Source organism: Emydura macquarii, unplaced genomic scaffold (assembly GCF_026122565.2).
Source record: "Emydura macquarii macquarii isolate MOO-44397 ecotype Brisbane River unplaced genomic scaffold, CSIRO-AGI_Emac_v2 contig_1551, whole genome shotgun sequence".
Taxonomy (NCBI): Eukaryota; Metazoa; Chordata; order Testudines; family Chelidae; genus Emydura; species Emydura macquarii.
The window spans coordinates 17,636,140-17,766,813 of NW_027131688.1; the positions used below are offsets into that span (position 1 = coordinate 17,636,140).

Here is a 130,674-nt window from a genome sequence, read left to right on the forward strand (position 1 = left end):
ATTCGAAAGTTCTGCAGCCACTGCTCATCATCCCACATCTTCATAATGATGCGATCCCACCAACCACTGCTTGTTTCACAGGACCAGAAGTGGCACTCCACCCACTGCAGATGGTGTGTGACAGCCTGCAGCAAATGGGAATTGTTTTGTTCTATGGCTTGTAGCAAGGTGGCCTCTGTAACATCACAATTTTCAGTACTGCGGCTCCTGTCTCGCCCCTGAAAATACTGCAGAATATGTTTTGAGGTGTTTGTGATGCTCACAATAATAGTGCAGAGCTGAGCGGGCTCCATTCCTCTCAGGAAATGATGTGTGCATGGCAGAGAGTGAAGGGTTTGAAAAAATGGAGCAAAAAGGCAATCGTCTGTTTGTTTGGACTGGGACAAGGGGGGGGAGGGAGTATGTTGCATCATGGGAGGACAACAACCTTCCCAAAAGCCTCTGCGGCTAGTTGCACCATGGGATAGCTACCCATGGTGCTCTGCTTTGATTGTCTACCCAAGCACAGCTAGTGGGGACACAATCCCCCGACACAATGAGTATGGTGTGATCATGCTCCTCTGTCTTCTAAAATTCGGCATGTGAAAGTTGATTTAAAATAAATCAACTTCACTCCGCAATGCAGACATATCCAAAGTGTAAGAAAGAGGGATGCATTCAAACGTATACTATTTTCATATATATAGATATGCATTTGTAGTTTTTTATTATGAATTAAGCAGGAGCCATTTATTCCACGCTGTCACTCAAATGGCCATTGTTAATTTGGCTGTTTTCTCATAGGCATCACTGCAGAAGTGGGTCTTGAGGGAATTGAAGGAAGAGAACACCAAAGACATGAGCTTATCCCTGCCTTATTCACTAGAGAGGTGTAATCTCTTCTCCCAGACCCCATTCATCTTGGTGAGGCATAAGTGTAGGAATGCAGATAAGGGAATCACTAGGTTGAAATCCTATGGCCTATGTTATGCAGGAGGACAAAATAGAATGATGATCATAATGATCACTTCTGACCTTCAAATCTATAACCCAATAGACCTTTTGTTCAATACCAAGGCCTAGGAGCAGGAACCAAATGGAAATGTACAACTAGAGTCTCTACTAGCAGAGTTACATTAATTTGTCTGTATATTTACAGGTTAAAAGCAAGTAGCAATGTGAGTGAATTAAGTCTACCACAAGAACCTTAATATTTCTATATCCAGATTTTTTGTGTGTGTATGTAATATTAATGCTAAAGCATCATAGGTTTTTCCTTTTTTTTGTCATTAACTAGTTTTAGATCTACCTACCAAAACATCATTGCAATTTTAGCATTCTCAAACAAGTCTCCTAAAATGAGGACACAGCAGAGATTGTAATTACAAAGGGAGGAAAAGGAGCTTTTCAAAGCAAACTGTAATCTCTTAAGAAGAAAGATTCCTGTGTGTTCAGAGCAAGAACTTCCTGTGTATTTGTTTAGTGCCTATTGGCAGGGCCCTTATCCTGACAGGACTTCTGCTGCTACTGTGATGATGATTAATAATTTTGGTGGGTCTAAGGAACAGAACTGATGTGTTTGATACTTTAGTGTGTTCAATATCTAACCGATTCAGTTACTGTATTCCCTGTAGCATGTTTGTAGGCCTGTGTCACAGCCACCATCCTTCCAGATGAAGAGGAATAAAAGGTTCTTTCTGTGGAGCTTGTCAACACCACTCAATCAGCCACTGTAAGAACCTCTAGGCCTAGAACTTGGAAACTGAGGGTTTGAGACAGGGGCAGCTGCCTCATTGCCACCAGTGACCGATGCAGGGCTAATCCTGAGAAGAACTGAGAGGAAGTTCTGCCCGAAGGGGCATAAGCAACAGGCCTCTATGGTATGTCTACATGGCAAACAAAAACCTGCGGCTGGCCTGTGCCAGCCAACTTGAGCTTGCAGGGCTCAGACTGTGGAGCTATTACATTGCTGCATATACTTCCTGGCTCTGGGACCCTCACATCCTGCAGGATCCTAAACACAGGCTCTAGTTCAAGCCTGGAAGTCTACACAGCAATGAAACAGCCCCACAGCCTGAGTTCCGTGAGCTGGAGTCGGCTGGCACAGGCCAGCCACGGGTTTTTCTTGGCTGTGTAGACATACCCTCTGATTCCCCAGTTGGCTGGCACTCTGCATATAAACCAGGAAACCATTTCTCAGGAGTTGTCTGAGCAACGCAGACTTCTTGTATGTTTCTACCCCTGACCCTCGCTGCAACTTGCCTGCATCCCAGACTCTCGACCTTGGCCCTGCTCCTTACTCTGATCTTGGTTTACTCTCTTTGGCTTAGGACTATTGCTGATCCTGGTGAAAGACACTGGCCCAGCCTGACTCCAAATCTTGCCTCCTGCTCTCAATTTGGTAACAAACTCTGACTTTGCAGTTTTGACCTAGCATGGTACCAGATTGATCTTCAGCCACAGGTGCCCACGACCCAGCTCTAAAAGATTCCTCAGACCATCCCCAGGCTGCCCCCTTCAGCTAATCCCTTGACAGATGATGGAAGGAGCAGGTCCATTTCCTATCCACTTATTTACTGGAGGAGAAAGAACGTCAACTTTTCTTCCAATTATTGCCAAAAAGTCGGTCTGCAACACCCTTATGAGCCAATCTCTGTTCTCCTGGAAGCAAAGATACTACCCCAGGAGACATCCAGGGCAGTGAGGGCCAGCCCGAAAGAAAGTGCCTTGAGCCCAGAACCATATTTCCTCAAGAAATACCAGAACACTGATGTTTTTGAGGAAAAAAAAAATGCGGACATCCCGTCCCCTCACCAGAACTATGATAGTTCCAGAGATTTGCAGCCCAGGGCAAAGGCCCCTGACGGACAAACATACACCATGTTTGAATCAGAACTGGAAGCACTGCACACCTATATCTAAGAAAACCTCGAGAAAGGCTTCATCTGCAGATCTACCGTGCCTCTTGGGGCATCAATCCTTTTTGTATGGAAGAAAGATGGATTGCTGCACATTTGGTTGGACTATTGAGTCCTAAATCAAGTCACAATTCACAACTAGTATATTCTGCTTTTAATTCCAGAAGTGATAGATTGTGGGTGAATGGGCAGGAAGGATCTTTGTAAAGCTAGACCTTGAAGCAACTTACAATTTAGTGCACATAAGAGCCAGAGATGAGTGGAAAACTACCTTCCATACCCAGTACGGGCACTTTGAATACCCATGGCTTAACAATGCCCTCTCAACTTTCCCATACTTTGCAAATCATGTGTTCAGGGACATATCGGATCAATATGTCATCATTTATCTCAACAATATCCTGGTATTTTCAGAGAACCAAGAACAACGCTGTTGTCATGTCTGATCTGTTCTAGAAAAGCTGCAGAAGCACAGGTTGTAAGATAAACTGGAATTTTTAGGCTCAATCTCTCCACAGAAGATATTCAGATGGATCCTCAAAGGACAGCAGCAATCCGTGGCTGGGAAGCTCCCTGGAGCCCCATGAATTATAACACTTTATGGGCTTTGCCCATTTTTATCAGTGGCTTATCACTGACTTCTCAGGAAAAATTGCTCCCCCGATTTCCCTCCTGCATAAGACCATCCGGTTCACTTGGTCTCCCAAAACCCGGCATACCTCCACACAGCTCAACTCTGCTTTCACGATAGCCCCATCTTGGTGCATTCTGACACAACCTGCCCATCCCTAGTGGAGGCTGATGTAGCTAACATGGCCCTTGTGCGGTACTCTCACAGAAGTTCAGACCCCAGCAAGTTTTCCACCCCAGTGCATTTTACTTCTGCAAGCTCACCCCAGTGGAAAGAAATTACAAAATATTAGATGAGAAGCTCCTCACAATTAAAACTGCATTCAAGGAGAGGCGCCCCTACCTTGAGGGGGCTTGGCACCCTGTACAGGTCTTCACGGACAATAAGAACCTCAAGGATCTCTGCAAGGCCTGAGTGTTAAACCAAAGGAGCTAAGGTGGACCCTGTTTTTCTTTTGTTTCGAGTTCATCATAACCTACCAACCTGAGTCAAGAAATGGGAAGGCCAATATCTTATCGCAAAAAGGAGAGTTTAACAGGAGCTACCGTACTTCCTCAAACCCAGGAATTTCCTCAATGTGGCAGTTCGCTGAGATCTGATCTCCCTTATTCAAGCCACCTCGAAGGAGGACCCCCTTGCTCAGGAACCACTTCTTGAGCACTCAGGGACTTGGATGTACTGCTCCAAAAATGAAGAAGTAACGTATTTCTGTAGGCGCGTGCATGCCCTTCTAGGGCCTCCACCTCGAGGTGCTATGTCTTTGTCATGACAACTCACTGGCATGACACTTCAGTCATCATAAGATTTCCCCACAGCCTCCTGCTTTTTCTAATGGCCCCACATGAGGGCCAAAGCTGAAGAATGTGTAGATTTATGTGAGCTCTGTGCCCACACCAAGACACCTCAATCAAGCCCCTTAGTACTTTGATACTCCTAGAAACACCCCCAAAGCCTTGGACATCAATTATATTAGACTACATTGTGGAACTCCCCGATTCTGATGGTCACAGTCATCTTTACAGTTGTGGACTGTCTGATGAAAATGGCCCACACCATCCCCTGCAGCTGCCTACCCTCTGCCAAGGTTACCAGCCAACTGCTGATAAGATGTATTATTTGTCTTCACATGCTCCCAGACCACATTGTCTCAGACCAAGGCCCCCAATTCACCCCGTGCTTCTGGCATGAAATTTGCAACTATTGGACTTCTCTGTTTCTACCTCCACCGCTTACCACCCTCAAACAGATGGATGGACTGAGAAGGTGAACCAGGCTGTGAAACAGTACCTCAGTTTCTTCACTATCACCAAGATAACTGGTACAACGTCTTACCACTTACCTCATTTTCCTACAATTTGGACCATGTCTAGATAGGACAGAGCTTCTTCTTTGCAAATTATGGGTTGCACTCCCTATTCCACCAGCACTATCAACAGCATAGCCAAATCCAGCTGCCGCTGACTGGGGCCAACAAATTCATCATACACACCTAGGGAATGTAAAGAGAGCTTACAAGTAATATGCTGATCAGCGGTGCCAGGGGGCCCTGGCCTTCTCGTAGACCAGAAATTCTGGCTCACTTCAAAGCATCTTTGATGATGAGATAACTGACTCTGTGGATGTGGGGAAAATGGTGGACGTGAAATACATTGACTTTAGCAAAGCTTTTGATATGGTCTCACACAGAATTCTTGTCAGCAAGTTAAAGAAGTATGGGTTGGATGAATAGACTAGAACGTGGATAGAAACTGTCTATATCATTGTGCTCAATGGGTAGTGATCAACGGCTCAATGTCTAGTTGGCAGCCAGTATCAAGCGGAGTGCCCCAGGGGTCAGTGCTGGGGCCAGTTTTGTTCAACATCTTCATTAATGATCTGGAGGATGGGGTGGATTGCACCCTTCGCAAATTTGCAGATGACACTAAGCTGGGGAGTGTGATAAATATGCTGGATAGTAGGGCTAGAATACACAATGACCTAGACAAATTGGACAACTGGGCCACCTGAAATCTGATGAGGTTCAACAAGGACAAGTGCAGAGTCCTGCACTTAGGATGGAAGAATCCCATGCACTGCTACAGACTGGGGACCGACTGGCTAGGCAGCAGCTCTGCAGAAAAGGACCTGGGGTTACAGTGGACAAGAAGCTAGATATGAGTCAACAGTGTGCCCTTGTTGCCAAGATGGCTAATGGCATATTGGACTGCATTAGTAGGAGCATTGCCAGCAGATTGAGGGAAGTGATTATTCCCCTCTATTTGGCACCGATGAGGCCACATCTGGAGTATTGTGTTTTGGGCCCCCGCTGAAAGAAAGAATATGGACAAATTGAAGAGGCTCCAGCAGAGGTCAACAAAAATGATTAGGGGGCTGGGGCACAGGACTTCTGAGGAGAGGCTGAGGGAACTGGGCTTATTTAGTCTACAGAACAGAAGAATGGGGGGATTTGATAGCAGCCTTCAACTATCTGGAAGGGGGGCGCTCCAAAGAGAATGGAGCTAGGCTGTTCTCAGTCGTAGCAGATGACAGAACAAGGAATGGTTTCCAGTTGCAGTGGGGGCGGTCTAGGTTGGATATTAGAAAAAAGTTTTTCACTAGGAGGGTGGTGAAGACTGGAATGGGTTACCTAGGGAGTGGTGGAATCTCCATCCTTAGATGTTTTTCAGACTTGGCTTGACAAACCCCCGGCTGGGATGATTTAGTTGGGGTTGGTCCTGCTTTGAGCAAGAGGTTGGACTAAATGACTTCCTGAAGTCCCTTCCACCCTAATAGTCTATGATCTTCCATCCAGTAAACTCTCCCACAAACTGGACCACCTGTTCTGGGACTTTTCTGGATATGCCAGCGAGTCAACGCAGTTGCTTTCAAATAAGAGCTTACCTGATCCCTCACGATACACCCTGGATTCCATGTGTACCTCCTAAAAGCCTATGCTGAGAACCCCTTCCCTGGCCAAACCACTCCTCCACCTCCACCAGTTGAAGAGCAGAACCATGAAGAACACAAGGTGCATGACATTCTAGATTCCAAAGGCACCTGAGGATGCCTGTACTACCTGGTAGACTGGGAAGGATATGGACCACAGAGAGAGTGTGGGGATCTGCCTCCCCTGCCCATGCCCCCAACCTGGTGAGAGAGTTTCACAAAACTCCTCCAGACAAGCCTGGCCTAGTTGCATCCTAGAAAGGAGAAGCCTGAAGGGGGAGGAGGGGTTATGTAAGAACCCAGAGATCTAGAACTGAGGCAGGCATCACTTCCTCATCACCACCAGGAGCATGGGGAAAACTGCCACCGGAAAGTACTGAGAGGCTAAGCCCAGCAGGAAGTTCCATCCGAAGGGGGCTGAATGAAGCCTTTTGTGGTTCCCTGATTGACTGGCAGTCTCCATATAAACCAGGAAGGCATAGCTGGGGCTTTTCTAAGCAACGTAGACCTCTAGTATGCTTCTGTCTCAGACCCCACTTGCTGCTCTTCACTGTGATTTGCCTGCATCCCAGACTGACGGCTCTTGATCTCACCCAGGCTCCTGATCCTGATCTTGGCATAGGATGGCTGCTGACCCTTGTGCAAGACCCTGACTCAATCCCACTTCTTGCCTCATGATTTCAGTTTGGTAATGGCCTCTGATTTTGCAGTTTTGACCTGGCCTGGCCCCAGTTTGATCTTTAACTCTCCAGCCCAGATACTGAGCAACTCACCCCAGGCTGCTCAGAACCCAGCCCTAACAGACAGAGAAGCTGTATGCCTTCCTCTCCCTTCTCCAGCTGACGAAAGTATACTGCCTCCTCAATCTTCTCAGGCTCTGTCATCTTGGGGAGCAGGAAACGGACTAGAAACCATACATGGGTCTCCTATAAGTCCATGTAGAGTGCTTCAAAGCCATTGGGAAGTACTTCCAACAAATGCTTTAGTAAACATGTAGTCCAGATCTACCATCTTTTAAAAATAATAGTTTAAACAGCACTTTCATATCCTTGGATCAAAGTCGCTATAGAAGTGCAAATCAAATAATAATTAATAATACATTTCATTTTTTACAATGTGAATTTCTTACAGTCAGGAGTTTTAATGATCCATGTGACTATATATGTATAAAAAATCTTCCCAATTAGCCAACTATTGTAGGGCTATTCCACAAATCTCTATTTTTTACCATCCTTCAAACACTGAACTTTTACAATTTAGAACCACAGTTGTTGGTTTCTAGGTTTTGCACCTTGAAGTTGTGTCCTTTAGATATGGTTTTTCTATCAAGTTTGATTTTTGTGCTAATCCAAATTAATCTTTATTTAAAAGGTACAACTACCTAGGCTGAAGTCCTTGCTCCACTGAAATCAATGGTAAAACTCCCATTGACTTCAATGGGGTCAAGATTTCACCCTTCATCTCATTTCTTTAGTTCAGTGTAATATATCTTTTAAAGACAGAGGAACAAATTCATCACTGGCATATAACACCGGTGGATTAGCACCTGTTATGTGAGGGGTTAATCTAATTCTGATGCTTCAGCTTGCTCTCTGATTTTTCTTTCCTGTCATTGAATATAAACATTCTCTCTGAAGCTACATCATTAAATATTTTAAAGTAAACTGTTTAAAAATTGTCATATAATTGTATTTTATCTCTGTAGTTTTTTACCAATGGATTAGGATAGAAGGGCCAGTCTCATACTACTCAATTGATTTATATTCTGGTCATCCATCCATTCTTTGCCATTAACCTATATATTCAGTATTTTTTTGGTAATATAATACCAGGGGAACAGTTTGTGCACCTTGTCTCCTAGTATTTCATAAACCAGAGTAAACAGATGTGAAATTTGAGGAAGTGTTTAGGGAAATCTAGGGACTTTCCTGAAAAATAGGGTTTATAGACTGTAATGTCATTGGTGATAATGGCATTATAAAACCTGTGACATATGCATTTGTACAAATTCCCCAATGATTTCATTGTTCTCAGAGAAAAAAAATGTCATGTTTTTCTTCACTCCTTAATACATGTCCCAACTGTTATGGCAAAGCAGCCACTTCCCACACCACTTAGGTATTTTATCTACAATACTTTCAGATTTCATACATCTAAATCTAAGCCTCAGATCTAAGCACCTCCAAACCTTTGGGGAAGTTCAGATGAGAACTCTTGCAGTTTTAATCCATCTCGAATATCATTGTAAATAGGCAGCTAGTAAATCTAAATGATCTGTTGTTTTTTAAAAATACTTCCTTTTTACCAAACAAAATGAGGTTTCTTTTCCTCTCTCAGGGCTGATATTTATGTTTGCTTGTGTGATCTTATTTCTTAACCTGCTGCTTCGTTAGTGGGGGAACACTACAGAACTTGTTCTCCAAAGTGATTGGGAATCTTACCAATCAGAACAAGATTTGGCAAAAAGGGCAAGACACCTAGGACCATATCCTGCAATCAGATCTCTTAGCCAGACCCCTGTGCCTGCAGAGGTCCATTGCAGGCATTGAGCGCACTGCACTGATACAGGGGCCCTTGTGAGCTGGTCTGATTACAGGATTGGGGCCCTAGAAAAGAAATTAATCCATTAGACTAAGTTTCCTCTAGGTTCATCTGTTAGACCTGTATGAAAATTATTTAATATGCTACAGGCGCCACATTTTGACCTTTAACTTCCTTTTAATCCACCAAGGTAAGTTTTGGAGATACTTCTGGTATTCAAACTCATTTTAATCTGCAGTTAAATACATGCTTGATATTAGTGGCAAGCATAAGTGCACTCATAAACCCGAGATCAGAAGTGAAACAGCACGATTTACCACTGCTTCTTCCCTTTCAGTGCACTTACATCCTGGAGAAGGCAACTATATTAGGTTACATCCAGTGCACATTGATGTCAATGGAAAAGTTTCCAGTGACTTCAGTGGGTGCTGGATCTGCCCCTAGATGAGGTGGTACAGCACGTACTACAGTTTCTTACAAAACCAGCTGGCTTACCCATCTGATGTAGCAGATTTTAAAGTTTATGCTGAAATATTCAAGCATGTATCAGAAATCAGTCATGTGCAATGTAATATCAGTAATGCTTTTGCATCAGTTGGACAGAGTTATAGATATTTGATTGTAGCTGGTAGTTGTGGTAGAAAAGGAAAAATAAACACTCTGTTCACTCTATATCTAACCTTGTAGTCCTCATCCTCAAAGCAAACCTGCATAACATTTTCAAAAAACATGCCTGGGGGCTTAAACTCATTACTCTGATAGACACCAAAAATCATGGACTGAACAGAGACACAGATTTATGACTTATTACAACAACCTATAACCACCTAACCCTCTCTTTTTGTCCTATGACTGCAGGCATGTTAAAAGGCTACCTTGAATGGTCCTTTAAAATATGTGCTACCTACTTATGGCTAAACAATCTGTTCCATCTTGTATTTTGCTGTGACACTGGGCCCTGGTCTACATTTACCTGGTGATTTGGCAGCAGTTGATGGGAGTCATGCAAGCTACGCAGAATATGATCTTGGAGTCACTGTGGATAGTTCTTTGAAAACTTCAGCTCAATGTGCAGCAGCAGGCAAAAATGCTAACAGAATATTAGGAACTAATAGGAAAGGGATAGAAAATAAGACAGAAAATATCATAATGTCACTGTATAAATCCATGGTGCACCCATATGTTGAATACTGTATCCAGTTCTTGTTGCCCCATATCTAAAAGGATACAATGGAACTGGAAAAGGTTCAGAGAAAGGCAACAAAGATGATGAAGGGTATGGAACGGCTTGCATTTGAGGAGAGACTAAAAAGATTAGAGGTGTTCATCTTAGAAAAAAGATGACTATGGGGGAGAGGGTATTTTAGAAATCTATAAAATCATGAATGGTGTGGAAAAAGTGAATAGAGAAGTGTTATTTACCCTTTTTTGCAATACAAAAACCAGAAGTCACCCAATGAAACTAAGAGTCAGCAAGTTTAATACACGCAAGAGGAAGTACTTTTTCACACGACGCACAGTCAACCTGTGGAACTTATTGCCATGGGATATTGTAAGTGGGTTAAAAAAAAACTAGGTAACTTCATGGAGGAAAGGTCCATCAATGGGTATTAACCAAGATGGTCAGGGATACTACAACTCTATGCTCAGGGTGACCCTAAACCTCTGACTACAAGCTGGGAAGGGAAGACAGGGGAGGATCACTCTGATTGCTCTGTTTTGTCCACTCTTCCTGAAGTTCTGGTACTGGCTACTGTTGGAGACAGGATACTGAGCTAGGTGGACAATTGGTCTAACAGGCAGTTCTTATATAAATATTCGCAGCATCAGGGCTTAATCTCTACCTGTATCTCTGTTTTGGTCAATTTGAGCCATACCATACTACCCACTTTTGTAAAGTGCTTTGAGATCCTCAGATAAGTGCAAAGTACACATTTTACCATGAATCAAGTGAGAATTTGAATCAGTCTACTTGGCAATATCTCCTCACTCATTTCATTCTAGCAACTCAGTAACGTGCTCTTACAGCTTAAAAGGTTAATTTTAATGGAATGGGAAAAGCTATTTTTCCACGACACACTTCAGTGGAGTAAATAGTTCTTGGAAGTAGCTGAGTCTCCAAATCTGCAATCTGATCTACATACCACCACTGTGCGTGCATGGAGCTCCCTTGATTTCAATGGAGTCCTCATGTGTGTGTATATATTTGCTTGACTGAAGCCTACGTATGAAAAAAATCCTGTGTTGTAAGGTGAAACAAGCAATCACCTTAATGAATGGCTGCTCTTTGGTGAAGTGTACGCAGGAGGAAAATGAGAATATGACAATCCTCCTTACACCATTTGGGGATTACTGCTGTTACTCTGTTTCATTTAGGCTATTTTAAATGTATGTATTTATTTCTTTCCTTAGTCATGATACCTTTTAGGTCTCTTATGTGTAGTCTATCTCCCTGATTGTAACTCACAACTGCCCATATCTCTAATTGTTGTTGTCTATATGTGGGTGGCTGTGTTGCCAATCCCAAGCATAAAAAATCATGAGACATGCCCCATCCAAAATCATGAGATTGGCTTTAAATTCATCCAATTGTAAAAAAATCCTTAATTGTGTATGGTTTTTTTAGTCTACTTGGGTTTTTTTGTGTGTTTTCAGGATACACTTGTATCACATTTTTAACCTTTTCTCCAGCATCATAAAACTTGCTTTTTAAAAAATGAAATCTGAGATTTTCACTTTACCAAATGAATTCAAGAGCTGAGGCTTTACTGAAAACACAAAAAAACTGGGGGAGTTGGCAACACCACTTTTGTTGTTGTTGTTATTTGTATAATGGTAATGCCTTTGCTGCGCTAGGGCCCCCATTGTGCTAGGCACTGTACAAAGATGATAAAAAAAAGTCTCCAGATGCTTACAGTCTAAGTCTGGTCAGGTTCCCTCTTCTGTTGTGTTTGCCTAGCAGTTCCTGGGGGAAAGAGGGATAGAGCTGTGACAGGAGCGAATCAGGCTGGACTCTGGTCCCATCAGTGCGCGCGTGCTGCTGAACAGATCTCCTTTTAGTAAACACCAACCTGAGTGGAAAGCAGTTACCATGATAAGGAAATCTGCGGGTATAGGAAGCCAGCGGAGTTCCCCATTCCTTCTGCAGCCTGCAGAACAAAACACCTTTCGTGTGCAATCGCAAAGAGAGAGAGAGAGTGGTGACCAGATCCCAGCCAGCAAGTGTGAAAAATCAGGGTAGGGGGGGTAATAGGTGCCTATATAAGACCCGACTATTGGGACTGTCCCTATAAAACTGGGACATCTGGTCAGGGGTCCGGGACAAGCGCTTCTGGAGCTGCGGAATCCCCCTCACCCCCGCCCGCTCCCAGCCCAGGCGGGCTGGCTCTGCAGAGGGAAGGGCTGATTCCGCGGGCGGTAGGACCCCGCAGGCATCGGCGAGGCCAGACAGCGGCTCCCCCAGCGTGTGTGTGCGAGCCGAGAAGCAAGCAGAGGAGGGGAGGGAAGGGCCGGGCGGGCACAGGCTGGCGGAGCCGGGAGCAGCGTCGGCGGCAGGAGCCCAGCCTCAAGCGCGGCGGGTGGGGGGTGGCTGGGGCGGCAGCTGCAGCAGCTCGGGGCCCGGCCGCCCCCTCTGCTCCCGGGGGCTGCCCGTCTCGTGAGCGGCGGCGGTAGCCCGGCGAGCCCCGCTCGGCGCCGGGCGGGCAGCGCAGCGCAGCGCAGGCGGGGGTCCGGCCGCCGCGCTCCATGGGCTGACTCCCCGCGAGAGGGGGCGGAGGAGCAGCAGCGGCGGCAGCAGCAGCAGCACCGCGGCGGGCTCGGCGCAGCAGCCGGGGATGGTGAGGAGGAGGCTGCGCTAGCCCAGTTAGGCCCTAGCGCCGGACCCGGAGGAGAATCCGCCCCCCTTTCCCACCGCCGCCGCCTCTCCCGGGGCTGCTCCGCTCCAGGCATGTAAGTGTCCCCCCTCTCCCCGGGCGGCGGGAGGAAGCGCCGGGGCCTGCTCCGCCCGCCCGGCCAGCCGGGGCCGGCCCCCCTCCGCCTGGCGCATTGCGCGGGGCGCACGCCGGGGCTGGGGGCTGGTGTGTGCGGCTCCGTTCGGGGCTGGCTGGGGCCGGGGCCTCCCCCCGCGCGCAGAGCGGGCCTCGGCTGAGGGTTAGCGCGCTGCCTGCTGCTGCTGCTCCCAGCCGGGCAGGGGCCGAGGGGGCTCGGGGCTGCCCCCCCTCCCCCAGTCCAACTTACTCCCTTTCTCGTCTCCGTCTGGGTGCGGGGCGGGTTGGGCCGGGGGGGGCTTTGCTCACAGGAAGCTGCCGGCCGCTCTGGAGATCCGCAACTGAAAGTGTTTGTAGCTGAAGCGCCTGGGGTCTCCTTCCTGGACCCCCCTCCCCGCCCTTCGCCCCCCAGTGTGCCTTGGTAGGAGCTGGGCTGTGCGTTGGAACCGCTCTTGTCGGGCTCCTTGTGTGTGGCAGTGTGTATTGCGCTGCTTTTGAGTCTGGTGGCTGCTCATAAACAGGTTTCTCAGTCTCCCCAAAAGTTATGACACGATTTAGGGTAAAAATGTAAGAAATAGAATCAAGTGGGTTCTCCTCCCCCCCCCCCCAACTTCGTAGCGACTGACTTGTTCCTTGCAGACTTCTAGCACTTTCACCTCACTTCAGCTTCACTGAAAAACACTGTGTGAGTGTGCCTGTTTCCTCAGTCTGACCTGTGTATTTTGGACTTGTTTATCAAAGCTAGTGTGGAGATGCATTAGAAGGTTTGATATGGTGCCATTGGTACTGGTGTGGATGCAGTCTTATTAATGTGTTTTGCTTAGGTGAAGTGTTAACTGTGTTTATTTCCCCTCCCCAATATGGAAGAAGCAAATGCCTAATTTGGTTTTGTTTCTTTACATCATAGCAGAAATATACATGTTAAAAATGCAATTTTTAAGAAGAGTTGCTGGATTAAGTATTACTATAATATTTGTTTACAAGTGAAAAATGTGTTGTGGGGCTACTAGATTATCTTATATAGCTATTATTTTCCTACTGACAGCCAGAATATTTACCATGAACACAGTAGTATTTATGGATTTGAAGACTTTGCCACTATCTTTCACTTTTTGAATAGGTGTGCTTTCATTGTTTCGCAAATATCGTACACAAAATTCTTGAAAGTATGTAGTCAGTGTATTAAAAGAAGTGATCAATTGTAAAGCAAATATAATAAATTGGAACAATTTCCATATAGTACCTACAGTGTCAGTTTTCACTTGCAAGCTAATAAAATTTGCTAGAAGTACTTTCGTTGATAATTAAATGGATTTATCACTTGCTTTATCCTTACAAAGTATGGAGCAAAACTTTGTTTACAAATGTGTTCCCTCTGATTCCACTGTACAGTCTCCCGACAGTATATGCTCATATAATTTAAAACTTGTACATATAATTTTATAAACCATAAATTGGCTTGTTTCTCACTTGAGGGGCATAATAAAAGTGTAGGGTTCAGGAGAAGCTGTACCCTTCTGCTATCGCCCTCAGTTGCCCTACTTACAATGTGTCCACACTACAACCAGAACCAGAGCTAGGGAGAGCTAACCTTGTATAGCCCTCCTCCCCTCCAGCCCGCACCTTGAACAGAGTTATCACCCTGTCTGTTGGTTCTTTGATTATTAAAGACATGAGAGCAGTAAGCATTGCAAACTGCAGTTTAGAAGTCTAGATTAAGTTTATGGAGTCACAGAAAAGGGGATGTGTTTTATAGTTTTCTTTTGCTCTGAACTTGCGATTTTACTGTAGCTTGCAATATCTGGAAAAGCCTTTCCAAGCCTTATTGTAAGCTGCATGTATAATGACAAAATACCTGTTTTGACATGGTGGTTTAAGTGGAACGTCTTCTAGACTAATGGGGAATATCAGTAACCACACATGGCCCACATCAGGATTTTCAAAATTAAGCTTTAGATATAGAGCTGGTTGTTCGTTTTTCAATAAAGCAAAAAAAATTAGTAATTAGAATTTGATGACTCTGGCTCAGATTCTACCTCCGCAGGCCTGCAATGGGCGTAGAGCTCCATGAACGCAATGGACTTAGTGGTTCTTCTGTACAGAAATGATGGTGAGATTTGTGGGGCTCCAACACACAAGTCAAGGCGGAGGTAAAAGGATGAGGCTGGAGGGTCTGTTTACTGCTTGGATCTACCTGCCACTGTTGTATTTATTTAGATGGAATAAATGGGCCAAAGGTGTTAATACAGCCTAGTCGCTGTCCGACATTAAAAAGTGTTAAATGAGGTGCAGAATTTGGTATATAGAGATCTCAGCTTGCTTAGCACATGGCAAACACGCTATTAAAAGTCCTTTTAATAAAGATAAAGGAAAACCGTTTCAAAGTTTAACAACAGCAGCAACAGCTCCAGCTCATCTGAACTAATTTCTTCTCTTTTACCCAAAATAATAATTGTTTTGATACCACCTAAGAGACTATCAAATGGGTTTTTTCCTTCTAAAACCTTCTCCAGCCACAGGGAAAGGGAACAAGGGATATTGTTAAAATGAAAGTCTAATTTAATACTTTACCTTTTAAGTGCTTTAACTGAGGATAGGGCACTGCCTACGGAGTCTGGTACTTCCCTTAGGCTGTAGTTCTGACTGTAAAGTGGTGGTGTGTCCCCCACACACTCTTACCAAGATCCAAGCATGTTTCCCCTGAGCGTGACCTGGCTCCACAAATTGCTCAGGAAGTGAAGACAAAATAAAACCTCTTCCTGAGCAGGAGAGCACTCACTTTAAGAGGGGAACAGGTGCATCTCTTAATTTTGTAGGGCACTCAGTTCCACTAAAGATGGGGCACATGTAAAAGAGAGCACCCTGATTAGGCAACTTCCTGTCTTAAAAGGCTGCCCCAAATATATTGAGTATAGCTCTATCTTCTACTTGAAGATTAATTTAGGTGGTCCCTTAAGACAGCTTTCACTAGGCTAGTACACAGGGAGGTGGTGTATCTTTTTAAAATTAATAGCTTACTGAATGTTCACAACTTTTATGCATATATTTATCAACGATTCCCTGCATTAACAGAATAACCTGCAGTGAGACATAAGATATTATTTATTTATTCAGTTTTTGTATTTTAATCTGTCTGAATGATGTGTACAGGTGGCATTTTGATATTGAATAAGGCGTCAGAACAAATCTTTAAAAAAAATCAGAGAAAGAAAGAATTGTTCATCTCCAGCTCTTGCTATCACTCAATCACATGCAGACACAGGCTAGACAAGCAAGCCATAGTCACCTCAGATGATTTCTATTCACTGGGAACCATTTTTAGAGTTACTTAATGAGCCTCATGATCATCCATTTTTTCAGCTTGTGCAAAAGGCAAACCCCACCTTCCATTTGTCCATATCCAGGAAAGCATGGACCCACCCAGCAGGGCTGACTTCCTCTTCCTGTGTGAAGAGAACGTTTTGCTGCCATTGTGCCTTTCAAAAACCACCTCTTTCTCTGGTGAATTACACTAGATATAATTTGGATGTGCAATTAAAACTGCACCAGATATAGCGAGGTTATGCTAGATACAGCTTTATGTCTGATTGCACTGTGTGCTCTTGGGACAGTGGTAAGACATCCCGCTGTTCCTTAATGTGAATTAAAGATATTTGAAATGAGTTTGCTCTCACTAACAGTGGTTCCCAACCCGTGGCCCAAAAATGACCTGCGGGGTCTTTCAAAATAGCCTGCCACTCCCCTCCCGCTGGCTGCAGAAAGGAGCCACTGCCAAAGGACCCAGGCGGAGCATGTTGCCGTGGGGCTACAAGACCGGTGCAGGCCCCTTTCTGCAGCCAAGGGGATGGGAGATCAGTGCTCCCCTCCTCTGGCTCCAGCAGAGAGCAAAGCCAGTGTTATCTCACCCTCTCCCGAAAGAGACTGGGAGGGGGCAAGGATGTGCCTGGAAGTATAGTTACACCAGCATATTGAGGAGGGTATGTTGTACTAAGTCCATACTGCCACTCCCTTCCAGGAACAGAAGACAGAATGACTTCCAAATCATGATCTCCCTCCTGGGCTCTTTTCAGGGATAGTGGACTAAGATGCTGCTACTTATCCTGGGCGAATTGTGAGCTGACAGTCAAGCTCATAATAAATTAAATGGTGGTATACAAGTATGTAAATCTATGAATCCAGGTGGATGTTGAGTAATCTAGCCTTAGACTTTAGAAACTTTTTTGTCATTGTTTTTGATTTCTTTTAATCGGGGGATTATCTTTCCTACTAATTAGTTATTTTGCTTTTAACTTTCTCTTTCACCAAGTGACTGTTGAAAAGGGATTGACTGCTTATTTCCATTGTTTTAAATTCAGCACATGGGGGTCTGATGTACAGTACCCTAACCCGTAGTAGCATAGTGTTCTACCAATAAGTAATGTGTGTTAATTTTCACACAGCAATTCCATTTTCAGACTTCAGCTGTGATAATTATAAGGTTTTTATTCAACACTGTACAGATTGCTCAGTATTGGAGAGAAGGCTTTAAATGAGGTTTGTTCTCTCATTGGTGCCTAGGCATAATCGTCGGTAGGTATGTGGGAATAACAGCCTATCATGTATGTCCAGTCTTACCTTAACTACATGTCAAAAGAAGCTTGTCCTAAAATAAATTTCACCAAGAAGTTATCTCCATTTTGTAACATATAGTTCTCCTATACTTGTCTGTGAAGTTAAGAAATTCCTACATATTTATGTTGCTGTATCAGATTTTTGTATTTTTTTTCTCCCCATGGCAAACCTCAGGCTGGCTTCTTAGAGCTGATAATTATAAGAAGTGAGAAATGGCAAATTGCTAACTTGGAAAAACAACGATTGATTGGTTTTTTATTTATTTGAGAAATACAGGGTGTAACTTGTAAAGAAAAGTGTGATAACAGGTGAAAGTTCATAGAAATAAAAATAGGGACCTGACTTTCTTTCTCACACAAGTCATCCCACTCAAAGTTGAACATTTTGTGTATACAGCAATTGATATAACTCAGGTTTAACTTCATTAGACAGAAGCTCTGTCTAGCTCTGAGCACTGGCAATGATATATGGAGTCTCTCATCTCTATCAGAGATTCAAACCTAGCCCAGGTTTCTAATGACCAGAAGTTGTTACTATCTGTGATCCCCACAGTGGATACATGAAATTAGTTGACCGTAGTCCAGTTCCTAATTGGCCATTATCATAATGACTGGTATGTTTGTTGCCCATCCAAGTAAAAGTGTCATGGACTGAATATGCATAAAGATGTGGTCTCTCCAGAACAGGAGTGAGGCAGTGATAAGCCTGTGCATTTGAGTTGAGTGGCAGAGGGAGGTGTCTAGCAGGGGTGCTTTAGGTTTAATATCTTTGCCATTATCTGGAATTTGGGCTAAAATTACATTTTTAATGATGTTCCCCTGTGATATTGAATTCAAGTTGCAGATACTTCTGAGGACTGAGAAATTATAAAAAAAAAAAAAAAAGAAACCTAAAGAAATTGATAACATGGGCAGAAAATTGGAAGATAATACAAGCTAGTACCTCTCGTGAAGAAATGATTTTCCGTGGGTGAGAGAAACCTGGAAAACAGACCTACTGGTGATAGTGGAGAGAAAACCGAGAATTACAATAGCAAGGGAGATCAAGGAATACAGTTTGAGGCTGCATAAGCAGAGGCCTCAAGCAATAAGATCAAGGGGCTGGAGGGGCTGATTTATGCAGAGAGAAAGTTAAATAATCTTACCCAAGGTACTGCATGCTCATTTAAGAGGCGAGTTGAATTCCTTAGAGAGGTCAAGGGGATAGGACTGGGAGTAATGGGATGAAATTAATAGGAAAACTGAAGTGGAATATTAGGAAAATCTTCCTGACATTGAAACGCATTAGGCTGTAGAAGTCTCCCAAAGGAAGTGGTGGAAGCCTCAGTGCTGGGGATATTAAAACTAGACTGGATAAAATCTCAGAAAAATAACTGTTGGGGAGTAGTTTTTGTTGGTGGGGACATGGAAGAGACCTGGATTAAGTTTTGCAGTCTGTTTCTAATGTATAGGGTTTGTACTGACATTGCTGCTGCCTCCATGCTGTTCAGTGAGTAGATAGAACTTCCTCAAACATACACTTTGTCATTCCCATTCCTCCCCCAAATAAAAATATTTCTGAAGAACAAATTCCTCATTTAGACTTTGTAATCAAAACAATATAAAAGCTACCCTCTGTTGTAGTCATTACTCCACACATATGAAATGCTGCAAAATGATTTTTTTTTTTTTTTTTAAATCTTTTTAGAAGTAGCTGAAAGAGAGAGGAAAAAAGCCCTTTCTGTGGCCCCTTCTGCTGGAATCCAGAAATAACAGCGGGGTGATCTTTTGGCATAAACTCTTTTTTCGAGAGACATTCCTGCCATTATGAATGAAGTAGCAATAGTGAAGGAAGGATGGCTTCACAAACGAGGTAAGTGCCTTTTCCTTCCCATTTAAAGGAATGCTGTCTGTTTGGGTCAGTCGACAGATTGGCTTGGTCTCACCTTCAATAACGTACCTTTAAATAGCCCTTTCTTATTTTTCTCTCTTTAAACCTGATCCTTCCTAATGGTAAATATACAAAAGGAAGACTCATGACTTTCCATGAGCTATGAAGTACTCTGTGAAATGTGCGCAGTATGTTTTTCTCAGTAAACTCTGTATCTTCACCATTTGGTTTGAAAATTATGCTAATAGGAAAAAACAGGCTACTTAAAGTAGAGAGTTCAGAGTTGGACTATAGCAAAGGTGGGACAATTTATTTTGTCTCTACAGTATCATTTTAAATGTAGATAACGTATCTGTAGCTGTTCTGTCTGTGTGTATGTGTCACCAGAAAATATAATTGTCTCAAAGTGAATCTTCATTTGGACAGTAAGGGATACAATGATTATCAGCTGTGCTGTGATCCCACAGTAGTTTACTAGTGAATGCACTCTGGGTTCTTTTTAAAGCCCTGCCACTCGTACGGAAGTCCCAAGACATGAGCAGTAGCATTAGTTTTGCACACTCCATGTATATCTATTTTAATACTGGTAAAATAAAACTCTGGGCAAATCCTTCTGTATGGGAGGTGGGGCAGAGAGCTGAAATATAACTGACACTATAATTGCACGTCCCTCTATCCTGTTGCATTACTAGACATTCCCTTTACTCCCTCAATGTCTTGCTAAGAGTAAGTGAAATTTTACAGTACGCTTTTTTCCTTAGGAACAATGTTGTTATGTTATCAGGTGTTTGGCTTATTTATTTCTTTGTACTGTACTACTGCTTCCTGGAAAGGAGAGAACAACATTAGGTGCTTTCCCTAATCTCATCATTTGTTGTAGACAACAACAGAGTTTGTATGCTTCAGTAATGTGGAAGCTCTACTTCTGCAAACTCAGGATTTTTTTGGACAGTTTGCAACAACAAAATAATGTAATCTGACGGTGCAAAGGTACAGAATAATTTTTGGGGGAGGAAGATAGCATTCCTTATAACCTTGTTAAAGGCTGAGGACTTTTTCTACAAGAATAAAATTGATAAAATCCATGTTATTAAAATAAAAATTATTTTTTGTATAGTCTGATGTATCTTTTAGTTTTCTGCTATTGTCTGATAGCTTGTCAGGAGAATTTGACAGGGCCATTTGACAGCACTATAACTTTTTATTCAGTTTTTCATTCTGATTTGTTTCCAACAATATTTATGCACATAAATGTCTCCTTGCTAGACCTTAGAGAAATGTATAACATCTTAATTCATGTCACTAGATAGTTCTGAAGAAATTTAAATTACCTGGTGCAGTAAATATGTTTGACACACATTTTGGTTGGGTAAAACAAGGGAAGGGAAAATTGCTTACATTTCATTTTCCAGTTTAGGATCTTATACCTTCTTGCAATTAAAGGGATAGTGTGTATTTAACTCTCTGTTCTGTCTGGATATTTGTTTTTACTTAGTTACAGCTAATAGCTAACATGACTATAACTGAAAGGAGTTGGAGGTAAATGTGTTTTTTGTGTGTGCACGCGATTGGCAGCACTTTGTCTATATGGTTTTATTGTAGTCCGTTTTCCTCTGTTTGTGTGGGTCTTTCTCACAATGGGGGCGGGGGGGAAGAGAAACATTTTTTAAAATAAGAAAGCATGGTTGTTAATCCACAAACATTGTTCAGGGGAGATTCAAGGGCAGGTAGCATCCAAAATTATTTTTACGTCCTTTAATAATAATAATAATAATAATTAATAATAAAAAAAGTCTGACTAGATTTCAAGTTGACAATGACCCTTAAATTGAAATTTCTGTGCTTCCTATGGTAAAAAAGATAAGATGAACACAAATTAAGTACTGGTTCTTCATACTTTGCAATATAGCTTGGGGATGTCTTAGTTCCAAATTCCTGAATTGATTTTTAGATTCCTTTGGAGACACTCTATTGCCCGCCAGGCATCAGAGATTATAATCTGTCACTAATGTTATAAAATCACCAACTGAGCACATGTGTTGTAACCTTTTTTTTTTTTTTTTTTTTTTTTTTGGTAGGGTAAATAGTAGTGCATGCTGTGTATTTGAGATTCAAATTTGGTGCTCAGTTTGCATATTCATCTTGGTGTTTTGCATCTAAGTAAACCCCATCTCTTTATCCTGGTTCCCCCACAGCCTTTACCCTCTTTCCCGTCCTCTCCTGATGCATACTGTGGCATCTATTTCCTTCCACTTCAATGGTGAAACACAACTGTTAATGTTGCTTCACAACCAGCAGATGAGAGATTTCAGAAACCAATGCAATATTCCCTTCTCTGTTTGCCAGGAGGCCACATGTGCTAGCTTGACTATTTTCTGGGTTCATTGGCAGCAATGTTGAGATTGGTCTTGAAACTTGCATGGAGAGAGAGAGAGGCTGGTCCATGAGTGTGGAGTTTTTTGTTTGTTTTTTAAGTGACTTCACATCTACAATGCTTGTTACAGATCTTCACTTGAAAAACACCAGATTAATTTGCTCATTCTGCAAGGCTAAATGCTCCAGCCACAGGATGTTTCCAAAACTAATGTCTGGTACTGTGATCTTGTGAAAGAAGACATAAACAGTAATTACTGTAAGGAGGGACTACAAAGGGAAGATTACAGATACAGTAAACATATACATTTTGTCTTTTTGGTAGCAAGTAAAACAGATCCTGACTGCTTGCCATCTTGAAAGGTCCCATGGTTCTTTTCACAAGCGTAAGGAGTGTTAACCCCAGCGACTGGCCAAATGCCAGTTTGGATAATTATGTTCTGCCTACCTTAAACTCCCTCCACAGTTTCAGTTGGATAAGGTATCTTTTCAGTTCCTGTCCTGAACAGTTGAACAGCATGGCTGTGTGCAGTTAAACAGTTGCTACATTTCACCCCAGCGGTAGCTGCGTTTCAGTGGTTGCAGTGATTTGTGTATGTGTAAATCAGCTTGCAAAGTGCTTTGGAGCCCTTCTGGATGGCAGGTGCTGTCTAAGCCATTATTATCTAGAGCAGGTGGTTTTGGCCTGGTAGAAATGGAAATAGCATGACTTTCTGGGGTAGCTTCCTTTCTTTAGCTTGTGTTTCTTTTTTGTTTGTTTATTTCAAAGTCAAAAATATAAATGGAGAAATGAGAATCTCTTTCTGGGCATGTCTGTTAGTTCCTGGGAACCCCATGAGTCAGTCACTTAAAGGAAGTACCACTTCCAGTAGTGCAGATGTTTATTTGTGGAGAGGTATCTCCATGACACTTCTAACCTCAGCCAGTCAGATGTATAAGAATTCATGAATGAACTTTTTTTTTTTCTTTTTTTTGTCAGCTGGCAGTGCATAGCTCTGTAACCGTAATCAGGATGGAACAAGTGCTTGCTCATCAGCTATGCACATGAAAACAATTGTTAGAAAACCTGATCTCACTTTGCAGAATTGCTTAATGCATATGTGGAAAACTTGGAGCAGAGAAATTTAGACTTGTCGTGCTTAGGGGTTTGTATGTGTGTGCACATAGAGTACATGATGTTACATTGGTAGACGGGCGAGACATTGAGATTTTGTTTTGTGGGAAGGGATAATGGGGGAATTAAGCTGTACAAGTCGCATGACCAGAGATGATATGTGGGTACGAGGAGACCATCATCTGCCTTTAATGGTTTTAGATGTTGGAACTCAATGTTACTGTATTTCCAAATGTATGTCAATGGCGCCCAGAGGTTTGGATGGGTTCCCTTTTGTGTGGAATTTCTTTTAGACCAAAGTAAGTGCCAACCTCAGAATCCTGTTGATTTCCTTTCCCTATCTCCATTCATCTTTTCACAGCAGTGGGTCCTCCCAGTATCAACTCTCCATCCTTATATCTGCCTTTTCCAGTGTGTCCTGTCATTTGTGTTTCTCGTTTAGATTGTAAACCCTTCAGGGAAGGGACTGTCTCTTTTATATGTAGCATACAGAGATGAGCATTTTGTCTAGGCTAAACACGGAGATAAGAATCATCATGGGAATCCCGAAGCAATTACAAATATACACAGGGATTTTGTCCACCAATATGTATCAATGTGTTGGTATTTTTGAACAGTGAACGCAAACACTGCAAAGCAGTTAAGCCAGCAAGTGTAGAACACCTTATCCAGCTGAAACTGAAGGAGGATTTTAGGCAGTTAGAATGTAATTACCCAAATTGTATATCTGGCTGACCAACAGAAAAATACTGCTGGAAGATCTTTAATGACAAATGACTTCTTGTCTCATCTGAAAAACAGTACTTCCAGCAGCACTATGCCTCCCAGTGACACGTGAGGGACTTATTTTTGCTCCGACATGGAGGGAGCATTACTCCCTGCTGAATAACCAGTGTTCTTTAGAGATCTCCACACCAGGCATTGATCTGGTGCCACCCTGATTATCTTGGAAGGTTTGGTGTAATCACGGCACAAGGTGACTGCAGGATATGCATAGTTAAACCATTGCATTGACGCACGCTCCATTTGGCTGAAGCCAAGTAACATGGCCTAAAATACTTCAGAGTTGTTACCCTGAAAGCCAGTCAATATTTTTAACAGTTCATCTGTTGGTATCAGTTGAACCAGGGTCACATGATCATGTTTCCACCAATTGGCTTGTTTGGCGATCGCAGGGATATAGGCTGTTACTGCTGCCCTGCAACTCTTACTGCTTTTCTCTTCAGTTACGAGCTTGCTCCCTACTTGGCCCTTCAACTTTTGGGGGGTTTATGTCTCTTCCTGCAGTGTAGCTCTGAGCTTTTCTACCTACCTTTGCAGCCAGAGCTTTCAAGATTCAGATTAGTTCAAGGATCCACTGGCTTTCATGGTATTTCAAAGGAGTAGCGCCTGATACAAAAGATCTTAAGACATCTGGAGATGCCAGCTGTAAAGATACTTCAGAGGAAGAAAGGAAAGGAACAAGATAGGGGCTGAACAAGAAATGGAGTGGGGGATTCATAATGGAGGGAAAGGAGTTACTGTTTCCATTGTTTTAAAGAGAATAACAAAATATATAGCTGAAAGTTTGTAGCTTATAGGGAAATGTGTTGCTATTGAGGTTTTTTTGGGGGGGGGAAGACCTTTGGTAAGCAATGCCCATCTTTGGCTTTGCATGCTGGTCACTTTTTCAACACAAAGGGCAATGGGTTGGTGCTATAGCTCTCAATTTCTGTCTTTCTTATCCTGCCCTGGGAGTAGGGAGGAACCAGGAAATTGTAGGCCAATAAATCTGGCTTTGGCGGTAGGCAAGAGTCTAGAGACCTTAAGAAAGGATGAGATCACAAAACATCTGGAAAAATATGAGCCGATAATGGCTAGTCAGCTGGACTATTTTAAAGAGTAAATCTCAACTGATGGAATTATTTGTGGAGAGATTGTAAGAAGACATGAATGCAAAGCACCAAAGACAATCTGTTTTGGAAGGCAAACGAATGAAATGAACAGGGCTAGCCAGTACAACAAAGGTAACATCAGCATTGAACAGTGAAGAAAGCTGACTGAAGGGAGATTGCTGGGTGGAAGGAAGGGCATGAACAAACTATCAAAGGAGTAGAGCTAGTCGAAAGTGTTCCAACAAAACTTTTTTTCAATGGCAAATATCTTTTGGCTCAAAACAGATTTTTGTTGTGAAAAGTTTTTATTTTGGACCAAACTTTTAGTTTCTTGGGAATAAATGTAATTAAAAAATAAGTCCAGAGGTCTTAAGTTCTTTTACCAAGACTATAAGTGTGCCATGTCTTAAGTGATTTGAAAGCTTATTGAAGTGAACGCAAGGGGATCTCTCATCCTCTCCATTGTGTAGGATGCTGTTGGTTTGTTTTTATTAATGTGGTTTTTTTCATGTGATCATTACAGTGTTACCAACTTCCATGATTTCATTGCGAGTTTTGTGATATCTGGTGTTTTTAAGTCCTAGCTCTAGGAATTGTCATGTGATTACATGAGAATTTCAGCTTACATTTTTTTAAATGAAAGCTTGGAGCCCTCATGATTGTAAATGAAAGCCTGAAAACATGACTTAAGTGTACTGTAAAGGCTAGAAAACCAGAAGGCAAAGAAAAAAGTACTGAAATTATATTAGTTTTTAAATCTCATAGCTTTATGGAGAATGATTCAATATTTTTAACAATTTTAGATTTAACCGTATTGTTGGTCTCTCTGTTAACTGGGATCATTCCCATGAAGAGGTCTGAAGACCAACATTTGTCTGAAGACAATTTACATTTGTAAAAAGTTAGCAGTATGAAAGAATAACTTAAGCATATACTGTAAGAGATTTAACATATCTACATAGTTTTCTATTACGGTATTATGTCCAAACTGTCTTTTTTTAATCAGTCAAATCCTGGATATATTACATCTAGATATTTAATTAAAAAATGCTTAATAAAACCTAAGGTTCAGCCTCTTTTATTAAGATGTGTTTTAGTATTTTCAGATCATAGTTCTAGCACACACATAATCAACAAGGAACTATGTCAGAACTGATATTTATATTCATCAGATTCAGTAAAACGGCCAACAAAATTTGGCCCTTGTTGAGATGAATAAATGGCATTATATGTATATAACAAATTTTAACACAAACACATCATTTATAAGCGGAGTTGACAATGTTCATTACAAAGTAAGCTTCCAGCTAAATTTGACCAGATAATTTAATGAGTGCCTACAAAATTAGGCCCTGTTTATTATTTAATCGTATCTAGTGGATCATGTTATAATTAAAGCACTGGAGTGGGACTCAGGGTATCTGGAGGATCAGCTCCTGGTTCTGCCACAGACTTCCTGTGACCTCGGGGAAGCCACTTAGGCCTTGTCTAAATCTAGGTTACACCAGTTAAAGCACTACCACCCTGGTAGTGTGAGCATAAGTATGCCAGTATAAAGATGCTTATATTGGTATAGTTGATTCCCTGAACTTTAGGAGAATAAACTGTGCTGGTATAAAGCATTAAAATGTCCGTTCTAGGGGCTGTTCTGGTACAACTATTTTGTTGTTACATTGATGTAAATGCTGTGTGTAGGCTGTGCCTTAATCTCCCTATGCCACAGTTACCCCATCTGTATAATGCGGAAAAAACTACTTCCTTCGTCTGTTGAGTTTTAGACTGTAAACTCTTCAGGGCAAGGACTGCTTTGTTCTCTGTATTTATATATGTAGGATCCTGGTCTTGGCTGAGGTCTGTAGGCACTATTCTAATAGAAGTAATTTGTATTCATTCTCTAAATTCAAGTGTTACTTTCCTGATCAGAGTTACAATACAATTTAAAAAAAAATCAGATTTAACTTGGTTTCACCAGAATTTGATTTTTATTTAAGTGAGTGATCTTGAGATGAAAACATTTACTTCTTAAGCCGAGAAGAATGCATTCAAATCTGCACTGATTTAAGTAAAATGGTTTACTTATATTCATGCAAGTCTGTGTGTGGACACTTACTTTAGAATAAAAATACTTGTACTAAAATATTAGAAACTAGATCAGTTTTCATTTGCACCTTTTCTTATTTCAATGCAAGTTGGTGCGTAGACCAGGCCCCTAATTTCAAAGCTTGGGGCAAGGTCTGGGCCTAAAGGTGCTAATTAGGGTGTGACACTGTTGCTCTGGAGAAAGTGAAGCAGTTTTTGGGATAGAGTTTTTTCTAGTCACGAGGGAGGGTATGCTATACTTAAGGCTTGTCTACATCGGAATGCTCAAGAAAATGTAGTCCTAATTCATTCTTAAAGTGGATTAGTTAAACCACTTTAATTCTGAATAAGTGTGTCCACACTGAGATTTAAAGTGGCCTTAATTTGGTTTAATTTAATTCACTTTGGAAGTGAATTAAGGCCACTTGAATCTGGAATAAGAACTTCCACCTAGATTTAATGCAGTTTAACTAATCCACTTTAAAGTCACACCTTCAGTTAATTTGGATTAATTTTCCTGAGTGTTCCTGTGTAGATAAATCTTCAGTGAGTTTGTAATAGTGAGCAGTGCCTAGTAAGTTCTTGGTTTTGCTTTGCCATTGTATCTCAGTGAGGTCCATGTTATATTGGTGAACCACACCCCCGTAATCATGTTGCTTCTCAGAGGCCTTGTCTAGAAAGTTTTGTTGACAGTATTTTTTTTTTTGGTGATAAAAAAGCACTATAATTTATAGTGCTTGCACCCGTCCACACAGCACTCATTTTGTCGCAAAAACGTGGCTACACTTTGTGCTGTAATATCGACAGTGAGAGCAGTGCATCTTGGACAGCTATCCCACAGTGCAACTCAGCAGCTTCTGCCACTAGGAATTCTGGGGTGGGGGAGAGGAGCGCGGAGTAGCATGGGTGCTGGCTCAATGTCCCATGGTGCATTGTGTTTCTGTGCCGTCATTCATTACGTTGCTGGCAGCGACTTACGCCATTTTTTCAATGGCTCCCCACTGTTTACTGTGCGCCCGCCATCTTTGTTTGAAAAGATGGATCCTGTACTACTCTCCACTGTTGCTTTCAGCTTTCTGAATGCATCATGGCTGGTTGTGCAGAACATCATGAGCTCTGAATCAGAACAGGAATCCGAGGAGCCTGACCTGCTGAGTGACATGCAGACAAACAGCACTGCATTACTGTTGTCATTTATGGAGCATCTGCACATGGTAAACTGCTGCTTCTGGGCGTGTGAGACAAGCACTGAGTGGTGGGATTGCATCGTTCTGCAGGTTTTGGATGATGAGCAGTGGCTACAGAACTTTCAAATACACAAAGCCACCTTCATGGAACTCTTTTCAGAGCTCGCCCCTGCCTGCGGTACAAGGACAGCAGAATGAGAGCTGCCCTCTCAGTGGAGAAGCAATCGCTGTGCAATCGCTTGGCAATCACTGTGTGGAAGCTAGCAACGCCAGACTGCTACCGTTTAGTCGCTAATCAGTTTGGAGTCAGCAAGTTCACCATTGGAGCTGTGTTATCACAAGTGTGCAGGCCCATTAATCACATTCTGCTGTGAAGGACTGTGACTCTGGGCAATATGCATGAAATAGTGGATGGCTTCTCAGCAATGGGATTCCCTAACTATGGCTGGGCAGTAGATGGTGCACATATCCCAATTTTGGCACCAGATTCTCTTGCGATGGAGTACATCAAAAGGAAGAGGTACTTCTCTGACACTCCAGGCGCTTGTGGATCACCATGAGCATTTACTGACAACACAGGATGGTTAAGGAAGGTGCATGATGTTCGTATCTTCAGGAACGCTGGCCTGTACCAGAAGGCACAAGCAGGATCTTTTTTTCCAGATGAAACGATTCCAATAGGGGATGTTGAGATGCCGATAGTGATCCTGGGAGACCCCGCCTACGCACTAATGCCATGGCTCATGAAGCCTTACACAGGCAACCTGGACAGCAGCAAGGAGTGCTTCAATAACAGACTGAGTAGGTGCCGAATGACTGTTGTGCATTTGGCAGGTTAAAGGCGCGCTGGAGATGCCTTTATGGCAGGCTGGACTTAAATGAAGACTATATTTCAGTCGTTATAGCCGCCTGCTGTGTGCTCCATAATTTGTGAAGCTAAAGGCAAGAAGTTTGCCCCTGGGTGGACCACAGAAGCGGATCGCCTTGCATCTGAATATGAGTAGCCAGATGCTAGGGATATTAGAGGGACACAACAGGAGGCCATAAACATAAGGGAGGCATTGAGGGCCCATTTTGATAATGAGAACCCATTGGGTGTTTTGAAACTGCGCTGTGATATTCTGTGACTGCTCTACAGTTGTACATGTGTGTCAGTGGTAGATGCACATATCGTGTTCAACACATAAATAAAGAGTGCTTCTTATTTTGAGAGCTTACTTTTATTATTATTAAACACAAAACAGCACACAACACAAACAAATCCCAGAGGGGAGAAAGTAGTGGGGGGCAGTGACAGCTATCAAGTCAGCTATCGTTTTTGTAGCTGTCCAAGGGGCAGGGGGGGTGGAATGAAGGGGGTAGCGAGATGGTCCGTGACTTTGGTAGGAATGTGTAGGAGTTGTTGGTGGAGTGTAGGGAGAGAAGTTCTGTTGCGGCTGCGGGGGGTGGGGGGGAGGGAGTGAGCTTGTATGAACGGTGTCTGCAATGACACTATTGTCTTTAGAAGCTCTGTCTGCTCCTCCATGGCCTTGATCATTTGCTCATGGCCAGCTAAAATTCTCTCCTAGTTTTCCTTCTATTCCTGTTTGTCCCTCTTCTGAGATTCTGACATCGATTGTCTCCATGCCTTTTCCTATTTTTGATGCCTCAGGACAGGAGGAGTTTCTGGAACATCTCCTCCTTGCTTTTCCAGAGTCACTTCCTTATCAGTCATAGGTGATCTGCCGGCGTAGGAGCCTTGGCTGCGAAGGTCACATCTGTGTAAGAAAAAGAAACAATGAACAAAACCATTATTGTGAGTGCCCTCACAGTACACATGAATCACTGTGAAACACATCTCCTTCTCACTGTCCCCCTGCGCAGAGTACAACTCGTTAATCAGATAGTGAATGGTGAGTTGGGGGGAGGAAGGGACGCAACACCATACAAGTAGGTCTAGGATTGGTGCTTGCTTGGGGCATAAATGCAGGTACATTGGGGAAACAAATTTCAAATTGTGCCACCATTCTCCACAGGCAGGGGCCATAGAAGCAGATATCTCGCTCCTTAGAGTTAGCAAGGATGCATCCCCTCCATGCGAGCAGCTTCAAACCAGGTCCCTATGCTGCATGACTGTGCGCTGCTCTGGTCCCCGCTCAAGTAATTACCAATTGGCATGGGAAAGTGACCTACAATGGGGGTAGAAACACAGCTGCTCTGCCCAGGAATCTGGGAATACCCTCCAAAAAGTTTCCTAGAAGTCACACCGTAGGATACCCGTGAAATCTCCGCATGCAGTAACGTGCTTCTCAGCTGTACTGCGTAGATGCGCAAGGGAACAGGAAAGCACATGCAAACACAGCTACTTCTATGTATTTCTATCCCTTCAAGCACCTGTATGTTTTAGCCAAGCTAAGGACCCCTCTGCCTTCGGTACACAACCAGCATCAGCTTCCAAACACTTACCAGAGCTCCCCTCTCCTGCATCCTGAGTGCTTGAGCTGAAGGGCTGGGGGGTCCAGCTGTAACCTTATGGGGTCGAGAACAGCTCTTGACTCCCAGCCTCAGCAACCAGACTGTTCCCCAGCTCCGGGTCATCCTTCAGCTCCACTTCCTCATCAATGACCTCTTAGTTGGGGTTCAGTCCAGTATATGGTGGCCCTGGGGCTGTGGAGGTGTCTATGGGTGTGTTGGGGTGGATGTGTGGTCGCCGCTGAGAATGGATTCCAGCTCTTTGTAGAAGCAGCAGCTCATTAACTCTGCACCAGAGCGATGGTTTGCTTCCCTGGCCTTGTGGTAGCTCTGCCACAGCTCCTTGATTTTTAATCTCGGCAATGCAGCGTGTCCCACTCATAGCTGTTCTCCGCCATGGCATGAGAAATCTGGCCATAGGTACCGAAGTTCCTTCAGCTAGAGCGGAGCTGGGACTGCACAGCAGACCCCCCCACAAATGCTGATCAGGTCCAGCAGCTCCTGTGTGCTCCAAGTGGGAGAGCATTTGCTGCATGGAGCTGGCATGGTCAGCTGGGAAGGTGAGATGCAAACTCTCCACGCTTGACCAAGCAGGAAGTGAATAAAAATTTTAAAATTACTGCAACTGCAAAGGGGGTGGGTGGCTGCAGAGCAGCGGAGTGCAAATGGATGTCCAGAGTGGTCAGAATTGGCATTGTGGGGCGTTTCCGAAGGCCGATTACCTCGACAAAAACATACGACCGTGTCTACACTGATGATTTGTCACTAAAAGTTTGTCACAAAAAGCTCTACGTCTCTCGTTGAGGTGGTTTTATTTTGTCAACATAACAGGGCAGTTTTGTCGACCAAAGGGTCATTGCAGTGTGAACACCAGAATTGTTTTGTCGACAAAACTCTCTAGTGTGGACCAGGTCAGAGTGTCATCGATGAAACATGCTTAGGTTTGAGACCAGGACTATTTACGGAATGTTGGGCTTTTTTTAAAAGGGGTCTCAATTGGAGAACTTACTTATTTCGTTTTGTTGGCTTTGCTCCTTACTTGTCAGGAGTTGAGGGAATGGGATAATGGTATGTTTCTTAACCTGAAAACCAAAATCTCACTGCAAAGAGTTTGTTTAACCTATGAGGTTGTTTTAATTTTTTTTAAATTTGTTTTGCTGAAATTGTTGTTTCATTGTTCTCTGTGCTCTCTTGATGTAGTTTAAGTTGCCTTCTTGCTTGCATGATAAGTGTGTGGTGTGTTTTCCCCCCCAATAATATAATTAATAACTTCCTCTAAGTGAGAACTAGGAAACTAATACAGTTTTCATATTTGGGAAGTGATTCCCCAGTAATAACCTTCCTGTTGATTTGAATTAATCTAGCCTACTGAGCACAATTGTGACAATCTGTTTCCATTGCTTTCTGTTAAGTTTAGCCTGTGAGGTCCTGATCGAGCGAGCGAGAGAGAGAGAGAGAGATGGGGGGGGGGGGTCGGGTGGGAAATAGTTAAATTACATCATCACAGAAGAATACTTAGTTTTAAAGCTATGCCAGACTACATTGGCACCCCTTTGTTATACAGTGTAGCTGAAAACGAACTGCAGCAATAATGAACCTATCCATCTAAATCACAGCAGCTGAACAACTGACTATTCTATCTCAAAATGCAAATGTGTTGTGCAGAATGGATTTAATTGTAAATGTTTGCTTAGTAGGGAATATGAGCCTTTTAGTTTGTGACAATAATCATGAATACAAAGAATCCACAGAATTGTAGGGCTTCTATAGCTTGCCCCTGTTCTCATAACAATATTTCAAAGCCAGTTTTTTTTTTTTAATATAACATTTGGCTTCGTTTTAGCTAATCACTAGTACTCCAAACACACAAGTGCTAAGAGATGTTGTGAAAACTGAAAGATATCTATATACGTATAGATCAAGTTTGATTTTCTATTGTTTTTCTTTGAAGTGTATTGTTGTTTTTATAGTTTAAGATAATGGGATGATAAAGTGCTGACTTCCAAAATATTTGACTTGTTTTTATAACGCAACAACATTGAGAGTTTTACTTATTGCTTTAGTTTTTTCACTTAGATTGTTAGAAGGTGCCTTTTACGTGTTAAAAGGTCACTGTTAAGGATGTCTAATCTGGGTAAAATAATCCCATGAAAGGTGGCAACTGACAGTTATTCCTTTGTCAAAAGTATTTAATCCTGCATGTATGCTGTCAGATGTTGCTCATAAGGATTGCACTTTTGTCACTGATTTTAATTTTTAATTAATACTAAAGTGTGGGTGTTTTGGGGAGGAAAAAAGCACTGATCTGGACTGGCAGAGAGGCAGAAAATAGGTCCAACTCCCAACTATCTCTAGATATTCTGCACAGCAAGAAAAGGCAATGATAGCCATAAAAAGAATGAAATAGGTGATTGTGCATCCATTGGCATTTCATATGTGTATTCTTCACACTAATAGACCTCAAATGTGTATTAGTTCTTCTGAAAAAAGCGTCTGAAAACTAGGCCTTTGACATTAGAAACGTTTACTGTGCCAAAGTTATGATAAGAATTTGTAAATTTTGGCTGCTGGAGCACTTCCTTCCACAGTTAAAACTTTCCAATATTAAAAACATAAGGATAGAATAGCATTTTTTTAACAGACAATGCAAACATTCATTTCACAAACTAAACCATCCATTCTCATTACACTGCTGGCTGAATATAAACACACTGTTCATCTTGTCCTGCATATTTGTTCTCTGGGCTTCCTGAACAATTCAGAAAGACCTGAAAATAATGACAGACCTGCTGTGTCTCAGAGCCGAGGTCAATTGACTCATGCTCACAGGTCTTGGGCTAAAAATGGAAGTGTAGGCATTCGGACTCTGAAACTCCATGAGGAGGGTGGATCTCAGAGCCCAGGCTCCAGCCCAAACCTGAATGTCTACACTGCAATTTTTAGCCCTGCAGCCTGAGCCCCGTGATCCTGAGTCAGCTGAACTGGGCCAGCCACGACTGTGAGGTGGGTCTTTCATTGCAGTATAGACATACCCTAAGATGACAAACTAAATCTGTGCAGATATACTGAATGTCTCTGGAAGAAATGCTTTTCATTAGAGTAATGCTTTCAAGGATGTCTCTGTGTGTCTCTGTCTGTCTTCCTTTTATTTCTGGGATCCTGAAGACTGTTTTGTTTCCCTGAAGTTCAACTCATGAGTAAAGCCTAAGTTGTTGTGAGGAGATCTTGGGTATTCCTTAGCAACACAGTCTTCCTCTTAATTATGGTGGTGTTCTTCCTATTGCTGGGAATTTCCTATTTAGGATAGGCAGAATAACTTGTATTCCAGCAGGCCTGAGGAAGAATGTGCTTTTTCTGTAGACGTCACAGGGCTGGGAGGACCCAGGTAAATGCGTACTGAAGTGGCAGGTTTCCTGAAAGATGCAGGGCCATCTTTTGCTCTTGGTTACAACCGTACATCTCACCTGACTTCTCCAGGGTTTCATGGAGTAACTGGGAGCAGCATTTGAGTCCAAGTTAGACTGTCATGGTGACAGAATGTTTAAGAGACATATTTTCCTGCCCCATACAAAAGATTGGACTGTGTAACGTAAAGTGTGGTTCCAATCAAATGAATGACTGTCAATTGTTTCCAGCTCAGTTGTTCAGTTTGCAGGTAAAAAGAGGTTGTCTTTTTGCCTTACTCCCGGTCTCGGAAACTCAGTTTGATCTCTGAAAGCCTTGCAAGGATAATAAAAGAATTATTGGCCTTCCATTAGTAAACATATCTGTCAACGAAGCACAGATGGAATGGGATCCAGCTTGTCCTCTCTGTAGCCATGCTGGGCTCTGCTGCATTTAGAGGAGAAAAAGCAGTAAAAACTTGTCATTAGAGCAAGCAGATATGATTTTTGAATATCCTCTTGCAGACCTGTTAAGTACTTTTTCAGATTAGAAAATGCTGCTTCTGCAGTATGAGAGGCCTTTCGTATTGCTGGTTTTCATCCTTTGACAATAGCTACTAATTCTCTTGTTTTCTCTTTTTATTCCTGACGATTGGAGATAGTCCAGCTTCTCGGATACATACACTAGCTAATTCAATTTCAAATTTCAAAAGAAACAATTTCAAAAGAAACAAAAGGTCTAAAATGGCTGTGGCTCTTTGGTCAACAGGGGATATAAAATCCTGGTTATAAAATGGGCAAATATGAAACATTTGCCAAGTGATTGGTAGGTAATAGTCATTAGCCGTCATTATTACAACCACACTTCTTGCAGTTTAGGCATTTCTCCCAGGTTATGATTTTTCTCTTTTGTATCCCAGTTGCAATTTTGGAGAAGAGTCTAAACTTGTACATGTGTGTATATGTCAGAGACTCAGTTTAGATGAGGAGGAGGGCTTCTCTCTGACATGGTGACTTCTCTCATACGTATGGCAACTTTATCTAATTTGTCAGCAGAAACTGTACAGCTGGGCCCAAAGGGACTGATATGTTCAAAGCTGCTGTGCTTGGTGTCCTACTTGGTCCCCAAAGCCTGTAGCGTATTCATGGAAATCAAAACTGAATAAAATACAAGGGGAAAATGTTAAATTACCCTTCTCTGCCCAAAAGTATTAGGATTTAGAAGGCATTATTTAGAGCAGAAGAATCAGATTTATTATATCTTTTCTAAATAGAGGGTTTTTTAGTCATTGGGCTGGCCAGTTGCTTGGTGGTAAGTTCACGTAGCAGTCAATGTTCATGATGCTTCCTCTCCTGCCCGTGCTAGGCATGGTATGTTCAGCCCTGAAGTTTGAGTAAAGCTTGTGGTGTTGTCAGCAGATGAAAGCTACTGGACTGTCTGATTTGTTTTAGAGGCATCTTTTTAGTGCCTGACTAGACTGGGTGTGATTATGGCAAGGCCTGAGGATGTGGCGACTTCTTTTTCTGTGTACCATTTTAGAAGAGGAATGACACAACAGGATGTGTGGTTGTAAACATGCATTCACACTTAGTGTCTGTACATAATTCTGATGATATACTGTGCGGTACAATTTCTCACATGATTCATGAGGTGAAATAAAGCATGGGAGAACGCAGAATTCATTACTACTTGTTTGAACATTATACAGACAGGATATCTGAGTGTTCATCATTCTGCTGACTTTTATACCTTCCAGCCAAAGATGGGAGCTAAGAGGAATAAAATGAGTGAAGGTGGCCAAACAGACTTGGATAAACCAATCAGCTCAGTCACCCCAAAGTTGACCTGAATATATTCCAAGAGTTTGATGAAAAGTTTGGTTAATTGTTCCACCCCTACCTTTTTATTTGATTTGATTTTTAGCTTTCTTCTTAATTTTTACTGCGCCTCTGGACTTCTTGGCTGTGTCTGAAAGTACAAGTGCTAAAGTGTTTGGGGAGTCTCTCTGGCAATATTCTGGGTCTCTTCAAAGCTGGGAATCTCATGCAAGGCTGAGTCTGATCTGTGTGAGAGAAGGGTGGCTTGATTTCGAGATCAAAGTTATTTGGATAAGCACTCATACTACCTGTTATTCATCAGGACAGAAGCCATGCTGATGGCTGTCCCATCCAAAAAAAAAAAAAAAGTCATTCCCCTGTTGTCAGAAGATTTTCTTGATTATTAGTATTCTATATGTTGTGCTTAAATAAATAGAAAATTAGGATGTCTAAGACGTTCAGGGAATAACCAAGGATAGAGATACTATTATTTATTTTTATTTAGTGTAACAGGGTCCAGTCACTGGGACAGACAATTTCCTCCACCTCTTAAATACATGGGGCCAATTCTCCATGTGCAAAGTGGTCAGTGGGGAATTTCTGTGTAGGGGAACAGTCTGCTGTCAGAAAACAGAGCTGTCTCTGATGCCAGTTGCTTTCCCCACCCTTCTGGCATAAGGGGCAGGAGTGTGTGTTCCATGGCTGACATGTAGGTGGGAGACAGCGTGGTGGAGTACTCTTTACTCTGCCTGGTCGTCTGCAAGTACACAGTCTGTTACATAGTGCAGGCCTCCTGCTGCTCTAACTCAGCCACGGGCACAAACATCCATCACAACTGGGTGGCTGAAGATTAAGGAGCTGCAACAGCCCGCCTATGGCTATTGCTGTCCATATACCATTCTGTATCCAAGATACGGTCTCAACTCACGCTGTATCAGTGTAGTTTAAGGTTAGGGTCACCAGATGACTTGTTTTAGTGCAGGAGACTTGGCCTTGGTCCGTGAACCTTTCCCTTCAGTCTCTGTGGATAAACTGGAGCCCAAAATGACTATGTGGAGGCAGTGGCTGGTTGGTTGCCATGCTTGGCTCACTGGATGACATGTTGCTCCCTATGCCTGAGACAGCAGCACTGATCCAAGCATTTCTGCCCTGCCCAGTGTTTGGGCATAGGGGGAAGTGCTGACACTTGGCCACAGGACTCAGTGGCATTGGAACGACAGACACGCCTGCCTTTCCCGGATTATGACGCAGAAAACCCACCTCTAGCGGGGAGACAGGCAAGCTTAGGTGGTTAGTAACAGGATAATGGACCTTTGCTCTTTCTAGGTCACTAGTTTTGAAACTGATCCAGGATAATAGTGACTAGAAGTTGTTGCCATTTGATGGCTTTTCTGAGGATTCTGTGTAATGCTACTAGGTGCTGTAGGTCTCCATATCACATGTTGTTTTCTTGATGGCTGTCTGTAAAGTAGCAGAGGACAGGATGGACATTAGAGGCTGATCCACCCTCTCTGAAAGATGACCTGACCACAGGAGGACAGGGTTGAGAAGTGGTGAGGAGGATGAGCTCTCTTGTGCTGTCCGCTACATCTGGGGGAACTTGCTGTTCTGTATGAGACTTCCATCACTACCCTGAAATCTGAAGCCAGGATCTGTGGATGGGGAAGGTGCAGGGCGGGAGATTTTTATTTATTTATTTATTAAATAAACCCAACAAAATCCCTGAAGAAGAGAGGTGAGGTGGCTAGAGGATGTTTGCTCTGTATGCCTGCCCTTGGAAGCATGTCACTGATTGCTTATTTGTAAATTATGGAATTTACTGCTTCCTGTGGAATTTCTTTTGCTTCGGATGCTCAGTATTGGTTCCCCTCACCCCCGCAGCAGGGTAATGCTGGAGATCAGGGACACTGGTTTCTTTACCCAGTTGGAAGAGACAAACTTCCTGAAAGTGGGCAGAAACTTGAGTGTAATAGCAGCTCCTCCCAGATTAAAGTAGCAGTAGCTGTTCTGTGAAAAGCAGGTGAACACATCCACACTGCAGGTGGCATGTGTGCGGCACCCCTTTCAATTTGCATGGACTAGGAAAGGGACCCACAAACATGCAGACATTCCCCAACTCTTATTGCTGAAAGGGGGTAAGTATTCTCCATCAGTTGGTTGATAGGAGAAGGGAGTGAAACAAAGGGGTGAAAAGATGGTCTTGTGGTTAGGGTGCTATCCTGGGACCTAGGAGACCTGGGTTCAATTCCTTGCTCTGCCACAGATTTCCTCCTGTGTTACATTAGGCAAGGGATTGTGTCTTTATTGTTCTCAGTTCCCTGAGAGAGCAGCGCTGCCCAGGGGTGTTGTGAGATAAATGTTGTAGACTCAGATTGCGAGGTGCCTGTGTATTTATAGTAATATTTATAGTAATAGGGGCCAGATAAGTACCCATAATGGTCAGGAGGATCCTACAGAGAATCATTCTTTTGCTTCTCAAGCTGGCAGTAGGTTTGAGTGCTGATGTGAATGGGGCTCCTGCATAAGCCCCTGTGTTTCTTTCTCTTTCTGTCTCAGTGTATTGTAAATAAAATCTTGCAGTTAACCTCCTTATTAAATGTTATTGTTTGGACCACTGATTATAAAGTCTGGGAACCCAAGTGTCTGTGCCTCAGCTTGCTTTCATATTTGCCCTTCAGGCATAGTCACAGTGATTAAATGGAAGGCTTTCAGAGTCTGCTACTGTCAATGCAGCACATTTCACAAACTCATTTAAACACTGATAGTAAATTTAAGGAAAAAATTATAATAATGGATTTTGTATCTCCAAATGTGGAATTCCGAGTAATTCAGTAGTGATATGCTTGAGCTTTTCAAGTGACATAGGCAGTAATCTGAGCAAAATATAAAACAACAGGAATTGTCTTTGGTATAAGTAATCAGATTTACATAGAAACCACATCCTCGTTGTTACCAGTGACGACAAAAACAGTCCCCAATATTTGAATTCAAGTGATTTATACCCAAATGTGCATGCAGACGTTTTTCTAAAGAATTTTTATGTAATGCCACCAGAAAAGTTTCACGCTCTGCTAAGCTTAATGCAGATCTTTGACAGTGATTCTCTGTGTTTGAGTGTGTGTGTCTATATATGTATGTACTTACACACATACAGGTAAGAGACAGGAAATCCGTCTGCTTAAGACTTGTGCTGTCCAAAGGAGATAATAAAGAGCTGTACAATTGCATCTTGCACAGGCAAATTGAGGTGAGTGGCTTTTTTGGGGGGGTGAGGCAGCTCATGTTTTGGCTCCTCCTTTAAACATGTGGCTCACGTCATCTTCCTTATTCACCTGCTTTTCTAAATTCTATATTTAGTTGTCTATGCCCCTCCACTTCAAGTAGACAAAAATAACTTCTGTGTAATTCAGCCTCTGACTCCTTCATCCTATCTCTGTTGCTGCTGCTGGGTTTAAGGTATTCATTTGTTTTCAGAAGTAGTGAGTGGTGGTGATAAAAAAAACATTTATACTCTGTGCATTCTTCACAGCAATTTTATTACAATCTATTAGAAACCCTTCTTCCTCCGAATACTTGCTGAGAGGTCAGAATATGTGCAGAACACTTAAAGGGGTGGGGAGAGTGATTGGGAAATGAAATGACTTGCATATGCATGAGACATGCATCTGCTTGACAAAAAGCTAACAGGAACAGGGGATTAATGGACGCACAAATGGTAAATCAGTTTTGAGCTTTGGGATTCAACATAAAGTTTGCAAGAGGGCAAATCTTCAGATAGATTTCCTATGGACTTTGATTCCTGTTGTGACAGTTCTGTATAATATTTAATGGAGCTGAACTATTTTTGTAAATCTCTGCTTGGAAGAAATTCTGGGCAAGATTTGTGCTTTAGACTTCGGTTTTTTTATCGTCAGGGCTGGCACACTTCATAACAATGTCAATGACAGATAAACACTGGATGTCAACCATTGTATCTGGTTTGTGGATGAAAAGGTTATTAGTACCAAAATTACTTTAGTGAAATGGTTTGAAATTTTAGTGGTATCTACTGAAAGGTGTTTTCTCTTCACAATGCAATTAATAGGGTTTTGAGTCTGTCTTGGATGGTTTAGACACAACAAATCTTGCATCTTAGTAGGGGGTTACACTACATGACTGATGTGGTCCCTTCTAACCTTATGATTCTATGAGAGAGCTGTATGGCTTCTATCAGATGACATAAGGTGCTTTGTGATGGAGACTTCGGTGCATTTTGTAGTTTGCAGCCCACTTCAAGTTGACTGTTTTGGACAGTGTGTTAGTGAAGTGGGCAAATACACTTTGCCTAGAGCTGGGTGAGAAAATGCTTCTTCTTAGAAAATTTTTGATAGAAAAACAACTTGTCTTCAAAAGCTTTTGGGATTTTATCGAAATCTGGGGGGGGGAATCCCACAAATGTTGTTGCTGCTCCAAACAAACCAACAAAATTTCAATTTTTTTTATAAAATCCCAGAAGAAATAACAAATGTTTTTCCTGTGGAAATTTCCATTTTTCACTAAAATATTTCATAGAACAAATTTTGAATGAAAAATTTCAAATATCTTTAACAATGATAGGGTTCTTGGGTGCTTCATTATTTTTAAAACGTCAGTTTATGCTGATGACCATTTCACTGACAGATTTTTTGCCTTTTTGTGCTCATGAAAGTGAGGGACAAATAGTATTGACTATAGTCACACATAGGACAGACATTCTGAGCTTCCCCACTCCACTGTGGCTTTCAGTGCTCTACAAATCTGACTTGCCAATGGCTCTGGTAGCACAATCTTGGAAGACAGCTAACCAGCAGCTGCCAGTTGTCCAAGTTGTGTATTGGCTTCTGTGCTATAAACAGATGTCTGTGAGCAATAAACTGAACCCACCAAACCTTGTTTTCACTGAGGCTATGGCTACACTGATGGCGGCAAAGTCGCCGCCATCAGATCGATTTCTCTGGATCGACTGAGCGGTCAGTGAAGACCCGCTCAGTCGATCCAGAAATCGACATATGAAGACCACCTTCACAAGTGGCATAGCGCTGCATCAGCAGGAACACGGTTCCCATCGGCGCAGTGCAGTGAAGACGGCGGGCAGAAAAGGAGCAGAGAAGTCGACGGGAGTTACGCAAGTTTTTTGCATAGCTTACGTAACTCCCGTTGATTGCTGCCGAATCTCGGAAGTAAGTGTAGATAGGGTCTGAGAAATTAAATCCAGATTTGAACCCATGTCAACGAAATTAAATTAAGAAGATTTGGTGCACCATGTCATCTCTGTCTTGTGCAGTTAGATTGGATTGCATTTGCCTTGCGCTTTATGCTGTATTTAAACTGAGGACTACTTTAGTTTTTAGGAATGCTAATTCCTTGCTTCACGAACCCAAATATGTACCCAGGTCACCTAAAACGGAGCAAGTCATGAAACGAAAGTGCACTTTGCTTCCTTCTAGGCACAGTGTAATCCTTTCAGTAGTTGGGATTGCAGAGATTGTACTGGGCAGGCCAGGATGCCTCTCAGACATCTGCTTTTTGGTCTACTGACTCAAGTCAATATCCTCAAACTGTAATTTTCATTGTAATGATGGATTACGCTTGTCACCGTTTATGGAATTTTGGCTTGGGTGTTTAATAAAAGGAAACCGATTCCAATGCTTCTCATTTCTGAAGTCCAAATAGTTCTGAACTAAAGCTCAACAACCTACGCTTTAATTTTACAATTGTCTGATGGGACTTTGCGATTTATTTGTTGTTACTTCCTTAATGATGTTGCAGTCAGAGGCACTGTTTTGCTAAATGTTGTGTAAAAAGTAAATTGTAGCACAGCAGATGTTGGTATTTGGATGGATGTCGGTGCAATGGGGGGACAGCAACAGTCATCTCTGTCAGCTGTCTTCAGACTCCACAGGCCTGCTGCGTGGTTACTTTGGTGTGTAAAAACAGCTCGTTTTGCAACTGGGAAGTTTGGCATTACGTTTTGGCACTGAGCCATTCCCCTGGCTTAATGCAAGTGTTTATCTAGCAATTTTCCTAAAACTGGTAACTCAGAGAAAATGTTTATTAAACTTCAGTACCAAGCAAAAGGGAATTATATTGGCTCAGTTCTTTTAAAACAAGTGCACGCTTGCGATACTGCAGAGATTTGGGGATGGGGGGGAAGCTGCTATTTTATCACCAACCTTTTTGTCAAATGCTTGTTATAATTTCCCAATTTTACCTTCCACAGTAAGCATACGTGTCAAGGAACTAAGCACACATGGTGAAAATAGTAACCACCTTTCTAGTTAGTGTGTTCCTTGTTAAAAATAAGTGTGAGGAATTAAAAATGCAGCAATTGTTTACCCTTCCTTTTTGTAGGAATTTCAGCTGAAGCATGGAATTTGAGCCTTGATCTGCAGAGCAGCTGATTTTGTGTGATAAACTACTGTAGATTTTACCTTTAGGCTTTCTGCAAGAGTCCCCTGCAGGTTTTCAAGAGTTCCCTTTTTATAAGACTTCTGTCAATTTTAGATTCAATTCTTCATGGAAATCGATCGCATCTTGGGGAGTAATTTTAATAAGGAAAAGAAAAGGGGGTAGATTTATAAGATGCTCCTGCTTTAATAAAATTTGACACCTTAACCTGAGAGTTTTAAGAACATTTGATCTGAGGCTAATGGGAAACTTGCTTATAATATTGGAGACCCTTATTTTGGATTTCTAATAGTTTCAGCCATTAGTGCCACTAGGATTAAAGGATTAAATGCCTGTCGTTCTTTGGGGAGGAAATCCATTCCTTATAGGAAGGGGAAGGTAGCTAACCTCAGATGCTCAGGTACTATAGTGAGGGGCGCAAGATAAAAAGTGTGAAATTTCACAGTTTCTCAGTTGTTTTTGTTTACAGAGAGCCCCAAAAAAGTGTGCTAGATGCTTAATAAAGTGTTCCCTGATGTACAATTTTGTTACCAAAAATGATTTCGGTGTCTTAATTTTTTTTTTTTTTAAAGGAGAAACTAAAAAGGTGTTTTTCCTCTGTCTTCTGTGCCATCTCTGATTTTTGTGCCAAATGTGGCTTAATTTTGAAAAATACAATTTTGCAAGAAGGTAACCCTTTAAAATAAACAAATACTCCCCAAAAAACACCACCATTCTTCTTAGTATGTTGAGGATGAAATGAACAGTGAAGATTTACAATTGAGCATAAGCTCACTTGTCTTTTTGTTTGATACTGAGCATGCAAATTAAAACTTGGCTTGTACAATATTTACTTTGGGGGGGAGTAAAATCTTCGTTCAATTTAGGAATAATCCAGCTTTGTAATGTCACTAAACACAAAGACAGGCTGAGGCTTCCATAGCTGACCTGATCTTTCGGGAGTTTTCACTACAGGAGTTGGCAGCACTTCTGCTGCTTTGCAAAGTAGTAGGTGAGGGCAGAAATGGGCTGCTCTCAAACTCCATCCACCATCTTTGCATTGGAACCTTAGACACTCGTTTTCTCATAGACATAGTCAGGCTATTTAAACTGCCTCTGTCTAAACTGGCAGCTTTCAGAGATGGGGAAAGAAATCCTGGATGTGGAGCAGTACTAAACTCACTTTTAAAAATAACCTCCCCTAATCTCCAGCCAACCTCCCCTAACTCTCTTGTGACCCCCAGTGGTCCGGAGTGTAGGATTTTGAGGCTTTGTGCCCTCACCTATCCCCATTGGTGGCATCAGCAGTAGTGGCAGCATTCTAGATTGGCGGAGACCCGTCTGATAGCGTGGCCCTCTTTTCTTCCTTTTGTCAGCAGCATCCTCCCTGGGGCGGCTGATTCCAGCCAGAGATGCAGCAGCCGGAACATCTTGGCTGATCTATACCAGACTTTGCTTCTCCCCTCCCCCACCCAACTTGCTGGCAGCAGCTGGATCATCAGGGTGGCCTCTCTTGGCTTGACCCCTGTGGCAGCAGCAAACCCCCCAGCAGCTGCAGTGTGAGATGACAGTGTCAGATCAGGACTACGGGGCTGGGAGGGGGGGAAATGTCATGTGTCCAAAATGTACAGTAAGCAAAACAGGATTTTTTTTTTTGTTGCACCTTCCTGTGCAAAAACTCCCTGAGGTAGGACTGCTGCCCCAGATGCACTCCTGCAGGAGTGTTACCCCAGATGACCTTCAGCAAGAAACATTCACATAAGCTTTATTTATGGCTTCCTGGTTCTCTCGTGTTTAAAGTGCAGGTATTTGACTTTGCTGGAGAGCTGTTTTCGTGTTCATAGGAGAATTTGCAGTTACTAGGGTAAACGTATCCTGGCTTGGCAGGTGATTTTTATCATGTTAAACCTCTCTGGGGGGGAAAACAAACCCTGGTCTGTACTGGGGGCTCCCTGGATACATGCTGGGGGTAGAAGGAGTGTGTGTGGTGGGGAGGGGAATGGTGTGCATGCGCTGCACTGTGCTTGGATTGCCAGGTGCTCTGGTAGGTGGGGCTCAGGCAGCAGACCCCAACCTATGTACAGTCCTATAATGAAGGAAGAGCCATTTTGGAGGGGTGAGGAGGGTGTGGGTGTGGCAGCAAGAGAGCTTGCTCTCTGTTTTGTTTCCCCTGGGAATGGGGTGAATTATGGGTGGGGGGGGAACACCATGGAATTTCTCTCTTTTCACTACCTATCCTCATTACAATTGGATTGCCTTAATTGCAGTGCTGCTATTTTACCTTAAATAAGAAATGTCCTGTCTCTCCTCTGTCTTCACCCTTGGGTTTTTGCTTTTGCATCTTCAGCTGAAAATCCTGACCGTTCCTGAAACTGGACAACTGGACAGGCACCTTAGCTGGATGCTTTCTTTAAGCTAAAGTAGCTTTAACATCCTAAGCTCTTAGTGCAGTATGAAAAATAATAAATAGTGTAGAGTCAGTCTTTCAATCCACCTGAATTAGTTATATTTCAAACCCGATTGTTTTAGTCAGCAGTAATTGGGAGTGAATATGATACTTGCTCTGCTGGGACTTGGAGCAGTTAGGGACGAAGCTGATGTTCTGATTAGAATGGTGACTTTATGAGCTAAAAATGCAGTAATGCTTGCTATTGAGTATTAGAGAATTTTTTTAAAGACTGAGTTAAATTCTGGCCCCATTGAAGTAAATCGGAGTTTTTGCTGTTGACTTCAACGGAGCCAGGATTTCTCTCTAAAAAACTTGCGTTAATTTCGTACTCATGGAAGGTCTCTACTTTGTGGTAGAATCCTGGGGCAGTAGTGGTACAAAGCTGCCCCATACTACCCTGACAACATACCTCATCCCAGCTCAAAGAAACCAGCCCTAGAGGTTTCTCTGTATCCAAGGGCATTGATTGGTGCTGGCGGTACTGAGTTTTTTTGTTTTTTTTTTTAAACGGTATGAATTCCAGTGAAACTGTAGTCAGCTCTATGATATGTCCTATCACATTAGTTTAGATAATCTGGTTTCTGGCACACATGTTCAGTTGCACTGAGTTTACACTTGGCCCAGCTGAGGAGAGCAGGATTGGGGATGGCTATAAGCCACCTTTCTGAATACCCTTTAGGAGGAATCCTCAGTTACCCTTTCTGGCCACTTGGCACTGATAAGCCTAGGGCCAGGGCTGGGATATCTGATCAGTTTGCACTGATAATGCATTAACGAACTGGTGTATATTTTTACTTCTCACAACTCCTCTGAAACAAACAGGGCATTCCTACTATTTATCTGCTATGGGGCTTTCCTTGCTGAGCATCAGGGCAGTGACTCAATCCAAATTCTGCACAGTATCAAATTTGGAAGGCAGGAGGGTTGCCCTGATGATAACCAGCATTAAAGCTTTATTTGCTGGTAATTGTTTGTTTGAAATTTTCTCTTGGTAGCCATTTAAATAGTCAAGTTAAATGAAAACAGAGAGGACTATCTTGACTCACCATCCACTTCCAGAGGTTTTGTAAATTTACCAGTGAGAGAGTTGGATTGGAGAGGAGAGAACAGAGTCAGCCTTGACTATGTAAAAGGCCATCCCTTTTCTGAGGTGCCTTCTTACAGAGTAGGTATTGCATCTGTGTAATGCTGAACTGTGTATGTGGAGTGTTTGGAATAGACTCTGGAGGTTGTGGATGTATCTTCAGTGTGTCTATTCTGTTACTTGAAATTAGTTTGAACTTTTTCATTGACTTTGAAAAACAAAACCAAGTAACTCTCTGATGTACATCCATATTACTCAAGATACTTGGAGCTGGGATTGACACATCCATTCACAAGCAAAACTCTGTTAATTGAGTGGCACAGGGAATCAGTGGCAGAAACAGGATTAGAACCCAAAGGATAGCAGGATTGACCCTTTATTCTCAACTCCCCCAATTCGCTAAATGGAATAAACCTATTTCTCTTAGTCATCGAGAGGCTTATTGGGCAGTTGTGTTAAGGGCAAACATTTCATTCTATTCCAAAATGCAGGTTTCTAAAGTGTATTCATATGCATGCTTCAGTAAAACGATTGTTCCCATGAAGGTATTGGGTAAGCCCTTCTCTTCTTCTCAAGTCCTTCTCCTCCTCCTCCCGCCCCCCGCCCCAAATTTCTTTTCACTTTCTCCAAAGTCTTCATTGCATTTGAGTCAAGCCAGGCTGTAGTGGTGTGAGCCCAGGACTGCGAGGCAGGAAATCATGAGCTCTCGTTCTAGCTGTGACAGTCTTTCTCTTTCTGGCTTTCATTTAATCACTTCTCCGCTGTCTCATTTTCCCCACCTGTAATTTTGGGATGATAATATTTAACTTTCCTCACAGTGGTTTTGAGGATTAAGGTTTGCAAAGTGTGTAAGAGTTTAAATGCACGATAAAATTCTCGTTTCTGCGTATGGGACTCCACTAACTTTTATATGAAAAGAGGAATTGGTTTTTCTTTCATGTAATAATAAGAGCTTGTCCTAAACGTCTTCAAGGTACAATATATAAACCATGTGTGAAATTAAAACTTGCATGATGCTTTTTTTTATTTATTTTTTTTTTTTTCATATGTTGTTGGGGGGTGCTTCTTTGGTTTGTATTTGCTTTTCTTTTTGCATTTTATCTGTCCCCACTCTCAAATCTCTCAGTCAGAACAGTACTAGATACAGTATATTTAAAAGAACTCAAAGTGCAAATAAATGCAAGACTCATGTTAAAATTGTGGTGCTTGCAACTTATTCCGGGAGTGATGGTAATTTAGGTCTGGTCTGCTCTACAAAGTTAGTTCAATGTAAACTGCCTTTTGTTGACCTAGCTGTGCATGTGTCTACACTTAAACTTGTCTCCCACTGACCTAAGCACCCTTTTCCAGTGACATAGTAACACCACCTTCCCAAGCGGCACTGAGTCCTGATCAATGTACTGAGGTCATTGCAGCGCGAGTGTGGACACTGTGTTACTTACGTTGACCCTAACAGTCCTCTAGCAGCTTTCCCACAATGCCCGACACCCATCACTCTGGTCACAATTATGAACTCCACTGTCCAGGGGTCATGCAGATTGGAAGGCCCCCTGATCGCCGCCCCCCCCCATCCCTCTTAAAGCCCCACAAACTTTTGAAATGCCTTTTCCTGATTTGTCTGCCTTGGCGAGCATGCCTAGCAGTTTTCCACTGGTGTTTGCAACTGCCCCACTGACCATGCCAGCTACACTCTCCTAGAGTAGACCGGAGATATTGGATCTCTTGGACCTGTGGGGAGAGGAGGCGGTACAGGAACAGCTACGGACAGATGCAGAAACTTGGATATGTATGAGCATGTCACACAGGGATGCAGGAGAAGGGGTATGGCAGAGACTAGCAGCAGTGCTGCATGAAAGTGAAGGAGCTGCGTCAGGCATACCAGAAGGCCAGGGAGGCCAGCAGTCAGTCTAGTGCCAAATCATAGACCTGCCGCTTTTACAAAGAGCTACATACCATACTTGGCGGAGGCTCACCACCACCCTGCATACCACCTTAAATACCTCTGAGGATCCCAAGTCAAGGGCCCCTGGCATGAACAGCAAGGAGGAAATGGAAGAAGAGGAGGAGCAGGATGGGAGACATGCAACTGGGAGATCCAGCTATGTTGCAAGTCAGGACCTGTTTGAGACTCCACCACAGTCCAGTCAATCCTGGCAGTTAGGCATGGGGTGAGCCTGATATGGGGAAAGGAACTTGGGTGAGTGTGTAATTGTATTTCCTATTACAGTGATGTACTTAACAGGACACAGCTATCAACTTTTCATTAATTTACGTGTACTAGAAGAGGCAGCGGTGCAAGAAAGAGGGAGAGTTCTTGGCTCTCCCTTCCCCTGTAGAGTTTGGCAGAGCAGTTTATGTACATAGGGATGTCTCTTGAATCCTACTGAGGTTTTCATGGAGGTACTCTGCAGACATCTCCTGGAGGTTTCTAGAAGGGCAACCTTATTTCTTCCTCTGCGGTAGGACGTTTTTCCAGGCCAATTGGCAATAACGCCATTTCAGTAAACAAACTAGCAGCATATGGGCCCGGGCAGCTTTGGGATGCCAGTAGCAGATGTGCTCTCTGTGTCTTTGTTACCCACAGGAGTGAGATATCAGCTTAAATCACAACCGTGGGTGGAAAATGGTGCCAGTATTCAGTGCCATTGCCCTGCACTCATAGTTTCATGCAACTGAGCAATTCCCCTCCACATTGCCCTCACCCCTGGTGGGCCATGCTCACCATGGCAGGTGCTGTGCGTGGTGCTGTGCACAAGTACTGTGAAGCAGAAGGTCAATAAGCACGTCTTGTTTAAAGCTTTAGGGGAGCAAGGGAAGGGACTTCTGAATCTTAACTTTCACTTCACTGTTGTGACTGTACAGACAGTAGTACCTGTGTGTTTTATCTGGAGCTGCTGCTGTTGCGGCCATGAGGGGTTCCTCCTCCACACCCAGGGGAAAACATGAGCAAGATAAGGAGAAGAAAGAAGAGGACTTGGGGTGATGTGTTCAGTGAGATCCTGCAAGCCAGTGCTGCATCACACTGTGAGGAAAGGGCCTGAAGGGTGAACGTTGCAGACAGCCAGGAGAAGGCCCAGGAGTCCCAGCAAGAAAAGGAGAGGAACATGTATCAGGACATAATGGGGCTTTTTCGGTAGCAAACGTAGGTGCTGCAGATTTTTGTGGGCCTACAGATTCAACAGTCACAGGCTTGCATCCCTTTGCAATCCATGGAGAACTCCACTGCAGCCTCATCCCTATCCCTACTACTCCACCCCAGGACAATCACAACTCCACATTCATTGGCCTGTGAAAGCCACGGTTGCAGTGTGTGTAGCTAAAATGGACATGAATGTTCTCTCTGGTAAGTTCTGCTCCATTAATTTATTATATTTTTAATATATTTGCTGTTTAAATTCCACAGATTTTTTCCTTGCACTGATTTTGTTACTGAATAAAATTCTATTTGGAAAACCATTCATCTTCATTAGTTCACAACATATGCAGCAGAGTGCTGAGTAGTTCAGAAAGGACCGGTGTACTTGTTGTTCTGCAGTGTGACACAACTCATAAGATCAGTGACAAACATAGAGTAATAATAAAATATGTACAGCAAGCACTACAAAGTTAACAGGTGCATTGACAGTGTTATATTCTTAGATATACAATTCCCAACGGGCCCCAAAACAACAGGGCCAGGTAGAGCACAGTACACCATGAGGCATTACTATGGCTCAGTGTTAGTGCTCTTTAAAAGCCTCACTGAGCCATCTAGCTCCACACTGAGCTCTTCTAATAGCCCTTGTGTCTGGCTGTTCAAACTGAGCAGACACCACTTCACCTCCACCCCAGTGGCAACTTCCCTCCCTCTTCATCACAGATATTATGCAGGACGCAACAGACAGCTTTAACCATTGGGATGGGTGTTTTCTTCACTGAGATCCAATCTTGTGAATAAACACCAGCGTCCCTTCAGTCAACCAAAAGCACATTCAGCTGTTATCCTGCACCTGCTGAGCTGGTAGTTGAATCTTTCCTTGGTGCTGTTGAGGTGGTTAGTGTATGGCTTCATGAGCCAGGGGAGCAAAGGGTAGGTTGGATGCCCCAGGATCACTGTTGGCATTTCAGCATTTCCACTGTTTGAGGAAGAAGGTCCTTTCTTGCAGCTTTGTGAACAGTCCTGTGTTCTTAAAGATTTTAGTATTATTTACTTTCCCTAACCAGCCAACGCTAATGTCAGTGAAGCATCCTATGTGGTCCATGAATGCTTGTGTAACCATAGAAAAGTAGCCCTTTCTGTCTGTGGCAAAGTGGTCTGGTGCCAAAATAGGGAAGTGTGTGCCATCTATTGCTCCACCTCAATTCAGGAACCCCATTGCTGCAGATCTATTCACTATGCCCTGCACATTGCTGAGAGTCACAGTCCTGCGTAGAAGGAGGTGATTAATGGCCTTGCATACTTACATGATGACAGCCCCCACAGTGGATTTTCCAACTCCAAAATGATTTCCCACTGACCAGTAGCAATCCAGCATTGCAAGCTTCCACAGCGCAATTGCAGCTTGCTTCTCCACTGTCAATGCAGCTCTTGTTCTGGTGTCCCTGTGCTGGAGGGCTGGGGTGAGCTTGGCATGCTGATTTGGGAATGTGGCCTTGTGGATCTGGAAGTTCTATAGCCTCTGCTCGTCATCCCAAGCCTGGATTATGATGCATGCCCATTAGTCAGCGCATGTTTCCCGGGCCCAGAAGCAGCGCTCTACCATCCGTTGCTCCATGAATGTCATTAGCAATCTTGAATTGGTTCTTTCTCTGTCCCACAGCAATCTGTCCTCCAAGAAGTCCTCATGTTCTCAGCTGATTTGGTTCTTGCAGCTCTGCAAATACCAGAGGATCATGCGTCCAGTGCTTGCTGTGCAGTCAATAGTGCAGAGCTGTGTAAGCTCCATGCTTCTGTCAGAGATGGCAGACAGCAAGGAAGGTCCTGCAGGTTCATGGGATTTTTTTTAAAAAAAATCATGAAAATTATGGTATATAAATGACATTAGGGGACAGAGCCAGTTGTATGCTGGGAAGTTGATCCCTTGATCGCAGTCACCCCTGCGTGACTTGTCTCCACCCAACTATGCGTTGCCAAAACTTCTCAAAAAGCAGTGTCCTGAGGGGGATGGGGTTGCCCACTGGGGTACCTACCCTTGGAGCACCACACTGTGCGTGGACACTAGCACTCCTGATGAGTATGCACAGCATTGACTCAAGGAGCCAAGTATGCATGTGCACAAACGATATACTAACTGTGATGGGGGCTTTATTTCAACATAACTTGGCATCAGCAAAAGTCTGTAGTGTAGATATGGCGTGCGTCAATCTTAATGGCTACACAAGACCTTTAGAAAAGTCCATGTGTGTCCAAAAATACCAGCAAATTGTATTTATTTTACAAGAGCTCATTAGGCTGTTTGGGAAACATTGGTTATATTTATACGTATTTGGGGCCTGATTTGGAGAAGTGCTGGTCACCCACAAATCCAGCTGAAGTCACAGAGAAGTCGTAGGTACACAACTCTTCTGAAAAAATCAGGAGGCTTTTAAAATGTCAATGGGGCTTGTTTGCTTAAGCGCTTTTGAAAATCTCCCCCTTAGCCTAAGTAAAACACAGGAAAAACAATGGTTCAGAATACATTTAATTCAATTTGATGCCTCTAGCTTTTGTTCTGTCATTCAAATACACATAGGCACTTGTCAAAAACAGAGTAATACACTATGGCACTTCTTACTTGCATGTTTTAGTTTTTTAAAATGCTGTAGTTGCTGAGAATAATGTGTTATGGAAAAGCTTTCAAAATTACACTGCATGGGCTTCAAAATAGCTTTCTATTTAGCCCTTTCACTTCCACATGGCATAATGGAAACAAAGTTCACTCTCAGACTGGTTTTATCACACTTTAAGAGCTCAGTGTAGCTTTTCTTATAATTTATGTAGCTCTTCTTAAAACTGCAGTGTTTAATGAAACTTCATTTGCATCTTTTCCCACTAGAGACAGCTGTAGGTTAGGACTAGCCTGAGTAAGCTGTGCCAAAGGTAGGAGTAAGGAGTTTTGTATGCTGATTAATTCTCTTGGACTCCTTTGGGAATATGTGGTATTGCTTAAATTGATTACTGTAAGCAAGATGGCAACATTTTTGACCTTCTAAACGAAACGCTGCACAAAAAAACAAACAAAAAAAACCCCTGTATTTCAAATGTACCTTGAAGTAAAATTGAAATGCTGTGATACAAAATATAGAGTGATATTTCCCAGAGATCATGATGTTACTTGTTGGATGAAGACTAGTTTTGAACTTAGGTGTGCTGTGTGTATGCAGATTGTAAAAATCAGTAGCCAGCCATTCTTTATGTGAAAATGGTGCCTGAATAAGTCAGAATTAATGTCTGTCTCCCAGTATTCTCTGTTTTGATGTCTCATAGGTATCCAGTGTACACACAAGCTAGCTTTATGATTCAGAGCATCTTTTGGTGCCCTAATCGATGTTTTATATTTGCACTGTCCATATATTTAAAGACAGACATATAGCTTCTAAAGCAAGCTCAATAACTTTTGTTTTGTTAGTTCCTCCAAACAATTCCTGTATTGTTTTGTAGGCTGTGATGCGGTCCTAAGTGAGATTTTTTTTTTGTTAAATAATCTGCAGATGTGTGAAACCAGATGAACATAAATTGCAGTTCCATTGTTTTTAATGGGCTTCTATTTGAGTACAGTGTGAAGATTTTTTTTTAAAGTGCCGCTCTGAACACGAGAGCATTTAATCATTCCCCCTTGCCCTCCTCCAGCTTCCCTCCCCCCCCCTTCAGATTCCCTGAAGATATGATAATTAAGCAGGTGCCATATATTGTAGCTTTGTGTGAGCGTGAGAAACCGTAGTAGTTTTAGGGTAATCAGAGCCATACTTGAGGCAGAGACATTTCTTCTTAACCTGCCGGCAGTAATGTCAATCATTGTCGTGCAGGCTGCTGTAGGGCCTTAAATGTAATGTTCTACTATCCAGCTGCACGGAAAATGAGTAAGAATAAAGCAGTGAGTGGATTTGCCTTGCACTGAATTAGCTTGTTGTGACAGTGGGCTGCCATATATGGTCAGTGAAAGGCAAAAGAGCTGGGATAAGCTGTAGAGCGCCAGTCTGGTGCAGACAGTCTGCTGACTCAGGCTTGACCTCCCTATTGGGGAGCACCCTTGACTGCAGTCTGAGCTGGCTCATTGAGATTCAGGGCACAGCCAAAGTGTCCATAGCTGTATGCTGGAGGCAAAGGCTGAGAACACATCCAGAGAGTGACCCAAAAATAATCAAAGCACTGGCCCCTTTCTGTACTCCTGTGAATAGGCTGACAAACCAGAGGCTCTTAGTGAGCATATTGGGAAAGACATTAGCATACATTTTTTTTTTTCCCAAGCTCCCTAAATCCAAATACCGTTTTGACAATTTGTTCAGGGGAGAGAGAGAGAGAGAGCGGCACATCAACTATGAGGGAAACAAAATAGAAATAAAAAAAATAACAAACATTTTGTTTGGCGTATAACTGACTCCTAATTTATAAGCATCAAATGTATATGTGATGTGAAACTAATTCCTTGTCTCAAAACTACTTATTTCTATATGGGGGGGGAAACACAAGGAGGATTGTAAAACCCTTTTCAACAAAAGAATCTGTCGGGGTTTTAATAAAGTCGATTTTAAAGTGAGTGGACAGAATTTGTTTGAACAGCAGACACTGATCCCATTCTTCAGTCACACCAATGCACATGAGATGGCAGCTTTTAAAAACTTCACATCTTTAAGGAAGCTGGCATCTGTTTAGCCAAAACCTTTCGGGCCGACAGGATGTAGACCACTCTTTGCTTCCATTGAAGTTTTAGAAATGAGTCATTCAGTTTCTTTGACCGGTGGAACATTAGTACTGCGTTTTGGCTTAACTTTCAAGTTACACGCAGATAGTAAGTAATATGTGCAATCAAGGAGTGCATTACAATTTTCTCTGTATGTAATATTTGGTGTGTTCATTTTGTCCATTAATAAAGCTGCTTTTTGATGCTCAGAGCAGAAGGCATAATACATTTGTCCATAGTTTCCTGGTAGTCACTCTGCTACATTTTATATAACTGGGGACTTGGATTTTTTTCCCCCAAAGCTTCTAACTAGGTTCTAGTTAACTTTTTAATGCCCCAGGCTAACAGTCTAATCCATACTCTTGTAAATATTAGAAAACTATAGCTTGTTGGATGCCTGCTTTGTTAATCTAATTTTTTTTTTTAAAACCCCTGTGTGTGCATGAGATGAGCTAAAGCATTTTAAGCAAAGGCTACTTAAATACAGTCTGTTATGAATTAGAGGGTGTGGTGTTGGCTATGAATGAGCTTGATGCAGCAACAAGCATGCAGCAGTTGGTAAATAAAGATGGATTTTCTTTTGTTCTGCTGGTGCTTGCTGCTCATTATTCTCCACTTACCCTGTAAGCTTCCCAGGGAGTGGCAGCTGTTTCTGATGTTAGACACTCTATCAGTGGTAGACAGCTCCAGATTCAGTAAGACACTGTTGTGGGGAGGAGAGGAGGGAAAAAAATAGCTCTGCCTATTGTAAAGTCTCTGTAGAATTAACTTTTCATGAACCAAAAGAGTTTCATATTTAACTTTCTGAAATATTAAAGTGCAAGTGTGCTTTCCAATACATCTTGTGTAATGAAAAGGGTTTTTAGCATGAGACAGATTTACATAAGCATATATTAAGAGTTTTAATATGCTGTATGTAGGGGCAGAGACAAAGCAACAAAGTGAAATCGGTCTATAACAACCTTTCTGTATATTTACAGAAATGTACAGTTTGGGAATTTTTGCTGTTTGCAAATTACTTTGAGTAAACACTATGATGCATAAATACTTTACATAATTTTTTAAGCTAGCAAGTTGTAGATGAGTTTATTCAAATCCAGCATTTTATATGTAGGATTTATAAATCATACTTTTGCTTTTCTCTCTTTGCACTGTTAGCATTCTGTGACTGAAAACAAAGACAACTGCCAGGGCATTACACAATCAATGAATCACAGAGGAAAAAATTATTTGCTTTGTAAATTAAGTTTTCTGTGGTGTTTCATTACTATTTTTTACCCGTGTCTAATAAAACTGCAGTTTTAATTTTCTTTCACACATTTTTGCATTGAAGTTGTATCCTGCATGTCTTACATTTTGAATTTTCAATGTACTGAAATAGTTGGATGTGAAGCAATATGACTAGTATAAGCCATTCAAATACCTTCTTACACTTGTCTTAAAGAAATAAAATCCAAACACAAAACATAAAAAAGCAACTAACACTTCAAATATGCCAGTGTTCAACACCCCAAACACATGAGTGGAAAGAGACTGTTTCTTAATTTTTTTTAAATCAACTCTGGCCAGGCATTTTGACACTGCTGTATCTTATGTGTATTAACAAAAATCTTAAGAGTTCTGTCAGGTAATTAGTTTGTATTCTAATAAACAGGCAACATGACACACATAGTTTCCAAAAAAAAAAAAAGCACAACTTCACCTCATTTCATACATTTTTATGGCTTTACTGAGTGGTTATTCTTAAAGTTCCAAATCCTTTTACATATAACATCTTATCTATTCTATACTTAAAAATTGTTTCTAAAGGAGATAAAATTTGACAGCTGTCATGGGTTAAGTAGGTTTATATTTTTTAGCAGTTACTATGGCCGATCATAGAAATTTAAACTTGTTTAGTAAGAGCAGAAATTTAATACATTTATTCATGATTTTTATTTACAAATTTGTGTTCCAGAACTTCTGCAGATGAATGATTAGACTTCCTAATGTTTTATTAATCTATAGTTTAAGTGTATATTCAAGCTTCTCTAATCACTTTCACATACAACCACGGATAAGTCAATTTCATGCTCATTCCTTACATTTCAGGTTTATCCTGTCACTTCAGAGCATGTTATGTAATGACACATATGCTATAGTTACTGCAGTATGCTTCACAATACTGCAGGTCATCAAGACATCTTGTTTTTGTACTTATTATTTACTGATTGGTTGTAATCCTTGGCAATGGTTAATAAAACAAAACAAAAAAATCCCAACAATATTTATTAAGCTCCAGCCATAGACCAAGCATAACATTTAAGAAAATTTAGAAATCTACTACTAGTCTGCAAATTAGAAATGTGGATCAAGAAAGAGAACCAGCTACAGTGATGAATAAGTGAAGGTCCCATTCTAAAGAGTATAGAAGATGGTAACAAAAATCCTCATTCGTCAAGGATTTCTACCTGGAAGATATTGGTGGAATAAAGCTATAGGGCAAAACTACCGGCGTGATTAAATTTAAACATCAAATATAATTGTAAAGTGGGAAAGCAGAGGTAAAATGTCTGTTGCAACAACTCAGTGCAGTTTCGCATGAAATCCTGCTCATATTTCACTTAAAAACAAAAACAAACAAAAAAAACCCCCGACACCCCAAGTTTCTCTACCAATTAAATTTTTCCTCTAGTCATTAAAATTCTCAGAAAGAGGTGAGGGCAGATTATCCCAGCCCTTACTCATTTCTCGAAGAGAGGAAGGAAGAGTAAAAATCCCTTGCTGGACCCTGCTCAGATTGTGACTCAGGCTGTGGTTGGGAGTGCAAACACAGGCTACTTCGTGCCTGATTGTTCCACCACAGCCCCCTTCTGTGCCAGTGGGAGGGGAATGAGTGGGAAGACTAAACCATGACTCTGCCCTCACTGGCTAGATGTGTAGCTGGGAGTGAGCTGCTCCATGAAAAGGGGTGAAGTGACTTTCTCCCTCTCCTGAGCAGTAGGGGAACAGGGGAGGAACTGTGACAGAGTTCATTCTCTGGTCATCTCGTGGGACGAAGGAGCTATATGCCACTCCTCACAAAGGGAAGCTTGTAATGTCACACTTTTTTATTCTTAGTGAATTAGCAGGGTAAAACTAACAATGTAATTTTCGCTTTAAGTCGGTCAGATTTTGACAGGTTCTGCAGACGTTGACAGGAGTTGAGGGAACTTGGCACCTCACAGAATCCAACACCGTAATGTGCCAAGTTAAATTAAATCCCTTTAATGGTGAACTAGACACTTGCTTTAGTTCATCATTAAAGGGATACCATGAAGATTTCTAAGCCCCAAAACTGACCTACCTTAAAATTGTTAGGGCCTTAATCCTCTACATTTGAAACCTATTTCCTTCCTATTTTTATTTTAAATATACCATGTATTGTTGGGAGGGGTGGCGGGTGCAGTTTATTTTGGGGGGTAAGCTGAAGTGTTTACCTTCTGTAAGTGCATATGGTTATTTTGATGCTCATTATCTGTGGCTGCGTTTGTTTTATAGAAAGTGAAGAATGTTTTCAGTGCTGGAGACCGAGCCAGGCTGACAGTCCTAGAGAGCAGCTCACAAAACAGTGGCAGTCCAGACAGCAGTTGGATGAGCTGCCCCAGTCTGCCTTGCCCAGTCATGGTGGCTCTTCTCACGTGAGACCCCTATCTGAAAGATCTCATCTGAGACCACCAGGTCATACTGTATCACTTTAGTTACATAAACAGTCTGATGGTAATGACTCTTGGACACTACTGACCAGGGCTGTATTTGAATTGATTGCTTAGAAGTTTAAAGCTCCATAACCTATTACTGATCCCCAAGAGTTGCCAGTGTTAGATTAAAGTCAAGAGTGGAAATTCCTACGGTAACGGACTGTTCCTAAACCTGTCGCCGGTTACCACAAAATGTAACCTGCATGTGGGACAGACATACTAGATTGTATGAAAGGTTTTTTTGGCTTTTTTTCTATCTGCAATAACACTTGTATCAGTGCTAATAAATGTTCTCAGCAGATAGTCCCAATACACAGAAGATATCATCCCTTAAGTCTTGAGCAGACCCTCTCCTCCACTTACCGAGTTTTTTTGCTGTAGAATAAAAAGTGAAAAAAGCCATTGTGGCAACATCGAGTCAGCCAGCTTTGTGTGTGAGCTGGAGAAATGGGGAAGAAGTTAGGAGATTGAGCAGAGATAAGAGGTACAGCTACACTACAGCTGGTGTTAGAAGCAAGGGGAGGCTGTGCCACAGAAGGAGAGGTGGACTGTAGGGAGGGGGAAAGATACAAGGCAGCTGTAGGGGAGTTCCTAGGGCAGAGTACACATCATTGTGAAAGAAATCACATGGGGTGGAAAGCAGAACAGCAGGAGAGGTTGTGGAGCGTGGTGGTTGAGGATGGGAAGAGAGCTGAAGAAAGCAGTCTTGGTCAATAAACCTGTGGTGCCTTTTTTGGTCGTTTTTGTCATTTTGTTTAATTTGGGAGCAAACCCTTCAAACAACCAGCAAGGGGCACCATATTTTGCTCCAGTGAACTCTCCAGTGTGTGCACCTGCATGCTTTTTATAATGAAACTGAATGAAATGAGCAAAGTGCAAGTGATGAAGAAAGTTCCTTGGTATAGAATCCCTGTATTTGCATAACACCCAGATTGAGGACCTCTAGGTCCAATGCAATAGACGTTTTTTTTTTTTTTAAATTACTTGTATTATGGTGCCCAGAGACCCTACTGAGATCGGGCTCCACTGTGCTAGGGGCTGTAGAAATGTGGTGAGAGACCATCTAAACAGACAAGAAGGCAAAGAATGAAAGGGGAGACAGTGAGAGGGGTGGTGATTTGCTCAAGGTAACATGGCAGGTCAGTGTAAAAGCTGGGAATGGAAACCATGTGACTTCTGTATCCCAGTTCAGCGCCCTGTCAAGTAGACCGCACTGATTCCCCGGTAAATAATTAGGGATTTGATCTCTGTAGTCAATGTTGCTTCTGTTGCCAGGAGTTTGAATGTGACTGTATTGTTTATGTGTAACTATACACTGTCCCTGCAAAACATTCATATGAGCAGTGGCATGATATGCTGTAGGGATGTTTTCTTCAGAAAAGGGAGAGCAAGCACTTCGGAGGACCTTTAGAACTTTTCCATATTAAAAGTTAGTTTTTACCTTTCACATAGTGATCTATCTTGTGCTTCATTTTTTAGATGAATATGTGATATTATGTAACTTAAGTGGAGAATTGCCTTTTTATGCTCTAAAAATGATTGTTGGTGTGATAAAGCAGTTGACTAATTACTAAATTACCCACCGTTGTTTAAAATACTTGCGCTGCAAAATGTAAATGAAAAAAATGACTCTACATGTCAGTATGAAAAATGACAATAGCAAAAATAATACATAGGACATCTGCTCTGATTTTTAAATTTTAAATTGCATTTAAGGCAGATGTTGCAGTATTTGAATGAAATAGGAATAGATGGGGGGAATGTAGCCGTTTACTTTTTATGAAGTCCCATTTTATGGTTAAATCCATTGTCGATCTCTGAATTGATGTCTATATTTTCCCATTGTTTGTAGCAGAACAAACAATGAATTAAAATGCCTTCTGTATTAGGAGGATGTACGGTATCAATATTTTTGAAAGAGATTCTCATTGGAATTCTGAGACATGAAGTATTAGGATGTAATATATGGAATTTTTTACTATCGTTTCTGGTCTGTTTTTTTCCAGGAGAGTACATAAAGACATGGAGGCCAAGGTATTTTCTGTTGAAGAATGATGGCACATTCATTGGTTACAAAGAGCGACCACAGGACGTTGACCAACGGGAATCTCCTTTAAATAATTTCTCCGTAGCTCGTAAGCATTTTTACAGGCACTCTCTCTCATTCTTGCTATATGGGTTTTACAGAATTGTTGTAAGCCTAGCCCTTGTAAACAATATCTTCAATGTTAAATCAAAATCAGCTCAAGACAAATGTTCTGTGAAAATATATAAAAAGTTTTCATTTTATGCAATATTAGATTTTGCATTGTTAAATCTGACTTGTAGCTTTGTTGTATGAATGATTAATGCAGAGCTGTGAACACATCACTTTATGTAATTCACTACTTTTCACTCTTTTCTATCTGAAATTACTAATTGCTGTTTATAGTTACAATACAAAATACTCTTTATTATTTACCTTTACTCTTCTTATATTTTGTATATTATGAAAAAGAGCTAACTTTTAGGCCCTGATTCAGCAAGATACTCAAACATGAGTAATCCATTCAGTAGTATAAGATGAAGAATTTGGCAAAATCGGGGCTTTCAACCCTAAACTACATGTTTGTTCTTTGGATGTGGCCCTGAGTGTGTTGAAATCAGTGGGAGTCTTTCCATTCTGGGAGCCATGCCTTAGGAAAATGTGGACAAACTGAAGAAAATCTAGAGGAGAGCAACAAAAATGATGAGTTTTAGCAAACCTGACCTCTGAGGAAAGGTTAAAAAATCCTGGCGTGTTTAGTCTTCAGAAAAGATGGTGGTGGCGGCGGGGAAGCAACAGTTAGAAAGTTTTTCCTACTATCTAACCTACATTTCCCTTGCTGCAGAAAGCCCATTACTTCTTGTTCCACCTTCAGTGGATATAGAGAACTGTTGGTCACCATCCTGATTATAACAGCCCTTAACATATTTAAAGACTGTTATCAGGTCGTGTCCCTTCGCCCCCTTGCTCCTCCCCCTATCCCCCCGGCTTTTCTTTAAACTTTCCTTTAAACTATGCATCTGAGAGCTGTAGTTTACAGACAAAAATTAACATGTAAATAAAAAGCGCCTGTTACAAGGAGTAGATTATTTTTCCTGTCATCAAGATTTGGGTGGACTATGTTCAATATAAGAGGTTTTGTAGCATTTGATATGTGAGAACTGCAGTTGTCCAGCTATACTGGTAGTAGTTTTATGGGCAGGACTGTGTATCTGTGGCAAGAATAATCAGCGTTCTGGGCCTTTTGCACAAGATGATCAGTAGATAATTTGACTTTATCTGCAATCACCAGGATCCGATGAATTTAAATACCTTGTTGATTCTGGGCGTAAGGTGGCATTCAGAACTCTGTTCTCACTTGCACTTGATATAATTTTGTTAGGTTTATCCAGAAGCATAGAAAGAAGGGCCATTATCAAACATAAAGTTCCTTATTTGCCTTTTCAAAGCATCTCTTCTTCACCATACTGTTTTTCTTACTTTCTCTCTTTCATTTTTTTTCTTTTTCATTTAAAAAAAAAAAAAAAAGTGGGGAGTGAAGGTTTCTTCCTTGACATTATTGGTTTAAAGTGTGATGTCATTAAATAGGGAGCAGAGTTTGACACCTTCATCACAAATAATCAGGCTTTTAGCTTAAGTACTAGGGAAGCAAATATTGTGACATTTTAGAAAGTCACTAGGATAATACTAAGTGTCTTTCAAATACAAAATGGTAATTTGCATTTGAATGCCTTGGTGTCTATTCCTGTTAGAAACAATTTCTCTGTCCTACTTATTTTAAGACTAAACGCCAAGAAAGAATCAAGAGGTTCTTGAGAATAGTTTAAATAATTATTTTTTAAATAGGCTGCAATTTATAATACATACTTTGATGCAAATGGGGAATGGTGGTATTGGTCCACTTGACAGGACTGACTCTGTTTTTTAAGTGGGCAAGTGATCTTCAGCTGACATTGGAGGTGTGAGGTTTTTTCATTGCAGAGCATAAAAATGTGATATCATTCATACCTAATATCAGAGGGCCAGTAATAACTTTTTATTTATGCAGTGATATAGGTGTGCATGGTGCTGTACAGACCTACAAAAGTGGTAATTTGTGGTAGCTTGCAAACTACAACAAATGGTACCGAGTTGGATTTAAAGATTTTTTTTTTAAAGGTATTTTCTGGATTCATTGATAAAATAAAGTTCATGAGACTCAGCTACATCTGGAAGAAATTGGGTAGTAACTTGATTTATTTTTAAATCTATATGGTACTTTAGTGTAATGCAAGTTAAAAATAAAAATTTTTGCATTTCGTGATATGTGCTGTTATGATTGAGCAGGGTAATTAGATAGCATATTGTTCACCAAACAAAACACTTCTGTGTGACATACTTGAATTATAGTGGTTATTAACTGACAAATCTCTATTATTCATCTTGCTGCATGCTTTAAAGATTGCTGGATCAGCAAGCTTAACAAGTATCTATGGACAATGCTGATTTAGATGAAATGTGGTGATACTTAATTGGTCCCGTTCTCTGTATTGAAAAACCTAACATAATTTGTTATGCAGAAGTTAAGTGGTTAATTTTTGTTTTCATGGTAACTTTTAGAAATATTTACTCAACTAGCTGAAAATACTTATTCATAGGGTATTAAGTAGTATAGCAAGTGGGTCCATAACAAGGATGTTGACTAAATACTTGTTAAATAATTTTTTTTTTAAACATTCTTTTAAAAATAATACTGAGCTGCAAGATAAACATAGCAGATAACTCAGAATTTTGACTCTCAGTAGCTATAGCCTGTATTATTTGTTTGTGTGACCTGTCCGTGCCTTGGGTAGTCCCCCTGAAAACAGGGCAGACTGCAAAACGGAGAGTAGACTCTCCCAAACTGGTGGCTAACATTGCAGTTAGATTCCCTAGCCAGCTACAAACTGTGCTTCTGATTCCCCACACTGGTTATCAAGAAACTAAAACAAAAACAAATTACACAGTCCTTTTTACTGCATTTCAGTCTCTGGCTCCCAGTCATCAGCTAGGTCCAGTAAATAGATGTTATCTAAAACTCTATTCCTTTTACCAAAATGTTCTCTCACCCACAGTGCCAGATCAATAGAAGTTTAGACCTTACCCAAAATACCACGCTGCCAGCCAATTCTTTAGTAACTAAAACTAAAGGCTTATTATAAAAGGAAAAAAACAAACAATACGAGAGATGTTAAATTCGTCAAAGCAATCAGATACATACATGTGTGTCTGTCTGTCTGTCTGTCTCTCTCTCTATATATATCTATATCTATATATCTGACTATCAGTAGAATTGTGGCATTTGCAGGCTCGTACAGTGTCTCTGGAATATATCCAGTACTGATGGGTCTCAGTCCTTTGTTTCACAGTTTCAGTTGAAGATGAGTTGATCCAGAGTAAGAAGCAGGAATGAGACAAGAAGATGGAGATGGTGCAGTTCCCTTTTGTGTCCCTTTGTCATGTGACTTGCCCCACAGCACATGGCATGGAAAAGCCTTAGAGTCCCCTGTCCCTAAACATGTTCTTACATGCCCTGGTGACTCATAAAGTGTAACCCCTGGTTCTCTCACTACCTTTGAGTTCCCTTGATGGGCCATTAAGCAGGCTTCCTGCTGCTGCCATCCTGTCTGAGGGTGTCACCCAGAAACACAGCACAAGTGTTTGGATACATATATATCTTACATATTTAGAACTCAATACAACACTGATACATACATATAAATATGCTTATCAATCTTAGCGACTTATAACCTTTCCAATGGTACCTGACATGGCATATCTCATATGAATTGGTGTCCTTTTGCAACATTGATATCAATAATGGTCACCCCTAATCCAGATAGTATCACCATTTGTTTTACAGTAGTAAAAGCCCTCAGCAAAGATCAGAGCTCCATTGCTGTTGGCCCTGTTCAAACATGCAGTCCCTGCTCAAAGAGAATACAATCTAACTAGACAAGACAGAATAAAAGGAGGAAGGGAAACAGGCAAGAAGGGGTAACGTGACTTACCCAAAGTCATACAGCAGATCAGTTGCAGAACTGGACATAGAACACAGTCCACGGTTCTATCCCCACTGGGCCATGCTAACTCTTATCATAGTATACAGTGTAAACTGCAGTTCCCTAAAAGATGGTGGCAGCTGCAGGAACACAGAGTCAGTAGAGGTGGTTGCAGCATAGTAAAAGCGTAGCTGCATCTGTTCGTGGTGGCTCTTTTAATGTTCATTTTTCTAGGGAATGAGGAAGTGTCGTTTATCACACTAAAACCTTTACATGACTCATTAATAAACTTTCTCTATTCTAATTGCAATTCTTTAGTAGGACACAGTATAACCTCAGCATGCTGTTAAAGAAAAATTAGATTTTCTTCTAGAGAAAAATGCAAAGCTACTTGTTGAAAAGCTTACAATTTCAGCAGCCAATGAGGCATGAAATATATTGCCAAAAATACAGCACCCAAATACACTGGCAATAAATAGTCTATCTTACAGAAAATGTGCTAATTAAAGGCTTGAATTTAAAATAGAGCACTCTGTTTCCACAATAATAAAATTTGCCTAATAGTGCTAGAGTATGTACTCTTGAGAACAGAATGTATCCAGATTGACAGTACACATTACTAAATTGTATCTTACTGAAAGTGCAACCTGTTAGAAGCTTTAGTAATAAGTAATAACCTTTTTATAGTGCCTTTTGTTTACTGTGAAGTTAATTTAGAACTTTAAGATAAAATAATAGTGAGGCAGTGCTTTCAGAAAGCGCAGAGCAAGAGACTTGATCCTTGAACAAGAATGGCTCCATTCAAAAACTCTTCCCTATTTGTTCTTCTGGGCCTTTTTGTTTTTATTTGGATAGTTACTTGAGGTTTCCATTAGAAGAAGAAGGAGGAACTTTATTACTGTTAGAGCTTTGCTGTAATAATCAGAAAACTAGATACAAAAAATGTGTTAAAATAGACTTATTATTGCTACTTAGCTGGATAAACTCAACTAAGTTCAGTTTACAGCAGCCATTCTGCTATTAATGAGGTTCAGTTTCAGCAAATTTGAAGGTCCGATGATGAATGTACATAAAATACTAAATGTGGCTTTGAAAGAAGAAGAAAAAATGTACCACTTTACTCCCAAGAAATATAGAAACAATTTTGTAAAGAAAGTGGTGCTGTGTGTGAATGATGGTATAATAGAGTTCATTTTATGGTTTCTGGATGTTAGTTTAGATTGTGTTGCAGTACCTGCAAGGGTGAAAGCTTTCACCAGAATTTAACATGGGTGTCTGCACATCCATATTCTGAGTGGTTTTTTTTTTTTTTTTTTTAAGCTAAGAAGGTCCTTTTCGGAGTGTCCTTCTGTGACCTGCCCCTTATAACAACCGTCTTCTCATCTGTAATGAGGACTGGTGATACTTTCCTCCAAAGGCTGTTTTGTTGATCTTTCCATTGGCCAGACAGGTCTCTGTAGAACAACCTCTGCAAACACTCTGTACCCACTTCTTCAAAGCTAAGGGCCTGATCCTGTGTCACTGAAGTTGATGAGAGCTTTGCCATTAACTTCAGTGGGTGCAGTTATCAGACCCATTGTGAACTGTCCCTGCCATGTGCTGTGCTCCAGATGACCGGGGGAGGGTGGGACCTGAGTTTGGATCCCTTTCAGTGGCATTACAGTGTATGGCTGGTCAGCTCTGAAGGCTTTCTCAATAGAACTTGATTCAGGCAAAGCTTAAATGACGATCTACTGAGCATTTTATTGGTTTCATTGGCATAGCAAACTGTCTTATGTCTCCTAAAGAAGTACTTAGAGATTTCTATGGCTGATTAATTGCAACAGTTTGCTAGATAAGAATAAAGACAAATGATTATTTAAACCTGCTTATGTACCATGACTTTTTCTTCCTTGATTGTGGTAGAATGCCAGCTGATGAAGACAGAACGACCTAAACCAAACACATTCATCATTAGGTGCCTCCAGTGGACCACAGTAATTGAAAGAACATTTCATGTGGAGACTCCAGAGGATCGGTATGTTTCATTCATAATTAATACATAAGCTACTTGCAAAAGCAGATGTGAATGTTCAGCGCTATTAGTGCAGTCCTTGCAAAAGCCCTGATTTCTCAGGTGAGGTAGGTCTAGACTCGAATGGGTTTACATTTTCAAAAGTGCCAAATGATCTTGGATGTCACAATTTTTGGGTGGTCCAACCTGAGACCACTTTAAAGAGGGGCTTGATTTTCAGATGGTGGGTGCGCAGCACTTTTTTTGAAAATCAGGTCTCCTACTAGTGGTTGGTTTCAGGGCTCTTGTCACACAAGAAATGAAGGTTTTCCCACCTTGAGATTACTGGGGAGAGGTCAGCACAAACCAAAACCAAGACCCCAGCAGAGTTGAGCTGTCTCATTCTGCTGACCCTTTTTGAGGACACCTTTTTAAGGAACAAGTTAGTTGTATTGCTGCCACTTGCCAATGGGTTGTGTAAATAAGATGATAAAGGTGATGACAGAGGAGTAATATGCTGCTGATGGAGATTTGTATTTCAGCTGTTAAAGGAAACAACTAAAAGAATGTATCCTGTGCTCTGACTAGTGGAGAATTGATCTCTTACCTCCTGAGAGAACAGATTCCCAGCATAGCTATTTACAGCTACTGGCTATTTAAATATTTAAATTGCTGTTCAGCTGTTGAATTTAGATTATTCTGGTATCACTGAGGGATATTTAAAACCCCAGACCTCCCTATGTATGACACAGACACAATATTTGTCTTTAAGGTCAGCACATCTTTACCTGGTGCTCTTAGCTTATTTTCTACTTAGTCTTTCAGTCATTGATTCCAATTGGTGACATATTTATAGCTTAAGGTTCTGTTATATTGACCAGGGGAGGATGAAAACAAACTAAAGCAAAGACAAGTAAATTGTGTTTTTCTTTTATCACTTTGTAGTAAATGGCCCCAAAAGTGACTGAGACACCTTCCCCTTCAGGCAGATTGCATTTCAGTCTTATTTTTGTCCCTCCCGACCAATTAAAAAGGCTGCATCACGCCTTGGGGCCGCTCACATTAGTCACCTCTGCAACATACATTTGAGAAATAGTCTAAAGGTATGTCTACACTTGGTGGCGTGTAGAATACACACACTGCTCACCCAGCTAGCACGGGTATAAATAACAATGTAGACGATGAGGTATGGCTTAGGCAAGTAGAATAGTGTCCTACACACCTGAACCCTAGGGTATATACCATCCATGGTGCTCTACATGCCAAAGCAGTGCTTCCCATGACAACACTGCCATTTTTAGCAGGCTAGCATCCCCCTGCCTCCCTGCTGCTGGAGCCTTTTCTTGCTACAGTGCCTGGGGAAAGGCTCCTGGAGGGGAGAGGCAGTGGGGAAAGGCTCCATCAGCAGGGATCTATCTGCTGGAACCTTTCCCTGCTGCCTCCCCACTCTGAGCCTTTCACTGCCTCGTGTAGTTATACACTGCAGCGAGTGTGGACACAGCCTGCCTTTCACTGCAGCATGTAGTTACATGTAGCTTACACACCGCTGCCGCCAGTGTAGGTGAGGTGTAAGGGTGAAATCCTGGCCCCAGTGAAGTCAATGGGATTGACTCCACTGGGGCCAGGATTCACTCAAAATCAATAAGAGATATAAAAATAGACTTAAAAGTAGATGTAGCTTGAATGTCGTTTTCTCCTTTAAACCCAAAAGCTGCTTTTAGGAGGGAAATGAAGAAATGTGTAGGATGTTTTCTTTGTAATGGTTATTTTTAATATTTAGAGGTGGGGCATAAAGACAGGCATTCCTGATGTTGAAGAAAAGTCTTCTGAATAAAGGCACAATCATTGTGTGAAAACGTGACCTTTTTTCCTGCCACTGGCATTTCAAGGGTCTCACCTCAGGACTCCAGGGTCTGAGGATCTTCTGAGCAAGGGCTGGTCATGCAAATTAAGGTTGTCGGGACAAAATCCACAGGTTTTGCTAACTTTACTCCACATTATTGTCTTAATCCCCTCTTTGAGGAAAGGCAGATATTCTCCAGACAGAGAATACTGAATTGGGTATAATTTACCTGAAGAAACTAGATAAGACAACTATGTTATTCAGACAGTGAAAAATTCAAGGAATTGCAGGGCATGAGTGAGGGCTGTACAAAGTAATGCCAGTGTAGCTGCTATAGTTTTTATTAAAATTGCCAGATACTCTCTCTTGCCTGGACCTTGTATTTGTCTTTTCCTATTTTATTTTTCAAATTGAAGTTCAGCTGTTTTGATGAAAGATGTGCTCCTAAAGCCCATTTTTTCAGTGGCCCTTCAAAAATGCACTTGGGAAACATATCTCCCCAAATTCTGTGTGTCTGCCTGCAAATTCCTTACTATAGTGTGTGCACTCCAGTGCATATTTGCAGGTGCAGTTTGGAGGCCTATTTTGAAAAATTTGACCCTTCATATGTTACGATGTAGACATAGCAGTATCTGCATCTTCAATATTTTTAATACTTGCCTCTTATTTATTAGGAAGATCTTTTGAAGAAATATCAATGTAATAATGGGAGTCTTTGCTGCAGAGTCTCTTTCTCCAGAATTTTAGAATTAAATGCTCTGAACAACTTTGCCCTCTCTACCTGTAGGGTGGGATTTTCCAAAATGTTCAGCATTGGTCTATCTCTGCTCCCATTGTAGTTACTGGGAGTTTTTTTACCTTTGACTTCAGAGAGAGCAGAGTTAACCCAATGCTGAGCACTGTTGAAAATCTCAGTTGTAAATTGGACTAGTCTTGTGTAGTATTTATCATGTTATTAATCAAAGAACATTTCACATGTATCTGTTTCAATATTGGATAAATAGGTTGCTAAAATGTGGGAATTGATGTTAATTGGTGGAGCAGTGTCATTCAGCAAAGATTTCTGAAATTCATCAGCTTTTCAGTGGTGTTTTCTTTGCCTTAATTTTATTCTTTATCAGGAATTGTGCTGTAAATAAGCCTAGAAAATGAAATCTGTGGAAACAATTTAAAAGGAAGCTCTGTCCTGTTTTCTAACCTGTTTTCAGCTCTATCTTGGCTTCAGTCAGTGAATACTACTTACCAAGTACAAATTTTATTTTAAGGACAAAGATTGGGCCAGGCCAATAGGTTTGCAGGGCTTTTCACAGCCATTTAGAATACCTAACTTCAATTTTTTTGGGTCTTGTCCATTGGTATCAAGAGTTTGGGTGTATTAGGGACACAGTGAGCTCATCTCCAAGGGCTTGTCTACAGGCCAGGTGTGTTAAGTAACCTCAACCTAACCATGACCTATTTCCTAGAGTGTATATATTGCAACACCTTTTACCTTGACTCAGTAGGTCAAGGTGTAAGATAGGCTTTTTACCTCAGTACACCTTCAACTGCTTATTGAAGTAAAAAGCGCTGCAGAAGGTCCAAGCTAGGGAAAGGTTGTGGCTAGACTGAGGTAAGTTAACACACCAACTGAACCTCCACCCATTTTTCTAATGTAGTTAAGTTCTTAGTTGTCCCACTTTACTGGGATCCGAAGGCCCTGGAGGGCCCGGCCCAGGCTGCAACCCCCATTACGGGAGGGGGCCCTTGTTAAAAGTTTGTACTGGGCCTGAAAAATTTATGCTTGGGCCCTGAGTACCTGCATCTAAGATCAAAAATACTATTTTGGAAAAAAAAATAAAAAAAAATCCCAGAGTGGGAGAGAACAAACAAGAAAAGCAGAGATATTTTGTTAAATGTCACAGCCGTATTGTGTACAAGCATTGCAATACGTTTAGTATCCTATCTGACAGCCCAAGAAGCCTGGCCAGTGTTACCTACTGGAAAATATATATTCTTTTAAAAAAAATGGAGTAAGTGTGTGATGAGTTGTCACTATGTGTCCAACTCTTGCATATTTTTGTTACAATGTACTGTAAAGAACAAGCCAGGCTGTGTTAAATTGCTTTGTGCTGTAGAGGTGCCTTGTAGCTTTTTGGTTTTGGCATGCCTAATGTTGAGATGTAATGTGTGTATCGTTAGGGCAACATGTTATCTAAAGAGTGAATGTGCATTTTAGAAATTCTGCTCTCTACTGAAGGCCCTAAATATTGTATTCATGTTGCAGGGACTTGTCATCTCCTGTTTCTAAAACAATTAATAGCTGTAATAATGGATATATACATTAAGTGTTTTTTTTTTTTTGAACACCCACTGTTACATCTAAAAACACACGGGATTTTTCACCATTCATTGAGTTTATCTGATAATGTCAATCACTCTTTATTCTTTTGTGACCCTTGCAGTGGCAGATGGTAATCTGAGGTTGTGAATAACAAATGTCATTGCTTACATTTTCTCAGGGAAGAATGGACAAAAGCCATCCAAACAGTAGCAGACAGCCTTAAGAAACAGGAGGAGGAAATGATGGATTTTAGATCTGGTTCCCCTAGTGATAATTCAGGTGCTGAAGAAATGGAAGTTTCTATGACAAAACCAAAACATAAAGTGGTAAGTTAGTATAGCAGGATCAGTGTTTTTAAAGGGAACCTTTTAACAAGTACGCACCTTGCTGATGCCACAGCTCCAAGCTTGGAGTCCAGCATCAGCTGTCAGCCAATAATCCTTTAGATCCTGAATTAATCATAAGGGGAGAGGGGCACTATTAGATGCCCTGAATGCAAGTGAAAGGCAGCCATTAAGACTACCCCCTCCCACATAGCAATATATTTATTCGTGAGAGGATCCTACCCTGTACATTATAGTAAGGCTTTCTTCTGTGTCCTTGCCATTCTTACTCCCATTTGTTCCCAGAGTTGTGCCTTTGTTTTGGAAAAATGAACCAAAACAATGGACAGCAAAAGGATCACACCCCTCAAATTGTATCATTAATTAATTAATTGTATAATTAATTATTAATAAATCATTAATTAACACCCTAGGCGCTGACACCTTATTATGCTACACAATTACATTTATACCAACCTGGGCTACTCCACATGCCAGTCTGAACCATGGCTGCCATCAGCTCAGTATGACCCTACTAATTGGGGCCTTAGCATTTTGCCAGAGGATTCCAGCAGGATGCTGCTGGTGAATGTGAAAAGGACCTCATTAGCTTGGCCAGTGTGCCATGGGGTTGGTGGAGAGTTCCTCGGTTGTGGTAAATTGATGCTTTCTGAGCAAGGATCGGTCTGAATGACCATTTAGATCCTGAATCTAGTTGTCCCACACAACCAAAAGTACAGTCTTGCTTTTGTTAATGCAGTTCAAAGTGGCCCTAAGCTAACACTAGCAGAGCCTGTGGTGTAGGAGCAGAGTTTGTCATGCTTTCAGCCAGGGAGCAAGAAACCTGTTTTCAGGAGCATCTCTTAATCCTTTCCAGCAAGGACCTCATGAGCCCCTGAATACATAAACCTTCTGTCATCCCTTTGGCACTGCCCCTTGAATAGAAATAGGATCCAAGAGACCAACCCCTTCCTATTTCCCTCCCACCTTTTCCAATAGAAAGACAAACAAGAAGGAGACCGGGCAGAGAAAGATAGTCCACGTGCAGTGTGGTCTCTGCACGTTTTCTGGCCCCATTCCATGGGTCACAGCAAGGCTGATCCCCCATAAATATGGGGAGACTTATTCTGATGTCAAGACCTCAGATTGGGAATTGGACTGACAGATCTTTAAAATGAGAGATGTAGGTGGACTTCCCAACCGGCTCACTGACACAGGCTGCGTAGCCAAAACACCTATTTTGGCTCTTACCTATTTCATGTGAAGAAATTCTGTTGAATGGAAGAGGGATTTTTTTAAAGCAATTCTGTGGGTTTGATTCTTAATTTTTGATTTTATTATTCTAGAAGCAAATCATAAACGGTATATGCATAATTTTAACTAGAGACCCAAACTGTCATTATTTACATGTATTATGAAGTTGGTCATGACCTATATTTCACTTAAATATCTTTAACAGACCATGAATGAATTTGAATACCTTAAACTATTGGGAAAAGGCACTTTTGGGAAGGTCATTCTAGTTAAAGAAAAAGCAACTGGACGATATTATGCTATGAAAATCCTGAAGAAGGAAGTTATTGTGGCAAAAGTGAGTAAATCAGAACATTTTGGTCCCAGTTCACCCCTGTGGTAACCCTTTAGCTTCTAAAGAGTGACCTCAGGGTTGCAATTTACCCTGTGCGGTTTTTAATGGAACTCTTGTTCTTTAGTGATTGCATTGATAACTTTCTGCTGGGTGGCATTGCAGGATGAAGTAGCACACACGCTGACAGAAAACCGTGTTTTACAGAATTCTAGGCACCCATTCTTAACAGTAAGTGTTCCTCCTTTTTTAGTACATCTGGTAAGCAAATTCAACATTATGACAGCTATGGCTTTCCTCCTTATCATGATGATAGAACAAGTCTCACAGGTCTAAGTTTTCACCAGTAACTAGTGTTTTGGGGTACCTTGATTTTTGGGGTGTGTAACTTGAGAAACTTTCAAAGATCCCGATTTTCAGAGGGTGGGTGCTCAGCACTTCCTGAAAATCAGAGATATTTTATGGTGTCTCAGTTTGGGCCCCCAGAATCATTAGTCACTTTTGAAAATGTAGGCCATACTGTGTTCAGTCTATGGCAGATGTTTCTTTACTTTTTTATTCCAGAATCCTGTCAGAGTTGACAAACCCCAAAATCTGATCCTCCCTCCCTCCTGCCACAAGAATATTATTGATTCAAATGAGCCATCTAGTAATGAAGATTGACATAATTGTTTTTATATAATTTTTATGCTTGCATAAATCAAAATAAATCTTCAAAGCAAAGGGCTGCAACTGCGTGTCTTGAAAATTCAGCTGTAAACCTGGGTCATGACCTAAACAAAATAAATCCAAGGGTGTGGCAAACAATCTGGTGGTACTTGTGATGCAGGAATCCACATGACACAACTGGATGAAGGCACTTCATGACATTTCACCACTCTCTCCCTGCCTATTCTGTTTTTTATGAATTGACGGTAAATACATATTGACAGAATTTCTCAGTCTCTTGGCTGGCTGTCACCATGGAGCAGCAGCAGCAGAGAATATAGAAGGAACAGAACAGTGTGCATGTGCACAGCCTCGCATTCATTGTTTGGCTGGATTGGGCCCTTTGATCTGAGAGTTGGGATTGTTAGAGCTTGTGGTGCTCATTGGAGAAGTTTTCAGTATATTTCATATTACTATTGATGGGATATAACTCTGTCCCATAGTAATTTTTGTAACTGTTTTACATGTGTGTTTTTCCAGAATTGATCCATCCTTTTGCTAAACTCCCATATCTAAACTTTTTATGTTGTTTTAGTAAAACCACCCTGGGGTCAGTGCTCAGCTGCTGCAGTGATGGAGAGGTGCTACAGAAGAACCTAACAGAGAAATTTCTATAAAATATTGCCATATTGTTACAATATAATATGGTATTTTATCTCTATCCCTGTTTCTAAAACTTCACTAAAAGCGCTTTTGTAAACCTTCATGTGGGATCTCTGCTAAGTCTTTGTTTAAATCTGTTTCAGGCTTTAAAGTATTCCTTTCAGACACATGATCGTTTGTGTTTTGTTATGGAGTACGCTAATGGAGGCGAGGTAAGGAAACAATGTTAAAAGGCTTTTGGATTTTCCTGTATTTTTTGTATTCAGTTTCATGTTAGGATTTGCTGGTTTGAGCCCTCATTAATTTACTCATATATGTAGCCCTAACTCTCATATGAGTAATCCTACATTGGTGGTGACCATTCACATGATTTAGGACTACATAAATGAGTAAGGGTATTCAGGGGTGAGCCTCTAATTAACACAAATTACATTAGCCTCTTCAAGTCCGACTTTTATTGCTTCAGAAGGTTCCTACATCTTGATGCTTGGCTTTCTAGTTTTGCTACACAATTAAAGCTTTGGTGACTTTTGTATTATGATTTCAAAGCACATGATACTTTGAAGACAGAACTGTAAATGAAAACAAATGCTGTTAGACATTTCAAAAGAAGGGAAGTCCAATTTATGTAAAATATGGAAACTCCAGCTTTTAAAGTAATGCAATAAAAATCTGGTTTAATAAGTAACTAGCTAAGAGAAAAAATCTTTGATTTGTCTTTGTTTTTTTATATATTGATAAAAATTGATTAAATATATTGATTAAAAATTGATAAAAAAATTTTGTTGTCAAATAGAGCAGCTGTGAATTTGAAATATATTATTAAACTTACGTTTAATCATTTAATTTATGGTACAGCTTTTAGAATGTTTTGGAGCACAGCTGGGTTGGGGGGCAAAGGTTCCTTTCTGGGTTAATATCTGATTCCAAGCATGGCCTATAAAGTACTGTACATAACTCAGAAGTATGTGCATTCTTAATGTAACGTTGCTGTTGTAGTTGTTCTTCCATCTGTCAAGAGAGCGTGTCTTTTCTGAAGACCGGGCTCGGTTTTATGGAGCTGAGATTGTATCAGCACTGGATTACCTGCATTCAGAGAAGAATGTGGTTTATAGAGATTTAAAGGTACATAGAAGTCTGTTAATTTCATAGGCTATTAAAAATGGATTTGGGTTGTTACAGTTCTTAAAATCACAAAAGCTGATTTCATTTAAATAAAATAAACCTATCTACTAAACTTGGTTATAACAGAAATATTACAGCTTTATTATTGTGGGCTTTGATTTTTATAAGATCTCAAACTAAGCACTTGAATACTCTGCAATGTGTTGGAGAAAGTGTATTTTTGGGGTTGATTCCCTTTGAGTGTATGGAACCACTGCCTTGGTAGAATATGAAGGGGCACTCTGTTATTGGGGGTGCATCTCCAGATGGATGTGAAATTAAAGAATGTCCACTTTAATATGAAAAAACCCTGACAGTTCTGCTAAGTGAAGGAGGATAGTTGTGTCTTGGTCAATTTCCCTCTCTAGGTACAAATTTAAACTGTGTGAACATTCTGCTCCCTTGACCTATTTTTCCTTTGCAATTAAAACTGGCTAAGTTTTCCCTTGCTTTTCTGTTTGGGGGGAAAAAATGAATCATACAAACTTTTGTGTTCTTTCTGATTAAGAATGATAGCTGCATTCCCTCACCAGAAGTGTTTTTACTATATATATCTTCAGTACACAATTCATTTTAGGAGCCATCTAGATGAAAGGTTCTGGATAGTGTTGGATATATGGGATGTGGATAAACTGGAGAGAGTTCAGAGAAGAGCCATAAGAATGATTCAAGGATTAGAAAACATGCCTTATAGTGACAGACTCAAGGAGCTCAATCAAGTTAATTTACCGAAGAAAAGGTTAAGGGGTGACTTGATTTCAGTCTATAAGTATCTATCTACACAGTGAACAAATATTTAATAAGGGGTTCTTCAATCTAGCAGAGAAAGATGTAAAGAAATCCAGTGGCTGGAAGTTGCAGCTAGACCAATTCAGATGGGAGATAAGATGTACATTTTTAACAGTGAGAGTAATTAACCACTGGAACAATTTACCAAAGGTTGTGGTAGGTTCTCCATCACTGACAACTTTAAAATCAAGATTTTTATTTCTTATCTAAAAGAAATGTTCTAGGAATTATTCTGAGGAAGCTTTATGGCCTGTGTGATACAGGAGGTCAGACCAGATGATCACAATGGTCCCTTCTGGCCTTGGAATCTATGAATATTCAAGCTGTTCTGGATTTCAGTACAAGTTAAGCACCTATCTCTCTGAGGCTTCTTTGAAAATCCCATCCTATATCATAGCTACCCTCAGCATATAGAACTTATTTTCATGAGATATGGGTAGTGCCATCAGAAATGAGTAGTGCCAGCACTCTGTTTTTAGATAATTGCCGAATTCTAAGTAAATTTACAGCATATTCACCATGTACAGAATGCTATTGTAAATTGATCCTTTAGCTTTAAATTGATTCATTGTATTTGTCGCTGCTGCCAGCCTCTGTCAGTACTGAAATGGCCTATGAAAGATGCTCTAAGCAGAGGCAAAAGAGTTCCTTTGTTGTCTTTACGTTTTTGCTTTTGTTGACTATAACATTTAAGAAGCTTCGCTGTAGTAGGACTATTTTCTGTATTCTCACATATGCATGTCAGCGGCCAATGATCTCAGATTACTTTTCTAAAGTTATCCCTAAAGAAAATGATATAAATGTATATTTACCTTATATATGCTTTGGTAGCTAGTATAATTCTTATCCCAGGGTGAACAGGGCAGAAAAGAATAACCTGCAGAAATCCAAGTATTTTACAAACTCACTCAAGTGTATGGATTATGTATCTAATAACCATTTTAATTTGGATTTTTATGAAAGTTGGAAAATCTGATGCTGGATAAAGATGGACACATAAAAATAACAGACTTTGGGCTATGCAAAGAAGGTATCAAGGATGGAGCAACAATGAAGACTTTCTGTGGCACTCCAGAATATCTTGCACCAGAGGTACCTTTATTTATTACAGCTGTTGTACCTAACTACATGCTTAAATAAATGCCATTCTTGAGATAGCAGAATTGTTATGAAATATTTCTACTGTTAGTTTATTTGTAAAACGTGTATGTATATATTATTATATAATATAAATTAAAAACTTTTCTGTGCATTATGTTCTGCAAAATTTCTTTAGTACAGACAAATGTTAAATATTTTCACAAAGGTTATTTTTCTCTGTCTGTGTGCCTTTAAAAAGAGAAAGGAACAGGGAGTATTTAAAAGTTATAATTATATAGCAGTGTGTATTTGTATATTAAATATTTTAAAAATGAAATAGATATAGAAAATTATACTGAATATATTTTAAATCCTTTAAAAATTAAATAAGTAATATTTGTGATGGATGTGGAACTTCCCTATATAATTATGAATGCTGTGTGTTGGTGTGGTTATTGGGATGTTCTCTGTATTAATATATTGATCTAATTTAATAAGGGTCTGTAAGAAATAACAAGCAGGCAGGGGAATAGCATGGCTCAAGACAAGCCATATCTCAGCAAACACTTGAGACATTTAAAGACAAAGCCAGACCAGGAGAAGTCCTGGAAAGCAGAAGATCAAAAGAACTGGCAGGTTTGAAAAGGAAGACTTGGGGAATGGTGGTTAGGGGGAAGTTGTTTCAGAGGAACCACATTGAGAGACAAGCACCCAGTGGGGGTGTCTGAAGAAATTAGACCCACTTTGGTTACGATCAGAGGATGGTAAGGCTTTAGGTCAGATTGATGTTCAAAAATCCGTTTTGGTCTAAATGCTTTATTGCTACTGCAGAATAAACAATACTTTGGGAAGGCTGTTTTGTCACTGTACACCGACTCCCAAGGGAAGAACTGCAGGTTGTCAAAACTCAGTCAGATTTGCTGGGTAAGCACAATTGATACACAGTGGTGATGGTCCAGAGTCCAGTCTAATTAGAGGTAAAATGGCTGAATTTGGGCCCAGGATAGGTAAGGCACAAGATCTGACACCTGAGGGGGTGCACTCAGAGAGATCAAGATGGGGATAGAGGTGAAGCTAGCCCTGTAACTATGATGATATTTACCACTGTATATATCAAAAATACATACTACTGTAGAGTTATATATCTATATTCCCCAATGTGAATATTGTACCATTTTTTTCTGGAAGGAACACTGCAGACAAGTAATCTATGTTCAAAATTTTACATTTCTTTGTACTAAAGAAATTTTGCGGAACATAATGAGCAGAAATATTTTCATGACTTTTCTCTTAAAAACAGTTTTTAAACATTTCCCCTGAACTGTTTGCAATCCAGATATTGGAGCGCTGTGCATGACAGCGTGAAAATGAAACTGTGACTCCATTTCACTCTTTGTTCAAGTTGGGTGAAATGCACCTAGTAAATAGTCTGTTAATTGTAGTAATGTAGGGCACAATTACAGGAATTGCTTACGTGGAAAAGTAACCTTAGGGAAGTATTCTTTCTGTTTCCGGTTTTTGTTCCACTGATAGTTCTTGTCCTTTCTGTACTCTCCTCCTACACAGCAGTGGCAGTGGAGGCAGCTGTGTTCAATTTTTTTAGCTTTGTACAGGCATCCAGCGACTGGACACCTGTCAAAGTAGCTTGAAGCAAGGAGGTAGAGCCAGCCCCATGATGCCTGTCTGCTCTTATGGACAACCAGAAGTCCCTTGTGAATCACCAGTGGTCCATGGTTGAGGACCACTGACGCAAGGAGTTAGCCTTTGTTGTTTTACTGATGTTTGTTGTTTACAAATATGGCTTTTATTTTGGCACTGTCCCTTCTAAAAGCAATGTTAAACTTTAGTCTCTGATTATAACTGAGGATTTTGTGGGCCAATGAAAGACTGGGTAAATCTCATTGGAGATTATTTAACTTTTGAATTTTTTTCCTGATGCGGAATGTGTCTGAAACAGCCATGGAATGTCTCTACATGGATTTCCCCTCAGTCATTTTACCACTAATATTTTCCCTTTTTATAATGATCTGGCTCAACCATAACCCAGAAGGCCAAATCCTTTTGACTAACCTAGCTCACTGCCTTCGTTGCAAATCCCAGCTGTGGGATGGAGTGTTAAATTCTGAAGGCTTTTGTCATCTGGTTGATAGCATGCAAAAAATCTGGAAATTGTGTGTGAGTGCGTATTATGTATGTTTAAGGTCATGCATCTTTAAAAGTAGGGGTCTCTATCTTCTCGTCTCTATTTGTAACTTGAATCCAGCATGAGAACATGTTTATACAGTTGTTGCATAGTTGTTTTTAGGTTCGTATTGGAATCTTGTGCATGGATGGCAGTGACTGAACTGCGGCAGCTTTGATGTGTCAGATATATTGATGACTCTCATGTTTACAGCTGTTGTGTCTTCTCTTGTAAATTCCATCACACAGCTGCCTAGAACTGTTTGTTATGAATTGGCCATCCGCTTAATTTAAGTTAAATGACCTTGTTACCTTATTGCTTCCCAGTTACCATGCGTGTTGCAATAAATCATGGTTATACAAATACCTTTCATGCTACTATATATTATTTTTTCTCTTCTCAGTTGTGAACATACTTAGAGTAACAATAAATCATAGTCCTATTTTGTATAAAAATTAATATAAGCACCGTGGTGTTTGTGAGAAGTATTTTTTACTTTTAAAAATTAAGATCGGTACTGGTTCTGTACTGTACTGAGGTAAGAAATGCAGGGTTCTAGTTAGTAATTATAATGTATAGTGTTCTTTTGGTATCTTGGCCAAATTATTGTGCAAAGTTTATTGTTGCATTTTGGAAGACCTGATTTTGTAGGACTTGATCTTGGCTTTTTTTTTTTTTTAAATCCTATTGTGTATCTAGCAGCAATGTGTCTACTTTATTTTAAGTAACCTAAATGGTTTAGAATGAACAGGAAGTGCTTACTAAAAGGGTGTGACTCAGAAATATGGCTAACTGCATTGTCACACAATACCTCCTATGAAGTTAGAGCCTGTGATTCCTCATAAAGGATGAGGCTGGCTCCTGGAATCCTGGCAGACAAGCAGCTGTGTTGGTCTTATACATATATGGGGCAGCTGTAGAACCAGCTGTCGTTTGGTGTGAATCATACAGCAAGAGATGCTGTAAATAGACATGTGCAGGGTAATCTAATACCTGACAGCCTTTGGATTTTTACTGCAAGACTTTTTTCCGGTTCAGATAATTTTTGAGGCAGAGAACTAAATAATTAGTGAATAGAGAACACAAATAATTTGTTACAAAGAAAATCTTGATCTTCCTATTTATCCACAGGATCTTTATAATTAATTTATAAAATGCCAGATCCTGCTCCCTTTGAAGTTAGTAGCAAAACTTCTACTGGCTTCAGCTGACTCTTTGGTCTTGAATCCCCCTGCAGACTTTTATTTCTGAGCATAAATGGTTCTGATGTGCAGTTCTGTAAATTGGGTGGACACTGACATTGCACGGCACTGAAGAACGAACAAACAGTGCTTTTAACTCCTACCAGTGATAAGCAGTGAAGTGCAGAACTGTAAGGAGAGTAAAGCTATCAAATATCATGTAACAAAACCCAAACCTGGGGATAGAATTAAGTAAAAGAAAATTGTAATTGTGGATTTTCTCCACTGTGAGAGTTAAACAGTGTTTTTTCTCAATACCTGTGTGTTTGGTAAGGAAATTGCAAATTGAAAAGATTTACGGCCAGATTTTCAAAAGCACTTGTTTCCCATTTAGGGCACCATAATAACCAGAAGTGCAGTAGGGAGCAGAACTATTTTGAATCTCTGGTCCTTATAGATTAATTCAGATCAGCAGTTCTTCTAAAAATGCACAAGCAGTCTTTCATGGGTTGTAGCATAACTTTTCTGGTGAGAATGTTTAAAGAAAACGTGCAAGTTGACATGGAGGGGGAACAGATATGATATTACCTTTCAAGCAACAGGTTAATCAGTCCTACCCTGTCCTCTGTCCCCCCCACATGGCATCCTGTTTTTAAAATGGGGCCCCATTTGGAGTGGTTTCTAATGAATAAGTTAGGATTTAACAGCTGGCTTTGTAATGTGAGAACAGACTTGGGTTCTCAGCCTCTAGGCTTTAGAAGGTTATGCCTATCATGGAAGTAATGTGTGGGGGGAGAGCGCCATCTCTCTCTAGCCTTTTTCCCCTCTTGCTTGCCTAGAGCGTTCCCTGTTGATAAATCATTGGTGAGCATTAGTATCAGTGGTCTGCAATGGGATCTGCTGTTTCAGTTGCAGCAAGTATGCTGTGCCTGCAGTTAGTGTTGTGAAAAGCCTGAAAACTAATATAATAGTATAAATCCTGTCGCTTGAGTTCCCTGTATGTTCACAGCATAGGAATACGTAAAAAGCTGTTTTCTACATTTCTGCAGGTGCTGGAAGACAATGACTATGGTCGTGCGGTGGACTGGTGGGGCTTAGGAGTCGTAATGTATGAAATGATGTGTGGCCGGCTCCCTTTCTATAATCAGGACCACGAGAAGCTCTTTGAACTCATCCTCATGGAGGAGATTAGGTTTCCACGCACTTTGTCACCTGAAGCAAAATCTCTTCTGTCAGGTTTGCTGAAGAAGGATCCTAAGCAAAGGTGAGACCGTTTTTTAAAAACCATACATTTTAATTTCTTTGGTTTTTTGAATGATAGCTATGGCCACATTTCTTCTTTGGGTACACCACATCAAAACAAACACAGGAGCCCAATCAGTTGAGGTACAGAGGCACCTAAACAAAAAAGACACCTCTGTCTAGTTTATTTCAGAAAATGAGTTAAAAATAGTTTGTCTCCAATGTTTCTGTTGGAAAGACCCAAACAGAGCAGATCCTGTATTCAATCACACTTTGTATATTGTCACTTTCACTAAATAAACACATGAAAAGGAGACAGAATGATTGTAAATGAAAGAAATTAGAGGGGAAAACACCGAAGTGTTTCAGATAGAATTGTGGTACTTTTCAATTACTGTCCCTTTAAACATTGCAGATTTATCAGGAACTAAGAGTATTTGAAAGATCCAACAAACAGGTTTCTTCTTTCTTGTTTCAAATGTTGACACAGACTGGAAGCAAATGTAGTAATAGAGGGGCAGAACTGCAAAATACCCTGGCGGTCATTGCATTGTACAGAAGGCTATAACCTAATCAAACCAATTAACCCATTCTAGATCACAGTGAATGTGACTTTTGCATGCTCTACAGTGATTGCTTTTACAGCTAAAATTTTATTTTCTGTTTCTTACTTCCATATTGAATCGGTGGGCTGTTATCAGTGCAGCTCCACAACTTAATGGGTAAGTGGGATTATCTGTGCCGTGTAGTTTTTTTTCCCCCCCTGCTTCTTTCTTGTTGGTTTATAAAGATAGCTAAGGCTATCAGGTGATTTTAAAAAATAATCCCAATTAATCATGAGATTTAAAAAATAGTCACCATTAATCGCAGTTTTAATTGCGCTGCTAAACAATAATAGAATACCAATACACCTCATACAAGTGCTGTAGTGCAATCTATTGTGAAAGTGTAGAATTTTTTTTACATAACTACACTCAAACAAAACAATGTAAAACTTTAGAGCCTACAAGTCGAAGCATGAAGAGGCATGTGAATGTTTAGCATATCTGGCACGTGAATTCCTTGCAATGCCGCTACAACAGTGCCATGCAAAAGCCTGTTCTCACTTTCAGGTGATGTTGTAATAAAAAAAGAAGCAGGCAGCATTATCTCATTACATTATTAAATGTAAACAAACTCGTTTGTCTTAGCAATTGGCTGAACAAGAAGTAGGAACAAATGGACTTGTACGCGGTGAATTGAAAACTACTATTTTTTATCTTTTTTACAGTGCAAATATTTGTAATAAAAATAATATAAAGTGAGCGCTGTGCACTTTGTAATTGAAATAATATATTTGAAAATGTAGAAAAACATTCAAAATATTTATACTAAATTTAAATTGGTATTCTATTAGTGCGATTAAAACTCTGATTAATCATGACTATTTTTTAATCTGGTTAATTTGTTTTGTATTAATTGCATGCATTAATTGCAATTAATTGACAGCCCTGCTGATAACCGTAAGTGAAAGACTTCATACACAACAAGCAATATAATATCACCTGTTTAAAAAGGACATTTGACCTTTCCACTGCGACCTAGCATTACTTACAACAAATTGCACTATTGCCAACCATAGAAAGACAAAAATCACACATCTGTCTCTAGAAAACTGAGATTGACACTGAAAATGAGACTTTTAAAATATTTAAGGCCAGTTTTTTTGGTCTGTCCTTTGATTTTTGAACTTCCCATGCCCAGTCTTCAGTGTGCATGTGACAATTAGTCTTGCCAACTCACAAATTTATAGCAAGGTGACTGGTCCCCACTGCGGGAGCTTTTGCTGGAGGACCCCACTCAGATCAGGGTAAAACACCTAGTAAGAACCAGGTCCTGCCCACAGAGGATCAGTTCAGTACAAAACATAATGGTGATATTTAGGAACTGAAACCGGGACTTGCCATACTTGTGCAGGAGCTACCAAACATCCATCAGATGGGAACAATTTTTAATACCTTCTAAACCGGTGACTGACAAGTGAGAGGTTCTATAATTTATTAGCAATACCTGGAGGCAACCAGCCCCTATTAAATACTGACGTTGCACCTGTGAGAATGAGGCTGCTTTTCAGAAAAATATGTATCTTAAATCAGGTTCTGACCTTTCTGCAGCTTACACAGGCAAGGTCTTCCAATCTCTGGATCACAGGCAAAACCTTTCTTAGCCTGCCACACCCCTTTCTTAACGGAGCAGCTCCTATTAACCAAAATATAAACAACAAAATAAATATTCACACAACATTCAAAATCACTTTTAGATACAATGTTTTGCAATATAAAATAATTCCAACAATTACTCCAAGGTTCTTATGCTAACTTTTACTGTTGTATAAGTTTTCACATCTACACGAATCATCAGCAGGGTCTGAATGTACAACCTTCTGATCCACAGCACAGATGTCTTCAGTGTCAGCTATAGGAATAACCAGGGCAGCAGAAAGCATGCTGTTATTCTCCATGTACCAGCCTTATACCAGGAGGCATGACATGCACACTGCTAGTTACTTCACACACGTATACATGACATAAATATTTGAGTCGGCTGTGGAACAATGGCCCTCAGAATTCTTGGTTTCTCTTCCCAGCTCTGGGATCAGACTGTGGCCTCGTGATTACAGACAGAATAGGCAGATGTAACTATGACTCTGTTTGGGTCATCTGCGGGGAACTGACCCTGGGACCTGTGAATGACGTATGTCCCTATATTACTTGGAACCATGTCTCTTAGCATCAAAGCAGTATCAGTCGTACATTCCTATATGTGGTTTAGCTCCATGAGGGGGACACAGGACCATGTTAGGTGTGGGTTACAGAAGCATGTAATTTGCCATGTTGCTGCTGAAAAACTTGTGTGGCAAAGTAGCTGAGATTTGGGTCTCTGAGACCTGGTGTCACAGCCCTTTGCTGAACACTTACCAGGCTGCTGTGCTTAGACCCATACATTGGGTCTGTACACTTTCAAGCTTCCCTGGATCACAGTAGGCTTCAGCCATTATGTCTGGCTCTGGCCTCTGGAATGCTTCTCAAACACTGTCTGGTGTCTCTTTTCAGAAGTGGGTCGCCACGGCCGAGCTGCTCTAGGCCAGGCTCCAAGATCTGTGCTGAACTCTCCAGGACTCCCAGTGGCTTAAGCAAAGCCTTTCCCATTGCTCTCCTGTTATGCACACTCTGGTTTATAGTTTACCTCTTCAGGGGCATATGACAGTTGAAGCCAATAGACAGACTTGGCAGAAGGATATCTAAAACAATCAATTTGTTAGCCAGCACAAAAGATCTGCAGATCCCCGCAAAATAATAAACACCTGTACACCATTTCCTGCCTCAGTTTCCTTGCAACTCTTGAACATTCTTTGGGATGTGGTCAGAGTCTTCAAAGGAGTCCAAGATCCATCCTCCCCCCTTCTCCAGAACATGGAGTCTTCTTTCAGATCCCTGAAGCCAGCGTCCTTCAATTCAGCTAGCCCGGCAGTCGTAAAGGTTTCATGTCCCTCAGAAAAGTCTTTGTTCCTCTCTCTCAAACTTCTCAGCCTCTGGGGTTTTTCCTTCATTTTCCTTTTGGGAATTTTCTTCTACTCCTCCTCTAAAGAACTGAAGAGAACTGGCTTCATCTAGATTGCAGCTATTCCTTTGTTCTGTCAGCTTGCTGACTTGTTAGTTTTTAATGACTGTTTCATTCCAAGACAGACATTCAGGTGCCCTCTCTCTTTCCTTAACAGATGGAGCGTTCTTCAAGAAGATGTAGATGTGTATTCTATGTAGTTGTGTGCACACCCAGAGTTCTGAAGCCAGAAGACTTTGCCTAGCAGTACCCATGGGGGTGGCGCTCACATGCCATGGCCCTAGTCATCTACCTAGCAATGTAAGGGAGCCACTGCCTCAATCACCTCAGCTCCTTCTTACCACTTGCCTTTAGAGTTGAAGCTCAGTGGGGTGTTTTCACCTCACCTTTCAGTATGTTTCTTGAGAGTTCTTTGTTTTCCTCTAGATAATGGTTAGTAATACCTTAGGTTTAGTGTAGTGTTAGTTAGAATAATTCGTTGTGTGATGTCCTCACTAAGGTTCAAGCATTGGACGTTGTGTGTGGGGGCCATCCCTAATAGTGATCTCTACATGAGGTGCTTGTATCTCGGTGAGGTACATATTAAGGAACAGTGCTCCATCTGTAAAGTCATTCAAGAAGAGGACTCAGGTGGCAAAAGAGTTATGGCTGAAGCAACACCTTCTGGAGCAGGCCATGAAGCCTGCTTTGGCACTGAAGCCCTCGTTTGCATGGTGGTTGCCTTTGGAACCAGCGAGTGATGCCGCTACACATTCGGATTCTACTGTTTCCTCTAAGAAGAAGAGCAGTCATTTTCCCTCTAGTGCAGCAACAAAGAGGTCCCATACAACTAATTGGGACAGCTCCAGGGCTCAGGGAGATTTTCTCCTCTTCTAAGAGGAGTGTTGACTGGTACTGTGCTCCTTCTGGTACATGGGATGGAGCAGGTCTAACTACTCCCCGGTACTGCACTGAGATCAGCAAATGTCAGTACCATCAGCTCCGGTACTGGCTATGGGGTGTCCCTTGATCCCAGTATTGATGACGTTGGCACCGGTGCCAAATGTCTCCATGCTGGTGGCTGTCAGGTGGCTTCAAACCTGCAGTGCCAGACTCTCCACTAGTTCAGATGTTTTCTGGTGCTCTAGTTTCTACTGCTTCACTCTCTGTTGTTCTCTCAGTACCTTCTGTCTGTGTGGCAGAGCTGCTGGGTACATCGGCATCGCAGCTCGTGGTGCCCATATCCTATGTGATGGAATAAAGGTTGATGCCATGCCCTGCACTGAAGGCCCCCCTCGATGTGGGTGTGGCCCTCAGCACCATAATTGCCCTAGCAGCAGATCCTTCATTGAGCTCAGTACTGTCCTCTGCCTTGGTGCAGGTGCCACCTCCAGTACTGGTGGGAGTCTTTCCCTCTGTACTGCCGGTGCTGATTCTCTATTTCTCTTAGGCACCAATGATATCCTGTGTTGGGCTTCAGGTTTTTTGTTCTCCTCATTGGGGCTGGCTCCCCCATTGTCACTGGAGAATCTCCAGGACTCTTCGAGATCCAGGTCAGAGTCATCCTCCACTTCATCATCACCCGAGGGGCACCAGAGACCATTCTCGGATTACTGTCACCAATGCCATATGCATTTGCCCAGTGGCCTTCTTGGGATGGTCCTTGGTCTTTGAGGTCCCATTCTATGACCCACTCCAAAGTGAGATCACTAGTCCCTTTGGTGGCTTCCATTCTTGAACCATTGCAGCGACAAGAAGTCACTGAGCCTGTTCCCTCTGGGCCTCCAGCATTATCCCGACTGGACGCTGTGGTTCAAGAACAGAATCGGTCATTGGTGCAGTAAACTGCTTCTTTGTCTTCTCCTGATGATTCTACTGTGCTGGGCTCCTCCTCTCCCTCAATGCCTGCAGACTTCAAGGCATATCAGGATCTTCTTAGTGATATGGCCGGTACCTTAGGCATCCAGGCTGAATTTCTGCAGGGGAATATGTATAAGCTGCTAGGTAGTCTCCAGCCATCAGTCCCAGGAAGAGTAGCCCTCCTGATAAATGAGGCCCTCTTGGAGACTGCAAAGGCCCTCTGGAATACTCCTGCTTCATTGCCTCCTAGGGCAAAGCATGTGGAGAAGTGATACTTCATTCCCACGCAGGGTTTTGGGAGTTTCTACTCCCACCCAGCCCCTAAATCTCTTGTGGCAATGAAGCAAACAGGGCATGACAGGGAAGGTATAAATCTACGCCTAAGGATGAAGAGTCAAAAAGGATGGACTTGATGGGAAGGAAGATTTATACCTTGTCTTCCCTGCAGATGCACATTGTGAACCAGCAAGCATTGTGCTCTAAATATGATTTTGTTCATTGGAAAACCACGTCTAAGTTTGTGCACAAATTGCCATAAGCCTCTAGGGAAGAGTTTAAGGTGTTCTTTGCAGAAGGCTGTATGGTATCCAAGACTTCAACTCTAGACATGGCAGATGTCTTGGCCAGAAATATGGCATCAGCTGTGACCATGAGGAGGGCCTCATGGCTGCAGAATTCAAGCATTGCACCCGATGTGCAGCAGACCATTGAGGATTCTACCTTTTGATGGTCAGGTTGTCTTTTCAGAAAAGACCCGACAAGACCCTGCACGCTTTTAAGGATTCCCAAGCTACTTTGCGTTCCTTCGGGGTTTATACTCTGGCTGTACAGAGGTGCTGTTACCCAGGATTCTTTCAACCCAAAGCTCTTGGTAACTACTAGTCTTGGTGTGGTGGGAAATAAATTAATGGAGACGCGGCCATCCGACTAATAGGTGTGTGCCCCAAACAGTACAATACAAGAGTGCTCTCACTTAAAACTATACTTTACTTAGTCTCAAGCACTTACTCATGTCCGCAACTGGTTAGCAAAACACTCCCAACCCTCAATAATTACCGAAGTTTGGTGTTGCTCTTGAGCAGTACAGTGGTAGCCCTCCAATTGGCCCATCTTTCAGCTGCCATTGGGGACCCTAAACTGTGTGCATGAAGAGTCCTACTAGCCCAAACTTCTTCTCCCTTATTTATCCTTGTTATCAGGAAGGACACAGGGTCGGCTCTTCCCTCAAACCCCTGTTGCAGAGGCCTGCTAAGACCTACTGATTCAGCTGCTTTTGGCAATAAGCATGATAATCAATATTCTAATTATCGGTTGTGGTCCAGGGTTTTTGCTGGTCGGCCAAGATTTCCCTGTATAGCACCACTAGAGTAGTCAGCAGCAATAGCAGCAATGTTGTTTGTAGCATTTCTTCAGGCACTCATTTCCTGTGAGGCAGCAGGATTCCCCAGGAAGGGGCATAGATCCTAAAGGCAAAGGCCCTTTGGTTCCAGATTTAGCCAGCTGTCTCAGCCTCCCCTGCCATCCAGCAAGTGCCCATTTTGACTTGTGTGTTCAGGGTAGTGGTGCAATGATGACCTTTCGGTCTCCTTTCTTGCCCATTGAGAGACAGGCTGGCTCATTTTTACAGTGTTTGGGATTCAGTTATCATGGACAGCCGGGTTCTAAGCACTGTCAGATCACGTTATGCCATACAGTTTGTCTCCATCCCTCCTTCCCACTCCCCTACTCCATCCCTCTGCAGGGACTCTCTCATGAGACACTGCTTCTCAAGCTGGTTTAATATACACCAGTTTTGGGGGCTGTAAAGAAGGGTCCTCTACAGCACTGGGGACAAGCATTCTACTCTTGATGTTTCCTGATTCCTAAACCGAAGGAAGGGATGGAGACTCAACCTCAATTTCTGCGACCTCAATGGACACATCAACTACATGAGATTCCAGATAGTCACCTTAGCAGCTGTCCCTCCTGTGTTAAACCACAATGACTGGTTGCTGCCCTGGACCTTCAGGATGCTTATTTCCACATAGCAATTATCCCAAGCCACAGGAGGTTTCTCTGGTTCGTTGGGACAGTCCAGCACTATCAGTATATGTTGCTCCCTTTTGGTCTGTCTTCCACTCCAAATGCATGATTATAGTAACTGTACCTCAGGAAGAAGGGAATTCATATCTTCCCATATCTGTACGATTGGTTACTGAGGGATGGGTCCAGAGCAGATCCCCGCTCATGTTCAGTTCACGCTATGCTTACTCCAATGTCTAGGTTTATCATAAAAGGTGGAAAGTCAACATTGATCCCAGCTCAAAGAATGTGTTCTTTGGAGCCCTAATAGACTCTATGAACTTGAAAGCATTTCTGCCAGCTGACCAATTCCACACAATTCACCACCTGTGTCTGGAACTGCAGCCTCAACTGTCAGGCACAGCTCGAGTATGCCAGAGATTGCCAGGTCAGATGGCTGCATGCACACAAGTAATCCAATTTGCCAGATTTAGCTCCTCTTCAAATGTGGCTGAAATCAGTCTATCATCCAAATACTCATCCTTCAACAGACCGGTCCAACTTCCTCTGCTGATCCTGGACTCCTTATGGTGCTGGATGGTTCAGGGCAGTATGTGTCAGGGTGTTCCCTTTGCTTGATCCTTACTGACCAGGACTGTTGTCACCAATGCCTCCTTAACTGGTTGGGGAACACATCTGGGGTGGCTGAAAGGTCAAGGCTTGTGGTCAGAACAGGAAGCTTCTCTGCATATCAGTGTCCTGGAGCTTCATGCCATCTGCAGTGTCTGCCAGGCCCTCCAAGATCATATCAGGGACTTGGTGGCGCACATCCTAACTGACAGTACCACAGCAATGAATTATGTGAACAGAGAGGAGCACACCCCAACGTGCTGACATGAGGTGATCAGGGTCTGGCAGCTTTGCATTGGGAAAACATTATCCCCGTGGCTGATCATTTACCAGGGATCCAGAATCACCTGGCGGATCACCTCAGCAGGAATTTCTTCCTGTATCATGAGTGATCTCTGAAGCCCCGAGTCTTGCAGTCCACCTTTGTGGTTTGGGGCATTCCAATGGTTGACCTCTTTGCCATGAGAGACAAAAAGAAATGCTAGCTGTTTTGCCCCCCCAGGGGTCTCAGTTCAGGCACATCTTGCAGGACATTCTCAAGCAAAACTGGACATTGCCAGACTCATTGTTCCAGCATGGCCAAGGCAGTGTTAGTTCTCAGACCTCCACATGTTGTTGGTTCAGCCTCCCATATCTCTTCCTCTTCACCCTGATCTCCTGACTTCGCATCATGGTCAGATTTCACATCCAGCGCCCAGTTCCCTGGATCTCACAGCATGGGTGCTGCATGATTAGATGAAGAGGAATTGAAGTTGGAGGCGGTCCAGCAAATCTTGCTTAATCGTAGAAAGTCCTCCACCAGAGTGACCTATTTGGCCAAATGGAAGTAGTTCTTGATGTGGTCATTAGCCCAGGGAGTTCAACCGAAGATGGTTTGTATCCAGGACGTCTCGTAGTACCTGTTATGCCTTCATTCTTCTGGTCTTGCACTTAGTTCATTGAGAGTACACTTGGCAGCAATTTCAGCATTTCATCCACCCATCCATGAGAATTCAGTATTTTCTAACTCTGTGGTAGTGAGGTTCTTGAAAGGAGTCACTCGTCTCCACCTGCTGGTAAAAGAAATGATTCCTTTGTGGAACTGTAATATTGTCTTAGCGACTCTTATGGGACTCTCTTCAGGCCTCTAGTAATTTCTTTCTTCCTTCTTTGTGAGAAAACTGCTTTCCTTGTGGTGATAACTTCTGCAAGGAGAATGGGAGAGTTGCAGGCTTTGATGGTAGTCTCCTTACATGCAATTTTCCAAATACAAAGTATTGGAGTAGGTACTTTATACTCTTGACGTTTGGAGGGAAGGAACTAAGGGGGAGGTCTCAGAACTAAGGGGAGCTCTATACGACCACAAAGTGTAAGTGCTGCCCATATGGGTACTATTGTACTAGGCAAAGTTCTTCAGCTTCAGTGTGCTGGCCATGTGCATACCTATATGGAATGCATGTCTGCATCTTATCTCTAAGAACAACAGTTACAATACAGTAAGTAACTTTTTTTCATAGATTCAAAGACCAGAACAGACTAACATCCAGTCTGATCTCCTGTATAATATTGGCCATAGAACTTCCCCAAAATAATTCCTAGAGCAGAGCTTTTAGAAAAAAAATCCAGTCTTGATGAAAAAATTTTCAGTGATTGAGAATCCACCATGAACCTTGTTCCAACTGGTAATTACTCTCATCATTTAAAAAATTATGCTTTATTTCCCATCTGAATTTGTCTAAATTCAATTTTGAGCCATTGGATCATGTTATATATTTTCTCTTCTAGACTTAATAGCTCATTAGTAAACATTTGTTCCCCTTGTAGGTCCTTTTTGGCGGTGCTAGCCCATTGGGGGCCATAAGTGGGGAATATTTTTGCCTTCCCCCCATAATAAAACAGACAAGTTCTTACAATAAAAAGCGAATAGGGGGGCCCCATTGAGCTGCTTGGGGTCCTAAGCAATTGCTTAGTCTGTTAATGCCTAGCGCTGTCTCTGACATATTGAATGTAAACAAGTCATCCATTAACTTTCTCTTTGTTAAGGTGCTCAGTCTATTTAACTTGAGTCTTTCACTATAAGACCTGTTTTCTAATCCAGTAATCAGTCTTGCGGCTCTTCTCCAAACCCTCTCCAATTTATCAACAGCCTTCCCAAATTATGGACACCAGAATTGGACACAGTATTCCAGCAGCAGTCACAAATACAGAGGTAAAAGAACCTCTTTACTTCCACTCAAGATTCTCTTTCTATGCACCTGTAACGAAGTGGCTTATCCCTTACTGCCTGGAGGGCCTGGGGCTAGCCAACTCTGATTACTAAAGGACATACACCTGTGTGAGAGTAGCTGATTCCCTATAAAGAGCGGCAGCTGGCTGCAGTAAGCTGAGAGATGCTCAGGAAACAGAAGCCTGAGAAGCTGTAGCTGGCTTGAGAAAACAGCGGCTGCGGAGAGCAAGAGTAGCTCTTGCAGAGACTTTGAGCTATGACTGGCTCTGGGGAGGGCTGGGAATCCCCCAATTAGGAGGAGAGAGACTGAACTGGTGCTGCGCCTGGAGGGCCAATGTGTACCTGAGAACTGAATAAAGTGGTCCCTAGTAGGGAATGTTGTAATTTCCTTTGGATTGTGGTGTTTGGTTAAGGAGCCCTACGGAGGGGGAAAGCAGAGGCGAGGAGCTGGAGAGCGACCTCAGGCCATGAGGGGGAGATTGGGTGGTAGCCAACCCCATTACAGCAACCAAGGATCTCCCTTAGCCCTTTTAGCTACAGAGTTGCATTGGGAGATCATGTTCAGCTGATTATCCACCACCACCCCCAAATCTTTTTCAGAATTACTGCTTTCCAGCAGAGAGTTCCCCATCCTGTAAGTATGGCCTACATTCTTTGTTCCTAGATGTATTCATTTACATTCAGCCTATTAAAACACACATTGTTTGCTTGTGTCTAGTTTACCAAGTGATCCAGATCGCTCTGTATCAGTGACCTGTCCTCTTCGTTATTTATGACTCCCTCAATTTTTGTGTCCTCTGCAAACTTTATCAGTGACAATTTTATTGATGAAATTGTTAAATAACATAGGGCCAAGAATCTGTGGGACCCCACTAGAAACACACCTGCTCAATGACGATTCCTTGTTTACAACTACATTTTGAGACCTATGAGTTTAGCCAGCTTTTATTCTATTTCATGTATGCCATGTTAATTTTATATTCCAGTTTTTTTAATCAGTGTCCTACAGTACCAAATCAAACACCTTAAATAAGTCCAAGTAAATTACACCAACTCTGTGACCTTTATCAACCAAACGTCTAGTCTCATTAAAAAATGATATCAAGTTAGTTTGACAGGATCTATGTTCCATAAACTCTTGTTGGCATTAATTATATTACCCTCCTTAAATTCTTTATTAATCGAGTCCTGTATCAGCCACTCCATTATCTTGCCTGGGATTGATGTCAGACTGACAGGCCTATAATCACTCGAGTCATCCCATTTCCCCTTTTCAAATACTGGCACAAGATTAGTTTTCTTCCAGTTTTCTGAAATTTCCCTAGTATTCCGAGATTTATTGAAAATCAACATTAATGGTCCAGCGAACTCCTTGGCTAGCTCTTTTACAACTCTGGGATGCAAATTATCTGGATCTGATGATTTTAAAATGTCTGACTTTAGTAGCTGCTGTTTAAGATCCTCCTGAGATGCTAGTGGAATGGAAAGAGTATTATCATATGATATAACTACATCATCTGTTTTCCCCCAAATACAGAACAAGAATATTTATTGAACACTTCTACTTTTTCTGCGTTATTATTGACGATTCTACCATTTCCATCCAACAATGGACCAGTACCATTGTTAGTGTCTCTGGAAATAACTTAATCCCCTGGAATTAAACAGGTAGTAGTACAACAAGTGGGTAAATAAAGTCACACACAATTTTCTAAAAATAATAGACCTCTCCCATGGTTTCCACATCTGGCTTCTATTCCCCGCTGTGACTGAGGTGACCTGCAATCTCTCAGATATCTTATCTGTGAAAGGGGTGAATAATAGTCACCTACCCTAAAATAGCAGCATGAGTCATAGAAATGGAGGGCTGGAAGGGACCTTAAAAATCTAGTCCAGCCCCCTGAGCTGAGTCAGGACCAAGTATACCTTAGATCATCCCTGACAGATGTTTGTCTAATCTTTTAAAACCTCCAGTGATGAGCATTAGGCCTTCCTTGGTAACCGGATCCAGTACTTAATTACCCTTATAGTTAGAGAGGTCCCAGAGGGATAGCAGTGTTAGTCTGTATACAGCAAAAACAAGTGTCCTGTAGCACCTTAAAGACTAACAAATTTCTGCGGGCATAAGCTTTCGTGGGCTGCCACCCCGTGCATCTTCATGCATCTGACAAAGTGGGTTGCAGCCCACAACATTTTATGAGCTTAACAAATTTCTGCAGGCATAAGCTCATAAGCTTTCGTGGGCTGCAACCCACTTCGTCAGATGACTGGGGTTGCAGCCCACAAAAGCTTATGCCCGCAGAAATTTGTTAGTCTTTAAGGTGCTACAGGACTCTTGTGGGGTTTTTTTATAGTTAGAAAGTTTTCCCAATACCTAACCTAAATTTCCTTTGTTACAGATTAAGCCAATTACGTCTTGTCCTACTTTCAGTGGACATGGAGAACAATTAATCTGAGTCCTCTTTGTAACAGTCCTTTAATGTTTTTGATGGCATGTTATCAGGTTCCCCCCTCAGCCGCCTTTTTCCAAGACTTAACATGTCCAACTTCTTTAACTTTTCCTCATAGGTCAGGTTTTCTAAACCTTTTATCATTTTTGTTGCTCTCCTTTGAGTTCTCCAATTTGTCTACATCTTTTCGAAAGAGTGGTGCCCAGAATTGGACATACTACTCCAGCTAAGGTCTCACCAGTGCCAGGTAGAACAGAACAGTTTACCTCCTGTGTCTTAGATATGACACTTTTTCTGTTAATACTCCCCAGAATATTTGCCTTTTTTGCAACTGCATCACATTGTTGGGTCATATTCAATTTGTGATCCACTATAACACCTAGATATTTTTCTGCAGTACTACTGCCTTGTCAGTTATTCCCCATTTTGAATTTGTGCATTTGATTTTTCCTTCCTAATTGTAGTACTCTGCACTTGTCTTTATCGAATTTCATTTTATTGATTTCAGACCAATTCTCTAACATGTCACAATCGTTTTTCACTCTAATCCTGTACTCCGAAGTGCTTGCAAAACCCCTCCTCGCGTGGTGTCATCTGCACATTTTATAAGCATATTCTTCATTCCATTGTCCAAGTCATTAATGAAAATATTGAATAGTACTAGACTCAGGACTGACCTCTCCAGGACCCCACTAGATAACGCCTCCCAGTTGACAGTGAACCATTCATTGGTAACTACGCTTTGAGTCTCAATGTTTTTTGTTTTTGTCTTTTTCAAACAGTAGTGTACTCACTTTATAGTAATTTCATCTAGACAACATTTCCCTAATTTGTTTATGAGAATGTCATGTGGGACTTAATAAAAAGCCTTATCAAAATATATCTTGTCTGTTTCCCTACACATCCACTAGCCAGTAACTCTGTCAAAGAAGGAAATTAGGTTGGGTTGGTGTAATTTGTCCTTGACAAATCTATGTTGGCTATTACTTACCACCTTATTATCCTCTAGCTGCTTACAAACAGATTATTTAATAATTTGTTCCAGGATCTTTCCAGGTATCAAAGTTAGGCTGATTGGTCTATAAGTCCCTGGGGTCTTCCTCTCTAAGAGCCTAAAACCTTGTTTAATAATGAGGTTGTGTGAGGGCCCAGAAATGCTAGCAGCTAACAGTGGAAGAGCCAGGATTAGAACTCTGTTTTTGGGCTTGCACTTTTGTGCCTCTTCCACTAGGCTACAGGAAACTGTTGGGGAGTCTCCCCCCATGAAGTCACATGATTACTAGAACTTCGTGTCATCATGAGACTGCATGCAGCAGGAGCCATCATCATGAAACTCAGCAACACTGAATTGATACTTGTAAGTGGTGGAGAGGGAGGAGAGAGCCCCAATCATAAAGGAAATTGAAACGTGATTCCCACAATAAAATATCTTTGCAGATGATAATATAGTGAAATACTGAGTTTGGGAATTTTTCAGCTAAATAGCCAGTAACCAATGAATCCTGGCCTGATATCAAGAAATTTAAGATTACAAAGTACTTGTCCTATCTCATCTGGTAATGTCTAAGAAGTATTAGCATTCTGCAAGATATGTTTTCAAGTAAAACTGATCCAGCTTCAAATTCATAAGCATATGAGGAAAGATAATTGTACACACCTTTTAATCACTGCTCTTTCCCAAAATCCCCCCTTTTATAAGAGTAAAGGAATGTTGAGGTTTCTTTTGGGAGCCATATAAACTTATTCATCTTGTAATGTGAATCTTGGTTTTCCTAAGAAGAGCAAAGCTATGCTATCAACATTTCCTTTTAATATGATCTGATGTTTTCCTCTACTGCCTTGTGATGGATCTTAGATTGAGGGAGGCAAAAATTCTAGCACCTTGTTACATTTGAAATTGCAAAGCTTCCAAAGAACTTTATTATCCTTTTTCAAAGATCAGAAACCAGTAAATCTTGACTGGGTCAACATGCTCCTCATACACTCTGTATATAGTTTATGCGTGCATGCACACACAATCAGCAGGAAATAACTAATAAACCTCCTAATGAAACTCAGCCTTGCTGAACTTGGAGGAGTCTCAGCACCTGCAGATTTTATGCCTGGATTTGGACCCTTCTCACTGTAATCTGGGTTCCAGCACATCCAGTTCACCATATAAAGATGGCCTCAAATGTTTGTATTCTCTCTCACATTCCAAGCTATGAGTAAGTCATTACCTCAAGTTTTCTTTCCTTCCCATCTTCCCTTATTGGCACTTTCTGTTCCTTGTCATCATGAAGGAATGAGAAATAGAATTTTCAGCAATTCGTAGGACCACTATTAAAAGTGAGCTCCCACAGCCACCAAGCCTCTCAGCAAAACATCATGAACCTCAGTCAGTTTTGGAGTTCAGCGACCTAGGATTACTCCATTTAGCAAACAGAGTGCTCCTGCATCTCTCTGTTTCTAGTTACTGTTTCTCCCTCACAAAGAATGTTAAGGCTGCAGACACATGCCTGGGGTCTGAGTGCATGAATCAACCTACAAGAAATCCAAACCTTTGAAAGTGCAAATTCACCGTTGAAGCCCCAAGAGAGACAGTCTTCCATTTTCCCTTCTCTGCATTAGAGTATCACAAATATGTCTGACAGATAGTGGATTTTATCATTTTGTTTCATTATATGCAGGTCTCAAATACTAAAGTTTTGTCTTCATCTAGAGAAATGTGACCTGAGAACCACTTTAAGCCCACACAATTCTTGTAAAGCACTTCACATCTGCACACAAGTGCTTCAGCAGGTGTATGAACTGGTTTAGTCTATGCTATTTCAATCTGAACCAGTTTAGCAGCAGCATGAGCATGGACAAGCTGAATTAGTTCAATAGTCCTCCAGCTACTGGCCTAAAATGCTTGAGTGGCCTTTTGAAATATCCCACAATCCATTGCTTCTGCATCAAACCTACTTACCTTACAAAGAAGCAGGGAAGAGAAGGTAACGTTTAAAGCAAAAAGAGGCAGTCATATTATACTGTCAATACATCTTAGATATCTAAACATAAAATGACAGGGCGTATTTTCACCCTCATAGCTGATGTAGAATAGGCATTGCCCTTCCAACCCAAAATAATATTTAATAAGTGGCTCTATCTTCCACATAGGAGAGAGCAGCACAGAGTCTGTTCCTGCTGTTAGTACGGCTCACAGGGAGACAAAGTAGATACAAGCCCTAAGTCCTTGTGCAGGGCTGCTACAGTGAAGTCTCCAAGCTCAGCTCCTTGTTCAGATAAGTAACTTTTCCCCCTGGCAACCTGCAGCCACTCCCATTGCTACAGTAAACACAATTGGGCTTTGCTGAGCTGACTTCCTTGAGCCCTTGGACTATGCTCAGCCCGGTGTGGAACCATTCAATGAACAATTCAGGGTGTCCCGATAACCAATCCCAGCTGGAAATTTGAAACGCACCATGACAAGTTTGCTTTAAAACTTTCAAAAATGCAATTTTAAAAAAAGGTCATTTCTAGTTTTGATGAAAATGTTGCTGGTTGTGAAAATTTCACACAAAATGCTTCATGTTCACGGAGCTCCGCAAATGAGAGATGGGCTAATTTGGAATGGTGATGGTCTCTCATTGAATATTTGTGTAGGCTTAATTCTGACCAGACAGTAATTGTCAGAACTGAAGGCCAAACTGAGAGGTTAAACCACCACAGAACCTGATATCATACTAACAGGTGGAGGACTAGAAGAATTCTGCCAGCTCTGCCTTCAAAAATTATTTCATATTAATGCCTAAGGATCCGAGTTGGTCACAGAGGTCACAGATTCCATGACTTTCCGGGACCTCTGAGACTTCTGGGGCAGAGCTGAAGCAGCTGTCAGCCTGGACCTGCCGCCAAACAGCTGATTGGCAGCCAGCCCTGGGGCCGTGGAGCAGCAGCCGCCCAACAGCTGACTGGTGGCCAGCCTGCCAGAGCAGCAGGCTGGAGCAGCTGCAAGGCCCAGCAGCTCGGTTTCTCCCACCCCCTCCCCCTGAGTATTTTTAGTAAAAGTCAGGGACAGGTTGTGGGCTTCCATTAATTTTTGTTCATTGCCTGCGATCTGCCCCTGACTTTTACTAAAAATACCAGTGACAGAATCTTAAACCTAACAATGCTGAAATGACTGGACACCACAGGGTAGATAAAACCACGCTTTTGATCATTACACTGATTGTTTCACAAAACAAATTGCCTGTGAAATTCTTAAACATCACATCCACCACAATCTCTCCAACGCCACGAGGACAGCTATACGGCCCCTAAAATGTAACCACCACAGATAGTGATCAAACCAGCAGATAAAGGAGGTGACATGATAGTCCTCAACTGTGATGACTGTATGAATGAGGACAACTGTCTGACATCATCCACTATAAAGAACTCAAAGAAGATCCCACACCACAATTTACCCAGGAATTTAAGGATATCATCAAATCCTTTCCCAAGCAACTCCCAGAGAAACTCTACAAACTCATCCCCCATGAACCCAGCTGTGACAGGTTCTGAGTCAGGAGCTGTCACTCAAATCCCCACCAATTTAGATTAATTGGGATCTAAGTGGAAGACCAATTAACAAATAGGGCCACAGCTGAAGGGCTAAATAGGAGAAGCAACCCCAGCAGTGGGAGCAGATAAATAGGAAGGAAGCCCAGGGGGAGGTGCAGAGCCTGAAAGAAAGCAGAGCTGGTTGCTGCTAGTACCGCTCCCTTTTACCCCAGATGTAAAAAGGAAGCTGATTGGGACTTGTATATATATATAAATAGTACTAGTGTAGAACACTATAATAAAGCATGGTGGTTGTGAAGGTGACCTGGAATGAATGTGGTCTGTATATAAAGTGAGACAGACTTATTAGAAACCATCCCATGACACCATCTACATACTTGCACGATGCACAAACAAGGGAACCCAGGCAGACCCATCATCTGTAGCCATGGCACTCTTACTGAAGGAATATTGGGACTTGTAGAAACCATCCTCAAACCACGCATCACACAAAAGGACAGCTTCTTCTAGGACACAACCAACTTCTTCCAGAAACTCTGCAACATTAACAACCTCCCTCAGAACACCATCCTTACCACCATGGATGTCATTTCCCTACATACCAACAGCCCTCATAATGATAGTATAGCTGTCTGCCTCAAATATTTACAAAACAATGCACACATCACCAAAATCATCCATTTCATTCTCACCCATAACAATTTTACATTCAACAACAAACAAGTTGTCCAAACCATGGGAACAGCCATAGGTACAAGGATGGCTCCCCAATATGCCAAACTCTTTGTGGGCCACCTTGAAGACATTTTTTTGGACAAATGCACCCCGAAACCAGTGATATAATTGAGATACATCAATGATATTTTCATCCTCTGGACAGATGACTTAAACTCCCTCAGAGATTTCCACCACAGCCTCAGACACCACCATCCATCCATTAAACTCTGGAACACTCCCACAGTAGCATCAATTTCTTGGACACCACAATCTGCTTCAACAATGGAACGCTTCAGTCAAATATGTACAAGAAACCCACGGATAACCACACCTACCATCATAATTCCAGTAACCACTTCAAACACACAAAGATATGTTATCTACAGCCAGGCACTCAGATACCACAGAATGTGCTCTGAGGACAAAGTCAGGGATATACACCTTAATACACTCAAAACCATCTTCACCAAACAAAGACACTCAGCCAGAGAAGTAGATAGCATCATGGAATGGGACCACCCAAATATCCCGAGAAAACCTGCTTCAATACAGAAATAAAGCCCCCTCTGACCGCACACGCTTAATTGTCACTTACCACCCCACACTGGAACTCATTCAGGGTATCATCAAACTACAACCCATACTTGATGAGGACCCCATCTTTTCTGAACCTCCTCTTCTGGCCTTCAAACAATCCCCCGAGCCTCTCTAAGCTGATCATTAGAAGTAAGCTCCCCACAGACTGGGACACACGACCTCAAAGCGGCACCTGACCCTGCCAGAACAACATGGAAAAATTTGAAGACATATCACCATTGCTACAATGATCAACACCCCCACAACACACCTTTCAAGATGCATGGATCCTTATCACAACATGTGGTGTACCTCTAAATGCCCCAATAACAACTATGTAGGTGAAATCAGACAATCACTATACTCTTAAATGAACTTACGCAGGAAAATGCTAAAAAGACAAAAACACCATATCCCTTGTGGGTGAACATTTTTCACAAAGCGATTACTTTGTATCTGATCTATCAGTTCTCATCCTCAAAGGAAACCTGCACAACACTTTCAAAAGATGAGCCTGGGATCTTAAATTCATAATTTTGCTAGACACTAAAAATGATGGAATTAATAAAGACACTGGATTTATGGCTTAGTGAGTTGTAATACTAATCCCTCTTTTTGTCCTATGAGTACAAGGTGTAATGGGCCAAATATTCTAACCAACGCTAAACTGTTGGATCTTGTATTTAGCTGTGACATTCTCAGTACCTTTCCCAGACCTGAAAAAGATCTCTGTGTAGCTTGAAAGCTTATCTGTCTCACCAGCAGAAGTTAGTCCAATAGAAGATATTACCTCACCAGCTTTGTCTGCTAAAATTTAAGCAAAAGAGTTCCAAAGCACTGCAGTGTGTTAATGCTTCTGTTTAATCTGCAAATGTAGATTGCTTTTGAGGGTTGCAATGGTCAAATTTGAGTTGAAGGAAGCAGATTGTCATCTTAGGTGTATCGAGGGTGTAGGCTTTATCATAGTCAGAGGGATCATTTTAAGACCTAGTAATGAAAGTGGCTTTAGTGTTGATTTGGGACTACATACGACTTGGAGACACTTGTGAAGCAGTGGATTCTAGAAACAATACAAACTGGAAATGGAAGGAATTTTACTCCTTCGGTTCCATAGTGTTTAGAAAATGTGTGCCTATTGCTAAAATATCATTCTTCTCTGCAGCATTCAAGTGAAAGGAAGAACATTTAGAAAGAACAAAGTGTGCTTTTTAACACATACATCAGTCTGGTCCTAGCATTGATTAGATCTTTCTAAATGCAAGGTGGACCTTAGGGAATATCTGTTGCAGTGACTGATAAGGATTTCAATAACAATATCTGCATCATGAGTTATGTCTTGAAAGCTCTGCATGGGAATATTAAAATATTGTGTTTGGAGGTTTTGGAATTGCTCAATATTTTAGCACAACAATATATTTTTGGAAACAGGTGGAGACCAACTGGAGAATAAAGTGATTTAAGAGTCTGCTGGGAAAAAGGTAACTGGGGAAGATGCAAAAATGAGCAACAGAACACAGTCAAGAACCTAGAGCTTAAGGGTGTAAAAGACCTTCCAGATGATAGTCTCATCATGTTATACCATCTTGTGTGGTCCTGATCCAGCAAAGTATTTAAGCGCTAGCTTGTCATCAGTGGGACTACTCACATGGTTAAAGTTAAGTAGATGCTTAAATGCTTTTCTGGATAAGAACCATGCTGCGGTAGAGTTGAGATTCCTAAGATGAAGAACTAGTATTTTTTTTTTTAAGCTGGGAATGGAGCTAGGTGCTTAGCATTGTATAATCCCTTATATTGATGAGTCTATCCAGGGTTCAGTAACCTTTTTTGTGTGTTTCTTTTGAAGGATATAAATCCATAAGATTACTGGTTACATATTATAAGCCTGTCAGTGACTTAAATATGCAGAATCATTATTGTATTTGCATTTAGTTTCTCTTCAGAGTGACAGCTGAGTCTCTCTCACTTCTGGAGCACAGACATTTGCAGTCAGATCATTAAAATAACTTCCAGGTTAGATGCAGTTGTATAAGTTCAGAGAATGCCCATACTTCATGGTTTTTCTAAGCACCTTTCTACAATGATTCTTCTCTTTTGGACTTAGACTGAAGCACAAAATAAAGATCCTTGAACTTGGAAGCAAACATGAACAAACAAATGTTTGGCACTCAGTTAAATAGAGCCATTTAAACTATAGTTTTTTTCTGAAAGTCTTGGTGCTCCTAGGTCTCTATTCTCATTTAATCTTTGTAATATTTCTCTGTAAACTTTTAATGGTGTTTTGCTTTTGTAGCCTTATTTATATCCATAATTAGGATTGCAAGAATTGCAGATTGAAATTGTGTTGTGGCTTGTGTTATGAGGGGAAGGATGGCCCCATGGACAGGTGCTAGCCTTGAACTTCAGGTTCAATTCCCAGCTCTACCAGATTTCCTGTGTGACTCTGGGCAAGTCACTTAGTCACTCTGTGGCTCAGCTTCCTATCTGTAAAATGGGGATAATTGTACTTCCTTACCTCACAGGGAGTTCATGAAGTGTTCAGAAATTATGGTGATGTGGGCCATATATGCAAGAGGTCAGACTAGATGAACATAGTGGTTGTAAGGTACCTTCCAGCCTTAAAATATGTGAATTTCACATATCACCTGGAGGTGGCAGGTGAGTGAGAAGCCTGTTGATCTCTGTGTGTTTTGTTCCAGAAGTACATTCTTTTTGTATTGTTTTGATAATGTGGTTCAGTCTTATAAAGGTGAAAATACTTTGTTTCAAATAAAGTTCAAATTCCTGTTGAGCTAGGGCTTCTTTACACATTAACTGGAACTGGAATAACTAAATTGATGTAATTTATACCTGTAATATTTTGGGTCAAGTCTGTGTGAACACTCTTCTTTTGTAATAAAAATGCCCAATCATGATATAATTTGTCAGTAAAAAACTCTGTGTTTCCCTGAGTCCAGAAAGGAGGGTAGGTTTGTGTACAACTTGATATTATTATTTATTTGTATTATCATAGCACCAATTGTCATCTTATAATTTAAATTTACATCAGGTTGTATAAATCAATTTCTTTGAAAAACCTTGTGTCTTTTCACTGTTGATCATTAAGTTCAGTTTGACTTCCAATAAAATATTACAGCACTTTGAGAAGTGACCACTCCTTGTAAGAGTTGGAAGGAAGGCTGGCAAGCTAAGTCAGTACTCACTGAACTCTTGTTACAAAATGTATTTTTAAGCTTCAGCTCTTCTCTGAAATGGCAACATGGGGTTCCATGTTTGTATCTTATTAACTGCCATAATAGCTGCTTAAGAGTGAAGAGTAATTTATCATTGGAACAACTTACCAAGGATCATGGTGGATTCCCCATTACTGGCAATTTTTAAATCAAGATTGGATGTTTTTTCTAAAATGTATGTGCTCTAGGAATTATTCTGGGGGACGTTCTATGACGTGACCTAGATGATAACAATGGTCCCTTCTGGCTTTGGAATGTATGTATCATATCAAAAGTGTCCACCAAGAGGGTTTTCTAAGGGCCTATAGTATTTATGTCTGGTCAAACCTCATTCCCTTTAATCCTAGTTACCAGGTGTAACTGACTGGACTTCTAATTGGAACACAGTAAAACTCTGTAGATAATGCACAAGAAGAACTAGAATCCAACTCATTCTCCCATAGATGTGGACAAACTCTGCATGCTATTGATTTTTGTCAATAAAACAGGTATGAATTAGAGCAAAGATATTGAATAAGAGAAGCTCTCTCTTAAAGTCACATAATAGAAATTCATTTTAAGGTCAGATCTTTTGAAGCATGAACTTTAGATACATCTTATTCTGTATCAGTAATTTGTCTCTTAAAAATAGTTCCACTAGAGGTTTTGAAAGCATGTTGAAGTCTGAAATGAACAACCAAACAGTGTTCATGAGTCTTAGTATACGAAACAAATGTGTCAAGGTAATGACAGGCTGGTTCTCAAACCTGAAATTGATAAACTGTTGGTTACTTAATCCTGTCACCCATGATTTCCTCACTTCTCAGTAATAATCTTATTTGAAAACACATATATGCTCAAGTGTCTATTTTTTTGCCCCAAAACAGGTTAGGTGGTGGCCCTGATGACGCTAAGGAGATTATGCAACACAAATTTTTTGCTGGCATTGTTTGGCAAGACGTATATGAGAAAAAGGTACTTATAATAATTCCTCTGATATAAAGGTTTGTGGAGAAAATGAATATATTTAAGATTGTCCCTTATATTAGCTATTGAAGATTACTCTCTTAAAAAAACGTCTTACATTTCTGAGTCAGCTGTTTCTAAGCCAGAATTGTTACATAATTCTTACACCACTACAGTTCTTTATTTCTTCCTAAATTTTCCTTCTAAAGAAAATATATCTAAATCAATAATCCAAGTAAAAGAGAGAATGTTAGGTCAAAGTTGGCTCAAAACACAAGCTTTTACAAAACTGCTTTCCATGAATTTTGTTTTAATTCCAGTGAGTATTCCCCTAAGGTGCTTGCAGACCAGAAAGTGCCTCATTGAACCAGTGCATGGGAATTTGAATGTGAAACTGACCAGAAATAATAGTGAAATTGTATTTGGTGTTTGCATTTCTCTCTGCTTGAATAGACTAGATCAGACAAATAACATACACACAGAAAAGTAAACGTTAATTGTTAAAGTTAGTCCAGTTCTAATAAGGGTTTTGTGACAAAGAAGGAAAGGACAATTTTAAGTCCCAGACATAAATTGTCTGAATTCATGGTTTCTAATCTACTTTCCTCAAGTCTCTTCCCCCCCGCCCAGTGTCCTCTTGCAGGAGCCCCTAGAATTGGAGACTAACCCACTGCCATGTAACTGGCATAATCACTACTCTGTCAGTGGTATCTGACTCAATCACTTCCTGCTCCATTATCCTAGTGCCATCTTCCTCGTTGCCCTCATTATCTTTTCCAAGCTTATCTGCAAGGTCTCCATCTTCCCTCCATTCATTCAAGTCCCTCCACAAACATTTTTGTCACGACACCTACATGGAACTTAGACATCTATTTAGTGATAAAAAGAGAAACTGCTTCATCATGCCATGCACTAGGTCTTCTTGAGTAACTGTGATCTTATTGATGTTATCCCACTTTGCCCTCTATCCTATCTTGTTTTCCCCACATCACATCATATCTAATTTAATTAAGAAGCAAGGATCATGTCTTTCCTTGGTTTTGGAAAGTGCTAAAGACATCTTAGGGCCCCAATAGGCATAAATAATAAATTATTTTTAACCTGAAAGTCTCATTGATTAATACAAATAACGTATGATCTGCTCAGGGTTTTAGCAGTTGGATTCCTTTTGGTATAATTAATGTAATACTCTGTTAGCAGTTTCCATATCATGCCAGTAGAGATTAACATTGTTGGCTTTCCTACTGAATTGGCAGTACAAAGGGTACCCTATTTTCTCCTTCCAACCCTTCCCTCTCTCCTTGCAGAAATGTGCAGTTAGGAGGAACAAAGAGATTGTAGTATAGTAGTCCATGGTATTTGAAGCCCTCTTTGTCTTCCCAATAAAGTTATGAAGATGTTGAATAGTCCCTTGGTGAATGCAAAAGATATAGCATACAAAGTGTAATATGGCATGCACATTCCTAATACTAGAAAACTCTTGTATTAGGAAAGATGGTTGCCCCTTTATATCATTTCATGGGAGGGATAGAGGTACATCTGAATACTGATGAAATATTTCAGCATTGCATGCTTCACACTTGAATATCTACACATCATCCAACATATATTGATCCTTTTAAAGGACACTGTTCAGGTTACCAGACTAAAATTTTAAGCTATTGTATTATATTCACATTTTAATATTTACAATGTAAATCCGCCCTTCTGCTCCTGGAAAATCTGTCATTTCTCCTAAAGAAAGGGTTGTAACTGACAGAACTCCAATTCTTCTGCTGGGCAAGTGGAAAACAAACCCTCGAACTGGGTTAATTTATGTCACACATGCATGTTTTGCTGGGCCTCTCCTTCTGCCTGCTTTGTTCTTGTCAGAAAGTAGAGTTCTGAAATTTACAAGTATCTCTCAATTCTTGAGAGAATAGGAGCTGTGTGTATTCCATACCCTGTCTGCTTACCAGACAGGAGCAGCCAAAGAAATTGGAGGGATAGCAAGTCATTTATTTGCTTTTTGTGCATGTGCCAGGAAACAAAGAGCTGTCTGGAAGGACTGATTTTAGGTCTAGTAGCCTAGACAATATCCCTTTTAAGAACAGATATCAAAGAAGACTGCCACATGCAGAATGTCTGCAGTGAATTCATCAGGACTTGGACTTCTGCATCCCAGCATTCTGACTGTGCAGTATTTACACAGTTCAATATAAGGAATATTGTTTTTAATATGAGCTTCATGAAGCTTATAAAGAGTGGTGATGGGCCACAAACATTAATCTTTTTTCCCAGTCCCTCCAGACATTTGCTGCCTTGGAGAAAATAGAGTCACAATCAAGAGCCCTTCTGACTTTGGCTTTACAAAAGCAAAACCCAGCCTCTTTGGCCCATTTCTAGCAAGCAAGCAAATCAGAATTTGGATCTAAGACATTATCTACTATAGAAATAACCACTCTGTGCAGGCCAAAGAGACAGGTTTAAGTGGCCTGGATGGTCTTGTGGGAGCCTTCTGAAATTGGAAGAATATCACTCATATTGAGTAAAATATGCTATCAATCCAGACAAATCTCTGGGACAGACCTGGTTCCCTAGTGTCATCAGGAAATGTTGAATAAGTTTACATAATGGAGGTTTTGTATGAACAAAGACATTTTCTATGTAATTGAGCCTGGGAGACGTGACCTTGCTTTGAACAAGTTTGGCGTAACTGAGTTTGTCTAGTCACAGGAATTTAAAATCATCATCAGAATATCCCTGCTGAAAATCTTTGCCATTTGTCCTTGGAGAAAAGTGCATTTTAACTGTACAATACTTCATCCTTCCAGAAACTAGATGTAGGTATTGATACTTCAATTGCATCTTCTCACCAGTCTCTGTTGACTAGTTAAGCAACTTAAGTCCATGTATCTCATGCTGGCATGCAGCAGCATTATGCTACAAGTGGCACCTCTCAGCCAATTGGACTGCTGAGCTATTGCAATGAGAGCTGTTCAGTAACATGACAAATCCACAAACTAACATCACAGCTTCTTGTTACATTCTCCCACTTCTCCTCCCAGTTCAGTACTCCACATTTGACTGTACACAAAAATATTTTCCTCATTTTATAGGTGCACCTCATCCTGTCTTGGATTGCATTTTACAGATATCTTGTAAAAAATAGTCTAGAACACCTCGTATACTTATATTTCCTTCTGCAGTTCCTAGTCATTCTCTAGCACAGAATTTAGGTGTCTGCTGCAGTGCCCAACTCCTTAATCATTCACTCATTCTGAGATGCAGTGCTGCAAACAATTTAGAGTGTGACTGGGAACAGAACACTTGCCAAAACCACCATTAGCTAAATGGGTTATGGACAGAACAAACAAAAAGGGCCAAGGTATTGCTTATGTGGAAGGCAAACTGCCTTCTGGATGATGATCAGAGTACTGGGGGTTCAGGATTGGGAAGAAAGGATACTTATCCTCACAAAAAATATACTGGTTGGAATCACTTGAGAATAGGGTTGTTGTCTTATGAAATGGAGGCCTTTTCTATTATACTTTAAATAATGCACAGACTATAAAGCCTACGTTTTCAATAGTGTCTAATAATTTGGGGTACCTAACATTGAGCCCTCTTACAGGGCCCTGAATTTCTGAAAGTGCCAAGCACTTATCTTACCATCAGACTCATTCAGGGTATCACTGGGCACCCAAAAGGACAAGTTAGTTTCTTAAATATGTAGTTTGCATCTTGTATCTATATTAGCTATTTATAACAAAACTATTTTTACAATAGTTGTATTCTCACTTCCCGTAATGTTTAATTGATTCTAAATTCACAGGTTTTTTCTTTGAAGTATCACCAGTTTCTATTTCTGTGGATCATATTTTTTTGTGTTTAATTTTAAATCTAACCTAAAATAATAAAATTCAATAAAGAGGCCTAATACAATAAATAATACTATGTATCATGGTAGCCCCTATGAGCCCCAATCATGAACCAGGACCCCCATTGTATTAGAAGTTGTTCCAACATAGAACAGGAACATGACCCCTGCCTCAGACAGTTCTCAATCTAAGTACCTTTCTTACTAAGATAGTTGAAATGTAAATGTCTGACTTTCAGGTAGATGATGCTTTTGTTTTAAGATGAAACAGAAGAGCAGGGTGTTATAAATTCAGATTCTGCTGACATTTTTCAAATTTTAACTTTTTTTAGTGCATTTGTCTTTATTTTCATAAGAATTAAGGCTGTAAACCTCAACTATTCTTGCTTAATGCCAGTCTCAGGCCATGTCTACACTATGGTGCTACAGTGGCATACCTATGGTGCCGTAATTATGCTGTTGTAGATGAAGACTACAGTGACGGAAGGGAATTTCTTCTTCAAGTGCTTGCTCATTTTGATTGCAAGTAGGTATGTGGGCACCATATGCACAGTTGGAAGGTTCTTCCTATAGCGGTACCCGTTGGGTTGATGCAGGTGCCCCCTGCAGTGGCGCTTCTATGGCACTGTATATAGGGCACTGCCAACCCGCCATCTCTTCAGTTCCTTCTTTTCACCAGTGATGGTTGTTGGAGTTCTTGCCTTCTCTCATATCAACAAGCTTTCCTCTAGTGGCAACAGCCATTGATCCTGTAAATAATAGATAAGAGTTCATTAGTTTAGTATTAGATAAGTTTCTGTTTCCCCAGCACCACCACCAGTGTTAGGTCCCAGGAACCGGGGCATGCTTTGGTCTCAAGGATTTAAGCCATGCGGGATCTGCCATAAACCTATGCCCGGAGGCGATCCCCATGAATCCTGCGGCAGGTGCCTGGAGGGAGACCCATCAAGCAAATCGATGCAAGATCTGTAGAAGCTTTCGTCCTCAGACCAAAAAAGACGGGAGTGTTAGATTGAAGCACCTCCTCATGGAGGCAGCTCTTCGCCCTCAGTCAGGCCAATTGGACTTGGCACCCAGTACCTCAGTGCAGAGTGTGCCGACCTCTCTTAGAGAGACTATGGCACTGAAGAAGGACTTGGCACGGGCATTCCTGGTACGGAAGACCTGGCACCGACCCCACTCTCCGGTGCCTCATAAGAGGAAAAAGAAAACAGAAAGGGGGTGCTCATCTATGACAAAGGCTGCAGGGAATGGAGATAAATGTGTGTGTGTCCTGTATCGGGGCACTTTCCGCACCAGAGCCAGCACTGTCAACATCAGTCCCACAGAGGGCACCGTTGATTCTGGTACCGATGGATTCACCCATAAGGGAGAATGGTGTGGAAGAGCTTCATTCTCCTTTCCCCTCAGACACCTTTGAGGTGGCTAGGGACCTGATAGCCATGACAGCACAGCAGTGCTCCTCCAGAGTGGAGGAGAAAGACCAAAGACCTCCGGCATTGTCTAGGAGCAAGCCTGCCATGTAAGCAGCACCAGTCACCGTCCCCCCGGCACCACTCCCCAGCACTGTCCCACTCAGCGCCACTGTGGTCCCCGCACTCTGACTCTCATTCTTTCAACTCAGAGGTGGAGTCCCACACTTCCAGGCGCTGCTGGCACCAGTCACAGGGATGCCGCTCTAAGCAGCACAATGACTCCATTGTCATACCACCAGGGCCAGGGATCCTCATCCTGGCACTCCTATTCAGTCACCTCTCAAGCAAGGGCTCCTCAGCCACCAGGGATCCGTTTATCACCTCGTGGCGCCAAGACGGGTGATGATTTTGGTGCTGAGCCAAGTGAGGACTATGGGGCGGACATCAGTGCTGCGGTGGACTTCGGCTCCAAGGCTGGTGACATGGCACAGGAAGACCCCATGTACCAGTCAGTAAAGAAGACCTGGGGCTTCTTAGGGCATCATCATTGTCCTCCCCTGACGAAGCAGTGGCAGGGATGTCCACAGGACTGCCACCAGGGGACAACAGGGTTCATCAAGAACTGCTGAGAAGGGTGGCCAAAAACCTGGGACTCCAAGCGGAGGTGGTGTGGGAGACAGAGGACCCTATGGTAGATATCATGGCACCAGAGGGCCTTTCTAGGGTAGCTGTGCCCCTGATAAAGACAATCTGAGCCACCACACAGACGCTATGGCAAACACCAGCCTCTATCCCCTGTATGGCTAAAGGGATAGAAAGGAAATACTTTGCACCCTCCACAGGGCACTAGTATTTTTTTTACTCACCCACAGCCGGGGTCTTTGGTGGTGGTAGCAGCAAACAACAAGGAAAGGCAAGGACAACAGGGACCAAATGCCTAAGTCTAAGGACTCAAAGAAGCTGGATCTCTTCAGTAGGAAGGTCTACACCACTGTGGGGCTCCAGCTTCGCATCGCTAACCAACAGGCGATATTGAGCTGCTACAGTTTTAACTCTTGGGAGACTATGTCAAAATTCAAGATGCTGCTTCCAGCTGACTCCAAACAAGAATTTGTGGCAATCATTGAGGAGGGCAAGGCTGTGACAAAGACTTCGCTACAGGCTGCTCTGCACGCGCCAGACTCAGCCACACAGACAATGTCATTGGCAATTGCCATGAGAAGGAGCTCATGGCTGCAGTTGTTGGGCCTTCCCCCAGAGGTCCAACAAACTATCCAAGACTTGCCATTTGAAGGCCAGGTGCTGTTTTCAGAGCAAAATGGACTCCAAGCTCCACAGTCTCAAGGATTCCAGGGCTATGCTGAAATCCTTCAGGCTGCACACATCAACACTTAGAGAAAGCACTTTAAACTTCAGCCATTACCACGGTTCTATCCTGCACAGCAGAGACAGGATTATTGCAGAGAGAGGGGCAGGAACAGCAGGCGCAGGATGCCCCAGTTCCCATCTAATCAGGGTCGGAGCTCATCGAGGCAGCCCTCCAGCTCCAAATAAGAGTTTTGATGGGGTGCTTGGGAGTGACACACCAGACAGAATGCCAGATCTTTATCCCTGCTTCCTTAACGGTCTATCCCATTTTTACTGGGCATGGACACAGATCACTTCGTAAACTTGAGTCCTGCGCATGGGACTGTGATATTCACTTCAATTTTCCTCTTTCCCATCCCCCTTCTCCATCCCTCTTCAGGGACCCATCTCATGAGCAACTCCTTATACAGGAAGTGCAAAAGCTCCTATGAGCAGGAGCAGTAGAGGAGGTACCTCAGAAGCTCAAGAAGAAGGGAATCTACTCCTGCTACTTCCTAATCCCAAAAGCCAAGAGGGGGGGGCTCAGACCCATTCTCGACCTGTGAAATCCTCAACAAGTTCATGAAGAAACAGAAGTTCTACATGGTCTCCTTGTCCGCCGCTATTCCCTCACTGATCCAGGGGACTGATATGCTGCCCTCAATTTGAAGGACGCTTATTTTCGTAATAGTTCCATCTCACAGGAGGTTCCTAAGGTTTGTGATAAACCATACTCATTACCAGTTTACAATCCTTCCCTTTGGACTGTTGGCGGCCCCTCGACTTTTTACCAAGCATATGACGATAGTCGTTGCTTTCCTAAGGAGACAACACATGCAGGTGTTGCTGTACCTAGATGACAGGCTGATCAAGGATCACTCCAAGGAGCAAGTAGAGGATCATGTCAACCTAATTAGGTCAACCTTCAACAACTGGGGCAGCACCTAAATATACCTAAGTCAACTCCGTCTCCTACCCAGAGAATACAGTTTATATGTGCAGTCCAAGACTAGATTCAGGCCAAGGCATTTCTACCAGAGTCTTGCTTCCAGACTATGTGCTCCATCATAAAGGACTCAAGTCATTTTCCCACCACTACAGTGCAAAATTGTTTGAAACTCGTAGGTCACATGGCCTCCTGCACATAACGCAGTTCAGCATTGTGAGGCTGTGGCTCAGACCTCTCCTGGTTTGGCTGGCCTCAGCTTATTGACCAAGCAGAGACAATTGGACAAGGTAGTTTCACTCCCCGCTTGAGTGATACAATCTCTTCAGTGGTGGCTCAATACTCAACTGGTGGACGCAGGAGTCCCCTTTTCCAGACCCGAGCCATCTCTGTCCCTGGTCACAGACACATCCAAGCTGGGATGGGGAGAGCATCTGGGGACTTGGGAGACTTGAAGGACTCAAGGCCTTTGGTCACGGCAGAGATGTTGCTTCACATCAATATCAAGGAACTGAGAGCAGTTCACCTAGGGCGCCAAACATTCCAGCCTCATCATGTCAGTCATGACGGACAATACGACAGCAAAGTTTTATATAAACAAACTCTCCCCTGTGCCAAGAAGCCCTCAAATTGTGGGACTACTGCATCGCTCACTCCATACACCTGGAGGCATCTTATCTTCTGGGATCCCAGAATGTGCTGGCAGACCATCTCAGCAGATCTTTTCACAGCCATGAATGATCCCTCTTCCTGGATATCCTGAACACCATCTTCCAGCAGTGGGGAGTTCCCTGGGTAGGTCTGTTCACGACTCAACAGGAAGTGTCAGCAGTTTTGCTCCTTCCTCAACCACAGTCCGGGCTCGATCGCAGACGTGTTCCTCCTCCCATGGAACCACCCCCTGCTTTACGCGTTTCCCTCATTCCTGCTCATTCACAAGATCCTACTCAAGATCAGAAGGGAAAGGGCATCCTTCATACTAATAGCTCCAGCCTGGCACCAGCAGCATTGATATATGATGCTGTTGGAGCTGTCCGTGGTCGCGCCAATAACCTTGCCATTGGTGCTGGACCTGATCACACAGGATTATGGTTGCCTGCAGCATCCCACCCTCGAATCTCTTCACCTCACAGCCTGGAAGCTTCATGGCTGAACCCCATGGAATCTGCCTGCTCAGAGACTGTCAGAGAAGAACTCCTCAGCAGCAGGAAGCCATCCTCGAGAACTACATATTTGTCCAAGTTGAAGAGGTTCTCCTTTTGGGTGATGCAAAAGCACACTCCCCCAATACAGACATTGCTGCCCTTCATATTGAACTATCTGCTGCACTTGAAACAGCTAGGGCTGGCAGTGTCATCAATAAAGGTACACCTGGCGGCAATCTCTGCTTTCCACCTGGATACGAATGAGCATTCAGTCTTCACTGATCCAATGGTGTTCCGGATTCTCAAGGGTCTAGACAGACTCTACCCTCAGGTGCGCTGTCCAGTATCAGCATAGGACCTTTACCTGGTACTCACCAGACTAATGGGACCTACACCTTTGAGCCCTTGTATTATGCTCCCTCCTTTATCTCTTGTGGAAGGTGACCATCCTGATTGCGATTATCTCAGCCAGCAGGTTGAGCTCAAGGCTCTGACATCCAATCCCCCATACACAGTTTACAAGGACAAGGTTCATTTACGACTCCACCCAGCCTTCTTCCCTAAGGCGGTAACCCCAGTTTCATGTGAACCAGGATATCTTCCTTCCCAAAACCACATGCAAATAATAGGAAACAAAGCCTCCATTCCCTAGATGTTAGGAGACCGCTAGCTTTCTATATAGGGAGGAGTCGGCCTTTTCGTAAGTCAAACCAACTTTTCATCACTATAGCAGATAGAATAAAAGGTCCCCTGGTATTGTTCCAGAGGATCTCATCATGGCTCACCTCTTGTATCAGGACCTGCTACAACCTAGCTAAGGTGCCGGCCCCAGCACTAACAACCCACTCAACAAAGGTGCAAGCTTCCTTGTCAGCTTTCCTGGTGCAGGTCCCTAGACAGAAAGTCTGCAGGGCTGCAACATGGTCATCGATCTACATGTTCACCCCACATTATGCCATTACTCAGCAGGCCAGGGACAATGCAACATTCAGCAGAGCAATCAGTGCTTCAATCAATAATTCCGTGAGCTCCAAACCCGCCACCTTGGGTCAGCTTGGGAGTCAGCTACTTGGAATAGACATGAGCAAGCACTCGAAGAAGAAAAAATTATTACCTACCTTTCATAACTGTTGTGCTTCGAGATGTGTTGCTCATGTCCATGCCAAGATCAATCCGCCTTCCCCTCTGTCGGAGCCAGCCGGCAAGAAGGAACCGAAGAGGTGGCAAGTCAGCAGGGCCCTATATATAGTGCCATAGAGGCGCCACTCCAGAAGGCGCCTACATCAACCTGATGAGTACCATGAGGGGAAAAACTTTCCAATGACTGCACACAGTGTGCACGCACCCTACTTGGAATGGATATGAGCATCACATTTTGAAGATGTTATGAAAAGTAGGTAATCATTTTTTCTATCACTGGAGGAACTATGCCTCCCCAAGCAGCAGTAACTAGGTCAACAAAAACATTCTTCCATGGCCAAGAAATAAATAGTAAGAGGAACAAAAAATGCCACCATGGCTAAATGATTGAGTAAAAGAGATGGTTAGAGGCAAAATGGTGTACTTTAAAAATTGCAAGTCAAATCCTACTGAGTAAAATAGAAAGGTGCATAATATCTGGCAATCAAGTGTAAAAGTATAATTAGGCAGGCCAAAAATGAATTTGAAGAGCAATTAGTAAAAGTATCAAACTATCAGCAATAAATTTTGTAAGTACATCAGAAGCAGGAAGCCTGCCAAACAATCAGTAGGGCCACTAGTTAATCGAGGTGCTAAAGGAACACTCAAGGAAGATGAAGCCATTGTGGAGAAGCTAAATGAATGCTTTACATCGGTCTTCACTGCAGAGGATGTGAAGGAGATTCCCACACCTGAGCCATTCTTTTTAGGTCATAAATCTGAGCAACTGTCCCAGACTGAGGTGTCAATAGAGGTGGTTTTGGAACAAATTGATAAATTAAACAGTAATAAGTAACCACGACCAGATTATATTCACCCAACAGTTCTGAAGGAACTCAAATATTAAATTGCAGAACTACAAATTGGTATGTAACCTATCACTTAAATCAGCTTCTGTACCAGATGACTGGAGGATAGCTAATGTGATAGCTAAGTTTTTTTTAAAAACTCCAGAGGTGATCTGGGTAAGTACAGACCAGTAAGCCTAACTTCAGTACCAGGCAAACTGGTTGAAATTATAGTAAAGAACAGAATTATCAGACACATAGATGAACATGATTAATTGGGGAAGAGTCAACCTGGCTTTTGTAAAGGGAAATCATGTCTCACCATGTCTCACAAATCTATTACAATTTTTTGGGAGGGTGTCAACAAACGTGGACAAGGGTGATTCAGTGGGTTTAGTGTACTTGGACTTTCAAAAAGCTTATGACAAGGTTCCTCACCAAAGGCTCTTAAACAAAGTAAGCAGTCATGGGATAAGAGGGTAGGTCACAGATCAGTAACTGGTTAAAAGATGGGAAACAAAGGGTTGGAATGGAGAGAAGAAAATAGCGGGGTCCCCCAGGGATCTGCACTGGGACTAGTGCTGTTCAACATATTCATAAATGATCTGGAAAAGGAGGTAAACAGTAAGGTGGCAAAGTTTGCAGATACAAAATTACTCAAGATAGTCAAGTTCAAAGCAGACTGTGAAGAGTTACAAAGGGATCTCTCAAAACTGGGTGACTGGAAGATGGCAGATGAAATTCAGTGCTGATAAATGCAAAGTAATGCATATTGACGAACATAATCCCAGTTAAACATACAAAATGATGGGGGTCTAAATTCGCTGTTACCACTCAAGAAACAGATCTTAGAGTCATTGTGGATAGTCCTCTGAAAACATCCACTCAATATGCAACAGCAGTTGATAACAGAACATTAAGAGCCATTAGGAAAGGGATATATGATAAGACAGTAAATATCGTAATGCCACTCTATTAGTCCATGGTATACCAACACCTTGAATACTACGTGCAGCTTTGGTCACCCCATCTCAAAAATATATATATATTAGAAATGGAAAAGGTACAGATTAAGGGTATTGAACAGCTTCCATATGAGGTGAGATTAAAATGATTTGGGAAAGAGATGACTAAGGGAGGATATGATTGAGGTCTATAAAATCATGAAATGGTGTGGAGAAAGTGACTAAGGAAGTGTTATTTACCCCTTCACGTAACACAAAAAGAAGGAAGTACTTCTTCACATAACACAGAGTCAACCTGTGGAATTCGTTGCCAGGGGATGTTATGAAGGTCATAACTATAACTGGATTCAAAAAAGAATTAGATAAGTTCATGAGGGATAGGTCCATCAATGGCTGTAAGCCAAGGTAGTCTGTGATGCAACCCCATACTTTGGGTGTCCCTAAGCCTCTAATTGCCAGGTGCTAGGACTGGATGATAGTGGATGGATCAATTGGTAGACCTGTTCTGTTCATTCCATTTGAAGCATCTGCCTGGTGGATGTGCTACTTCCCAAGCTCCCTCCTCAAGCAGCTCAGTTCACCTGGAGTCCTGCTGCCAGACTTCCTGCTTACACATGGCTGACTTCTACCCCTCACATCCAAGAGAGTTTAATAGCACAGTTCTGGATCCTATTAGTGCTACTCATGGTTTAGCCAGAGAAGGATGCAATGTAAGAAGCTTTCCACTGACAATGCCAGTTTCTCTTAAACTTTCAGAGATCCAAAAATGCAGAGTTTATATCAAGTTGTTTCCATGGAATAGGAGGGAGCTGTGATGTCACTGAAGTACAGCTCCCCTTCCTCTGAACCATTTTGGGAAATTAGGCAGATTTTCCACTTCTTTTGCCCCTCTCCCATGCCTAAAGCAGAGATAAGGCCTATAGTTTGTATATCATTTTTTAAAAATGGACTATGTATTAATAATTTCTTAACTATAAATATTTATCAGCTATTTATTCATTGCTTGAAGTAGCATCAAGAGCCCACAACTCTTCCTACTGCCAACAAGATTTAGAAATAAAGCCTTTCACATCCCATAAAGAGCAAATGCATGTTTAAATACTTTGTACTGTATACATTTCTTTCCTATGAGCCATAATTTTACTAGCAGTGTAGGAAAAGTCACTGTGGTTAATAGCTGAAATTCAAAGCCCACCTATAAAGAATGTATTTCAGCAACCTGTAAACTTACAGTATTTTTGTGTCTTACAGCTTGTACCTCCATTTAAACCACAAGTTACATCTGAAACAGACACAAGGTATTTTGATGAAGAATTTACAGCACAGATGATTACAATCACTCCACCTGACCAAGGTAAAGGTTCCTGAATGTTTCTCACTTTCATTTTAGACCCACCCCAAAATAATTTTCAGTAATGTTATCTGGCCTTATAGAAAATATCAAAGAAATGTCAATTATCTGGGTTTTTTCATATATGGTGATTAAACTGTATTATTATACTTGATCATGGTGTTAGTAAACTGGGATGTTTAGAAATCTGGATCTGAATTTTGCACTCTGGGCCCATCCCTAATTGACAGTACCAGAAAGTTGTTATCCAGTGACTACTTAGTGAGGTATGTGAATCAGTTTGGTGGTCTTAGTCCCTATCCTCGTAAATGCCTCAAAAACCAATACTATAACTGACACCATTATTAGCAACCTCAGCAGAGAAGCCAAGTACTGACTGGGTATAGAAACTGAATTGCCCTCTCAACCCCTAGTGGTGGTTTCTCTAGTTTAGTGTTTTGGGGAAATGACCGTACCCACTTGGCAGCTAAATAGAGAATTCCAGTCTGATGCCTTTCACAGGCATAGAATGTCATGAACAGAACTGAGTGGGGACTGGATTTTTTTGTTGTGGGGAGTTTTGTGATTTCAAAATTTGGTGTCTGTTCCAAAATGGAACTAAAACAAAGTATTTTAAAAATCTTGCAAAATGAAATTCTGGAAAACAATACATTTCAGGTCAGTTGGAATGTTTAGTTTTGATAAGATCAGTAAGTTTCATTCTAATTTTGACATTTAAAACATTTATAATATAAAATTTCAAAACAGTTTCAAAATGAAAAATCAAAATGTTTAATTCTGAAAATGTCTGAACACTTTGCATTGGATCTTTTCCAAATGAAATGTTGAAATTGACAAATTTACACAAACCATTTCACTTTCAATGAATTGGCATTTTCCAACAGCAATATTCATAAGCTTAGAAATGCATATGCACACACATTGTGTATAGAAACAAACACTTATTTCATAATGGCTAATGTGCTTATTTAATTTAAGTATACTCTGTTTCTATGGTAACTTAGCATTCACTTTGTACCACTCAACACTGAGGAGTGAAAATTCAGTACAGTGAATATGGATTCAGCCATACAACTCTCAACAATGTTAAAGGGACACAGCACAGCTACATCTTTGTGCTGAAAATTAACTTCTTATGTGACTTACATTAAATAAAAGAGAGTCAAGGCAGGTCTAAAGTTTGATGCTTTTCTGTTTAGCTTTAGCTATATTTTTAGTTTGCGTTGTGTGGGGAAGCCACAATGCATTTGTTCCAAGCCATGAAAATCATTAATCTCTACTCTTTACAATCAAATATACATGGTATTATTCAATGTGTTTAAAATTTATTTTTCTGTTTGCAGATGACAATATGGATTGTGTAGATAATGAGAGAAGACCTCATTTTCCTCAGTTCTCCTATTCAGCCAGTGGAACAGCTTAAAGTTTTGCCTTTTTTTTTTCCCCCCCGTTCAGAAACAAAACAGACTACATTTTGGGGACCTTCCTTCAATGGACACTAGAAAACTGTCTATATTATCTGACTTACAAACTGTGTTTGTATTACAATTTACATGAATTTGTAGGAAGCCTCACAGATTCTGTACTTAAAACAATTCTCTGATTCAGTTTTGAGACGGAAAACAAATCCATTCTTAAATGTTAAGTCAAGCTTTTATGCTGAATGACTAGGTTTTTAAGAATATGCATCACATGGTTTACATTAGAAATAATTTAGATATTCAACATATCAGCAACTTTGACCAGAAAAATCCCCTTATTTTATTTATTTCATACAGTTCATTATCTAAATGTAGAATCTACACTCTGAACAATTAGATTTATTTAGGAAGCTATAAAGACTTTAGTAGTTAGTGCAATAATATAAGCAACAAAGTGAACAAACTCTGGAGAGTTAAAGGTTCAAATTCACTTTGGACAGCAATGAAGTGTCGTCTTACTCCAGAAAATGAACTATAGGAACAGCATTAATGGCCTCAGTGAGGTAGATCAAAAAGCAAGAGTTATTTTGTTATAACATCTGCTACAAGACATTACATATCAAATCAAATTCAGTGGAATCTAGTCCATTTCTACATTGCACAAATGAGTATTCCATTCAAGATAGTGCATTTAAATTATTCCATTTGCCTATAGTATAGGAGTATTTAATAGGATTGGCTTCTCAAAACATAAAAATCAATCTGATTACCAATCTAATCTTAAATGCTATATTGCAAAATTGCCCCACTTTGTACAGTGTATAAAAAGCCACACACAGTTCTACGGGAGAAATCCATCTTAATGAATGAGTCAACCATACAGAAGTAAATTTTGGCACTGAAGTAATGACTTGTTGCCGCTTTTTTTAAAAGAAAAGTTATATAAAAATATATAAACATTTAATTTTTGCATCATGCCAGATAATTTCCTCTTTCTTCAGTGTGCATTAAAGGTATCAAGCAACTGGTGCCTTCTTACTCTTGAAGAAGCACTTTAACAGTGTTTCCCGTGTATAAGAAAAAATAAACTAGGTTGAAACTTCTGTGTTTGAGTAATAGGGTGTTACAGTGAATTTTTTTTGTTTGTTTTTAATCTTAGTGAAAAATTCTCCCCACCCTTTTTTTTTTTTTTGTTGTATCATGTTTCTTTGTAACTTTTATAAAAACAGTCTTATTCTGTGTCTACTGCCCGAATGACTTTATTCCATTGTAGGTTGCATTCTTTTAGATTACCTTTTGTTTTCATTCTCTTGACTGTATAAAATGATGAAATGTACTGTAGTTAATTAGCATTTATTTTTTTTAATTTGGAAGGGAGTGTATTGCAAATACCCTCACTTTCTCTTTCCCTGATAAACTACTGTGGCCCAGCACAGAGAGCCCATTGCCATGACCTTTTTTTTTTTTTTTTTTACACCACAATGTTCAACTCTAGTATTTTTACTTATGATATGAAAGTTTCCCTCAAAATACTTAAATAAAAATTGCTTAAACAAGTTAGGTGCTTATTTCTTTTGATAGGAGCTTTATGGATTCAGAGAAATGTGAAAGCTGTTCTCAAATTTCTCTCCATCCTTCCCTGATCCAAACTCTAAAGCACACACCTCTGTGAGTGGAATTTGCCTTTCCTACACCCCTTCCTTTGCTGTTGGCAGCATATGGAGCATTACTTAGCAAAAGGTGTTTTCAGCAATAGCTTGTTAAAGAAATAATAAATTCTCCAATGGAAAATCTTCATTCGTGGGTGTGAAAAAGGAAGGGGCTCACTTTGCCATGTTAGTCTGTGAGCTGTCCCACTGACATCAATGGGACTAATGATTAAAGGTCTGCAGGATCAGGACACCTGAGCTCTCTGAACAAGAAAGGGCTGGAGTATATTAAAGAAGTGACACGCAGGAATGTTGCTAAATCTTTATTCCCTGCCCCAGTCACCTGAGTCAGGACTACAAGGGGCCAATATGCATTGACTCCAGGGGCACCTATTAAAAAAGGAAAAAACGTGTTGTTTTAAACACAACATATTTGAAGCTAACCATGGATGCTGCAGCTGTGCAACAAGCTTCTAAATACCCAAACCAGGCCTGTTTGGTTTATGCAATGGGCTGTAATTCCTGAGAGCATTTACTGTTCACCAAAGCTCAAGTTCTTACCAGGCAGTGTAAGCCTTTCTCTGTAGTCTTTGCCCAACCAAGCAACGATTATTAAGCCTCATGATGGGCTAGGAGCATCAGCAAGTGTCTATGCAGTCACTGTGTGATCACATGAAATTTTGGGGGCACAGTGGGATCTATTTCCTTGCAGACAGAGGCCTTCACTCTGTACCAAATTGCATGCCCCATCTGTCTGATGTCATCATGAAGCCTATAGTCCTATTGCTTCTGAACCTGTGCCTACGTTTGGGCGAAGAAATGGAGTCAACCAGTACACCAAAGCCAAAGAGAGCTTCTTCAAGTTGTGACAAGTTCTGAGCTAACATATGCATAATGCATCCTAATACAGGCTGCAGCAACTTCTGCCTATTTGTTTAAACTTCTCAAAGGGAGACCTTGCCTTCCAAATGCAGAAAAGTAGAGTCAGCAAAAGAACGTAATCCATCTCAGATGCTCTGAGGAAAGTTATGTCTCGCCAAGGGTGTTGGATGGATTTTGTCTCAACACCACCACACAAAATGGCACTTAGCGAAACAACAAGTAAACCCTGAAAATCAGCAAGAACCAACTAAAGAACCCAGTGTTAAGAGTAAAATAGTAATCACCAATTTTTTTCCATAATATGGTCTGCATCTAGAGTGTCTCATGGATTATCTCCTCTCCCATTTGTGATTACATCAACCATCTTACCTCTGATTATATGACATCCCCATGGCAACTCCACTTACTTACATGGAAAGATAATATATTTTAGCTGCTTTCATTATAACTAAATGATGAAGACAAGGAGAGTCAGTTGCATGTCAATCACTGTGGACAACATCCCACCATCCTGCCTGTCAGGCCCATAACCTGGGTGCCATCTTTGACTCGGCCCTCTCTCTTGGTCCCCACATCCAGGATAGTGTTGCAGATTCTTTCTGCATAACGTCTCTAAGATACAGCCTTCCCCTATCCATCCACACAGCTAAAATGCTCATCCAACCTCTTATCGCAACTACTGTAACACCCTTCTCTCTGACTTTGACAAATGTTATCTTGCCATGTTCATACCTATTTAGAATGCTGTCGCAAAGATTATTTTGCTAGCTCATCACTTTGCCCGTGTCACCCCTCTCTTTGCATTCCTTCTCTAGCACATCAAACATAACTACTACTCTTCACTTTCAAGGCCCTTCATGGTCTAGCTCCACCCTATCTTTCATTTAGAATTAGTATGTCAACTTCTGCCTCCAATTGGCCCATGAAGCCAATCTCCATCTCCCATTTGTTAAATTTGCAAACAGACTTTCTCCAATGCTGCCCTACATGTTTTGGAGGAACTCACCATAAACCTGTATTATCCTCTTTGCAGTGATTATGCCTACAGAAACTTTGACAACTGCTGGTGTGTTGAGACCAATTCCTGTCAGGATGACCAATACTAGCTTATTGTTTCCTTATATCTCCGATCTGTCTGCAGTCATCTGTTGTTGCTTTTCTTAGTTTGTAAGCTCCTTTGGCTAGGGGCTGTTTTTTTGTTCTTTGTGCAGCACAGTGGAATCATCGGCTGTGACTTAGGTGCAATGGTAATACAAGTAATAAATAATAAAACAGCTCTCACCACACCACCAGTAGTTCACAGACCAGGGTCTGGGAACCACTGTAGTTGAAATAGGGAAGAAAAACTGCAACTGCAAATGAGAAGCACGTGTGGCCTTTGCCTACCCCAGGCCAACAGCCAGGGCAAGACAAGGTCTTCAGAATGCTGACAAAGAGGCAGTCATGCACTGTCCTGGCTTCTGCCTGTATCATGGAGGATTGGAGAGATTTTAGATCAATCAGGCAGAAGGTGGGTCACACAAACCACATTTTGCACTGTCCAGCCAGCAAACTGAAAAACACCACATATTCCATTAGCATATGCCAAAGTGTATTCCCTTCAAACGGGCAAAATGCCCAGACTTGTGTTCTGTGGGCACTTGCAACATTTAGAAGGTATATACTCGATATACTCCATATACTCAAAACTTTATAGACTGGCACCTCAGACAGAAATTTAGCTCTGTTAAATGCCCCATTCCTCCCCCAACATTCTCAACTTACCAATAGCTTAGGTTTCACACATCTAACCACTACTGCCCCTCTCCCAACCAGAGTGAAAATAGCTCACCTGCTGCTTGAAGCTAAATCCAGGCTGTCTTCCTTCCCAAATTGAATACTGTACTATTAACAATTCTGATTATTTTTCTCTGTCAGAGAATCCTGCCCTTTGCTTGCCCCCATGCCAAGCTTACCAAGAGCCGGGAAGATATGCTAAGAAGACTTCTGCCCCCAAAGCAGGGATTTAGGATGAAGAGCTGGTCAACCTCATTGTAGGTTTCCCTGCAGTGTATCACTACAACTCATTTTGAGGAAATCAGTCCATACAGAAAGATCTTGTTTGTTTGTTTGTTTGTTTTTCCCTGGGTGGTGTATATTGCAAACAAGCAAGTTTGTCCACCTTAGATCAATTTCTTTAATAATAGGGAGGTTAACAGCTACTAGAAGCAAGAGGAAAAGGACACATGGCGCCTATAGCAAATATGCAGCCTATTATTCCAAATGTTGCTCAGTGCAGACATTTCTTATCTCTGTCTAATGGTACATGTGTTGCATTCTTATGAACTGATGACTACTCACACTGTCAGAGAGAAATCATTTCAATCAAACCATTACATTATGTACTCCACTCCCGCACTCTTCTCCATTGACTGCTGCTTCTCTGGTCTTATGGGCATGACTGACCCATCAGTTGCTGACTTCCAAACTAGAGACGTCTTAGAGTATGAGAAGCCCTCCTTTTCATTTTCACAGCTCTTCAGAACTCTTCCCCTACTTCTTGCTCTGCTCATATTTCATCTTCCACCTCACCAGTGCTTCCTGTGGTCCTCTGAATCTTCCCCTTATTGCTCCCTATCTTCTCCAACTCTTGGCTTTGTGAATTCTACATGCTGTATCCTATGCATGGAACAATCTCCAATGTGCTAAGTGTCACCACTTTCTGCCTTTAAATCCCATTTTTCATGAAGCCTTCATATGTCAATGTCCCCACTGACCATATCTCAACATCATCTTGCATTTGACATGTTCATCCCATATATTGTGCTTTAATTCTTGGCTGAAATAGATGATTATAAGCTCTTCAGGGCAGGTACTATCTTGTATCTATTTTCATTGATCCTGTGCTTATTGTAGCCCATACATTTGTTTAAATACATGATGCATTTGCCTTATAAGAGATTATTTTATTACTTCTGAGTACACAAGTTGCCAGATTCCTCAAAGAAACAAGGCACTCCCTGCCTCATCTGTTATGATTTTTAGTTATTTCTAAATTATATCTAGTTCCTTAAGCTAAAATATTTTTTGCAACATTATGCATTTTTTGCATAGGGGACTGGTCCTGAATTTAGCTTTTTCTGTCAGATCCTTGTGGCAGGAATGACTTCTGCTCTGTTCTTGTGCAGCACTGAGCAAATTATCAGCTATCAACAAAATAATAATGGTTGTGATTTTCAAAGCAGTCTGAGACTTAGACACCTCTTCCATTGAAATCAGTATGTCTCAATCTCCTAGGTTATTTTGAAATCTCAGCCAATAATTACAATAAAATTTCCATTTAGCTTAATGATTGAAGAAAACGGGAGGAGGGATATCAGACTTTTGAAAAGGAACTGTCTTAGGCCTTGATTTGTAAGTATGTGCCCAAGTGATTTGCTGAATCAGGGTCTTAATACATTATGCCTGCCTCTGTTGTTTATGTCTCAGAATTGAAGTGATTTGTGTACTGCCTTGTGGACTATATTAGAATGGACATGAAAATCTGATGGACAGAAAAGGACATATGTCCACATTGCCACCTTGTTTCAGGCTAATGTCTAATTGTGTTGGACTCATTCATCCTACATGTATTGTTGTATTATTCAACTTATTTCAAGTACACTACCTCTGTTTTAATTAAAGGATACTGTTCCATTCAATTTCCAAACATGCTTAATTGCCTTTATATTTAGAGTATCTTCCTGGTGTGTTTAGCTCCCTCACATGTATTGGAATAGGATGTATAATTAATTTATTATTTACAGAGTTCGAGGTGTGTAAGGCACTTCTCAACTGCAGGAAGACAGATCCCTGCCTCTCGCATTTTACAATCTAATAAGCACTATATCTGGATCATCTGATTTAGATAGGAGCTAGTTAGCTGCTGTTGAATCTGAATAATACAGATTTGATCCTGGTCTGATAGGGGAAATGAACAGAAATATAGATACCATCTGTGGTATTTTCAACTGAAGAACTACAGCTGCTTTTTATTGGGATTTGCTATCCAATATGATCCTTGCCTGCTTCTGGATGTTCAAATAGCCACCACCACAGGAGCAACCATGCCCCTTCTATCTTTGTTGGTTCATCTTTGCAACTTTTCCTCTGAGAGGTAGGCTCTTCTAGTTTTTATCAACTCCAGAATCAATTCCTTCAATGTTCTTTTCTTGTAGTTAATATTGAAGGCTATTGGAAACATCACCTAGCACAGATTGTGGCTGCCAGCTTGCTGAGTGGTGGTTCATGCATGAAGCTTATTTTATGTATGCTCCATGGACTGCATAGGCGTCACTGCTTTCTGATTAAAACTGAAATAACCATTTGATCTCTAAGGCCTTATCCATTTTTTGAATTCCATATACCTGAAGAGACCGCTTTTTTTCATCATGTTTCAGCAGAGCAGAGCCTCAAACAGGAGGTCCCTAGCTATGTAAGACAGGGTACTCCAAGTGAAGGACTCTGTTCTGAAATTTAGCTTCTGTCCTTGGTCCAAAGGCATGAAAGTTTGACTCCTTAGGTACAATCACAAGGCCTTTCTGTTCATTCAGGCTTGATGTGTAAAGATGATTTGAGATTCAGGTTAAAGTTTTTTAGGATAGCAAAGTTCATTAGTTAATGTGTTGATGGATTGCACACACATGGCTGAATAGCATTTGTACATGTGCAGAGAGATCAGGACAGGTGCATTTTTCTAAACTGGAATAATAAATATGCAGAGCAGTATTGCTGCCAAGGGAAGTGAAGGAAGGATGTAATAGAAATCATCTGATTCAGTTGCCACAACAACCCTAATTCATTTTTTTATAAATAAAACACATAAATTATTAGCAAAATTGTAAGAGTAAAATGTAGGTATTAGAATAGGAATGGAAGGCACTGCAGAGGTTGTGGTGAGTCCATACAAAGTGAAATATAAGAGGATGTGAAGGTCATTGGTGCAACTGGAGAAGAAGACTAGAGGGGAAGGCATGACAACAAGGCAGAGGCCAGAGACTGAGAACAGGAACAATGGATTTATTTATGAAGATGAGGCTGGCACAATGTGATGCAGGAGTATTTAAAAGTCAGACTATGGCTACAGTTCAAACTGAGGCCTGGTCTACACTGACAGTGGAGGTTGACGTAACGCGGCTTACCTCAACCACCTAAAGTATGCGTTTCCACCGGCATGTCAGTTCTACCAATCTAAATTGCGGTAAAATTTGCCTTAATAAAACCATCTCCATAAGTGGCATAGTGCTGATGTCAAATTCTATGAGTCGAACAAGTGTCAGTGTGGGCAGAGTGCAATGTAAATTGACATCATTGGTCTCTGGGAGGTATCACATAATGCTCTGTTGTGACCGCTTTGGACATTGGAACTCTCCTGCATCGTGGCCACGTAAACAGCTCCTCCCATCAAGCCCTGGGAAATTTTGAATTTCCATTTCCTGTTTGGGCAGTGTGGAGCTAGCTTTGTAGCTGAACTGCTCATGTCGACTACATGCCCCAAACTCCAGCATGGAGTCGACCTGAGGTCTTGGATCTCATCAGCCTGTGGGGTGAAGAGTCTGTTCTGGCTCAGCACTGAGCCAACAAATGAAATTTAAATATCTACGAGAAGATATTGTGTGGTATGGTGGAGAACGGCCACAACAGGGACGCACAGGAGTGCCACGTTAAAATCAAAGAGTTGAGGCAGGCATATCAGAAAATTAGGGAGGCGAACAGTCATTCTGGCTCGTCACCAAAAACATGCTGCTTTTATGAGGAGCTGAATGCAATTCTCAGTGGTGACCCCACCACTGTGCTACTGCGCAGCATTGATACCTCCAAAGAATCCCAGTCCAGGATGAATGATGAGGACTCTGTGGATGACGAGGAGGAGGAGCCTGGCTGCAGGACAACAGGGTATTCATTCTCCCAGAGAGCCAAACCTGTTCATTACCCCAGAGCAGCACAGCTGGGAACAGGACAGCGTTATAGAGCGAGATGCTGGGGAGGCACATCTGGTAAGTGGTCGCATTTGTGGTCATGTCCCTAGTCCAGCTTCTTATTTTGGGGGGAAAAAGGAGTTTGTGTTTTTGTGGGGATGGGCTTCCTGGGGGTTGGTAAACTTCAGAAGATAGTTACCCCCTGAACAGACAATTTATGTGCACAGGGATGCTGCGAGAATCCTCCGTGGATATCTCCAGGAAACTTTCATGTAGGTACCCTGCAATCCTTTGCAGAAGGTTTCTGGGGAGGGCAGCCTTACTTCTTCCACCATGGTAGGACACTTTCCCCCACCACTCTGCTATTAAATGAGCAGGCATCATTGCGGAACACAGCATAGCAGCATAAGGGCCAGGCCTTTACCCCAATGCTTGCAGGAAATCTTCCCTTTCCGCCTGCATTACCCTCAGCAGACTGATATCATACATGGTCACCTAGAGAAGATGACGCAAGTTTACAGTACCCAACCAATAAAGTCACTGCATGTTATTCCCCTGCTGTGGATGGTGTCCCCTGAGCCCCTGCACAGAGAATTCTTAGCCACAATATTGTTGGCATGGGTGTAATGGGTCAGGGAACTGGTGCCCCCCTTTTTTTCTCTCCATGGACACTTCATCCAAACAGTCCTCCAATCCCATTTGATCAACTCCTCTCAAACTGGTCTTTGGGATGGTAAAGAGGAGTCCAATGATTCTTTTCCTTGATTATGTGTGGATTGGGGAAATTAGTGCTATACAGACTTCCCTGTAATGGATGCAAGGGCCCCTTACTTACCATGTCTGGAATGGCACTCTGACCCGTGCCATAGGTACAGATTGGTATGTGGGATCTGGCTTTGCCTTGTGAATATGAAAGGGAGTTCTTAACATTTCTTTTACTCTATGGAGTCAGCTAACAAGGGCAACTTTGTGCTTTCCTTGACTTATAGTGGACACCTTGGTCTTCACCCCATCTTCCACGCCCGCAGAGTGCTTTTCCCAGATTAGGAAACAGAAAAGAAAACCTCAGGATGACATGTTCAACGAACTAATGAACGCCTCCATGGCTGCTGACACAGAGCTCAGAACCTGGAGGCTGTCTTTGTTAGAAAAACTAAACATGGACATAAAACACACAAAATCAGCACAGGAGCAGGAGCATGTAACACAACAGGAGATGTTGCGTATTATGAGGGATCAGTCTGACGTGCTGAGACGTCTAGTAGAGCTCCAGAAAGAGCAGCAGGAGGACAGACTCCCTCTGCAGCCCCTGCAAAGTGCTCAGCCAATAAGCTGTTTCCCAGCACCCACCACCAAGCACTTTAGGGAGGAGGTAGAGCAGTGTGCAGTACGTGCTGCACTCCACGCTGATGGAGGTGGGCAGAAAGACGACAGCCCCTTTTAAGAACTAGGAATGTGTGTGATTTGCTGTTTGTACAGTCACACTTTGCACTGGCTGCCCAAGCAGCCTAATGAAAATGTTAAATTATCTTCCTTCCCCCATCCCCCTGTAACTGATAAATAAAACTTTACTGCTTTAAAAAACATTTATCTTTATTCATGGAGAGCTTGGGAATAGCTGGGGGGGAAAGAAGGGGACGGGGGGCCGATGGTGTGAGGGTCGGGGATGGGAATGGAAGGCACAAAACTGACAGAGACATACATTGCTGCGGTTCATTCTAAAAACAGGCTTTCAATGCTTCCCTGAGGCGCAGCGCTCTGCAGTTGTCTCTTCGCGTAGCACTGGGATCTGGCTGCTCAAAATTAGCAGCCAGCCTGTCAGCCTCCACCACCCAACCCTGGGGGAACTTTTCACCCTTTGTTTCACAAACATTATGGAGCACACAGCAGGCAGCAATAATAGTTGGGATGTTGCGTTCAATGAGATCTAACCTAGTGAGCAAGTAGCGCCATCTTGCCTTTCAACAGCCAAATTCACATTCCACCACCATTCTGCACTTGCTGAGACTGTTATTGAAATGCTCCTTCTCGCTGTCCAGGTGCCCGGTGAATGGCTTCATTAGCCAGGGGAGCAAGGTGTAGGCAGGATCTCCCGAGGATCATTATTGGCATTTCAACATCGCCAATATTTATTTTTTGGTCAGGGAAGAAAGTGCCCGCCTGCATCTTTTTGGACAGACCTGAGTTTCTAAAGATGCACGTATCATGCAGCTTTCCAGACTACCCCACATTGATGTTGGTGAAACATCCTGTCATCCAGAAGGGCCTGCAACACCCTTGAGAAGTATCCCTTCTGGTTTATGTACTCTGTGGCAAGGTGATCCGGCGCTAAGATAGGGATATGAATGCAATCTATCGCCCCTCCACAGTTTGGGAACCCCAATGTGGCAAACCCGTCCACTATGTCCTGCATGTTTCCCAAAGTCACTGCCCTTCTTAGCAGAAATCTACTAATGGCCTGACACTTTTGCATCACAGCAGCTCCCACAGTGAATTTACCAACTCCAAATTGATTACCAACTGACTGGTAGCAGTCTGGGGTTGCTGCTAGCTTCCACAGAGGGATGGCCACTCACTTCTCCATTGAAGCAGGTCTCAAGTGAGTATTCATGCGCTTCAGGGCTGGCAACAGCTCTGCACAAAGTTCAAGGAAAGTGGCCTTTTACATCCGAAAGTTTTGCAGCCACTGATCATCATCCCACACCTTCATAACGACGTGGCCCCAACTGTCAGTGCTTGTTTCCCGGGACCAGAACCGCTGCTCCACTGACTGGAGATGCTGCGTGACAGCCTGCAGCAAATGGGAATTGTTTTGCTCCATGGTTTGTAGCAGGATGACGTCAGTAACATCACAATTTTCCATGCTGTGGCTCCTGTTTCAGCCATGAAAGTACTGCAGGTTAAGTCGCAAAGTGTTTGTGACGCTCACAATGATAGTGCAAAGCTGAGCAGGCTTCATGCCTCTCCAGCAATGGCATGCGTGCAGCACAGACAGAAGGGATCAGAAAAACGCATGCAAAAGTGTTTGTCCGTTTGTTTGGGACAAGAAGGGAGGGGGACCGAGCACGTTGCATAATGGGAGGACGACTACCTTCCCAAAATCCTCTGTGGCTAGTTGCACTGTGGGTGCACTGCTTTGATTGTCGACCCAAGTGTGGCTACTGGAGACGCAATACCCCAATGCAATGAGCATGGTAAGATCATGCTCCTGCAACTTCTAAAATTCAGCGGGAGAAAGTTGATTTAAAATAAATGTATTAAAAATAAATAGACTTCGCTGTGCAGTATAGACATAACCTGGGTTTGAGAGTCCCAGCTGCAGCAGACATACTTGCACTACAGCTCATTGAGAAAGCATGCTAAAAATAGTAGTGTAGCTGTGGTAGCATAGGCTAGCTGCCCTGCGTCCAAGCCCACCTGGACCCTATGGGCATGCAGCTGGGCAGCTAGCCTGTGCTGCTGCTGCCTGTGCCTTGGCTACCCTGACTACACTGGTTTTTGGTACAATAACTTAATGAGAGCTAGTGTGAGCATGTCTGCGGGAATTGGGAATCACATCCCTAACTTGCAGTGTAAATATAGAGAAAGGAATCAAAACCTGGCACCACCTCTAGTTTTTCCCCATAATTTCAGATTTTACAAAAGAATTATGTCCCAAGTCAAAACCTTCTCTATGCTAACAGTCTCGTAGGAAAAGGTGACCCAAACAGAACAGACAATTCTGAGGTCGTACCTTACTCCATAAGCGATCCTATTGATTTCAAAGGAATCCAGATGCCCTGAGGCTAGTTATTGTTCAATGTGAATAAACTGAAGGTGTCCAAATTTCGTCCTAACCAAACAGTACATTTACATACCACCAGCCTCATAGAAGTGAGAATAGGAACACATATATGTCTAATAAGTTTAATGCTATGAGAAGCATAATTTTCTTTCCCTCAGGACCTTTGATGCAGTAGAAGTTTAGCGGCTGAATACCCAATCTGTGGATTTGGAATCCAGCATGATAAGCTCATCTTAATGACAGTAGCAAACAACTGAAATGGGCACATCCCCAATTTAAAAACGTAACAATGCAGCATCTAATGTGGATTTTAGGATGCAATTGTGAACAGAACCACCTGGATTGAAACTTGACTACTCAATGCTCCTTTTTCCTCATCGAGCAGTGAAGTAGAAGTCAGACATAGCTGTTCATTATGTAAAAAGGACATTTTTAAAATCTGCAGTACTCAAATTTGACCTCCCCTCCCTCAGCTGCAATATCCATAGCATTGTCTGGGCTTCTATTATCTTAAATTTTGTCACTCTGGTTTTCTTTAAAAAGAACAGATGCCAACAGCTCCGTGCTCATAAGCAACCCTTCCATAATAATAATAATGCAGTGTACACACAAGCTCCAGGAAAAGAAAAGTCAGTGAGGAAACATATCAGTTGCAAAAGGGATTAGACAGAAACGCCAAAATTAGTCCCAAATACACTGGTATATTTTCCTAGGGTACAGCCATAGTAACATGAATTCAGATTTACAAAGACCTACACCATATGTGTGTATAGCATAATATCTAGGCTGGCTCCTGCTGGTGCAAACCCTGGTGGAAGCCTCTAGCAGCTGAGAGCTACCAGCAAGGGAGGCTATGACAGAGCAAAGTAGCCTCAAACTCCCCATCTGGCAAAAAAAAAAACCCACAGGAGGGCAGGCATTGGTCCTACCATCTGCCTTCCCTCCACAAAGTGAAGCGTCCTCTGGGGAGCAG

At 41.6% G+C, this 130,674-nt stretch overlaps 1 protein-coding gene across 5 annotated transcripts; it reads left to right on the forward strand.

Annotated features, from left to right (window-relative positions):
* The first annotated feature begins 12,221 nt into the window (after nt 1-12,221).
* AKT1 (AKT serine/threonine kinase 1) lies at nt 12,222-118,691 on the forward strand. 5 transcript variants are annotated; one of them, XR_010921152.1, is made up of 14 exons: nt 12,222-12,942; nt 19,278-19,442; nt 59,262-59,390; nt 65,206-65,317; nt 69,635-69,782; nt 71,239-71,370; nt 71,530-71,595; nt 72,819-72,887; nt 73,675-73,800; nt 75,592-75,720; nt 80,121-80,335; nt 90,509-90,571; nt 91,190-92,257; nt 92,989-93,036. XR_010921152.1 is itself a non-coding variant. In XM_067554959.1 (14 exons), the coding sequence occupies exons 2-14, from the start codon at nt 19,397-19,399 to the stop codon at nt 117,450-117,452; spliced, it is 1,443 nt and encodes a 480-aa protein (XP_067411060.1). In that variant the 5' UTR covers nt 12,222-12,942; nt 19,278-19,396; the 3' UTR covers nt 117,453-118,691. The 5 variants fall into 5 exon arrangements, 4 of the variants coding, with proteins under 4 accessions (XP_067411060.1, XP_067411061.1, XP_067411063.1 ...); XM_067554959.1 differs by lacking the exons at nt 90,509-90,571; nt 91,190-92,257; nt 92,989-93,036 and adding exons at nt 102,956-103,043; nt 115,930-116,032; nt 117,373-118,691; XM_067554960.1 differs by lacking the exons at nt 90,509-90,571; nt 91,190-92,257; nt 92,989-93,036 and adding exons at nt 102,956-103,043; nt 115,930-116,032; nt 117,373-118,691 and having other exon boundaries at nt 19,281-19,442.
* Nucleotides 118,692-130,674: the final 11,983 nt, after the last annotated feature.

What these genes read in the sequence shown, in the direction of transcription:
- AKT1 (XM_067554959.1), top strand. Translation starts at nt 19,397, where the DNA reads ATGAATGAAGTAGCAATAGTGAAGGAAGGATGGCTTCACAAACGAG. An exon ending in CAAAACCAAAACATAAAGTG is followed by an intron (nt 69,783 to 71,238) that starts GTAAGTTAGTAT and finishes TATCTTTAACAG; the next exon opens with ACCATGAATGAATTTGAATA. An exon ending in CTAGGCACCCATTCTTAACA is followed by an intron (nt 71,596 to 72,818) that starts GTAAGTGTTCCT and finishes AATCTGTTTCAG; the next exon opens with GCTTTAAAGTATTCCTTTCA.